Source organism: Podarcis bocagei (assembly GCF_964188305.1).
Source record: "Podarcis bocagei genome assembly, chromosome: 13".
In the NCBI taxonomy this organism is placed as follows: domain Eukaryota; kingdom Metazoa; phylum Chordata; class Lepidosauria; order Squamata; family Lacertidae; genus Podarcis; species Podarcis bocagei.
Window position 1 is genome coordinate 34,684,309 of NC_138138.1, and position 143,370 is coordinate 34,827,678.

General features: G+C 43.2%; 6 protein-coding genes across 11 annotated transcripts; 1 reads left to right on the forward strand and 5 right to left on the reverse strand.

The window, feature by feature from the left end:
* Window positions 1–1,070: 1,070 nt before the first annotated feature.
* On the reverse strand, window positions 1,071–56,407 carry LOC308571803 (vomeronasal type-2 receptor 26-like; the record flags this gene model as incomplete). Its single annotated transcript, XM_081167426.1, has 9 exons — window positions 55,552–56,407; window positions 54,073–54,300; window positions 53,152–53,278; window positions 51,673–51,743; window positions 46,147–46,995; window positions 44,242–44,469; window positions 42,835–42,961; window positions 1,245–1,737; window positions 1,071–1,137 (listed from the first exon to the last, which is right to left on the reverse strand). Exons 1-9 carry the CDS (start codon window positions 56,389–56,391, stop codon window positions 1,071–1,073), a joined length of 3,030 nt encoding a protein of 1,009 aa, XP_081023552.1. The 5' UTR covers window positions 56,392–56,407.
* On the reverse strand, window positions 16,530–30,558 carry LOC308570693 (extracellular calcium-sensing receptor-like; the record flags this gene model as incomplete). Its single annotated transcript, XM_081165607.1, has 5 exons — window positions 16,530–16,673; window positions 26,569–26,796; window positions 27,819–28,155; window positions 29,174–29,182; window positions 30,413–30,558. The coding sequence occupies 5 exons, from the start codon at window positions 30,556–30,558 to the stop codon at window positions 16,536–16,538; spliced, it is 858 nt and encodes a 285-aa protein (XP_081021733.1). The 3' UTR covers window positions 16,530–16,535.
* A 96-nt stretch (window positions 56,408–56,503) lies between the features above and the next one.
* LOC308571897 (serine protease 27-like) lies at window positions 56,504–75,869 on the reverse strand. Of its 4 annotated transcripts, none has more exons than XM_081167534.1 (6): window positions 75,739–75,869; window positions 64,139–64,165; window positions 63,886–64,048; window positions 63,099–63,370; window positions 62,242–62,414; window positions 56,504–59,699 (listed from the first exon to the last, which is right to left on the reverse strand). In XM_081167534.1, the coding sequence occupies exons 3-6, from the start codon at window positions 63,960–63,962 to the stop codon at window positions 59,460–59,462; spliced, it is 762 nt and encodes a 253-aa protein (XP_081023660.1). In that variant the 5' UTR covers window positions 63,963–64,048; window positions 64,139–64,165; window positions 75,739–75,869; the 3' UTR covers window positions 56,504–59,459. The 4 variants fall into 4 exon arrangements, with proteins under 4 accessions (XP_081023660.1, XP_081023659.1, XP_081023661.1 ...); XM_081167533.1 differs by lacking the exon at window positions 75,739–75,869 and adding an exon at window positions 75,613–75,695; XM_081167535.1 differs by lacking the exon at window positions 75,739–75,869 and adding an exon at window positions 71,410–71,578.
* RNF112 (ring finger protein 112) lies at window positions 75,698–100,230 on the forward strand. 3 transcript variants are annotated; one of them, XM_081167497.1, is made up of 15 exons: window positions 75,768–75,894; window positions 82,428–82,515; window positions 83,359–83,433; window positions 85,584–85,887; window positions 86,377–86,586; window positions 87,361–87,498; window positions 88,326–88,430; window positions 88,538–88,588; window positions 89,380–89,436; window positions 92,143–92,229; window positions 93,343–93,463; window positions 94,581–94,711; window positions 97,059–97,112; window positions 97,811–97,885; window positions 98,588–100,230. In XM_081167497.1, the coding sequence occupies exons 3-15, from the start codon at window positions 83,411–83,413 to the stop codon at window positions 99,128–99,130; spliced, it is 1,899 nt and encodes a 632-aa protein (XP_081023623.1). In that variant the 5' UTR covers window positions 75,768–75,894; window positions 82,428–82,515; window positions 83,359–83,410; the 3' UTR covers window positions 99,131–100,230. The 3 variants fall into 3 exon arrangements, with proteins under 3 accessions (XP_081023624.1, XP_081023622.1, XP_081023623.1); XM_081167496.1 differs by lacking the exon at window positions 82,428–82,515 and having other exon boundaries at window positions 75,755–75,894; XM_081167498.1 differs by lacking the exons at window positions 82,428–82,515; window positions 83,359–83,433 and having other exon boundaries at window positions 75,698–75,894.
* Window positions 100,231–101,302: 1,072 nt separating this feature from the next.
* On the reverse strand, window positions 101,303–108,621 carry MFAP4 (microfibril associated protein 4). Its single transcript, XM_081167539.1, has 6 exons — window positions 108,469–108,621; window positions 106,275–106,359; window positions 105,248–105,408; window positions 104,501–104,597; window positions 103,227–103,409; window positions 101,303–102,396 (listed from the first exon to the last, which is right to left on the reverse strand). The coding sequence occupies exons 1-6, from the start codon at window positions 108,472–108,474 to the stop codon at window positions 102,149–102,151; spliced, it is 780 nt and encodes a 259-aa protein (XP_081023665.1). The 5' UTR covers window positions 108,475–108,621; the 3' UTR covers window positions 101,303–102,148.
* A 6,233-nt stretch (window positions 108,622–114,854) lies between these two features.
* Window positions 114,855–128,194, reverse strand: LOC308571889 (serine protease 27-like). The gene is made up of 6 exons (XM_081167508.1): window positions 128,032–128,194; window positions 120,036–120,062; window positions 119,101–119,266; window positions 118,263–118,534; window positions 117,166–117,335; window positions 114,855–115,631 (listed from the first exon to the last, which is right to left on the reverse strand). Exons 1-6 carry the CDS (start codon window positions 128,114–128,116, stop codon window positions 115,302–115,304), a joined length of 1,050 nt encoding a protein of 349 aa, XP_081023634.1. The 5' UTR covers window positions 128,117–128,194; the 3' UTR covers window positions 114,855–115,301.
* Between the last annotated feature and the right edge of the window lie 15,176 nt (window positions 128,195–143,370).

Sequence of the window (143,370 nt, forward strand, 5' to 3'; positions counted from 1 at the left end):
GACAGGCCTGGCTCACGCTGGGATGCCTGACTGCCTCCACTGGACTAAGTTGAAGCCCATATCTCCTTCAAACTATAGATTTAGTTTGGGTTTTGACTGAACCTGATGCAAATCCCCATTTGTTATGATGCATGCAAATATACGATGAATTTGAAACTTCTGAGAGAAGCTGATCACATGATGTTCTTTGTCCTGGCTCCCAACTTTAAAAAAGCAGCAAGTGATTATTACTTGTAAATGAGAAATAGATTTTTATTCATGCAGATAATGATATAGAATGGATCAGCAGCAGACAGAGAGCTCAGGAGTCATGCTGGGACAAAGGTTGGTCTGCCTCAGAGTTTCCCAAACCTGGATCTCCAACTGTTTTTGGGTTATGACTCCCTTCATTCCTAGCTAGCAGGCGCAGTGGTCAGGGATGATGGGAATCATAGTCTAAAACCAGTTGGAAGATTGGGAAACCCATGTCTAGCTTGATATTCTATGCAAAAACCTGGGAGTACATTTAAGAGCTGAAGAAGCAATGTCCAATATATGCACTGAAAGATAGATGATTAAGCAATGCATTCCTCCTGAACATCAATGTGACCCTCACTGCCAAAATATGCTATTGCTTAAATCTATGAAGAGGATACAGGGTTTTTTGGGGGGAGGGGTTGTGTTTTAAACCCCATTATTGTACCCATCCTGCACACCAGGGATGTATGAAACATAAAGGCATATGTTAACTCAGATGAAGCTTTCTTTAGCAATACATTACAGATCTGAATGATAATTCATACACAAAATTTCCTGAGTGGCACAAAATAGCAAAACACAAAGACACTGAGATTATTCAGACTTTCCTTCTTATTAGTTGTTCCCTGTTGTTCAGCTCAGGCCTCAGCACAATGATATAACATTTGGGGAGAAAGATGCAACCTAGGAGCCCAGCACTGGAGGCTAAGATAGAAAAGATTTCCACAGCTACCATATATTTCCCCTTTGAACTCAGGTAGGATGGAATAAAGGAGAGCCAAACACTGCAAAATACCAACATGCTGAAAGTAATGAATTTGGCTTCATTGAAACTATTGGGCAATTTCCTGGCAAAGAACGCCACAACAAAGCTGATTATGGCCAGGAAACTGATATAACCTAAAACACAGTAAAACATAGACATAGACCCCTCATTGCATTCTAATATAATTTCTTCAGCAACTGAGTGCATGTCAACATCTGGGAATGGGGGAGAGGTGACTAACCATATGGTACAAATGCCTGCTTGAATAAGGGAGCAGAAAAGAACAATAGCACTGGCAAGTCTTCTCCCCACCCACTTCCTCATCCTGGAACCTGGTTTGGTGGCCATAAAAGCAAGAACCACAGTAATGGTTTTTGCCAACACACAAGAAACAGCCACAGAGAAGATCATGCCAAAAGTGGTTTGTCGGAGGAGACACAACATCTGCTTAGGATGTCCAATGAATAGCAATGCAGAAAGGAAGCAGAGCAGGATTGAGATAAGGAGAGTGTAGGCAAGGTTCCGGTTGTTGGCCTTGACAATGGGAGTGTTGTGGTGCTTCAGAAATATTCCTAGCACCAAGACTGTGATCAGACAAAAGGAAAGAGCAAAGAAGGCTAAACTGATGCCCAGTGGTTCTTTATATGATAAAAAGGAAATGAACTTGGGAATACAGAAATCCCTGGTTTTGCTTGGATAGGCTTTTGCTGTGCATGTAGAACAGGCATTCATGTCTGAAAAAGAAAAGGCATGGGCTTCATTTCAAATTGATTCCAGACATCTCACAAGCATACTGCAATGTTTTCTCTTTTACATCTAAAACAATCCATTCATACTAGAATATTCCTTTGGTTTCAGTCTTCTCAAAATATGGAAGGTGAGGAGATGGTTATGTGAATTCCCATTCACCTTCCTGGGAATGTCATTATCTCATGTATTTTAGAGCTCTGTGAATCTGCAAAGTAGTGAGCTAAGATAACAGCCAATTCATGTTTATAAGCCTCGTTCTGTGCCCAATAAGCATGGGACACCTTTCTCTGACTGGGCTCTGGCCCATAGATTGCAGCAAAATACTGGACAAGGTTTTACCCAGTACCTCCCTTTGTGGTGGGCTCATGGGAAAAAGCTGTCCCATTGGCACCTGGTTGGTATTTTTTCTTCACCTTTCCCTCAGTGAAATCATGGCTTTCTTTGTTAGGCAGAAGAAAGACTCTTCTCCTTCCAGAGGGGAGGAGTTGTGAGCAGGAGCCGTTTCCTGCATTTTGTGTATACCGGCCCCTGCTTGGCTGTCCCTGCTGCCACGCTGTGTCCCCAGGCAGCCAACCAATCAAGGGGAGGCTTGGGGGCGGGGTTTAGCTGGTAAAATGCAGCCACGGCAGCACTTTCCCCTCAGTTTGCTGCCGGGTGTCAACGGATCACCCACCCTTCCCTTTAGTTCTTTGCTTCGTGCTTGACCTTGCTATGGCCCTGTAGTTGCTTACCTTGGTTGTTCAAGGGGTCTGGTAGGAATTTTTATTCAACTGCCAAATTGGCACCAGCCACTTGGTTTTTCACCTACCTCATAGCAAATCAGCACAACCTTTACTTATTGGTGGTTAGGCATTGGAATATGTTGTTGGTGTGTTGGAGGGCAGGGTGTGGCCATCGCCTACCCCTCCACTTTATGGGTATGCTGTTAAAGGAATCTGGTGGTTGTGGATCCTGTCCGATGCCCTTGCTGGTGACTAGGGCCCTGGCATGACCCCCAGTGACATCAGGGCGACCTTACAGTTGTATTTTCATCAGCAGGCTCCTCCTACTGGTGGCTAACCCCTGTTAGACTCACCCCATCCTGACGGGATGGAGTCAAGCTCTGCTGTTTTATGCAATGCCTGAGCCAATACCTCTCACATACTGTAATCAATAAAGTCGTGGCCTTTTTTAGCCCATTAACCTAGTAATATACTGTGTCCATATGTGTTTCTTATCCTCAAGCGGGTGGCGGGTCCTCAAATCACAACATTGTTTTTATGAGGGTGGAAATGGCATTGGGCAGGATCAACATAGTACCGGGGGGGGCATAAGGGGCCTGAGGAGAGGATTGAGCATGGCAAACCCAAGCATGGTTTCAGTATCTGCCTGGTTGGAGTCTGCACCCTGGTCCCCCAGTGAGACCCCTGCTTGCTTGCCTTGCAACATGGCATCGTTCAAAATTAGCCGACTCCCATCATACAGATTTGGAGTGATCTAAACCCAGCAGATCCATTCCATCAACATGGGCCTTGTGAAATGATGAACTGATCCTGGGACCCAATGTCATGCCAACCTTTGCCCCATTTGCAGCTGTCAATAAAGATTTGGCCTGATTTTATCCCATCACCATTGTTTAGTCTGGTTATTTTGCTGCTCTCATGAGTCACATAAAGTGCCTGCCTGGACAATTTCTTTGCTCATTTGTGAAGTTTAGATACAGTTTTCCCACTTTCAATTCCCAAGTGCTATACAAAAGAAAGAAGGAAACCATTTTATCAAACAACAGAGCAGTATACAAGGAAAGGACTTGTATACCATCTCATAACGTAACATCATCTTTACTTGTTTTTTGACACCACAAGAATTGAATGTATGTGTGCAGATGAACACCAACTGGATACAACACATTTCTACACCTTTTAATATAATCCCCTGATGAACAAGCTGTGTCTGAAACACATTGAGGTTAGCATGTATGCCATTTGGTCCAACTTGGTCTTCTACATCTATCACATTCACTTTTGCTTCTACTTTGACATGCTGTAATTTTGTTGTGTTTCCTTGATCGTGCACAAACTTTCCCCAGCTTTCTACACACTATTTCTTACCCTTCTGGTCTGAAAACTTTCCTTCTGGACATGGGATGCAATCATAGCAACAAAACGGTTTTCCCTCCTTCATTTTTTTGCTGGAACCGGGATAGCAACTCTCAGAACACACAGAAAGAGGCTGGGCCTTATTCAAAAGTGAAAGAGTAGAATGATTATCTGGAGAAGGAGTCTCATGTTCTTAAGATGATCTTCATGTATAACTGAAACTCAATTAGGACCACTCTTCCATAACTTCATCTGACATCCTCCTGAGATGTGAAATATCCTGGGCTGTGCAAGGTATTCCAAGTGTGGTTACAACCATTAAAATAAAATATTAAAAACATTTTAAAAACAAATTGAAAGGAAAGGAAGCCTATGGGGAAATATTACAACATTTGGGCATTTTTATCTTAGAAATAAGGCAAGTAAGGGAGGTGTGCTGGTCCAGGGGGGAGATTACCGTGGGGCAAGGTCTCAGGACCTGAGTCGAGGGTCAGCAGACAGTCCTCCACGGGCGAAGCAGGGTCCACAGCGAGGAGCCGGGCAAGGACAGGAACTCTGGGGGAACCGGACTGGGTGCCGGCCGAAACAGCTCTTCAACGACGTTGCTCCCGCAACCTGGGACCAGGCTGACTGGCCTTTATCTTCTCTGAGGCCAGGGGCGGTCCCGGCCCCTAGGAGACCCACCTCTCCTGGCCTTAAGGCGAGCACTCCTCCTGGGAGAAACCAGTTCCCTCCGCCTCTCTGCCCTGAGCCTCTGCAGTTCAGGAGAGGCTGAAGGGTTACTGGACCCAGGGGGAGACTCACCTGTAGGAACTGAGTCCTCAACCACCTCTGGCGCCAGAATGGATTCACCTGGTGCCTGCTCCTGAGGATCCGGCAAAGGTGCAGGCGCTTCAGAAAGAAGGCCCTGCCCCAGTTCAGCCGGCCCTGGAGGCGGGGACCCCTATGCAGGCTGGGATTCCTCCAGTTCAGCCTCTGAATTGGATTCCCAGACCATCACAGGAGGACACAGTAAGGATACATTAAATGATATATTTATAAAGTCAAAATATCATACACTAAAGCTGAATGTTAGAATATTCATAACAAAACGATGTATTTCTTCATACAACACATAGTTAAACTCTAAAATTCACCAAAGTTAGCACTGGCTATACACCTGGAGGCCTTTAAAAAGGATTAGACAAATTCATAGAGGATAAGGCTATCAAGGGCTACTAGCTAATTTATACTTCAACCATTGGAAGCAACAAGGCTCTGAATACCAATCTCTAGAAATCGCAAGTGGGAAGAACTCTGCTGCACTCAGGTTCTGCTTTCAGTCTCTTCATAGACATCTAGTTGCCTGTTGTGGCATTGAGTTTGTAATCAGACTAGCACAAACATATGTTTATTCTTTTCTTTTTTTATAAAATATTTATTAGAGGTTTTAAACAATACAACAAACTTCACCTTCACAACCAATAAGAAAGAAGAACACCATTACAATCAATAAGAAAAAAAGAAACCAAAAAGACAAGAAAAACATACAAAGCGTACAAAAAAGCAAAAAACCCCAAAAGCATAAAATAGACATAAAAAAGGTTCAGTTTCTCAGATGTTATTTCCATAACCCTCTTTCTTGACTCCCTCACATCTCCCTTTTCTGTGTTCCCATTTACAAAATCTTATTCAGCAATACTTCACCTTCTTTCAAATCTTGTTTTATATTATATATTTCAGCTATTATGTCTCCAATTTTCCCCCTTTTTATCAGTTATTTGAGCTTGACATAATATTGTTCAAATTTTACCTTTGTTCTTATAAACCAATTTTGCATGTTCCTTTCAAATATGTCACTAATGCCACGTTATCTTTATATCCTGCATCATTCTAACATTCATACAGTTTACAATACTTTTGCAAATAGTCCTTAAATTTCTTCCAGTCCTCTTCCACTATCCATATGTTTATTCTTTTCAACACATTTAATATATTCAACAGCAAAGGAAACAGTGCAGATGTTTTTTGAGTCTTACTTTCTCCATAGGTTGTATCATTTCTAATCAAAACTCAGTATTTGTTATGGGCTGAACATTGTCCATTCAATGAAACTGAATGGTTTCCGAAGCAGTTCCCAACTGAATCCTACCTGATTAAACCAATTGTGCCATGTGATGGCATCCTTGTTGATGGTGAACACTTGGTCCGGAGAACCCTGGGGGTCCATTCTCCCAACTTTCACTCTATGAAAGGATTGGTTTGAGGAAATAATCCAGTTTATAATATCAAATCCAGTCACTAACTCCCCATTCTGGTCAAATGAGATCTTGTCTCCAGCACTGTTGTTAAAGGAGACAATTTTCAGAAAATGATGGAGCTGAGTTGAAAAGGAAAAGAAGCTTAGGAGAGGCTGCATTTCTGTGGAATCTTTCACAGTAAGTCATACAAACATCTTCCCTGGGTGGAAGCAACACAGTTCTTTGTTTCCATGCTCAGACATGTGAAAGTTGATGTGACATTTTTCAAATAACTGTTCATTGCTGTATTCTTGTTTTTAAGAAGTATCTCATGTGGGGTGAGTCTTGACCTGCCAGTTTGAATCTCATGAGGGGTGAATCTTTAACTCCAAGTCTGAATTACAGGACTCCACAACGGTACCAAGGAAGAATGGGTGAGAGAAGATATACAATAGGAGCAAAGGGGAAAGAAATACCAACATCAGGATCTGCTGCCCCGGTGGATTCTGGCACCTAAGGCAGTTGCCTGACTTTCCCTTTTTGGCTAGGCCCACTTGATTTTAAAGCCATTTAGTGTTTTAAAGGTTAAATAATGAGCTTTAAATTACATATCAAATGTATTTTCTAAATTGATGGCCTTTTTCACTGTATACAATTAATGAAACACTTCCTAAACTTAATGGTCATTAATGGTCCAAAACATTAATGGTCCAAAAACATAGTAGAGCTCAAAGCTGCCCTTAGTAAACTGGATTCTGGCTGTAGTTGTAGAGTTTCAAAGGTTTTATCTTGCTTCTACTGGACACCTTCTAAATGACACCGGTCTCTTCTACACACAACATTACTGAATCAGAAAGCCTCTTACCAGCAGCATCCCAACAGCCACCTAGGAGACAAATCTTAGGAGCTAAACACCCCTCCTACAAATATTAAGACCACACTAGTCAAAGAATCATTGCATATTCTCTGCCATACTGCCTGCTTCCTCACCCATGGAAAAATATTTATTTATTTACTTTAAAAATGCAATATACAACCTATTTCTCCCAACGGAATCAAAAGAGAAACACAGAGCAAGAAGACTTCCAACCAATTTCCAAATACAGACTTTTCTTAAGGGCCTCAAAATGTAGTTGTGGCAGTTTCTGTGAGCCAAAAGGCAGCATGAACCAGAGTTAGCATGAATTGGCAAATGTATACCAGCAAAAGAATAATGTGAATACTTTAAGTTCACCATTACAAAAAGAGGGAAACAGCTCAGTTGGATGAGGATGAGACTCTTAATCTCAAGGCTGTGGGTTCCAGCCCCACGTTGGGCAAAAGATTTCTGCATTGCAGTGGTTGGACTACATTCATCTAGTGGCCCCTTCCAACTCTACAATTCTATAATCTCAGAACATGCCAACATTAATATAGAGAAAGAAGATGGAAAGGAGCTGATGGACATAGTTTGGGATAGAGATGCCATATGTCTGGAATTTCTCAGATATAGATAGGATTCGCCCTTCAAAAATTGTGTCCAGCAGGGGTTTTTTGTAAACTAGATTTTAACTTTTTCTAATATGACAACTCTGGTTTGGGGAAACCTTTTATTTGACAGAATAAAAAGAGACCTGCTAGATCAGTCCAAAAGCCTATCTAGTCCAGTGTATGGTTCTTACAATGCCCAACCATATGTCAATGGGAAGCCCACAAGAAGGATCTGATTGGAGCATATTGTTATATGTTATATGTTAACATATTGTTATATGTTATTGTATTTTGCCTTCCAACAGGAGGAACATCATCCCATTACCTGCAACACCTGCTGATTCTGAAAGTTCATCCATCTTCCATCAACCAATGAGTGGTGATTCAGTCGAGATGAAGACATAGAGTGTAAAGCATGTGCCACAGCATAAACAGCATTGTAGATGCTATAGCTGTGGCCAGTCAAGCTCATTTCAAAAAATGTCCCAGGAAGACTTTCCAACTTCTCTTTTCCTGTGCAAATATTTCCATCCACCTTGTCCACATCTACAGTTGGGAATACACAACCAAAGGCCTGCTGCCAGAAATCCCTGATAAAGCCATCTCCTGTTGTGAATGAAGGGCTTTTGCTTTCAATAAATGTCTTGAATCCTGGTAGATCACTGGAGTGCATAGAGAAGGACAGAACACCATGGACTATATCTGTATCCCAAGTTCTTTGATACACCATTGAAGTGAGCTCTATCTGAGCTGTTACTATCCACACTTTTCCTTTATTCATTGTGCATTCTCTATCTGAGATAAATTGTAGCCACCTCAAAAACACAATGAGATAGGATTCTCCATTAGCAACCACTACATTGGCTTTGCTGTCAATGATTCTATCATATATTTTGGCTCTCTCATGTAGCTTGTCATTAATTTCTGTGACAATGGTAAATTTACCGCTTCTTTCTATAAAGGCAAAACAAATACCCTTGCTGGAGAATACTGGAAACACTGTCTGCACAAATCTTTCTCCACATTCATCATTGGATGTAAGGATCCCAATCCATGTCCATTTGAAATGGAGAAGCAAAGTCAGAATGCCTGCATGCTGAAGAGTATCTTTAGGAGACATTTGGTAGAAGGAAAGGCCTGTGGTTTTATCATTCATCACTGGAGCAGAGCCATATATGAGCTAAATAAAAGGAAATATGAATGAACAAACAAACAAACAAACAAATAGGAGCCAAACGTTGTCCCACAGAATCCCTTTCTTCAAAAAGTTGATGTGTAAGTTTTAAATTACAAACACAAGATTTTCAATGGAAGCTGTTTCCCCTGCCTGCCATCTTACTTACAACAGGTCAGAGGATTGGTTTCCTTTCATTGCCTCTGGCTGCCATTCTTGCTGAAATTCTTCCTTTCCATTGACCTGCCATCACTAGACAGTTTACTTTCTTCTATAGGTGCTGTTACATTTCCAATACTCACATTTTTGATTATCTGTACTTGACCTTCCATTTGACATTCCTACACATTTCACTCACTTCAATTTCCACACCCACAATCTTGTCTGTGTGGTGAAAATAAGCATTTAAATGGATGAAATCCCATATTCAACATACAGATAGAGACATCTGCACAACCTACCTGTGGAATCTTGTAGATATCCAAGACAGTTGCAATATAACGAGAAATTAGAGGCTCCAGTCCCCCAACAACCGCTATTAATTTATTCTGGACGTCACATATGTAGTTGGGAACTATTTTTTCTTTTGAGGACATAAGCTGCATTGTGGCATGATAGGTATTCTTTGCATTGAAGTAACTGTCATAAATGTGGAAGCCCAAGGAAGTATTGGGTAAAATCTGAGAGTTTTTATTTATCTCCTTTACAGCAAATGCCAAAGCCAGGATGTGCTGGTAATACTTAGGCACTACACTAAAAAAGAGTACAGATTATTAGGATATCCCATACATTGTAAAATGTGGACTATGTTGTCCTGCATCTCCTTCCTTATTATTCCTTACAGTATTTGTGTACAAACGTTCTTTAGGCAATGCTTAGCCTTATGTGGGCTGCACAAATATTCTCCTTTACAACAATGCACTCAATATACTTTATTTATAAATTACCAATATAAAGTTCCGTGTGTTATCACGAACCATACGATTTGACATTTTCAGAAGGATGTATTTGATGCATGTGAACACCTACTCCCATTCTTGATATTTATCTAATTCTATGACAATACTGGATCGTTTCTTAAGAATGCCTCAGAATACAGAACACTTTATAAGTTTAAGGTGAAACATGTTCAGAGTGTGGTGATAACTGCACTAGAATTAGAGTTATATTCTGTATTTGGAGAAACTTCCATGTCTTGTAGAACTGTTGCTTCTCCTTTGACATCTCCTTCCTTATTATTTACAAATATATAAATACTTAGCTTTGAATTCAACAAACACTCCCCCCAGCTCTCTTACAAAGACATTTTGAAATTGTATAAGAAAAATGATACAAATTAAGATAGTTTATCAATTATCATTAATATTTCTGCCCTATTGATAGTACTTTCTAAAATGTTTAAGTGGAGGAAGCCATCACTAGTATTTTCAAAACCGGATGAACTTAATCTGTCTCCATTATGAATATAATTAAATTAGTATTTCAAGTTCACCACTTGAAAATTCTTTGACACTTGGGGAAAGACAGAAATTCACATCCTTAATGCAAACAGAAATAGTAACAGCAAACAATAACAATAACAAAGTCTTACACAAGCTCTTCAAACAACACGGGTGGAGGTGCTTCAATGAAGGTTAGTGTGTTGGAGATTATGAAGGTCTGAGAAGTGATGCCACCAATTATGTTGCCTCCCAACTGATGATACTCTTGAAGTGGATTGTGTGGAGCTCTTACCATGCAGTTATTGTGAGGCTTGCATGCCACGTGAGGAAGTAGTACCAGTATCAAGACAACTAATACCACCATCCTGAGTACTAATTTTGTCTCTAAACACAGATTGTTCTATTCCTTCTCAGGAGAATCAAAGAGGTAGTTTCTTTGTTTTTTCTGAGTCCCTGCTTCTACAACTAATTATTAAAGTGAATATTTATATTATCCTTCATACATTGTGGTATTATTTTTGCTTCTGTCCACTGAAAATCCTCGGGGAGGAGCATTGCCAAGTACTTGAATTAATTACAGCCCTTTTCCCAATTGCAGGAGTAAGTAATCATCAACTTAATATTGATGTTCACAAATGGAGTTGAAAAAAAAGAAGTAGTTTGGGGCATCTGAACAGAGGTTTTTTTCTTCTTCCATGTAGTTGGATAGAAAGGGGCCTCCATAACAGTTCAAACTTCAAGGCCCCAAAATTGTACTTCCTTTTGACTGGCATGGATTTTCCAACATTCTGTTTTATTGGATGACAGTGCCAGCAACACTGTAACCTAGCTTCTCCCTGTAACCTAGCTTCTCGCAGTGAGGGAACTGCCAGAAGGCTTTCGGAGCTGGACCTCAGTGTCCAAGCAGAATGATGGAGGTGGAGACTATCCTTCAGGAATACTGGGCCAAGGAGCATGATGGTGCATTCCATGACCTATGTGCATCCATCCAATTGCCACTAGACTGGGAAATGAGGCCTATAATTACATCTGATAGATCCTCCACCTATTTGCAATATTTTGTATGCTACCATGGACATTCAAATGCTATCATGGTGCTATGGGATGAAGACATGGAAATTATGTTCCATGTATTTAATTTATGCCACTATGCTAATGCTGGAAATTGTAGGAGTGTCTTAGTATTGTCTAGGGGATTTCCACCCACTTATCCACTATAATGAGGTGTGTGTGGTAGTCACCCTCTACCTAGTTTCGGTCTTTCAAATATTACCACAGTGGCGCATTGTGAAAACATGGAAATATATTTTCAAAAAGGTTGCCCACCCCAGCTGTACATGCTCAACAGTATTATCCCACATTTTAAGACTTCAACCTAGTATGAAAAACAGAATGCTTGTCTGAAGCCTAGTAAATTTGGGGCACAAATGAATAGGTATCAGGCACGCTGACTTGGGAAGGAGATTGGGGGGTGGGGTTTGACGTTGCACAAACATCACAATGGTCAGGGATGATGGGAATTTTAGTCCAAAAATAGCTGGATGTTTGGGAAAGCCTGGACTAGCTTGATATTCTTTGTAAAATACCTGGGAGTACATTTTAGAGCTGAAGGATTACTGGCCAACATATGCACTGAAAGATATAGGATTAAGCAATGCATTCCTCCTGATCATCAATATGACCCCTACTGCCAAAATGCACTTTTGTTTGATTATTATTATTATTATTATTATTATTATTATTATTATTACCCCTCCCATCTTGCTGTTTCCCCAGCCACTCTGGGCGGCTTCCAACAAAATATTAAAATACAGTAATCCATCAAACATTAAAAGCTTCCCTAAACAGGGCTGCCTTCAGATGTCTTCTAAAAGTCTGGTAGTAGTTGTTTTCTTTGACATCTGATAGGAGGGCATTCCACAGGGAGGGTGCCACTACCAAGAAGGCCCTCTGCCTGCTTCCCTGTAACTTGGCTTCTCGCAGTGAGGGAACAGCCAGAAGGCCCTCGGCGCTGGACCTCAGTTTCTGGGTAGAACAATGGGGGTGGAGACACTCCTTCAAATATACTGGACCAAGGCTGTTTAGGGCTTTAAAGGTCAGCACCAACATTTTGAATTGTGCTTGGATGAAGAGGATAAATTATGGGGTTTGGGGTGGCTGGGTGGGTGGATGTGGATGTGTTTTAAATCCCATTATTGAAACCATTCTGCCCACCAGAGATGTAAGAAACATAAAGGGATATGTAAAATCAGATGAAGTCTTTGGTAGAAGACAACGTGTTTACAGTTGAACCATTGGCAGAAGGGAAAGGGGCAGTGGCCTGTAGATCGGTGTACAGATTAAAAACTTTACCGATGGAAGTATTAAATACAAAGCTTAGATAGTAGCACATGGTTTTACTCAAAGAAAAGGAGTAAGTTTTGATGAAACCTTTTCTCCAACTACAAGGAGTGAGAATGTATGTTTGTTGCTGGCTGTGGCAGAACAATGCAGGTTCAAGGTGAATCATTTTGATATTGAAACTGCTTATCCCAATGCAGGTTTTCAAGAGGAAATATTCATGAGTCAAGCACCTGGGTTCAAGGCAGGTGAAGAGGGTTCTGTATGCAGATTGTGTAAAGTGATCTATGAGCTCAGACAATGTGCTAGGAATTGGAATGAATGTCTTGACAGTGTTTCAAAAGAAGTATAGCTGACAACTGTATGTAGGCCCTTTGGTGACAAACAGGATAAGTGTGATCTGTGTCTTTCATATGTCTTTGATTTACTTTATACTGCTAAAAGCGATAAGTAGGTAAAACACACTTTCTGTTCTTTACATAATACACTTGATTATTTTCTTAAATTGTCATCCTCAGGATCAGAAGAATTAAAGTGTTTTGTTGATAGTGATAGGGCAAATTTACCAGACAGGAAATCAGTGGCTGGGATGGTATTTCAATTTGGCAATTCTTTGGTGGGGTAGAAGTCCAGGAAGCAAGGGATTGTAGTCACTTCCTCCACAGATGCTGAATACAGTGCTCAATCTGATCTATGTAATGAATTGAAGTACCATATACAAATTCTCACTGACATAGGAGTAAAGTGTACTGTACATATCCAGTGCAGGTATGGGAGGATAATCAAGCAGCCATTGCAGGGATGGACTCTGAACAGTTTAAAAGTAGAATGAAACACGTGGATATTAAATACCAAAATGTGAAAGAGAATGTGAAGCAAAATCAGATACAACCGCAGTATTGTAAAAGCAGACAAAATGGTGCTGATGTGTTTACAAAATCTCTTACTTTTGAGATACATGCACAATTAGTTGAAAAGTGGGGACTTGTGATGCATAATGTGCCATTAAAATGCCATTAAAAAGAGGAACTATCAGTTTTGCTTTTGCTGACGGAAGACATCTGACCAATGAGTGCTGCCTGAAAATCTGCTGAGTCAGGACTGCTAATGGACTGTATATCTGATTACAGACTGGAGAGGGAGAAACTGTAACTGAAAGCATGCCGCTATAGCTGTTTGCTTTAATGTTTGTAAATATTTGCTACTGTAATGCTTTTGTAACCAATCAAGTAATAAAACTCTTGACTGAGATTTCAAGGCACTGGTGAGTGTTTCATCTCTAAAAGAATAACTTCAGTTACTGTTCAATGTTTCCAGAAAAAACTCTCCAAAATGAGTTGTAAGTGTTTACAGAGCTACCTTCACACAAGTATCCAAGTGCAGATAAAGTGTAATGGGCAGTGACATTTAAAAGAAGTAAAGGTCTGAATGATAATTCAAACACAAAATTTCCTGAGTGGCACAAAATAGCAAAACACAAAGACACTGAGATTATTCAGACCTTCCTTCTTATTAGTTGTTCCCTGTTGTTCAGCTCAGGTCTCAGCACAATGATATAACATTTGGGGAGAAAGATGCAACCTAGGAGCCCAGCACTGGAGGCTAAGATAGAAAAGATTTCCACAGCTACCATATATTTCCCCTTTGAACTCAGGTAGGATGGAATAAAGGAGAGCCAAACACTGCAAAATACCAACATGCTGAAAGTAATGAATTTGGCTTCATTGAAACTATTGGGCAATTTCCTGGCAAAGAAGGCCACAACAAAGCTGATTATGGCCAGGAAACTGATATAACCTAAAACACAGTAAAACATAGACATAGACCCCTCATTGCATTCTAATATAATTTCTTCAGTAACCGAGTGCATGTCAACATCTGGGAATGGGGGAGAGGTGACCAACCATATGGTACAAATGCCTGCTTGAATAAGGGAGCAGGAAAGAACAATAGCACTGGCAAGTCTTCTCCCCACCCACTTCCTCATCCTGGAACCTGGTTTGGTGGCCATAAAAGCAAGAACCACAGTAGTGGTTTTTGCCAACACACAAGAAACAGCCACAGAGAAGATCATGCCAAAAGTGGTTTGTTGGAGGAGACACAACATCTGCTTAGGATGCCCAATGAATAGCAATGCAGAAAGGAAGCAGAGCAGGATTGAGATAAGGAGAGTATAGGCAAGGTTCCGGTTGTTGGCCTTGACAATGGGAGTGTTGTGGTGCTTCAGAAATATTCCTAGCACCAAGACTGTGATCAGACAAAAGAAAAGAGCAAAGAAGGCTAAACTGATGCCCAGTGGTTCTTTATATGATAAAAAGGAAATGAACTTGGGAATACAGAAATCCCTGGTTTTGCTTGGATAGGTTTTTGCAGTGCATGTAGAACAGGCATTCATGTCTGAAAAAGAACAGGCATGGGTTTCATTTCAAATTGATTCCAGACATTTAACAAGCATGTTTTCTCTTCTACATCTAAAACAATCCATTCATATTAGGCTATTCCTTTTGTGTCAGTCTTCTCAATATATGGAAGGTGAGGAGTTGATTATGTGGACTGCCATCTACCTTTCTGGAAATGTTATGGTCTCATGTATTTTAGAGCTCTGTGGATGAACAGCTGTCTCATTAGTTGAATCTGCAAGGTAGTGAGCTAAGATTAGAGACATTTTTTGTTTATAAGCCTCGTTCTGTGTCCAATAAGCAGAGGACACCTTTGCCCAGTGGCACTGTGGCCCACAGATTGCAGCAAAATACTAGGCAAGGTTTTGTCAAGTACAGTGGTACCTCGGGTTAAGTACTTAATTCATTCTGGAAGTCCGTTCTTAACCTGAAACTGTTCTTAACCTGAAGCACCACTTTAGCTAATGGGGCCTCCTGCTGCCGCTGCACCAGCACTGCACAATTTCTGTTCTCATCCCAAAGCAAAGTTATTAACCCGAGGTAATATTTCTGGATTAGCAGAGATAGTAACCTGAAGTGTATGTAACCCGAGGTACCACTGTATCTTCTCTGTGTGATGGGCTAATGGGAAAAAGCTGTCCCATGAGCCCTTGCTGCAGAGAGGAAGGGTAAGCCTATATAAGACTGCTTCCCTTGGATGTCACAGCCATTTTGTTTTGAGAGGGTTGGAAAGGATTTCTTTTCTTTCAACCCGATTGGCACCTGGTTGGGGTTTTTATTCACTTTTCCCTCAGTAAAATTATGGCATTCCTTTGTTAGGCACAATAATATTGTTTGTATGAGGGCGGAAATGGCATTGGGCAGCATCAGCATAGTATAGGGGCCTGAGGGGCCTGAGGAGAGGATTGACCTTTGCAAACCCAAGCGTGGGTTCGGTATCTGCCTGGTTAGAATCTGCATCCTGCATCCCCAGTGAGACCTTGCTTCCTTGCATTGCAACACGGCAAGATTCCACACTGGCCAACTCCCATCATACAGATTTGGAGTGATCCAAACCCAGCAGATCCATTCCATCAACATGGGGCTTGTGAAATGATGAACTGATCCTGGGACCCATGCCAACCTTTGTCCTGCCTTCTGCTGTCAATAAAGATTTGGCCCGATTTTATCCCATCAGCATTGTTCAGTCTGGTTATTTTGCTGCTCTCATGAGTCACATAAAGTGCCTGCTTGGAAAATTTCTTTCCTCATTTGTGAAGTTTAGATACAGTTTTCCCACTTTCAATTCCAAAAGAATTCAATTCCAAAAGATTTTTTTTAAAAAAAACCAATTTTATCAAATAACAGAGCAGTATACAAGGAAAGGATTTGTGTACCACCTCAAAGTGTAACATCATCTTTACTTGTTTTTGGACACCACAAGAATTGAATGCATGTGTGCAGATGAATACCAACTGGATCCAGCTCATATGAATTTCTACACCTTTCAATATAATCCCCTGATGAATAACCTGTGTTTGAAACACATTGAGATTAGCACATATACAATTTGGTCCAAGTCTTCTGCATCTATCACATTCACTTTTGCTTCTGCTTTGTGGTGCTGCAATTTTGATGTGTTTCCTTGACCATGACCAAACTTTTCCCAGCTTTCTACACTCTATTTCTTACCCTTCTGGTCTGAAAACTTTCCTTCTGGACATGGGATGCAATCATAGCAACAAAATGGTTTTCCCTCCTTCACTTTCTTGCTGGAACCAGGATAGCAACTCTCAGAACACACAGAAAGAGGCTGGACCTAATTTGAAAGTGAAAGAATAGAATGATTACACTGGTCAACAACAAACTTGTTGTTTGCGTTTTTTTTCAGTTGATTTAGGATGAATCTGATGCGCTGAATCCAAAAATCACATTGGTTTTGCTCAATCAGGTCAAGTTTTTGAGCTATGGCCACATGTCTTTTTTTGACGTTTTTGTTCACATGTACGCTTGTGCGTAGCATTTTAGAAGAAGTTGGTGGGGGTAAAATGCCATGTCGAATAATTGTTTTGATTGGAAATGATTATTTTAATGACAAGAAGTATTCAGGTCCAATAGTTCTGGGTGATTATGTCGAAAAGGGATCAGTTTGAAGTCATAAAACCTCGAAATCTGCCATAAAATTGGTGCGGCTGGGATCAACAGAAAGATCCGGAGCAGCCTCAAGTATCCTGATCTTCAATCAGCATGTCATCCTGTAGCTCATTGTGATGAAATTCCAGTGCCTATCTTCAGAGAACTTCCTGACATTAGTGACGAAGATGCCTCCAGTGTTGAAGGACATGAAGAAGAAGAAGTGGTTCTTGAAGATGATGCTCCACATCCATTTTCCTAAAAGGAGTTGAATGATCTAGTTCGCGACCTCAGCTTGTCAAAGGACTCTGCCGAACTGTTGGCATCCAGATCGAAGGAAAAAAACCTCCTCTCTGACAGTGCTCGCATCAGCTTCTTCCACAACAGGCATCAAGAGTACCTCCGTTTTTTCTTGGAAGAGAAGGACTTGGTGTACTGTGCAGATATTGCACGGCTTCTGCTCAAGCTTGGAGTGCCACAGTAAGAACCCAAAGATTGGAGACTGTTCATTGACAGCAGCAAGTGATCACTGAAATGTGTTCTGCTACACAACGGCAACCAGTTTGCCTCTATATCCCTGGCTCACTCGAGTACACTGAAGGAGAACTATGAAGTGGTGAAGTATGTGCTGGAGAAAATTGGTGGTTTATTTGTGTTGACCTGAAGATGGTGAACTTTTTGTTGGGACAACAGTCTGGCTTCACCAAGTACCCATGTTTTCTGTGCATATGGGATAGTACGGACCGTGCTCAGCATTACACGAAGGACTGGCCTGTGCGGGAGGAATTGGTGCCTTGCAAAGAAAGGAACGTCATCAATGACCCTCTGGTGGACAGAGACAGAATACTCTTCCCACCGCTGCACATCAAGCTCGGCTTAATCAAGCAGTTCACCAAGTCTCTGGACAAGGATGGTGACTGCTTCACTTACTTGTGCCAGGCTTTTCCAGGATTGACCATGGAGAAGTTGAAAGCTGGCATCTTTGATGGTCCTCAGATCCGTCAGCTCATCAGAGATCCAGAGTTCAGAAACTCAATGAACGAAGTGGAACTGGAAGCGTGGAAGGCATTTGTTCTGGTAATGAAGAACTTTCTTGGCAACAATAAGGCCAGAAACTACGCAGAACTTGTCAACAACATGCTGACTGCTTTCAGAAACCTGGGCTGCAACATGAACATCAAGATGCACTACTTTTTTCACATATGGACCAGTTTCCTGAGAACCTGGGTTCAATGAGTGACGAGCAGGGGGAGAGATTCCATCAGGGCATGAAAGAGATGGAGACCAGGTATCAGGGTCACTGGGACGCAGTCATGATGGCTGACTACTGTTGGACTCTGAAGAGAGACCTCCCTGCCGCTGAGCATTCCAGGAGTTCCAAGAAACGGAAGTTCAAGCCCTGAAGTTTGAAAAATGGTGAAGCAACATGCAATTTATGTGTACTTACCTTTATCAATGCCCACCATTCAGTTTACAGTAAACCTGACCTGATGGAGAGAAATGGATGCCATTTCCTGATTCAGCAGTGCAAAAATACCCTAAATCAGTTGTAGAAATCTAGACAACATTCAAAAAGTAAAAAATTGTTGCCCAGTGTTATCTTGAAAAGGAGTCTCAAGTTCTTAAGATGATCTTCATGTATAACTGAAACCAAATTGGAACCACTCTTCCGTAACTTCATCTGACATCCATCGGAGATGTGAAATATCCTGGGCTGTGCAAGGTATTTCAAGTGTGGTTACAACCATTAAAATAAAATATTAAAAACATTTTAAAACAAATTGAAAGGGAAGGAAGCCTATGGGGAAAGATTAACACATTTGGAGCTTTTAACCTTAGAAATAAGGAAGATGACAGGAAAGAGAAAGGATACATGAAATCATGCATTTATAATGCCTAAATATGTATGGAAGTGAGAGCTGGACCATAAAGAAGGCTGATCGCCGAAGAACTGATGCTTTTGAATCATGGTGCTGGAGGAGACACTTCAGAGTCCCATGGACTGCAAGTAGATCAAACCACTCCATTCTTAAGGAAACCAGCCCTGAGTGCTCACTGGAAGGACAGATCCTGAAGCTGAGGTTCCAATACTTTGGCCACCTCATGAGAAGAGAAGACTCTCTGGAAAAGACCCTGATGTTGGGAAAGATTGAGGGCACAAGGAGAAAAGGACGAGAGAGGATGAGATGGTTAGACAGTGTTCTTGAAGCTACCAGCATGAGTTTGACCAAACTGCGGAAGGCAGTGGAAGACAGGAGTGCCTGGCGTGCTCTGGTCCATGGGGTCATGAAGAGTCAGACACGACTAAATGACTAAACAACAGCAACAACAAAATATCTTACACTGAAGCTGAATGTTGTAATATTCATAACAAAAGGATGTACTTCTTCATAAAACACAGTTAAACTCTAAAATTCACCAAAATGAGTACAGGCTACAAACCTGGATGCCTTTAAAAAGGATTGGACAAATTCATAGAGGATAATTCTATCAAGGGCTACTAGCTAATTTCTACCTCAACCATTGTAAGCAACAGGCCTCTGAATACCAGTCTCTAGAAATTGCAAGTGGGGAACTTCCGGTTTGGCTTGCCATGGCTGAGGCTGTTGATTACATCTGTGCCATTTTACATGGGATATTTTGAGGATGAGATGGGAGTAATCATCCTCCCAACCCCCCAACTGTGGGGCTAGTGGGGGCAGCTTCACACGCAGATCACCCAACACTTGCCCCAGTGTAGTAGGAATGAGGTGGCAGGGGGCTCTGGGTGGAAAACACTCTCCAAAGTCGCCGCCATGAGTGAACAAACTCCAGTTTTTTAATATGAAAATTTGGACTCAATTAATGGGCATACTCTGAGTGAGGGGAGATAAACTACTCTGCTAACTGATTCAGCAACTGAGGAGCCAAAGGATTCGAGTGGAAGAGAGATTATCTTTACTATGGAACTTTTATGTCAGAACGAAAAAAAGGGGGGGGGAATATTGCGTATTTGCTATTTTACTTGACAACCCCCCCCCCGGAAACTCTGAATACAAATTGATTAGGTACGCAATTGTTGTTGTTTAGTCATTGAGTCGTGTCCAACTCTTCGTGACCCCATGGACCAGAGCACACCAGGCACTCCTGTCTTCCACTGCCTCCCACAGTTTGGTCAAACTCATGCTGGTAGCTTCGAGAACGCTATCCAACCATCTCGTCCTCTGTCGTCCCCTTCTCCTTGTGCCCTCCATCTTTCCCAACATCAGGGTCTTTTCCAGGGAGTCTTCTCTTCTCATGACGTGGCCAAAGTATTGGAGCCTCAGATACGCAATTATTAACTGTGTGGAAAAGATTTACAAACTTGCAATTAATTCTGATGGGTTGTTAAAAGCGGAAGAGTTTCTAGCCAAAGTACAGGCTGATCTGTTCTGGTATAATAATAATAATAATAATAATAATAATAATAATAATTTATTATTTATACCCCGCCCATCTGGCTGGGCCTCCCCAGCCACTCTGGGCGGCTTCCATAAAAACGAAAAATACAATAAAATATCACACGTTAAAAACTTCCCTGAACAGGGCTGCCTTAAGATGTCTCCTGAATGTCAGATAGTTGTTTATCACTTTGACATCTGCTGGAAGGGCGTTCCACAGGGCGGGCGCCACTACCGAGAAGGCCCTCTGCCTGGTTCCCTGTAGCTTTGCTTCTCGCAATGAGGGAACCGCCAGAAGGCCCTCGGCGCTGGACCTCAGCGTCCGGGCAGAATGATGGGGGTGGAGACGCTCCTTCAGGTATACTGGACCGAGGCCGTTTAGGGCTTTAAAGGTCAGCACCAACACTTTGAATTGTGCTCGGAAACGTACTGGGAGCCAATGCAGGTCTTTCAAGACCGGTGTTATATGGTCTCGGCGGCCGCTCCCAGTCACCAGTCTAGCTGCCGCATTCTGGATTAGTTGTAGTTTCCGAGTCACCTTCAAAGGTAGCCCCACGTAGAGTGCATTGCAGTAGTCCAAGCGGGAGATAACCAGAGCATGCACCACTCTGGCGAGACAGTCCGCAGGCAGATAGGGTCTCAGCCTACGTACCAGATGGAGCTGGTAAACAGCTGCCCTGGACACAGATTTGACCTGCGCCTCCATGGACAGCTGTGAGTCCAAAATGACTCCCAGGCTGCGCACCTGGTCCTTCAGGGGCACAGTTACCCCATTCAGGACCAGGGAATCCTCCACACCTGCCCGCCTCCTGTCCCCCAAAAACAGTACTTCTGTCTTGTCAGGATTCAACCTCAATCTGTTAGCCGCCATCCATCCTCCAACCGCCTCCAGACACTCACACAGGACCTTCACCGCCTTCACTGGTTCTGATTTAAAAGAGAGGTAGAGCTGGGTATCATCCGCATACTGATGAACACCCAGCCCAAACCTCCTGATGATCTCTCCCAGCGGCCGCATGTAGATGTTAAAAAGCATGGGGGAGAGGACAGAACCCTGAGGCACCCCACAAGTGAGAGCCCAGGGGTCTGAACACTCATCCCCCACCACCACTTTCTGAACACGGCCCAGGAGGAAGGAGCGGAACCACTGTATGACAGTGCCCCCAGCTCCCAGCCCCTCAAGACGGTCCAGAAGGATGCTATGGTCGATGGTATCGAACGCCGCTGAGAGATCCAGCAGAACTAGGAAACAGCTCTCACCTTTGTCCCTAGCCCGCCGGAGATCATCAACCAGTGCGACCAAGGCAGTTTCAGTCCCATGATGAGGCCTGAATCCCGACTGGAAGGGATCCAAATGGTCCGCTTCTTCCAGGCGTGCCTGGAGTTGTTCGGCAACCGCTCGCTCAATCACCTTGCCCAGGAATGGAAGATTTGAGACTGGGCGATAGTTGGCCATCGTGGCCGCATCTAAAGATGGTTTTTTAAGAAGCGGTTTAATAACCGCCTCTTTCAGCGGGTCTGGGAAGGCTCCCTCACGGAGGGAAGCATTCACCACCCCACGAAGCCCATCGCCCAGTCCTTCCCGGCTAGCTTTTATAAGCCAGGATGGGCAAGGATCCAGGAGACAGGTGGTTGGTTTCACTCGTCCAAGCAGCCTGTCCACATCCTCAGAGGTAACAGATTGGAATTGATCCCACTCAACTTGACTAGACAGAACTCTAGCACTCTCCCGCCCCGGCCCTGCTCCCACGGTGGAGTCTACTTCTTCCCGAATCTGAGCGATTTTATCTGCAAAAAACTTTGCAAAATCATTGCAGGAGAACATGTGGCCCGTACTGGGCCCCGATGTTGCAGGTGGTTCCACTAAATTGTGAACCACCTGAAAAAGTCTCCTGCTGCTGTTTTCTGCAGATGCAATAGAGGCGGTGAAGAAATTCTTCTTCGCCGTCGCTATCGCCACTTGGTAGGCTCGACGTTGAGCTCTAACCTGTGTCCGGTCAGATTCAGAATGAGTTATCCGCCACCGGCGCTCTAGCCGTCTCAACGATTGTTTCATTGCCCTCAGATCCGTGGAAAACCACGGGGCTGTCCGGGCTCCATGCAATCGGAGAGGGCGCTTCGGAGCCAAACAGTCAATAGCCCTGGTTAACTCCACATTCCAGCGGGCCACCAGGGAATCGGCTGAAAGGCCATCAACATGGGATAAAGTATCCCCTACCACTCTCTGGAAACCATTTGGATCCATTAAGTGGCGGGGGCGGACCATCCGAATTGGTCCCACCTCCCTGCAGAGGGGAAGGGTCGCGGAGAAGTCCAGTTGCACCAGGAAGTGATCTGACCATGGCACTTCTTTCGTTTCGCTTTTACTTAGTGTCAGATCACCAACATCCATAGAGGTAAACACCAGGTCCAAGGCATGTCCACGGCTGTGGGTTGGGCCAGACTTATTCAGGGACAGCCCCATGGAGGCCATGCTTTCCACGAAGTCCCGAGCGGCCCCTTGTAAGGTCGTGTCGGCATGGATGTTAAAATCCCCTAGGACAACCAAGCTAGGTGTCTCCAGGAGAACATCCGCCACGACCTGAAGCAGCTCGGGCAGGGAATCCTTGGTGCAGCGGGGAGGTCGGTACACCAAAAGGAATCCTGTACTGCCCCTATTGCCCAACTTCCAGAACATGCACTCAGAAAACTGGGTCTTCCCAATAGGACGCCTGGTGCAAACTAATGACTTCCTAAAAATCACTGCAACCCCCCCTCCCCGCCCATGTGACCTGGGTTGCTGTGCGTAAGAGAAACCTGGTGGACAAGCAGCGGCAAGGACAGGCCCATCTGCTTCATCCAACCAAGTCTCTGTTACACATGCCAGGTCAAGTCCTCCATCCACGATCAAGTCATGGATGGCAGTGGTCTTATGAATCATTGACCTGGCATTGCACAGCAGCACCTTCAGGTCATGTGGGTATCCCTTGCTGATTCTAGTATCCATCCGGTCAGGACCAGACCCGGAGGCAGGGATAGTCCTCAGACAACGACTAAACCTGCCTCCTCTGTAATGACATGGTCTGGTCTTAGCGTAACTCCTCCTCCTACCCGTGATCACTGAGATCGGTTGTCCCAGTGCATCCCCCCCTGTGGAACATGCCCCAGCCATTTTGTGGGCTGGGGCCCACTCCCCGGCAGCCCTGACCCCTCCCCCTAAAAACAAAATAACACCTTAAACAAACAAACAAAACCAATAAACCAATACAAACAAAAAAAATGTAAAAATTACAAAAACATCAAATTAATAATAATAATAAAAATTCCCCAAGCCCAACCAAACATCAATCCCACCCCCACCCCCCACATACAAAAAATCCAGAGAAAATTTTTAAAAACATTTTAAAAACACTCTGTGCCTCTCCGGCAGTAACAACTGTCCTAGTGAGGCCTGTCAGGCCCCGCCCTGGGCCAGGTGGTAAGTGGCAGGGAGGAGCAGGGCCCTCAGCACTCACTCAGGGGAGTCCTCCTGGGCAGCAGGCCACAAGCAGCAGGCAGTCCTTATGAGGCCCCAGGCCCCGCCCCAATCCAGATGGTAAGTGGCAAAAGCAGGGCCCACAAGCACTCACTCAGGGAGTCTTCCTGGGCAGCAGGCCGCAAGCAGCACGCAGTCCTTGTGAGGCCCCAGGCCCCGCCCCAAGCCAGATGGTAAGTGGCAAGAGCAGGGCCCTCAAGCACTCACTCAGGGAGTCTTCCTGGGCAGCAGGCAGCAAGCAGCACGCAGTCCTTATGAGGCCCCAGGCCCCGCCCCAAGCCAGATGGTAAGTGGCAAGAGCAGGGCCCTCAGGCACTCACTCAGGGGACTCCTCCTGGGCAGCAGGCCGCAAGCAGCACGCAGTCCTTGTGAGGCCCCAGGCCCCGCCCCAAGCCAGATGGTAAGTGGCAAGAGCAGGGCCCTCAGGCACTCACTCAGGGAGTCTTCCTGGGCAGCAGGCCGCAAGCAGCAGGCAGTCCTTATGAGGCCCCAGGCCCCGCCCCAAGCCAGATGGTAAGTGGCAAGAGCAGGGCCCTCAGGCACTCACTCAGGGAGTCTTCCTGGGCGGCAGGCAGCAAGCAGCACGCAGTCCTTGTGAGGCCCCAGGCCCCGCCCCAAGCCAGATGGTAAGTGGCAAAAGCAGGGCCCACAAGCACTCACTCAGGGAGTCTTCCTGGGCAGCAGGCCGCAAGCAGCACACAGTCCTTGTGAGGCCCCAGGCCCCGCCCCAAGCCAGATGGTAAGTGGCAAAAGCAGGGCCCTCAAGCACTCACTCAGGGAGTCTTCCTGGGCAGCAGGCCGCAAGCAGCAGGCAGTCCTTATGAGGCCCCAGGCCCCGCCCCAAGCCAGATGGTAAGTGGCAAGAGCAGGGCCCTCAGGCACTCACTCAGGGAGTCTTCCTGGGCAGCAGGCAGCAAGCAGCACGCAGTCCTTGTGAGGCCCCAGGCCCCGCCCCAAGCCAGATGGTAAGTGGCAAAAGCAGGGCCCTCAAGCACTCACTCAGGGAGTCTTCCTGGGCAGCAGGCCGCAAGCAGCACGCAGTCCTTGTGAGGCCCCAGGCCCCGCCCCAAGCCAGATGGTAAGTGGCAAGAGCAGGGCCCACAAGCACTCACTCAGGGAGTCTTCCTGGGCAGCAGGCAGCAAGCAGCACGCAGTCCTTATGAGGCCCCAGGCCCCGCCCCAAGCCAGATGGTAAGTGGCAAGAGCAGGGCCCACAAGCACTCACTCAGGGGAGTCCTCCTGGGCAGCAGGCCGCAAGCAGCACGCAGTCCTTATGAGGCCCCAGGCCCCGCCCCAAGCCAGATGGTAAGTGGCAAAAGCAGGGCCCACAAGCACTCACTCAGGGAGTCTTCCTGGGCAGCAGGCCGCAAGCAGCACACAGTCCTTGTGAGGCCCCAGGCCCCGCCCCAAGCCAGATGGTAAGTGGCAAAAGCAGGGCCCACAAGCACTCACTCAGGGAGTCTTCCTGGGCAGCAGGCCGCAAGCAGCACGCAGTCCTTGTGAGGCCCCAGGCCCCGCCCCAAGCCAGATGGTAAGTGGCAAGAGCAGGGCCCACAAGCACTCACTCAGGGAGTCTTCCTGGGCAGCAGGCAGCAAGCAGCACGCAGTCCTTATGAGGCCCCAGGTCCCGCCCCAAGCCAGATGGTAAGTGGCAAGAGCAGGGCCCACAAGCACTCACTCAGGGGAGTCCTCCTGGGCAGCAGGCCGCAAGCAGCACGCAGTCCTTATGAGGCCCCAGGCCCCGCCCCAAGCCAGATGGTAAGTGGCAAAAGCAGGGCCCACAAGCACTCACTCAGGGAGTCTTCCTGGGCAGCAGGCCGCAAGCAGCACGCAGTCCTTGTGAGGCCCCAGGCCCCGCCCCAAGCCAGATGGTAAGTGGCAAGAGCAGGGCCCTCAGGCACTCACTCAGGGAGTCTTCCTGGGCAGTATAAGATGAAATGGAAAGGTTTGGACATATGCCTGGAACAATTGGCAGAAAGCCAGATTTCCTTCATTTTGGGACGTGTCATATTGAAGAAGCAAAAGTGAAAGACATGGAAGAAAATAAACACCCACACAGAAACATACTGTTTTGATGTAACTTGCTTGCTGGACGAATTCAGAGGCTGTGGAAATGAACAGATTAACATCGGATTGATTTTTGGGAAGCACCTGGACTAATTAAGAAAGCAGCGCAAATGTAAGATGATGGCAATCGTCCAACCTCAGAACATGGGAAGACAAAAAAAGATTTATGATTTGCCTAATATTTGGACTATTTGATTATTTTATAATTCGGAATGTCTTTAATGTGGCCTTTATTGGATTGTCAAATTGGAAAACTTAATAAATATTATTATTAGTCTAAAAAAAGAAATTGCAAGTGGGGAGAACACTTCTGCAATTACATCCTGCATTCAGTCTTCTCAAAGACATCTAGTTGCCTATTGTGGCATTGAATATGTAATCAAACTAGCAGAAACATATGTTTATACTTTTCAACACATTTAATATATTCAACAGCAAAGGAAACAGTGCATGTTTTTTGAGTCTTACTTTCTACATAGGTTGTATCATTTCTAATCAAAACTCGGTATTTGTTATGGGCTGAACATTGTCCATTCAATGAAACTGAATGGTTTGCCAAGCACATCACAACTTTATCCTACCTGATTAAACCAATTGTGCCATGTGATGGCATCCTTGTTGATGGTGAACACTTGGTCCGGAGAACCCTGCGGATCCATTCTCCCAACTTTCACTCTATGAAAGGATTGGTTTGAGGAAATAATCCAGTTTATAATATCAAATCCAGTCACTAACTCCCCATTCTGGTCAAAGGAGATCTTGTCTCCAGCACTGTTGTTAAAGGAGACAATTTTCAGAAAGTGATGGAGCTGAGTTGAAAAGGAAAAGAAGCTTAGGAGAGGCTGCATTTCTGTGGAATCTTTCACAGTATGTCATACAAACATCTTCCCTGGATGGAAGCAACACAGTTCTTTGTTTTCATACTCAGACATGTGAAAGTCGATGTCACATTTGCCAAACAACACTTCATTACAATATTGTTGTTTTTTAGAAGTATCTCATGTGGGATGAGTCTTGGGCCTTTTTTTTTGTAACCAACTACACATTGAACTCCCATTGTGAATCACAGGATGCAAAGACGGCACCAGGAAAGAACAGGTGAGAGAAGATATACAATAGGAGCAAAGGGGAAATAAATACCAACATCAGGATTTGCTGCCCCGGTGGATCCTTAATTTAAATCCTAGTGACACTTCATTTAAAGCCTAGTGACCCCTTCCAACTCCACAACTGTATAACCTCAGAACATGCTCAAATTAATAGAAAGAAGATAGAGAGGATGGGCAGAGTTTGGGTTAGGGCTGCCATAGGTCCAGTATTGTGTCTGGGCAGAATTTTCTGAAACGGCTAAAATCTCAACAACTTTGCCAAAAAACCTCAAAAACTTTGTGTTTGGCTTTTCACTTTTTGACATATGGCAACCATAGTTTGGAGGGAACTTTATTAGACAAAATAAAAATAGACCTGCTAGATCAGTCCAAAGCCTTCCTGGTCCAGCATATAGTTCTTGCAGTAGATTATACAGTTGGACTAGATTGCCCCAGTGGTCCTTCCAACTCTACAATTCTATAGTCTCAGAACCTGCTGGCAGTAACATGGAGGAAAAACATGCACCTTAGAGGAAGAGAAGAGTTTGTCGAGACCTTTTGCCAGACAGAATCATAAGAGACCTGCTAGATCAGCCCAAAAGCCTATATAGTCCAGTGTATGGTTCTTACAATGCCCAACCATATGTCAATGGGAAGCCCACAAGAAGGATCTGATTGGAGCATATTGTTATATATTCTGAGAAGTATTTTGCCTTCCAACAGGGGGAACATCATCCCATTACCTGCAACACCTGCTGATTCTGAAAGTTCATCCACCTTCCATCAACCAATGAGTGGTGATTCAGTCGAGATGAAGACATGGAGTGTAAAGCATGTGCCACAGCATAAACAGCATTGTAGATGCTGTAGCTGTGGCCAGTCAAGCTCATTTCAAAAAATGTCCCAGGAAGGCTTTCCAACTTCTCTTTTCCTGTGCAAATGTCTCCATCCACCTTGTCCCCATCTATACTTTGGAATACACAACCAAAGGCCTGCTGCCAGAAATCCCTGATAAAGCCATCTCCTGTTGTGAATGAAGGGCTTTTGCTTTCAATAAATGTCTTGAATCCTGGCAGATCACTGGAGTGAATAGAGAAGGACAGAACACCATGGACTATATCTGTATCCCAGGTTCTTTGATACACCATTGAAGTGAGCTCTATCTGAGCTGTTACTATCCACACTTTTCCTTTATTTATTGTGCATTCTCTTTCTGAGATATATGGTAGCCACCTCAAGAAAACAATGAGATAAGATTCTGCATTAGCAACCACTACATTGGCTTTGCTGTCAATGATTTTATCATATATTTTGGCTCGCTCATGTAGCATGTCATTGATTTCTGTGACAATGGTAAATTTGCTGCTTCTTTCTATGAAGGCAAAACAAATACCCTTTCTGGAGAATACTGGAAACACTGTCTGCACAAATCTTTCTCCATATTCATCATTGGATGTAAGGATCCCAATCCATGTCCATTTGAAATGGAGAAGCAAAGTCAGAATGCCTGCATGCTGAAGAGTATCTTTAGGAGACATTTGGTAGAAGGAAAGGCCTGTGGTTTTATCATTCATCACTGGAGCAGGGCCATATATGAGCTAAGTAAAGGAAATATTAATGAATGAATGAATGAATGAATGAATGAATAGGAGCCCAACTTTGGCCCACATAATCCCTTTCTTCAAAAAGTTGATGCATGAATTTTTAATTACATGCACAAGAACATTTTCAATGGAGGCTGGTTCAGTAGGTAAAATGGGGTGCTGCCTTTTCTCAGAAAGTCTACACCTGCTTGCCTCTTACTTACAAGTCAGGTGATTTCTCTGCCTGTCATTGGCTCTGGCTGTAATTATTGCTGATATGCCTGCCTTCCACCTACCTTCTATCACTAGAGAATGTACTTTCTTCTGTAGGTTCCTCTCATTTATGAATACCTGTATCTCAGCTTCCATTTTACATTCCTACACAAAGAAATATTTCCCACATGCTTTCAACCACTTGTTTCCAAACCCACAATCTTTTCTGTGTGGTGAAAATAAGCATTTAAATGGATGAAACCCATATTCCACAAAGAAATAGAGACATCTACACAACCTACCTGTGGAATCTTGTAGATATCCAAGACAGTTGCAATATAACGAGAAATTAGAGGCTCCAGTCCCCCAACAACCGCTATTAATTTATTCTGGACGTCACATATGTAGTTGGGAACTATTTTTTCTTTTGAAGACATAAGCTGCATTGTGGCATGATAGGTACTCTTTGCATTGAAGTAACTGTCGTAAATGTGGAAGCCCAAGGAAGTATTGGGTAAAATCTGAGAGTTTTCATTTATCTCCTTTACAGCAAATGCCAAAGCCAGGATGTGCTGGTAATACTTAGGCACAACCCTAAAAAAGAGTACAGATTATTAGGATATCCCAAACATTGTAAAATGTAGTCTATGTTGTCCTGCATCTCCTTCCTTATTATTCTTTGCAGTATTTATGTACAAACTGTCTTTAGGCAATGCTTAGCCTTTGGTGGGTTGCTCATATCTTAGACAACTGTATTCTCCTTTACAACAATGCACTTAATATACTTTATTTATAAATTACCAATACAAGGTTCCATGTGTTATCAAGAACCATACGATTTGATATTTTCAGAAGACTGTGTTTTTTTTTATTAAAGTTTTCTTGGTTTACAAAGGTATGCGCAATGTCTCTTTTTTCAAGTTACATTTTCCATAGGTCATGTGAACACCTACTCTCTTTCTTTCTTTCTTTCTTTCTTTCTTTCGAAAGCCTCAGAATACAGAACACTTTATAAGTTCTTGGTACCAGCACCAATTTAAGGTGAAATCTACAATTTAAGAACATGTTCAGAGTTTGGTGATAACTGCACTAGAATCAGAGTTGTATTCTGTATTTGGAGAAACTACCGCGTCTTGTAAAACTGTTGTTCTCCCTTGGCATCTCCTTCCTTATTATTTACAAATATATAAAGACTTAGCTTTGAATTCAACAAACATACACACAATCCTAGCTCTCTTACAAAGACATTTTGAAATTGCAAATGACATCAATCAGAGCAAGTGGTAAGAAATAGAAATTAAGAATGTTTATCACGGATTCATTAATATTGATAGTAGTTTCTAAAATGTTTAAGTGGAGGAAGCCATCACTAGTATTTTCAAAACCAGATGAACTTGATCAGTCTCCATTCTGAATATAATTAAATTAATATTTCAAGTTCACCACTTGAAAATTGTTTGACAAACTTGGACAAAGACTGTAATTCACATCCTTAGTGGAAACAGAAATAGAAACAACAAACAATAACAACAAGGTCTTACGCGAGCTCTTCAAACAACACGGGTGGAGGTGCTCCAGTGAAGGTTAGCGAGTTGGAGATTATGAAGGTCTGAGAAGTGATGCCACCAATTATGTTGCCTCTCAACTGATGATACTCGTGAAGTGGATTGTGTGGATCTCTTACCATGCAGCTATTGTGAAACTTGCATGCCATGTGAGAAAGTAGTACCAGTATCAAGACTACTAATATCACCATCCTCAGTACCAATTATCTCTCTAAACACAGATTGTTCTATTCCATCTTAGGAGACTCAAACAGGTAATTCCTTGATTTTTCTGAGTTCTTGCTTCTACAACTAACTTATAAAGTGATTATTTATATTATGCTTCATCCACTGTGCTATTACTTTTGCTTTTCTCCACTAAAAATCCTCGGGGAGGAACTTCGCCAAGTAGTTGAATTAATTACAGCCCTTTTCCTAATTACAGGAGTAGGTAATCATCAACTTAATATTGGTGTTCACAAATGGAGTTGCCAAAAAAAAAAAAGTGTATGGCATCTGAACAGAGGTTTTTTCTTTTTCCATGGAGGTGGTTAGGATGCCCCCCCCATTCAAACTTCATTTTTTAAAAAAATATTTTTTATTGCATTTTTTTTCCAGATATAGACACAAAGTCAGATATACAAAGAAACAAGAATAGAAAGAAAAGAAAAAAAGAAAGATTCATCATTTCAGAACTTTTTTCAGTCTTCTATCGGACTTCCCCACATCTCCCTACCGTGCATTCCCAACAATAAAAACATCAGCAAATTATGACCTTGTTTCATGCGTTCTTTTGTACTTTCAGATAGTTACATTTTAAGTTTAAATTACTTATTATCAATTTACTCTAAAAACAAATATAATGTTATTTTAAGCATTAGTCCTTTCATTGATATAACTTAGTTTCATATACCAACTAATCTCGTTGCTGGAGCTAACTTTTCCAATCATGCGAATTCTTATGATTCATATAACTTATAAAATTTTTGTAAATAGTCCTTGAATTTTTTCCAGTCCTCCTCCGTTGCTTCTTCTCCCAAATCTCGGATCCTGGCAGTCATCTCCGCCAATTCCATATAGTCCATCAATTGCGTCTGCCACTCTTCCAGTGTGGGTAAATCTTGAGTCTTCCAATGTTTTGCGATAAGAATTCTTGCTGCTGTGGTTGCATACATAAAAAACGTTCTATCCTTCTTTAACACCTTTTGGCCGACAATGCCCAAGAGAAAGGCCTCCGGTTTCTTAGGAAAGGTGTACTTAAACACCTTTTTTAACTCATTATAAATCATTTCCCAGAAGGCCTTCACTTTTGGACAGGTCCACCATAGGTGAAAGAATGTCCCTTCAGCCTCCTTACATTTCCAACATTTATTATCAGACAAATGGTATATCTTAGCAAGCTTGACTGGGGTCATGTACCACCTGTATATCATTTTCATGATGTTTTCTTTCAAGGCATTACATGCCGTAAATTTCATACCGGTGGTCCATAACCTTTCCCAGTCTTCAAACATAATGTTGTACCCAATGTCTTGAGCCCATTTTATCATGGCTGATTTAACTGTCTCATCCTGAGTGTTCCATTTAAGCAGCAAGTTATACATTCTCGAAAGTACCTTAGTCTTTGGTTCTCCATATTGGGTTTTTTTCGGGCCTTAGCCTCCACTGGTGATAACCACCTCGGGGTCTTACTTTCTAATAAGTCTTTATATTTTGTCCAGACCATAAATATTGCTTTTCTAACAATATGGTTTTTGAACATTTTGTGAGTCCTTACCTTGTCGTACCACAAATATGCATGCCATCCTAACGAATTATTAAACCCTTCCAGATCTAGGACATCCGTGTTCTCTAAAAGCATCCAATCTTTCATCCAGCAGAAGGCTGCAGCTTCATAATATAACCTTAAGTCTGGCAGGGCAAACCCCCCTCTTTCTTTTGCATCCGTTAGTATTTTAAACTTTATTTGGGGCTTTTTGCCCTGCCAAGCAAACTTTGAGATATCCTTCTGCCACTTTCCAAAACATTCCACTCTGTCCGCGATCTGTAGGGTTTGAAACAAGAACAACATCTTTGGCAAAACATTCATTTTTATAGCTGCTATTCGACCCAACAAGGAAAGTTTCAGTCTTGACCAAGTTTCCAAATCCTTTTTAACTTCTGACCAACATTTTTCATAGTTATCTTTAAATAAGTTCAAATTTTTGGAAGACAAGTTGACCCCCAGGTATTTCACTTTTTAAACCACATTTAACTCTGTTTCCTTCTGAAACCCATCTGTTTCTAAAGGTGTCAAGTTTTTCCCCAAAACTTTAGTTTTTTGTTTGTTCAACTTAAATCCCACCACCCGACCAAACTCATGAATCAGTTCTAAAACTCTTTTTGTGTTGGGTTCTGGCTCCTGTAGTGTTAAAACCAGGTCATCTGCAAAAGCTTTCAGTTTATATTGTTTCACTCCGACCCGTACTCCTTGCACCAGCCGGTCCTCCCTAATCATATTCAAAAGCACCTCCAGGACTGAGATAAATAATAGGGGGGATAGAGGGCACCCCTGTCGTGTTCCTTTTTCAATTTTGAACTCTTCTGTCACCACATTGTTCACTATCAACTTAGCTTTTTGTTCTGAATAAATTGCTTCTATACCATTTTCAAACCCCCGTCCCACTCCCATCCCTTCCAAATTTTTCTTCATAAACTTCCAAGAAATGTTGTCAAAGGCCTTCTCCGCACCAATGAAAATTAACACTGCTTTAGTGTTAATGTTGGTTTGCAAAAGTTCCAGAATATCGATAATATTCCTAGTATTGTCAAACAAGTGTCTGCCTGGGAGAAAGCCTGCCTGGTCCTTATGAATTACTTCATTTAATACCTTTTTAAGTCTACTTGCTAAGATGTCCACAAAAATTTTGTAATCCACATTTAGGAGTGAGATGGGACGGTAGTTCTTAAGCTGGGTCTTTTCAGTTTCCAATTTGGGTATCAATGTGATGAAAGCTTCTTTCCACGTTTCCGGTACCCTCTCTCCCTCCATAATCTGATTGCAAACCTCCATTAGTGGTTGTGTCAAATAGTCTTTTACTATCTTATAGTACTTGGAGGTAAGTCCATCTGGGCCTGGAGATTTGCCTAGTTGCATATTCTGAATGGCACCCTCGATTTCCTGTTGTGTTATTTTGTAGTTCAAGATTGATCTCTTCTCCTGAGATAGTTTTGGTAAGCCATTAACTTTTAAGAATTGATCTATCTCGAACACTTCCTCAGGCCCTTGCGTATATAGTTTTTTGAAATATTTCTGGAAACACTTTCTAATTTCATCTGGTTTCTGAATGTTTCTCCCTTCAACCTCTAGATTAGTAACAAAGTTCAATTTTTGTCTCTTTTTCAACTGCCATGCTAGCAGTTTTCCACATTTGTTCGCCGATTCAAATGATCTTTGTTTCATTTGTTTAATTTTCCATTCCACTTCTTGATTTATCAGTTTCGCATATTGTGTTTGGTGGAATTTGATTTCTCTTAGAATCTCTTTTGATTTTGGTTTTAGTCTCAATTTTTTCTCTCCATCTCTTATCTTCTCTAATATCTTGTCCTTTTTTCCATTCCAGAATTTTTTCTTGATCGTATTCTGTTGTATCAGAAACCCTCTCATTACAGCTTTACTTGCGTCCCAGATTGTTCTCTTTTCCACCGAGGTGTTCAAATTAATTTCAAAATAGTCCTTTAAAGTTTTTTGGGCCTTCTTTACAATCTCTTGATCTCTTAGTAGGTTGTCATTCATTTTCCATCTGAAGGAACCAGCCGGAGTAAGTCTCAATTCCATTTTCAAAGCGTTATGGTCGGAGCAAGTCTTTGGGCAGATTTCCACTCTTCTAGTCTTAGGTGCCAGCCCTCTAGTTGTCCATATTTGGTCGATTCTTGTCCATGACAGGTGGGCCTCAGAAAAGAATGTTCCTTCTTTACCTAAGGGGTTCCTTGTCCTCCAGATATCAATCAAGTCCATATTGTCGGTTAGTTCAAAAAAAGTTTTTGGTAGTCTGCCGTCTTTGGTTAGATTTTGATTTTGTGACTTATCCATGTTAGTAGAGACCACCCCATTCATATCGCCCATCATAATGATGTTGGAATAATCCAGATAATCCATCAATGTCTCATGTAGCTTCTTATAAAATTCCGATTTCCCCTCATTTGGTGCATAAATTCCTAATATCAAAAATTTTTCTCCTTGAGTTTGTATTTCAATTCCCAAGATTCTTCCTTGCTCGTCTTTAAACAAAAATTTCGGTGACAAGTTCTCCTTTGCATAAATCACCACGCCTCTCTTTTTAACTCTGTCTGATGAAATAAATTCTTGGCCTAGTCTTTTATTGATTAACACTTTCCTGTGGAGTCTAGTCACATGCGTTTCCTGCAAGCAGATAATGTCCAATTGTTCTTTTTTCAAAATATGAAAGATCCTTCTTCTTTTTTCCGGAGAATTTGCTCCATGAATATTCCAACTGTACAGCTGCAGAGACATCCTGAATCAATCTGTTGTTCCTCTTTATGGGGTGTCCTTCTTTTCGTCCGGACCCGAAGGTGTAGGAGTTGGTACTATTCCAGACTGTGGCGGTGGCCAAGGAACTGCTGCTCCCTTCTGCAGGTCCTCTCCGTAGTCGTGCAGGAACTTCTGGTTGTCTTCTATTGTTTTAATTTTAACTTTCTTTCCTTTGTAGTTGAAGGATAGACCTTGGGGGAACTCCCACCTGTAAGGGATCGCGTTGCCTCTCAGTAGTCTTGCTAAGTCAGTATATGCGGTTCTAAGGTCCAAAAGTTGTTTTGGTATATCTCTGTAAATTTCCACTCTTTTGCCTTGAATATCAAGTGATTTCTTGAAATGGAGGTCTAATATTTTGTCTCTCTCCTGTTTGGATCTCAGAATAATCAAACAGTCTCTGGGCCTGTCCCTCCTTGCAACTCTTCCCAATCTAAACGCAGTTGTTATTTTAAAGTCTTTGTCTACTTCTATACCCCAGAACTTAGAAAATTCTACTGTCAAATAGCCAATCAAGTCTTCTTTCTCAAGCTCTGGGATAGCTCTTAATCTCAAATTATTTTCTCAATTCCACCATAGACAGGTAGGCCTGCTGGTCACTGATGTGCTTGTGAAGTGGCCTTACCTCCCCTTTTATGGCCTCAACCTTCTGATTTGCTTGCTCTGCCTTTAAATTGGCTGCCTCAGCCAGTTTCCGATTCTCCACAGTTGCTTCCTTGAGATTCCCAATTACTTGTGGATGTTGTGCAACTTGGTCAGACAGTTTTGTAATAGAGGATGTGGCTTGATCAATTTTTGCCGATTGGTCATCCACCTTCTTGTTCAAAATTGCAAATTGTTCTAGCATTTGTTTTAAGAAGGTATCAGACCCTCCTTCAGCCATATCCTCTGATGCTGGCTGCTCAGCTTCCTTTTCTTGAACTCCCAAAACAGCTGGGACCGATGATCTACGTGACTGAGTAGTCAAAGTTGTTTGCACAAGTTGGGCTTGCCTTGCTTTCGTTTTTGCAGATCTTGTTTTTGGTTGGCCACTCATTCCACACCTGTCTATGAGTCAAGGTCAAATTGTGTATTATCCCATGGGAAAGACAGTTCCCAAATGTAAATAACAAAACAGCAGAGAGTCAAAATAAAGTTTGTTCCCAGGCACTTGTAAATCCAAAACTCCACTAGGGGGAGTATTATTGTAGTTCAAAAAAGAAGGAAAGAAATTTGTCCACCATTAAAGTCCCTGCAGTCCCAAGCAATTTACTAATAGTCCTTTAAACTTTTTTAACTTACAGAGCACTTCCCAAGTTGCCACAAAGTCTCACCTAAAAGGTGCAAGTTACAGTTTCCTTAATTGTATCTTCCAGTAACACTCAACTGTAACAGTTTCTATTTTAAATACAGTTTCCGCAATGACAGTTCTTTTTTTCTCCTGTCAGTCCGATGTTTGGTATCTTAATTTTTTTATAATCCATGAAGGGGAGGAAAGTCCCAATTAAAATCCAATACACTAAAAAAAAAAGAGAGAAAGGCTTGTCTTTCCCCTTTTGTAAGCCAATTCCGCCAGCGCACGATAGTCCCAAGTTTATAATCCTTTTAAACTGCTTCCCGCTTGTCAAGTTCTTTGCCTTTGATCTTTAAGCACTGCCGGGAGATGGACTTCCTGTTTTTCGCCTCCCGCTTTCAGCCAAATTTAGAGTTTTTAGTCCCAAAAAGATTAATCCTTACTCACGAGTAAGTAGTTTAGAGCCTGATGTTTCAGGAAGAAAGGTCGGCACTCATCAGCAGCAGCCGCGTGGCTTCACTCCCGCAGAAAGAGCGATGAACTCCCAGCACCGCTTCCCCTCCACATTTCCGGAGCCCCTTACGGGGTTCCTTCTTCGTTTTGGGGGTCGCTCCAGGTGCCCGCCGAGTCCCACGGCCACGGGCTCACTCTGCCCGTGGTTTTTCTTGGTGGGTCGTCGCTGTGCCGCAGCGGACGACCCTTTTCTGCGGAGCCCCTCTTCAGAGACCGAAGAGGACCGCCATTGCTGTTTCGCGCCGCCTCCGGAAGTCTCCCCCCCCATTCAAACTTCAGGGCCCCAGAAATGTACTTTATTTTGACTGGCATGGATCTGCCAACTTCTTGAGCAGTTCATGTTGATGCTACCGCAGCAAAGGCAACATGAGGTAATGGAGGGCACCCATAACTTCATGGCCCCCCCAAATGTACTTCCTTTTGACTGGCATGGTTTTTCCAACATTCAGTTTTATTGGATGACAGTGCCAGCAACACTTCTTGAGCAATTCAAGTTGATGCTAAAGCAGCAAAGGCAGCATGAGGAAATGGAGCAATGACAAAGCCTGCAGCTTGACCTAATGGGGCAGTGGCAGAACCAGTGCTTCAGTGAATTGAAGCAGCTGCAAGCAGAGTGCACGAGAAGTCTCCTTGTAGAGAAAAGTATGGCTCTCTGTGAGGTGGGAACCTTGTCTGGTGAGATGCTATGGGAGTCTGCAAGTGACCCTGGAGCCCAGCTGCCAGGTACCCAAAAGGAAGGGGTGGCCAGAGAGATCTACAATGTGGATGGGAAGTTAAAGGGCTTGGACTATACAAAGATGCAATCTGTAGCTGAAGGCAAGGAGAATGTCTCAGAGAAGGACAAATTGGCTGTAGTTTGGAAGCAATTAGGGACTCAGCTACATTGAGAAAGAAAAAGCGCTTTATAAGCATTGTATATTCATTATGTCCCTGTGACACCAGATGGGGTGTGGAGTCCAATTTTGCCAATACAGTTTCTCATATGACGTTTACAACACTTTTAACTGAAACACTTGTAGTATTTAAACCTCATGCCTACCTTTATTGGTTGTCAGAGGGAACTACTAGTGAAAGCCATTATGAATGGCTAGATCTCTAAAGTTTGCCCATTTCATTTGACCAGCTTTATTTATCTAATGCCAAAATTTCAGTCTCAAGAAACCATTTTTTCCTGTGCATTTATTTGTATTCAGTTTCCTATGTATTCTATGTATTATTCAGTGGGGACTGGATGCAGAACCAGTGACGTGCAGAACGGATGACCCAATTCACTCATATCTGTACAAGATTCCGCCTCTCCTGAACACATAGGCGATCCTTTTTTACCTACTGATTGTTGACTAGCAGGTGAATGAATATTCCATTTAGATACTACTATTGACAGTTATTTTATATGCAATTTATTTTGGCTTAAAGAATCATAGAATCATAGAGTTGGAAGAGACCACAAGGGCCATCGAGTCCAACCCCCTGCCAAGCAGGAAACACCATCAGAGCACTCCTGACATATGGTTGTCAAGCCTCTGCTTAAAGACCTCCAAAGTAGGAGACTCCACCACACTCCTTGGCAGCAAATTCCACTCTCGAACAGCTCTTACTGTCAGGAAGTTCTTCCTAATGTTTAGGTGGAATCTTCTTTCTTGTAATTTGGATCCATTGCTCCGTGTCTGCTTCTCTGGAGCAGCAGAAAACAACCTTTCTCCCTCCTCTATGTGACATCCTTTTATATATTTGAACATGGCTATCATATCACCCCTTAACCTCCTCTTCTCCAGGCTAAACATGCCCAGCTCCCTTAGCCATTCCTCATAAGGCATCATTTCCAGGCCTTTGACCATTTTGGTTGCCCTCCTCTGGACACGTTCCAGTTTGTCAGTGTCCTTCTTGAATTGTGCTGCCCAGAACTGGACACAGTACTCCAGGTGAGGTCTGACCAGAGCAGAATACAGTGGCAGTATTATATACTGGACCAAGGCTGTTTAGGGCTTTAAAGGTCAGCACCAACATTTTGAATTGTGCTTGGATGAAGAGGATAAATTATGGGGTTTGGGGTGGCTGGGTGGGTGGATGTGGATGTGTTTTAAATCCCATTATTGAAACCATTCTGCCCACCAGAGATGTAAGAAACATAAAGGGATATGTAAAATCAGATGAAGTCTTTGGTAGAAGACAACGTGTTTACAGTTGAACCATTGGCAGAAGGGAAAGGGGCAGTGGCCTGTAGATGGGTGTACAGATTAAAAACTTTACCGATGGAAGTATTAAATACAAAGCTTGGATAGTAGCACATGGTTTTACTCAAAGAAAAGGAGTAAGTTTTGATGAAACCTTTTCTCCAACTACAAGGAGTGAGAATGTGTGTTTGTTGCTGGCTGTGGCAGAACAATGCAGGTTCAAGGTGAATCATTTTGATATTGAAACTGCTTACCCCAATGCAGGTTTTCAAGAGGAAATATTCATGAGTCAAGCACCTGGGTTCAAGGCAGGTGAACAGGGTTCTGTATACAGATTGTGTAAAGTGATCTATGAGCTCGGACAATGTGCTAGGAATTGGAATGAATGTCTTGACAGTGTTTTGAAGAAACTTGGTTTCAAAAGAAGTATAGCTGACAACTGTATGTAGGCCCTTTGGTGACAAACATGATAAGCGTGATCTGTGTCTTTCATATGTCTTTGATTTACTTTATACTGCTAAAAGCGATAAGTAGGTAAAACACATTTTCTGTTCTTTACATAATACACTTGATTATTTTCTTAAATTGTCATCCTCAGGATCAGAAGAATTAAAGTGTTTTGTTGATAATGATAGGGCAAATTTACCAGACAGGAAATCAGTGGCTGGGATGGTACTTCAATTTGGCAATTCTTTGGTGGGGTTAGAAGTCCAGGAAACAAGGGATTGTAGTCACTTCCTCCACAGATGCTGAATACAGTGCTCAATCTGATCTATGTAATGAATTGAAGTACCATATACAAATTCTCACTGACATAGGATTAAAGTGTACTGTACATATCCAGTGCAGGTATGGGAGGATAATCAAGCAGTCATTGCAGGGATGGACTCTGAACAGTTTAAAAGTAGAATGAAACACGTGGATATTAAATACCAAAATGTGAAAGAGAATGTGAAGCAAAATCAGATACAACCGCAGTATTGTAAAAGCAGACAAAATGGTGCTGATGTGTTTACAAAATCTCTTACTTTTGAGATACATGCACAATTAGTTGAAAAGTTGGGACTTGTGATGCATAATGTGCCATTAAAATGCCATTAAAAAGAGGAACTATCAGTTTTGCTTTTGCTGATGGAAGACATCTGACCAATGAGTGCTGCCTGAAAATCTGCTGTGTCAGGACTGCTAATGGACTGTATATCTGATTACAGACTGGAGAGGGAGAAACTGTAACTGAAAGCATGCCGCTATAGCTGTTTGCTTTAATGTTTGTATATAGTTGTTACCGTAATGCTTTTGTAACCGATCAAGTAATAAAACTCTTGACTGAGATTTCAAGGCACTGGTGAGTGTTTCATCTCTAAAAGAATAACTTCAATTACTGTTCAATGTTTCCAGAAAAAAACTCTCCAAAATGAGTTGTAAGTGTTTACAGAGCTACCTTCACACAAGTATCCAAGTGCAGATAAAGTGTAATGGACGGTGACATTTAAAAGAAGTAAAGGTCTGAATGATAATTCAAACACAAAATTTCCTGAGTGGCACAAAATAGCAAAACACAAAGACACTGAGATTATTCAGACCTTCCTTCTTATTAGTTGTTCCCTGTTGTTCAGCTCAGGTCTCAGCACAATGATATAACATTTGGGGAGAAAGATGCAACCTAGGAGCCCAGCACTGGAGGCTAAGATAGAAAAGATTTCCACAGCTACCATATATTTCCCCTTTGAACTCAGGTAGGATGGAATAAAGGAGAGCCAAACACTGCAAAATACCAACATGCTGAAAGTAATGAATTTGGCTTCATTGAAACAATTGGGCAATTTCCTGGCAAAGAACGCCACAACAAAGCTGATTATGGCCAGGAAACTGATATAACCCAAAACACAGTAAAACATAGTCATGGACCCCTCATTGCATTCTAATATAATTTCTTCAGTAACTGAGTGCATGTCAACATCTGGGAATGGGGGAGAGGTGACCAACCATATGGTACAAATGCCTGCTTGAATAAGGGAGCAGGAAAGAACAATGGCACTGGCAAGTCTTCTCCCCACCCACTTCCTCATCCTGGAACCTGGTTTGGTGGCCATAAAAGCAAGAACCACAGTAGTGGTTTTTGCCAACACACAAGAAACAGCCACAGAGAAGATCATGCCAAAAGTGGTTTGTCGGAGGAGACACAACATCTGCTTAGGATGTCCAATGAATAGCAATGCAGAAAGGAAGCAGAGCAGGATTGAGATAAGGAGAGTATAGGCAAGGTTCCGGTTGTTGGCCTTGACAATGGGAGTGTTGTGGTGCTTCAGAAATATTCCTAGCACCAAGACTGTGATCAGACAAAAGAAAATAGCAAAGAAGGCCAAACTGATGCCCAGTGGTTCTTTATATGATAAAAAGGAAATGAACTTGGGAATACAGAAATCCCTGGTTTTGCTTGGATAGGTTTTTGCAGTGCATGTAGAACAGGCATTCATGTCTGAAAAAGAAAAGACATGGGCTTCATTTCAAATTGATTCCAGACATTTCAGAAGCATGTTTTCTCTTCTACATCTAAAATAATCCATTCATTTTAGGGTATTCCTTTGGTGTCAGTCTTCTCAAACTATGGAAAGTGAGGAGATGGTTATGTGAATTCCCATTCACCTTCCTGGAAATGTTATGATCTCATGTATTTTAGAGCTCTGTGAATGCACATCTGCACCATTAGTTGAATCTGCAAGGTAGTGAGCTAAGAGTAGAGATATTTTATGTTTATAAGCCCCATTCCATGCCTATTAAGCATGGGACACCTTTGCCCAGCAGCGCTGTGGCCCACAGATTGCATCAAAATACTGAGCAAGGTTTTGTTCAGTATCGTCTCTGGATGGTGGACTGCTGGGAAAAATCTGGCCCATGAGCCCTTGCTGCAGATAGGAGGGGAAAGCCTATATAAGGCTTCTTCCCTTGGAGGTCACAGCCATTTTGCTTTGAGAGGGCTGGAAAGGATTTCTTTTCTCTCAACCCGATTGGCACATGCTTGGGTTTTTTCTTCACCTTTGCCTCAGTGAAATCATGGATTTCCCTGGTTAGGCAGAATAATATTGTTTGTATGAGGGAGGAAATGGCATTGGGCAGGATCAACATAGTATAGGATGCCCCCATAAGGTGTCTGAGGAGAGGATTGACCATGGCAAACCCAAGCGTGGGTTCGGTAACTGCCTGGTTGGAATCTGCATCCTGGTTCCCCAGTGAGACCTTGCTTCCTTGCATTGCAACACGGCTTGGTTCAACACTAGCCGACTCCTGTTGTAAAGATTTGGAGCCATCTAAACCCAGTGGATATATTCCATCAACATGGGACTTGTGGAATGATGAACTGATCCTGGTACAAAATGCCATGCCAACCCTTGACATACGTGCTTCTTTCAATAAAGATTTGGCCTGATTTTATCCCATCACCATTGTTCAGTCTGGTTATTTTGCTGCTCTCATGAGTCACATAATGTGCTTGCCTGGGCAATTTCTTTGCTAATTTGTGAAGTTTAGATACTATTTTTCCATTTCTATTTCTTTCCATAGTGGTATACAAAAGATTTTTTGTGTATCTCAAATAACAGAGTAGTATGCAAGAAAAGGGTTTTTACCCCATCTCATAATCTAATATCATCTTTACTTGTTTTTGGACACCACATGAATTGAATGTATGTGTGCAGATGAACACCAATTGGATGTAACTCATATGAATTTTTACACCTTTTAAAATAATCCCCTGATGAACAAGCAGTGTTTGAAACACATTGAAGTTAGCATGTATATCATTTGGACCAAGTCTTCTGCATCTATGACATTCACTTTTGCTTCTGCTTTGTGCTACAATTTTGCTACAATTTTGATGTGTTTCCTTGATCATGACCAAAGTTTCCCCAGCTTTCTACACTCTATTTCTTACCCTTTTGGTCTGAAAACTTTCCTTCTGGACATGGGATGCAATCATAGCAGCAAAACGGTTTTCCCTCCTTCACTTTCTTGCTGGAACCGGGATAGCAACTTTCAGAACATACAGAAAGAGGCTGGACCTAATTTGTAAGGGAAAAAGTAGAATGATTATCTTGAAAAGAAGTCTCAAGTTCTTAAGATGATATTCATGTATAACTTAAACCAAACTGGGACCACTCATCCATAACTTTATCTGGCATCCTTCTGAGATGTGAAATATCCAGGGCTGTGTGGAGTAATCCAAGTGTGGTCACACCATAGGTTTTAATTCTGTCAACAAGATATTGCCAGGTTTTTTTCCACCCCCCTTCCTAATGTTCCCTAATTTAGAATTTGGCTTTTTCACAGCTGTTGCACACTTGATCAATATCTTCAGTGAGGTACACACGTTGATGCGAATGTCTCAGTCACAAATTTAATGTGAGACCACAGCTGGAATGTTCAGAAGAGTTTTAGATACTGCACCTCAAAAAGAATATTCATGAACTGAAAAGGGTTCAGAGAAGAATAAGCAAAGTCATCAAAGTGCTGGAGCAACTACGTCATTGTCATCATCATTCTTAACAAGCCCCTTATCTTAATACACTGTTAAAATAAAAAAATTAAAACAGTTAGAAACAAATTGAAAGCAAAGAAAACCTACGAGGTTTACAATATTACAAAGATTCCAATATTTGGGGATTTTTAGCTTAGAAAAGAGGATTAGACAAATTCACGGAGAAGAAGTCTACCAAGGGCCGCTAGCTAATTTTTACCACAACTGTTGGAGGCAACAATTGTCTGACCCAGGCAGAGGGCCTTCTCAGTAGTGGTGCCCACCTTGTGGAATGCCCTATCATCAGATGACAAGGAAACAAAAAACTACATGACTTTTAGAAGAAATCTGAAAGCAGCTCTGTTTAGGGAAGATTTTGATGCTTGATCTTGTATCATGTTTTCAATATTCTGTTGGGAGCCACCCAAAATGGCTGGGGAAACCCAGCCAGATGGGTGGGGTATAAATTATTATTATTATTATTATTATTATTATTATTATTATTATTATTATTACACCAATCGCTACAAATTACAAATGAACAGAACACTGCTGCTCTCAAGTCCTGCTTTCAGTCTTCTCATAGACATCTTGTTGCCTGTTGTGGCATTGTGTGTGTAATCCAACTAGCAGAAACATATGTTTATTCTTTTCAACACATTTAATATATTCAACAGCAAAGCAAACAGTGCAGAAATTTTTTGAGTCTTACTTTCTACATAGGTTGTATCATTTCTAATCAAAACTCGGTATTTGTCATGGGCTGAACATTGTTCATTCGATGAAGCTGAATACTTTCCCAAGCAGTTCCCAACTGAATCCTACCTGATTAAACCAATTGTGCCATGTGATGGCATCCTTGTTGATGGTGAACACTTGGTCTGGAGAACCCTGGGGATCCATTCTCCCAACTTTCACTCTATGAAAGGATTGGTTTGCGGAAATAATCCAGTTTATAATATCAAATCCAGTCACTAACTCCCCATTCTGGTCAAAGGAGATCTTGTCTCCAGCACTGTTGTTAAAGGAGACAATTCTCAGAAAGTGATGGAGCTGAGTTGAAAAAGAAAAGAAGCTTAGGAGAAGCTGTATTTCTGTGGAATCTTTTACAGCAAATCATACAAACATCTTCCCCGGGTGGAAGCAACCCATTTACATCCCATTCTGAATCACAGGACCCCGAAATGGCTCCAGGAAAGAATGGGTGAGAGAAGATATGCATTAGGAGCAAAGGGAAAAGAAATACCAACATCAGGCTCTGCTGCCTCAATGGATCCTGCCACCTAAGGCAGTTGCCTCACTTTGGGCCAGTCACTCTTGATTAAAAGTCACTTAGTGTTTTAAAGGTTAAAGAGTGCACTTTAAATTAGGTATCAAATGCATTTTCTAAATCCATCGCCTTTTTCACCATATACAATTAATTTAGCACTTCCTAAACTTATTCAACATTACTGGTCAAAAAACATAGTAGAGCTGCCCTTAGTAAATAGGATTCTGGCTAAAATTAAAAAATTCCTTCCAGTAGCACCTTAAAGACCAACTAAGTTAGTTCTTGGTATGAGCTTTCATGTGCATGCACACTTCTTCAGATACGTTATAGATAAGTGTGCATGCACATGAAAGCTCATACCAAGAACTAACTTAGTTGGTCTTTAAGGTGCTACTGGAAGGATTTTTTTTATTTTGACTATGGCAGACCAACACGGCTACCTATCTGTAACAGGATTCTGGCTGTAGTTGTAGAGTTTCAAAGGTTCTATCTTACTTCTACTGGACAACATCTTCTAAATGAAACCTGTCTCTTCTAAACACAACATTACTGAATCTGAAAGCCTCTTACCAGCAAATACACACACTTCTTAACGGACTCACAGTGTAGTTGTGGCAGTTTCTGAGAGCCAAGAGGCAGCATGAATCAGAGGTAGCATGAATGAGTAAATGCATAGCAGCAAAACTATAATGTGTATATTTTAAGTTCACCAGTGGAAAAAGAGGAAAGCAGCTCAGTCGGCTGAGCATGAGACTCCTAGTCTCAGGGCTGGGAGTTCTAGCCCCACGTTGGGCAAATAGATTACCCTAGTGGCCCCTTCCAACTCTACAATTCTATAATCTCAGAACATATTAACACTAATATAGAGAAAGAAGATGGAAAGAAGAGAATGAGCAGTTTGGGGTAGGTCTGCCTTAGGTTCAGAATTGTGTCCAGGTGGAATATTCTGAAAGTGGCTAAAATGTTCAACAACTTTGCCAATGCTCAATAACTTTGCCAAAAAAAGCAGAACAATTTTTGTGTCCAGATTTTCAGCTTTTGAAATATGGCAACCCTAATTAGGGGAGACCTTTTATTAGACAGAATAAAAAAAAGACCTGCTAGATAAGTAAAAAATCCTCCCTGGTCCAGCATACAGTGCTTATAGTAGATTACAGGATTGGACTAGATTACCCTAGTAGTCCCTTCCAACTCTACAATTCTATAGTCTCAGAGCCTGCTCACAGTAACATGAGAAAGAACATGCCAATGAGAGGATGGGAAGAGTTTGTGGAGACCTTTTACCAAACAGAATAGATACTTACTAGATCAGTCCATAGCCTATCAAGTGCAGCGTATGGTTCTTACAATGCCCAACCATATGTCAATGGGAAGCCCACAAGAAGGATCTGATTGGAGCATATTGTTATATATTCTGAGAGATATGTTGCCTTCCAACAGGAGGAATTTCATTCCATTACCTGCAACAGCTGCTGATTCTGAAGGTTCATCCACCTTCCTTCAACCACTGATGGATGATTCAGTTGAGATGAATACATGGAGTGTAAAGCATGTGCCACAGCATAAACAGCATTGTAGATGCTGTAGCTGTGGCCAGTCAAGCTCATTTCAAAAAATGTCCCAGGAAGGCTTTCCAACTTCTCTTTTCCTGTGCAAATGTCTCCATCCACCTTCTCCCCATCTATACTTTGGAATACACAACCAAAGGCCTGCTGCCAGAAATCCCTGATAAAGCCATCTCCTGTTGTGAATGAAGGGCTTTTGCTTTCAATAAATGTCTTGAATCCTGGCAGATCACTGGAGTGAACAGAGAAGGACAGAACACCATGGACTATGTCTGTATCCCAGGTTCTTTGAAACACCATTGAAGTGAGCTCTATCTGAGCTGTTAATATCCACACTTTATTTATTGTACATTCTCTTTCTGAGGCATATGGTAGCCACCTCAAATACACAATGAGATAGGATTCTCCATTAGCAACCACTACATTGGCTTTGCTGTCAGTGATTCTATCATTTATTTCGGCTCCCTCATGTAGCTTATCATACATTTCTGTGACAATGGTAAATTTGCTGCTTCTTTCTATGAAGGCAAAACAAATACCCTTTCTGGAGAATACTGGAAACACTGTCTGCACAAATCTTTCTCCATATTCATCATTGGATGTAAGGATCCCAATCCATGTCCATTTGAAATGGAGAAGCAAAGTCAGAATGCCTGCATGCTGAAGAGCATCTTTAGGAGACATTTGGTAGAAGGAAAGGCCTGTGGTTTTATCATTCATCACTGGAGCAGGGCCATATATGAGCTAAAAAAAGGAAATAAGAATGAATAACTAACTAACTAACTAACTAGAAGCCCAACTTTGGCCCACAGAACCCCTTTCTTCAAACTGTTGGTATATAAGTTTTTATTACAAGCACAGGAATTGTTTTAATGGAGGCTGGTTCAGTATGGCAAATGGGGCAATGCTTTATCAACCTCTGTCTTTCCTCAGAAAGTCTACATCTGGCTGCCATCTTACTTACAACAAGTCAGGGGATTTGTCTGCCTGTCATATGCTTTGGCTGTAATTATTGCTGATATTCCTTTCTTCCACCTACCCACCATCACTAGACAATTTACTTTCTTCTGTAGGTGCTGTTATATTTCCAACACTCTCATTTATAATGATCTGTATCTCAGCTTCCATTTGACATTCCTAAACAAGGAAATATTTCCTACATGCCTTCACCCACTTCAGTTTCCAAACCCACAATCTTGCCTGTGCGGTGAAAAAAAGCATTTAAATGGATGAACTCCCACATTCCACATAAATATAGAGACATCTACACAATCTACCTGTGGAATCTTGTAGATATCCAATACAGTTGCAATATAATGAGAAATTAGAGGGTCCAGCCCCCCAACAATTGCTATTAATTTATTCTGAATGTCACATATGTAGTTGGGAACTATTTTTTCTTTTGATGACATAAGCTGCATTGTGGCATGATAGGTATTCTTTGCATTGAAGTAACTGTCGTAAATGTGGAAGCCCAAGGAAGTATTGGGTAAAATCTGAGAGTTTTCATTTATCTCCTTTACAGCAAATGCCAAAGCCAGGATGTGCTGGTAATTCTTAGGCACAACCCTAAAAAAAAAAGTACGGCATATTAGGGTATCCCACACATTGTAAAATGTGGAGTATGTTGTACTGCCTATACTTCCTTACAGTATTTATGTACAAACTTTCTTTAGGCAATTCTTAGCCCTAAGAAGGCCTCACAAATATTAGACAACTGTGTTCTCCTTTACAACAATGCACTCAATATAGTTTATTGATAAGTTACCAGTATAAAGTTCCATGTGTTATCATGAACCATATGATTTGACATTTTCAGAAGGCTGTGTTCGATGCATGTGAACATCTGCTCCCATTCTTGATATATATCTTATTCTATGACATTACTGGATCTTTTCTTAAGAATGCCTCAGAATACAGAACACTTTATAAGTTCTTGGTGAAGTACCCCCAACAGTTGAAGGTGAAATCCATATTTTAAGAACATGTTCAGAGTGTTGTGATAACTGCACTAGAATTAGAATTGTATTCTGTATTTAGAGAAACTTCCATGTTTTGTAAAAATGTTGCATCTCCCTTGACATCTCATTCCTTATTATATACAAATATATAAATATATAAACACCCCCAGCTCTCTTACAAAGACATTTTGAAATTCTATAAGAAAATGACATCAATCAGAGCAAGTGGCCATTAATATTTCTGGCCTCATTGATGGTAGTTTCTAAAATGTTTAAGTGAAGGCAGCCATCACTAGTACTGTCAAAACCAGAGGAACTTGATCTGTCTCCATTAAATTAGTATTTAAGTTCACATGAAAATTGTTTGACAGACTTGGGGAAAGACTGTAATTCACATCCTTAATGGAAACAGAAACTGTAACAACCAACAATAGCAACATCAAGGTCTTACGCGAGCTCTTCAAACAACACAGGTGGAGGTGCTTCAATGAAGGTTAGCGAGTTGGAGATTATGAAGGTCTGAGAAGTGATGCCACCAATTATGTTGCCTCCCAACTGATGATACTCGTGAATTGGATTGTGTGGAGCTCTTACCATGCAGTTAATGTGAGGCTTGCATGCCATGTGAGGAAGTAGTACCAATATCGAGACTACTAATGTCACCATCCTCAGTACAAATTTCCTCTCTAAGCAGAGATTGTGTTTAGACTCAAACAGGTGGTTCCTTGCTTTCCCCCCCAAAGTTCCTGCTCCCACAACTAACTATTAAATTGAATATTTATATTATCCTTCATACACTGTGCTATTACTTTTGCTTCCGTCCACTGAAACTCCTCGGGAAGAAGCATTGCCAAGTAGTTGAATTAATTACAGTCCTTTTCAAAATTACAGGAGTAGGTAATCATCAACTTAATATTGTTTTTCACAAATGGAGTTGGAAAAAGAAGAAGTTTGAGGCATCTGAACAAAGGAGCCTCCATAACAGTTCAAACTTCACGGCCCCAAAAATGTACTTCCTTTTGATTGGCATGGATTTTCCAACATTCAGTTTTATTGGATGAGAGTGCCAGCAACACTTTTTGAGCAGTTCAAATTGATGCTGCAGTTTTCCCTCAGTGGGGGGAAACACATAGGCAAACCTCCAAGAGATGTGCCTGCATGCACCAGGAGAGCAGGAGTCTCTTGCTGATTTTGGTGAAGTAAAAAGCGCCCATGATGTTGCCCTTTGGGTACTTCCAGGTGGCTTTGTGGGGTGGGGGTGCTTCCCAATGCTACGGAAAGCAGCCCAGATCACCCATGGATTTGGATGTCAAAAGTCCCTGGGAGCTCTTCAGAGATGATTGGAGTAAGCATCAAGCGATTTCTAGCCACCAATCTGAGTGAGCTCTGCCATGGGTTTCTAAATTAGGTGCCTCCAGACAAAGCCTGGTAGCAGGATTTTGATTTGTGGTGTGGGGCAGGAGATGAAATAGATTTGCCCTGGGGTAGCAAAGGGGAGAAAATTGGAGAGGTACCCTACAGTCTTAGTAAGAAAGAAGAAATGATCACAATTTTTCCAACATTGTTTCTTCATGATGCTCTGCAGGCAGCTAGGGAGATTTCTTTGGGGCAAGAATGTGAGGGAAAGCCAAAGAGAATTTGAACAGCTCCAGGAAGAAGGAACCTGCAATTTTGGCCAGTTAATCTACTGGAACTGTGAACTTTGAGAAACCCTAGGACAAAGAACTATACAGTCGTATCTTGGAAGTCAAATGGAATCCATTTTGGAAGTCCGTTTGACTTCCAAAATGTTCAGAAAACAAAGTGCGGCTTCTGATTGACTACAGGAAGCTGCGGAAGCCCTGCTGGGCATTCGGGTTCCAAAGAACGTTTGCAAACCGGAACACTCACTTCTGGGTTTGCGGTGTTCAGGAGCCAAAACGTCCGAGTACCATGGCGTTCAGGATCCAAAGTATGACTGTACAGACAACCACATGGCACAGGGGCCTGTTTAGTGGCGTACTCTTTACATGGTTATGGTGAGGAGAACTATTAATGATTTTTAGGAATTATTCTGAATGTTTTATGTATGTACAACTGCAAACATCTTGTACTCAGGTTTCAATAATTGAAACTGATACTGTACAGATGGAACAGACAGTGTGCTGGACCTCTCCATTTGGACTCCCTGTGCAGTTAAATTACAGCTCTATAGGGAAATCTGGAGGCAGTGAAACTGACAAGCGACAACATATCATCATAAACATACAGTGGTACCTCGGGTTACAGACGCTTCAGGTTACGGATGCTTCAGGTTATAGACTCTGCTAACCCGGAAATAGTACATCGGGTTAAGAACTTTGCTTCAGGATGAGAACAGAAATCGTGCGTCAGCGGCACGGCAGCAGCGAGAGGCCCCATTAGCTAAAGTGGTACCTCAGGTTAAGAACAGTTTCAGGTTAAGAAAGGACCTCCAGAATGAATTAAGTTCTTAACCCAAGGTACCACTGTATTAGGAACCTCAATGGATATAGGAGGCTCTCTAATTCATACACTTACCCTGCATGAAACGAGGGCAATGAAAATAGGTGTGTGTGGGGGGGGGAGCTACGGCACTTGTTCTAATGCCTGAATAGGGTTAAATATATCTTCATGCTTTCTTTCTTATTAGCTGTTCCCTGTTGTTCAGCTCAGGCCTCAACACAATAATGAAAAATTTTGGGGCAAAGATGCAACTTAACAGTCCAGCACTGGAGGCCAAGATAGAAAAGATCTCCACAGCAACTAGGTATTTACCCTTGGAGCTCAGGTAGGCTGGAACAAAGGATAGCCAAACACTGCAAAAGACCAACATGCTGAAAGTGATGAATTTGGCTTCATTGAAACTGTCAGGTAACTTCCTGGCAAGGAAAGCCACAATGAAACTGATAATTGCCAGGAAGCCCATATAGCCCAAAACACAATAAAACATAGTTACTGAACCCTCGTTACATTCCAGGACAATTTCCTCCGTTACTGACCACATGTCAACATCTGGAAATGGGGGAGAGGTTACTATCCACACAGCACAAATGCCTGCTTGAAGAAGGGTGCAGAAAAGAACAAAGAAGGAAGCAAGTCTTTTCCCCACCCACTTCCTCATCCTAGATCCAGGTTTAGTGGCCATAAAAGCTAGAAGCACAGTGATGGTTTTAGCCAGCACACAAGAAACAGCCCCTGAAAAGATGATGCCAAAAGCAGTTTGTCGGAGGAGACATGTCATCTCCCCAGGCTGGCCAATGAATAGTAATGCACAGAGGAAGCAGAGCAGGAGAGAGCAAAGGAGAGTGTAGGTGAGATTGCGATTGTTGGCCTTGACAATGGGAGTGTCACTGTGCTTCATAAACATTCCTAGCACCACAGCTGTGATCAAAGAAAAAGAAAGGACCAAAAAGGTAAAACTGATTCCCAAAGGTTCTGTGTAAGACAAAAATGTAATGACCTTAGGAATACAGAAATCTTGTCTGTTGCTTGGATAGGTTTTGTCCGTACATGTAGAACAGTCGTTCATGTCTGAAAAACAAATTAGGTAACCACAATTTTACATACAAGCCAAACATATTGTAACTCTTTATCTTATAAGGTTTTTAAAAAAACCAATTCTTATTAGGGAATCCTTTTAAGGTCAATCCTTTGAAATGTGTCCAGTTAGGAGATGGTGGAGTAGGTTACCATTCATTAACTAGCATCCTCATGAAGGTATTATGTTCTTTCGAACAACATATTTATTTATGTATTTATCATTTCCTTTGTTCATTCCTGAGGCTTTTCTCATTTTGTTTTGAAGTGGAATAAGTGGTATGCAATTGATATGGCACTTCCGCTCACGTTATGTAACATTGATGGAGGAAAGGAGTCACATAAGGAATAATGTTCCACAAGCGAATATCCCAGCACAGAAGTTTGTAGCTATCCAACAACATGCTAAGAATAATTTTCACGAGCTGTTAAGTAACAGGATAGGCAGCACAACAAAACTATGCTCAAATGTTTGCATGAATGCTTCTAAGGGGATTCAACAGAATGTACTTAGAAACCCCCTTCAGCCATTCATGCCAAATACTTAAAGATCTGAAGAGGAGTCCACGCATCTAGAGGTTGAGGGTGTGAATGCCCATGCACTCCCATACCTCCATCCATAGTTTCAGCCCAGTTTCAGGTTAATGCCCAAACACGGCTCAACACAATCCCTTATTTTGTAGTATTGAACACCTCCTGCCTACCTTTACTGGTTGTCAGAGGGAACTATTGGTGAAAGCCATTGTGAATGGCTAGATCTCTAAAGTTTGCCCATTTCATTTGACCAGCTCTATTTATCTAATGCCAAAATCTCCAGTCTCAAGCAACCAGCTTGTTTCTATGCATTTATTTGTGTTTGCTTTCCTATGTATTCTATGTATTATTTAGTGGGGACTGGATGCAGAATCGGTGACTTGCAGACAGGATGACCCAATTCACTCATATCTGCACAAGATTCCGCCTCCCCTGAACACATGTGATCCTTTTTTACCTAATGATTGTAGACTGGCTGGTGAATGAATATTCCATTTAGATACTACAATTGACAGTTATTTTATATGAAATTTATTTTGACTTAAAGTAACACGTGAGCATATAACAGGTGTGAGAGAATAACTGATAGCACCGCAAAGCAAGTCCAATACATGTCAAACAAGGTTTGCTAGAAAACAATTTTCACAACATTCATTGCAATATTTAAATATACATTTTTTTACGCTACCCTAATGAAGGTCTGGTGTTTGAAATATGTTGGGATTTATGTTTATGCAATTTGGATAAATAAATTAGTCTGCTGCATCCTCCTCATTCTCCTTTGTTTTTGCTTTGTGATGCTGCACTTTGATGTGTCCTCTTCATTATGGCCAAATTACACGATAACTTTACACAGCATATTTCTTACCCTCCAGCTCTGAAAACTTCCCTTCTGGACATGGGATGCAATCATAGCAGCAAAATGGCTCCCCCTCTTTCATTTTCTTGCTAGAACCAGGATGGCAACTCTCACTACATACAGAAAGAGGCTTAACCTAATCAAGAAATGAAAGAGCAGAATGTTAATCTTGAGAAAAATCAATTTAGATCCACACAGATATAGATGTAAATCTATATATCTATCTATATGTATATATATATATCCACCTATATACATCTATATGTACATATATATTGTAACTGAAAATGAATCTTGAACCATTGTTGAATACCTTAATCAAACACCACCATGTTAAGGTTGAATATCATAGGAGCATGATGGTGCATTCAATGACCTATGTGCATCCATCCAATTGCCAATAGACTGGGAAAGGAGGCCTATAACTAGGTCTGACAGATCATCCACCCATTTGCAATATTTTGTATGCTACCATGGATTTTCAAATGCTACCATGGTGCTATGGGATTAAGACATGGAAGAAATTATGTTGCATGTATTTAATTTATGCCACTGTGCTAATGCTGGAAATTGTAGACGTGTGTTAGTATTGTCTAGGGGATTTCCACCCAATTATCCATTATAATGAGGCATGTGTGGTAGTCACCCTCTACCTAGTTTCGGTCTTTCAAATATTACCTCAGTGCTGTGATGTTAAAACATGCAAACATATCTTCAAAAAGGTTGCCCATCCCAGCTGTAGATGCTAAACAGTATTTTCCCACATTTTAAGACTTCAACCTAGTATGAAAAACAGAATGCTTGTCTGAAGCCTAGTAAATCTGGGCACAAATGAATAGGTATCAGACATGATGACTTGGGAAGGAGATTGGGGGGAGGGGTCTGATGTTGCCCAGAACAGTACAATGTCACGTAATCTGAAGACCTTACCTGTTTAAACCAATGGGGCCATTCTATGACAGTTTCATTGATGGTGAATGCTTGGTCTGGTGAAACTTGTGGATCAATCTTCCCAACTTTCACCCTATGAAAGGATCGGTTTGAAGAAAAAATCCAGTTTATAATATCATATCCAGCGATTAACTCCCCATTCTGGTCTAAAGAAACCTTATCACCAGAGCTGTTGTTAAAGGAAACACCTCTGAGATAGTGATGGAGCTAGATTGAAAAAGCAAACACAAAAGTTTAGGTAAGGCTGTGATTAGACAACAGTGTTCTGGATCTTTCAGAGTATAAGACCATTGTCTCTTTGTCAAAACTGTTTTCATTTTTTTTCCCCAGACCAACAATTTCATAGACCATAGTTGGGGAACTTCCAGCCCAATACCTATTGGATCCTGCATGGATCTGAGTTAGACCCATAAGGTCGTTTCCAGAAATCACATCCACCCGCCCCACACCTGAGGTCATATGTGATGTCAGGTGTGGGGCCCTAATGTGGCACTCCTGACTGGTCATTGGCAAGGGAGGTTTGCTGACATCACTAAGCAGTTGATGGTTGGTGATTGCAACTTTGGAAGGATCTGCTGTGCTACTGAGCTCCTCACACTGACTTCACTAGCAGAGCTAACCCCAGCCGTAAGCAGGTCTTAAAGTAACCACCTATCACTTGACAGATGGTGAGGTCAAGTCTGCTGTATTGGCTTAACTACCAAGTTGCCAATAGCCAGATCCAGTTCCTTCCCCCTGCCGTGGATAATAAAACAATACTTTTTCATATTTGAAAGTTTATAAGTTTCAGCTAAATGGTACCTTATAGAGAATGGAGCCTTTCAGTATTGCATTGCCTATTCAGTGTAGGAATCCAGAAAAAAATGAAAGAGAAATGGGAATAAAAGGAATGGTATGTTTTTCTTTTTCAGTGCTTGGAATGAACCAGTTCATAAAATTCAAATAAAATTTGAATTAAGTTCATTCTGGGTAGAATTCTAAAGTATTTCTATTTCATCTTCAAGCTCATTTTCTTGCATATGTTTTTGACTCTTCATACAATTTGAGTCTTTAAGTTTAAAGATAATAATCACACGGGGAAATAAATTAAACTGCTCACATTCCACTGTGCATGTTTTGAAGTTTTCTTAGTGTGTTAAAAAATATTATATACTTAATCACAGCAGCTTGTATCATTCTGAATTCAAGGATCATTTGAATGAATCTGAATTGAATAGTAAACTGAATGTAAACAGAACTAGTTCATTTTGTAAAGGGTCTAAGGTGAACTGGAATTAAGTTTATGGACATGTGGAACTGGAACTCTTAAAATAATTATTATTTATCAATTTATTATTAAAAGTAAATGTTCTGAGCTTTGGTCTTTTTAAAAGAGTCATGGGTATTTCTAGCACACGTGGAAAGGAATAAATATTAAAAATGGAGCAAGCAATGTAACCTTTTGCCCCCCCCCATTACCTGCCACAACTTTAGATTTGGAAACTTCAGTCCTCCATCAACAGCCATTGTTCGATATTTGTGTCTAGATGAGGACATTGCATTTAACGCATGGGCCACGGCATACACACTATTGTAGATGCTGTAGCTATGGCCAGTCATGCTCATTTCAAAAAATGGCCCAGGAAGATCGCTCAGCTTCTCTTCCCCTGTACAAATATCCCCATCCACATTGCTCATCGCTGAATTTGGAAATACACAGCTGAATGCATGTTGCCAGAAGTGTCTGATAAAACCATCACCTTTGGTTTCAAGAGGTTTTCTACTGTCAATAAATTTGTGAAATCCTGGTGGGTTATTGGAATGAATTGTGAAAGACAGAACACCATGAAGGATGTCTGTATCCCAGGTCCTTTGATAAGCAATGGAAGTCAGCTCCATCTGGGCTGTTACTATCCACACTATGCCTTTCTGTTTATTTGTCATGTGCTCTTGCCCTGATAGATATGGAAACCATCTCAAAAACATAATAGTATGAGATTCTCCATAAACCACTACTACATTGGATTTGCTGTCAATAATGTTATCATGTAGCTTTGCTCCCTGATTGAACATGTCATTAATTTCAGTGAAAATCATATGTGTGTGACTTTTTTCTATGAAGGCAAAGCAGATACCACTTTGAGTAAACTCTGGAACCACAGTTTGTAGAAATCTATCTCCATATTCATCATTAGAGGTAAGGATCCCAATCCACGTCCACCTGAAATGCAGGAGCAAAGAGAGAATCCCTGCATACTGCCAGTCTTCCTTGGGGGCCATCTGGTAGAAGGAAAGCCCTGGTGTTTTATCATTCATCATTGGAGGAGGGCCATAAATAAGCTAAAGATAGATGTGGAGGGGAAGAGAAGATAATAGCAATCATTTCATGCTTCCAAGTGTTGAAAGTAATTCACAAATAACATATCAGTAATCATTAGAACATCGTTTATTCTTGTCACATTTTCATATGCATTGTCACCAGGTATTAGTTTGTTCAAACTATGTGTTGGTATTTTTATTATTATTACAAGAACAGTGAGAGAAGAAGTACTTATGAGGAAGGGTTTACATTGTCTTGTTTCTGATTTATGAATAACCCACGTGGCTGTATTTCTTAGGGAAGATTTGATGCTCACTCAAAAAGAATGCCCATCTCAGCATGCATCTCTGCCTCTTTCTTCTTCCTACCCCATCTCTTTCAAAACAGTTAAAATCCTATATTCAGCACACACAGAGACCAACACACATACATCCTACCTGTGGGATCTTATAAGTATCCACAACAGTTGCCACATGAAGGGAGGTTAGGCGGTCCAATCCCCCTATGATCGCAATCAGGTTATATGCAATATTACATTTATAATTGGGAACAAACTTCTCCAATGTTTGTATAAGTAGCAAAGTTGCATGGTAGGTCCATTTTATAGTGAAATAACTGTCATATATGTAGAAGCCCAAGGTGACATTGAGTAACATCTGAGGGTTTTCATTGATCTCCTTGACTGCAAATGCCAAAGCCAGGATATGCTGATAATTCTTAGGCAACACACTAGAATGAGAACCACTTTCTGTATTACTGGAAATATCAGGAGTTATTTCACATGTTCACTTATAATACAATAACAAATACACCTTCCCTGCACTTTCAAAACGACATTGAGAAGAAGAAGAAGAAGAAGAAGAAGAAGAAGAAGAAGAGGAGGAGGAAGACATCAAGGATAGCAGAATATGAGACATAGACAAAGACATGAGATGGGACAATGTAATCATGAAGAAAACTGGGGAGAAGCAGAAGGAGATGTGGGAGGAGCTTAAATTCCAGTTATGAAGTCATTTAATTTTGACACTCTTTTAGCTGCTTTGCTTTTTGAAAAAAGAAGACCCAATCAGATGCACCAATGACAGTTTCCAAGACGCAATACAAGAGAGAGAAACAAATCGCCTTACATAAGCTCTTCATAGGATGCCTGTGGGGGTACTTTTTTGAAGGGGATGAAATTGGAGACAATGAAGCTGTGAGAAGCAATTCCACCAATAAAGAGGTCACCTGACTGATGATATTCATGAAGCGGAGGGTGTGGATCTTGAACCATGCATCTGACAATATGTTCCTTGCATGCCATATGAGGAAGCAGTAACAGAATCAAGAAAACAATATTCACCATTTTCAGTACCATTTTGATACAACTATTGCCATCTTTGAAGGTTTGAATTTAAAATAAAAGGCAAAGCATCAGAGATCAAACTGGAAGTGTCCTGTCTATTCTTTTCCTAGCCCCAGCACCAAATGCTAAGTGATATATTTATATCACTCCTTTCCCTGCTACTTTTGGCAACTGCAATTTCACATGGTGTTTTTTAAAGCAGCAGCATTAATTGCAGTCCTCATGATAATTAAAGGGGAAGGTAATAACCAGTTGAAAGTCAGGGGTTACCTGTGGAAATGCTGAATAAAATCCCTTGTTACATCTGAGCAGACATTTCCCCTTCCACTTAAATGAGATGAAAATTTGCCTTAGAGACAATAATCACAGGTGCTAAACATGCCTGATCATCTGTCCCAAATGACCATTGAGTCTCATTTAATTTAATCTCATTCACACCCTGCTAAATGGGGCTAGAATTGCAGCTGAAATCACTAATCATCTATTTGTGCATAGAAGTGCTCTCTCATCTGAAGGTGTCCTGGGTAAAGATTCCATGAAAATACCGGTATGTGTCTTGAATCTATGTCTTGTACCATGTTGGTTCTGGCAACATATGTGCAGTCAGACAACACAAAGTAAACTTTCAGTTGAGCCACTTTTTATTTTTTAGACCTTTATTTCTTTCCAGGTTTGAGAACAATCTTAATATTTGGCATTTTGTCTGCCATTATTTCATTTCTTTTTGGTATGTGTGTGTGTTTACAATATATTTCCAAAATCCTACTGTTGCGCATAGTCCCAGACTGCTTAGACCAGGGGTCAGCAAACTTTTTCAGCAGGGGGCCATTTCACTGTCCCTCGGACCTTGAGGGGGTGGAACTATATTTTGAAAAATAAATAAATGAACGAATTCCTATGCCCCACAAATAACCCAGAGATGCATTTTAAATAAAAGGGCACATTCTACTCATGTAAAAACACACTGATTCCCCGACTGTCCGTGGGCCGGATTTAGAAGGCGATTGGGCCAGATCTGGCCCCCAGGCCTTAGTTTGCCTACCCATGGCTTAGACTCACAGCGAGTAACTTTACCTAATGGACGAGAAGATTGGAAGTCACTCTGAGAATAAGAAGGGGCCATTTCTTGGATCAAACATGAGAAGCCTACAGATGTTGCAGCATCAATAAGCATATGGGGACATCTAAATGATATAGCAGTGTCTTTTATTAGTCTTTCACACTCCTAACTGGCTCAGACCAACAATTGTGACACAGCCACTCAGATGAGTTTACAGAGAGCCTTTGCATTTACAAGTAAGACTTCTCATCAAGCTTGGATGTGGGAACTATTCAAATTGAACTTTACTACAGGAAGAACTGTAACAGTCACATGACACAGTTCCTAACTGTTGTTGAGAAGTTGAAACTAGCAAATTTTAAATTGAATGGATTGAAGGTTTGCTACTTTGTGGGGTAACTTGGACCAAAGTTAGAGACACCTGCCACTCGCTTGGTGGCAAATCATTCAAATAAATTAAGGTTAGATTTAATACAATGTAAAGCTGACAGAAAGTCTATAGGATAACTCTCTTCTGTAACATAGATGAGGTACCATTGTTTTATGATGTTTCCCAGAACTCCAGGTATTTCATATATCCAAAAATGCTTTCCCGGTCACCTTTGCCAGGTATTGGTCACAGCAAAGAAGCTATAGCAATCCTGACCCTGCACTGTTGGTAGTTAATGAAGGCAGTGTAGCACTATTAGTACCAGAAACTGGGCACAACCCCTGCTTGAGGCACCATTGATGAAATTGGCAGTCACTTCTGGGGCATGTCTCAATATCCAACTGCTGTGGGCGCTGACCCGGGTATAGACACCAGGACGCTTAGGGGCACCACAAATATCCCCCCAGCTCACCACACCAGCCACAAGCCAAGCCCCACCCCACGGGCAAATCAATGGTCCTCCTGAGTCCCCCTGTAAAGAAAAATAAAGGAATAAATGGTTATCCACCAGGAACACATATCCCCAATCCCACCACTGCCACCACCTGCATCTTATGCAGGAAGTGCTAAATGTCCTCTCTGCAGAAGCCCTGGAGATGAAAAAAACACCACAAGCACCCCCTCCCACAAGCGGAAGTGCTCCCATGACTCCGGAGAGATCAGATTAGTGACTCATGTCCTCCTGTATGGCTCCTTTTATTGTGAATGGTTCACAATGTCTATTGAACCTTTCTTATCAAATCTGCCAGGATGATCAGATGCATTTTACATCCTTTAGCTCCTTCTGGATCAACATGCATCTCTCACTCTCTGTGTGGCCAAGCACTGTGCTGCAGCAAGCAAAACCTACCAGGAACTGATTCTAGACATTTTGTAATTTTCCTCTTTGGAGTTTGTGACAGGATTCTAAGTTTTTAAGTTGCTTATTTTACTCTCTCTTGCCAACCTAGCAGATAAATAGGTACAGCTCTGGCAGGAAGGTAAACGGCGTTTCCGTGCGCTGCTCTGGTTCGCCAGAAGTGGCTTAGTCATGCTGGCCACATGACCCGGAAACTGTACGCCGGCTCCCTCGGCCAATAAAGCGAGATGAGCGTCACAACCCCAGAGTCGGTCACAACTGGACCTAATGATCAGGGGTCTCTTTACCTTTACCTATTTTACTCTATGCTATTTTTTTTCTACCCTGTTCTCCCACCCCACCCCCATTCTACTCTATCATATGCATTTGGATTTTTTATGTGTTTCCTATTTTGTTTCTATGTTGCTGGTCATTAAAAAAAAAAGATTTTGAGAAGGTGCTGTTAGACATGGCCAGCTGTGCCCAGCTACAAAGCTTATATTGCAATACATGGGTGATAAACACTGTGATGCCCTCCAGATGTTGTTGGACAATGGTGGTGGTACAATAATATATAGAGGCAGCATGCTGGCTTCTTCTGATGTAATTTATTTCCCTTTTACTTTAAGAGCACTACTAGTCCTGCTCTTCTTTCAGTAGCTTGATTACTGTACAAAATAGGACTGAAAGATGCAAACTGTAGATGTGTCAACTCATCAGTGGTGAGGTCAACCATTGGTGAGGTCAACCATTATGGGCATACTTTTTACTCTTCCGTGCTAAACTGTTCTGGTGCATTAGGATAACCAAGAAGGGACAAGAGACTATGAAGATCCTTGCTCCAATAGTGTCTTAGATATTTGCCTCCAGGAACCAAAAGCTGGGTGGATATTTCTAGCAGAAGTCTGGCAAGGAAGGCCAGCCCAGGAAGGACTAATACAGTAATTAGGAACTTGTGGCCTTCCACATGATGATGGATGCCAGCTCCCATTAGCCCCAGCCATCATTGCCATGGGTCAAGGATGACATAAATTGTAGTCCATCAACAACTGGAGGGCCAGAAGGGTGTTGTTGTTTTTTGTTTTGTTTTTTAAAACAATGCACACATTATGGAGTTCTCTGCAAGATATAGGGTGCTTCAATGAGGGTGCTGTATTGGTGTGCCTCATGTATGCAAGTTTTTCTCAGCAGCCACACAATGTCGTTATGAAAATTCCAGCCTCTATTTTCATTCCCATTTAATCTGAATTGACGATTACCATTTAAATTAAAACCTGTTGCCAATCACCCATTTGCAATTATCTATTGAAATATATAGCACCATTCTGATGGGCACAGACATTGATTTTAGACAAGTTTTCAGAGAATAACTATCAATAGTTGCTAGACATGATGACTATATCCTACCTCCAGAGGAGGTGATATGCCCCTAAATATCACTTGCTGCTCATGAAAAGTGGTGAGAGTCCTGCCTGTGGGTTTCTCACAGGCATTTGGTTAGCCATGGTGAGAACAAGATTGCTAGACTAGGTGCATCTTTGGTGTGATCTGACAGGATCTTCCTAAGAACATGGCTGGATCAGGCCGAATACCAATGTAGTCCAGCACTCTGTTCTCACAGAGGCCAACTGTATGCCCCATCTATGTTTCCCAGTAACTGGTATTCAGAGAAAGTAATATCAGAGGAAGTAAAGCAATATCATTGCCATCTAAGGAAGAGAGACACAAGACAATTAAGTCCAGTTTCAAAATTACCTAACTGTGCCACTGATAGTCATTACACCAGTGTCACACTAGCTTCAGGAAGTGCTTAGACAGGGCAGCACTCCCGGCTTTTATGTCTCACTGGTTGTGAGGGCATGTGTGCAGCCAATGCTCTCTCAGCCTGCGAGGTACACCCCCAAAAGAGGCCGTTGATTGGCCAATTTGAGATGCAACAGCCAGTGGGAACTCAGTGGGAAATGCCCCCAACGGTGACTGAGTGTGAGAGGCTGCAACAGGCCCCCACCCAGGAAGAAGTAAGCATCCAATTAAATTTCTCTTTAGCCATGAAAGGTGGGCAAGTGTCTCTCTCAGTCTAAGCTGTTGTAAGGATGAAATGTGTTTCAGGAGGGCAGAAGGTTGAGCTAATTAGAGGAAAGGTAGGATAAAAATGTCATAAATGAATACATTGTACCTGGCAGGCATCCCTTTTCCCTTCCATGTATCCTGCACACATCATGTCATCCTTGATTACACTAGTACTTGGAGTTTTTTCATCTTTATAGTCACTGTAAAGTGCCTCACAGGTAGCTGTATCCATCAGCGGAAGCAGCACTTCCTGTAGGAGCTCTGGCTCAGGTAGTGGGACTGGGAGAGAGAGAGAAAGAGAGAGAGGTGGGAGATAATGCAAATTTGTCCAAGGCGTACTTTGAGCAAAGCCTCATTCCTGAAACCTGCTTTGCACTTTTTGAAACGGGCCTTTCTGGCTTCTAAACTCTAATGAGTTGACAAAGTGACCTTGAGTGTTTCCATTTTAACCACCATTTTACTAACACAGAGGATGGAATACACGTTCTCCCTAAGATTTCATTCTTTATTAAAAGCACACACACCCCATACAAATGGCCCGCCCCCAGAGGCAAACATCAAACATAGTGATTTGCCAGGGACTATCCTAGGTAAGCAGGAACTATCCTAGGTAAATAGGAACTCTGATTTACTGCTAACAAATCTGATGCTGGCAGGTGGCAGCCTTGAGTAGCTTGGATTCTGGCACCCTCGAAAAGCCCATTACTGATTTGTGTCCTGGGTTTCCTTTGGAAAGGTTTTTCCCGGTCCAGTGCCTTGAGCAGCGTCAGGTGACTGGGTCTAGCTGCCTTTTTAATATCCCAAAATTTCAGAGCATTATGGAAAATAAAAGTGGTGGTAGTACTTTTGCTGCTCACCAGTCATTTCCAGGCAAAGATTTTCCAGCAACACGGGAGAGAGAGGCACAGCAGAGGGGCCCTCCCAGGGCCCCGTCAAATGTGTAGCCAGCCCTGACTTCCTCACCTCCCGATTGGATGTTTCCCCAGCCTGCGACCCAACACCCCAACCTGGGAAGGAAGGAGATGGAAGGTCCTGGGATGCAGGCAGGCTGGATGCGGTGGGTGAAGTTGACAGGGCCTTCCAGTTCCATAAGCGCAATATCATTGCCATCCCTGTATCCCAAGAAGTCAGAGTGGATGATGATTTGCTTCACAAGAACTGACACAGCTTCAGGTCCAGGGTATGAGAGATTGTGGGCTCCCAATATGACGACAAACAAGGAAGGATCTGTAATACTATAGACAAAGATGCTGGCTAATAAAACACAAGAGGAGAGAGTGCAGTAGAGTATTCAGACCTCTGGTTTCAAGGAAACTGTCAATTTGGGGGGGCAATAGGGTACAAAAGTGTGAAAGAAATGAGAGCAGATGAGTAAAAATACTTTCAGAGTCCTGTGAGAAAGGAAAAAGGGGAAGACACCTTCAATGGCACATTCTAACCAGAATGAGGATGAGTAGGATTAGCAAGTGGGGCATAATGAAGGGGAGAGGGCATGGCCTGGGAGACTCCTGAGGGGTCTGATAAAGAGGAAAGGAGGGTTGCATTTGGCCCCTCAGACCTGAGGTTTTGCAACCCTAATATACAGCAAATGACAACCACCTTGGTGAGGAAATGAGAGAAGATGGCTACCAGAATGCCTGGATTGTCTGAAAGGGGAGCATCATTTTACAGGTAAAAAATTAAAAAAGATGGGAACAAGGTCTCCAGGTTTCCCTAAGAAGATAGAGAAGTTTGGGGGCTCTCTTCTCACCTGCTAAAGCAATGTGCAGCTGTGAGTACCCAGCGTGAGGCGATGAGGGTTCCCCCGCATTGGTGTGAGTCGAACATCTGCAAGCTGGCCTGCCATGGCCATGCACCCACCTCAGCCTCCTCACCACCTATAATGCGGGCAGAGGGGACCAGTTGGCCACAGGCTGTGGAGAGAGCAAGTTGGGCTGGTGAGCATATTGGAAAGGAGATCCCCCCCCCCAAAGACAAATCCCATCAAAGAAGTTGTTACTCACCTGGTGATGGCTCAGCTTCTCTAATACCTGCAAAGACAAGGGAGGAAAAAATTATTAGAAGCCACAACTTTTCATCATTTTTAGCCACAAATGGTTATAATGAGAGAGTGGCTGTATGCAAAGGAGCTGTTTTATATTGAATAGGATCACTGGAATATTTAGCTCAGTATTGTCTAGTCTGAGTTACCGCTTCCCTCTATGGTCTCAGGTCCTCCTTTACATAGAGAAGTCTATGTGTCCCACTTTACAAAGAACGGATCTGTGTTTGAATTATAGAGTTGTAGAGTTGGGAGGGACCACAAGGATAATTTGGTCCAACTCCTCAATCTATGAATATTTTGCCCAACATGGGGCTCAAACCCATGACCCTGATCTGAGATTAAGAGTCTCACACTCTACCGACTGAGCTATCCTCTTGGCTGTCAGAAAGTATCCTCTATATAAAGGACATTATCTGATCATAGGCCAGTTTAAAGATAAAGAATAATGAGAAGGGAGAGCAGGGGCCTTGGAATAGGCCAGGAAGGCTCAGCACCTGGACAGCAGACACAGGCCGCCTAGTCGCAGCCACCCCCACTATGATTTGATGTATTGTATTTCTGCTTGAGGTAATTATTTATATATTTGCATTAATTCACATAAATTAGCATATGCAAAATTTGGGCAAATATATATCCTCACTTATACTCTTTTTGACAACACATTTCCTCTTTCTGATGATGTGTAAGTGTTGGGGCTGTCAGGCATGCGGGTCCATCTCCAGGTCAGAATGAAGACTAGAACTCTTGCTGTGGGAAATGGCTGTCTCCCACATGAACGGACCTTAGCCGTGCTAGTAATTCAGGGTTGATATGGGTGTAATTAGCCCTGGCAGACTCCCCAGGGTGGGGGAGGACTGTCTCATAGACCTACAAATCGTCTGTGATCTGTCTGCTTGCATCAAGGTGTGAGCTGCAGGGACGCTGGGTCTAAGAGAACGGCACGGCTGGCACTCTCCAGAGCCACTCAAACACGCAACAGACACCCATTTTTCATAATTATAAGATGGGGGGGGTGGAAACAGTCATGTTCTAGATCCAGGAGAAAAAAGAAAAAAACTGCTAAATTATACAGTTGTTAGATGTTGAATTTCGGACTTTAAACAGACTCTCATCTTGAAACATGGATTAAGGAGGTGAGCAACCACTATCTTTTCGTATATGCTATATTACATCATGATTTAGCGAAGCTCAGCCGGAAAGAATTTAATTACTTAAACCAAACATAAGAGACGAAAATTATAATTGAATGCATGATACACAGCCCTCAATGGAAAACTCTGAGAAGTTGGCAAAACAAGATCAGATATGGCAACTCGGGCTGAAGATGGAAACAAAATTGTGATTATTATTGCGCAGCTACAAAAGAAAGGAATTCTTATGGAAAAGAGCTCCTTTGGACTTGGGGTTCTAAAATATACAGTGGTACCTTGGGTTAAGAACTTAATTCGTTCTGGAGGTCTGCTCTTAACCTGAAACTGTTCTTAACCTGAAGCACTACTTTAGCTAATGGGGCCTCTTGCTGCCACTGTGCTGCCACTGCACGATTTCTGTTCTCACCCTGAAGCAAAGTTCTTAACCTGAGGTAATATTTCTGGGTTAACGGAGTCTGTAACAAAAGCATATGTAACCTGAAGCATATGAAACCAGAGGCACCACTGTATCTGCTTGTATGGATTATTTTTATACATGATTGTGGACAGAAGGACGGAGAGCGCTAGATCCCTGCCAGTTCTTCTAGGGCCCGGAGGAGCTGGGGGGTGGTCCTTTTGTACTTGGAGGATACAGCTGGGAAGCACGCCCCACAATACAGCAATATATGCAGACATATACGTATATCAGGTCATTAAGAGACATCAGAGAGAATTTGTTGACTTGCTATTTATAAACTTTCCTTTGTAATGAAGCCCGGTGCCTTGAATGAGAACTCGACGAACAAAGGAGAGATAAGAAGACTGAATACCAAATTATTGGACAGAGAATAAGATGATTAAAAAAATGCCTCTTGTGGGTTAACTACACGAAAACTTTGCTACAAGATGTGAGCCACAGAAACAACGGCTGATAAGACTGAGAAGAAGGATGGATAATATTAGTTTTGAATTTGAAAAATACCGAAAATGCAGAGACATGAATGAGGATGATTATCTTCAGACATCTGGAACATGGGAAGTCCCAAGAAAAAATTTATAATTGGAATATATAATTGGTGTATTGTTATTATTGTAATTTGGACTGATTTGATTTGTCATTAATTGGAAGATTGTTATTGAAAATGAATAAATGATCTAACAAAAAAAAAGAAAAAAGAATGAAGACTCGAGACACAATGCCCCGCCTTTGCTCTCTAGCCCTCTTCCTCCAGACTCCTCACAAGCAGATGTAAACTAAGGTGAGAAGAAGGGACCCCTCCCCCCCCCCGGCTTTTCTGGCCCATTGTTCAGCAATGTGCAAGGCTCTTTGTGGCCTCGCTGTCAGGGAAGGAGGAATGCTTGCTATAGAAGGACCGGGCAGTTGCTGTGAAACTGCTGCAGAGTCTGTGCCCCTCAATATTTTTTTCAAGTTGGCACCCCTGGTTGGTGCCATCTTTCAGCCTAACCTATCTCACAGGATGGGGAAAATCATACATGTCATTCTGACCTCTTTGGAGGAATAGCATTTTTTGTTTTAAACAAGGAAATTAACAGTACATCAAGTGAAATGGGAAAGTCCCTAGCACAGCAGCAAATGAAATAGGCAAACCTTCAGATCACATTACACACACCTTCCATGTCTCTGCCAATCCAAGAAACTTCTCATTTACTTTCTTTATTAAGATAACAGAATTGGACGTATGAAATACAATTTATATATGATTTAACAAAATGTTCAGTCAAAGCACGTGGATGAAAATATGAAGGTAATTCTACATTATCTAACCTGTTTGATAACACAATTATGATAACTTATCTCTCTGTGTAACAAAAATTAGGGCAGTTAGCCCAGCTTTTTTCCTTATTACTATTAAAATATCGTACACACATAGCATGTGTTTGATAGTAACCCATTTTTATTGCTGAATTTGGTAAAGTTATCCCATTTTATCCTAAAGTTATGCTAAAGAAAATGTGTTGAATATGGCCACTAAGGCAAATCAAGCCATTCTTTAATTGATGATATATAACTGACAGCCTCCCTGTCCTTGCAAAGAGTATTTGCTGCTGCCAGCATATAAGATGCTAGTTCTTTATGATTTGGCCTCAGCCCAGTATACCTGAATGAGCATCTCCACCCCCATCGTTCAGCCTGGACACTGAGGTCCAACTCTGAGGGCCTTCTGACTGTTCCCTCACTGTGAAAAGTGAGGTTACAGGGAACCAGGCAGAGGGCCTTCTCGGTAGTGGCGCCCGCCCTGTGGAACACCCTCCTGTCAGATGTCAAGGTAATAAACAACTATCCAACTTTTAGAAGACATCTGAAGGCAGCCCTGTTTAGGGAAGTTTTTAATGTTTGAAGTTTTATTCTGTTTTTAATGTTCTGTTGAAAGCTGCCCAGAATTTATTATTATTAACCCCACTGGTCTTTCCACATAATTCAGTAGGATCACCAAATGTAGTGGAATTTCTCAACCTAAACCTTCAACATACTCTCCCCCCCCCAAATAATAATAATTCAGATCTGCCTTGGGAGAGCCTGGAAAGTGAAAGCAAAGAAGAAGAGATGGCTCTGTGGATCCCTGCACATCCCCCAGCTTCACATTCTGAAAACAGGTGTGCTGAGACAGAAATATTCTCTTACCAATCAGAATGGAGAAGATGATGAGCTCCTGTATCCTAAGACAACACATCTTCCGCTTAAGGACCTCCTGACTTGACTGACTCTCAACAGAGGCAATGCTCAGCACGTAGAGGAAATATAGAAGAATATAGCTAGAACTGTAACCTAGCCTCCTCAGTGGACTTTGTGATGTAATGCTGACTCATCACAACAGCCCTAGGAAGTTGTCTGTTGCTATTGACTGGGGATTATTTCTTTGACATAAACCTCGCCAACAGGTAGGACTCCTGAATCCCGCAGCACAGGGCAGCACAGGACCCTCAGCACAGGGCAGGAGAGAGAGCAGGAATTAGCTGTCTGATTTAGGGCAGGGGAAGAAAGTATGGATGTTTGGGCATAAGTATGTAAGTGACCCAAGCCATTTTGCTGCCTGAGGGTCTATTGAATAGCCACAACACCCAATTGGTAGGTCCCTCATTGCTGGGTTTAATCTGGCCAATGAGTGCTGTCTAAATGGATCGAGGGACCTAGATAGACCTATGCACATGTCCCATAGCTTCCTCTTTCGGCTCACGCATTGGAACACCCACCCACCTCTCCCTAATTTTAGGGCATTTTGCGATTGACCTTGTTATGCCGTCATGTGTCGTCTGTCGTTGGGACAGGGCCACGGCAGGAATTTTCCCCACTTGGCTGATTGGCTGTTGCCATTTGGGTTTCGCCTGCCGCGTAGCAATTCGTCACAACTTGTAAGGTTGCCCATAGGCACTGGTTCATGTGATAGGGATGGGAGAATGGTCTCACCATCCCTATATGAAGGGTATTCTATTAAAGGAATCCAGGGACTTAACTTGGTTTGGTCAACCCCCGAGAAGGGGTTGTGCCCGTGCCTGAGTCCAGGGGAACATCTGGGGAGTGAACAGAGTCTGTTCCCAGGCTTTTCACTTGCCTCAGGTGTTTACCCTTGGCTGACCTATGATAGAGCTCTGGGTCAGCGCTACCTGTAAGGGTGTAGAGCCTATGCAACCATTAACTTTTCTGTAAGCAATAAAGTTGTGGCCTAAATTCTGCCAAAAACCAAAACTAAAATTTGAGTCAAATGTCTCCTTATTTAGGAGGGAGGTCTCTGGGTCTGAACACGCAAAACAGCCACCAGCTTGCTGATCAAGCTTATAGAAGAGAAGCCACTGTAAAGCATGGAGGACCATGGACAGAAATGTGCCTTCAGCGAAGTTCAGTGTAGGCTTGGCAAAGTAGGTGCTATGAAGGAGTGGACAATAGCCTCTCCTTTCTTCACCCATAGACAGTCAGTAGGATCACATGCTTCTGTTTTGAACCTAGAAGCAGAAGATACACACATAAAATTCTGCAACATGGCCCAATGTTGTTGTTGTTGTTTTTCCACAGCAGCAAAATGGAGAAGAGTGTGATGGGGATATGAAAGTGTAGTTTTGCCTCAGATGGTTTCCCAGCATCAGACAATTTCACAATGTTCTCTGTGGTAAACAACATGAAACAGCAGATTTATCCAAATTCAGCAGTTATTTATTACTGCCTACAGACAGAGGACAATGCCCAAAAGGAAGGCCTCTGGTTTCTTAAGGAAGGTATACTTAAATACCTTTTTTAACTCATTATAAATCATTTCCCAGAAAGCCTTAACCCTTGGGCACGTCCACCAGAGGTGAAAGAATGTTCCTTCAGTTCCTTTACATTTTCAACATTTATTATCAGGCAAATGATATATTTTTGCCAGCTTGACTGGGGTCATGTACCACCTGTATATCATTTTCATAATGTTTTCTTTCAAGGCATTGCATGCCGTGAACCTCACTCTGGCCCTCATTGCTGGGTTTAATCTGGCCAATGGGTGCTGTCTAAATGGATCGAGGGACCTAGATAGACCTATGCACATGTCCCATAGCTTCCTCTTTCAGCTCATGCATCGGAACACCCACCCACCTCTCCCTAATTTTAGGGCATTTTGCGATTGACCTTGCTATGCCGTCATGTGTCGTCTGTCGTTGGGACAGGGCCACGGCAGGAATTTTCCCCACTTGGTTGATTGGCTGTTGCCATTTGGGTTTCACCTGCCGTGTAGCAATTTGTCACAACTTGTAAGGTTGTGGATAGGCACTGGTTCATGTGATAGGGATGGGAGAATGGTCTCACCATCCCTATATGAAGGGTATTCTATTAAAGGAATCCAGGGACTCAACTTGGTTTGGTCAACCCTCGAGAAGGGGTTGTGCCCGTGCCTGAGTCCAGGGGAACATCTGGGGAGTGAACAGAGTCCGTTCCCAGGCTTTCACTTGCCTCAGGTGTTCACCCTTGGCTGACCTATGATAGAGCTCTGGGTCAGCGCTACCTGTAAGGGTGTAGAGCCTATGCAACCATTAACTTTTCTGTAAGCAATAAAGTTGTGGCCTAAATTCTGCCAAAAACCAAAACTAAAATTTGAGTCAAATGTCTCCTTATTTAGGAGGGAGGTCTCTGGGTCTGAACACGCAAAACAGCCATCAGCTTGCTGATCAAGCTTATAGAAGAGAAGCCACTGTAAAGCATGGAGGACCATGGACAGAAATGTGCCTTCAGCGAAGTTCAGTGTAGGCTTGGCAAAGTAGGTGCTATGAAGGAGTGGACAATAGCCTCTCCTTTCTTCACCCATAGACAGTCAATAGGATCACATGCTTCTGTTTTGAACCTAGAAGCAGAAGATACACACATAAAATTCTGCAACATGGCCCAATGTTGTTGTTGTTGTTTTTCCACAGCAGCAAAATGGAGAAGAGTGTGATGGGGATATGAAAGTGTAGTTTTGCCTCAGATGGTTTCCCAGCATCAGACAATTTCACAATGTTCTCTGTGGTAAACAACATGAAACAGCAGATTTATCCAAATTCAGCAGTTATTTATTACTGCCTACAGACAGAGGACAACAATCTTTTACTGTTAAGAGGAGCAATAAACAAATTAACCGAATCATATGCTGATTCTTATTATCTCAGCCTGAATTGGCCAAGCTTTCTTTCCCTCTGGAAGTTTAGCAGACCTAACCTCTCTCTCAGACTTTGAAACTAACTGTGAATGTGATATACTATTATTTCTTCCGCATGGCCTGCTAGCCTGCAGCAGGTCCGTGCAGAGTGGGGACAGGGGAACAAAGCTGGGTACACTTGCCTCAGTCCTTGGAGGACTAAGCTAGAGGGCAAACCCTCCAAGCATTCCTAATTTCCATGGACAGTCCTGGATTTGCAGAAGCCACCCCAGTTTCTGATTTGATTCTGGAATGTCCCGCTTTTCCTTAGGACGTCCCTATTTTCACCAGAGAAATGTTGGAGGGTATAGAGTTATGCAACCACCCCAAGCCAAGGATATAAGTAACTATACAACCTTTAGAACACATCTGAAGGGAGCCCTGTATAGGGAAGTTTTTAAATGTTTAATGTTTTATTGTGTTTTTATATGCAGTCATACCTCTTGTTACGTTCGGTTCAGGTTACGTCTTTTCAGGTTTCACCGCTTGCGCATGTGCAGATGCTCAAAATGATGCCACATGCATGCGCAGAAGCGGCAAATCGCGACCCGCACAGACGCAGACGCGGGTTGCTTTCTGCTCATGCTGTGAACAGGGCTCTGGAACAAATTCCATTCGCAACCAGAAGTACCACTGTATGTTGGAAGCCACCCAGAGTAGCTGGGGCTAAAATAGCAGCAGTTATTATTATTATTATTATTATTATTATTATTATTATTATTATTATTATTATTACAGGACTTCCCTATTTTCATTGGAGAAATGTTCGAGGGTAAGCATGTGGAGGTTCCTATTTTGTTAATCTTACTTTCCCCCAAGCTCAAGCAAACCTTTATGGCAGGGGTGGAGCACATTTCTCAGCCTGAGGATGGCATTTCCTTCTGGGCACCCTGCCAGGGGCCACATACGAGTGAAAGGCCGGGCAAGAGTGGAAGTAATTTTTACCTTGGCTCAGTAGACTAGTTTCTACACACACACACCCTTCTCTGTCCTCCACTGAGGCAGGCAAGAGGCATTGTGAAAGTTCAAGGACTCATTTCAACCAGGCAAAAACACTCAAAGAAGGTGCAAAGCAGGGCTGGTGTGAGGCATTGCCTGGGGGAGAAGTGATGTTGTAAGGAGGGCTGCATTTGGCACTTAGGCCTGAGGTCCCCCACCTCTGTTTTATGACTCTCTGTTTTCAGATTATGCTATTATCTAATAGCTAACATCATTAGATGTCTGGCTCATCATAGATGAATTTGTGGAACCAGTGAGATAAGAGAGATTCCACGCTGCACACTTTTGTACTTGGGACCCTGTTCTAGATACAACTTTACTGGGATGGCACACAAAGTGCTCTATCCCAGAAAATATGTTTATTCTTATATAACAAAATTTATATACTGCTTAATTAAAATATATCTAAAAACAATGTACATATAGTGGTATAAAATGTGCATTGAAACAGACTTTAAAAAGTAAACATAATAAAATTATAAAAATATAAAACGATCGTGCTTCCCCCGAAATGTGAAAAGTGTGGCACTGTAACAACTTCATTGTGAGTACAGTACCAGCAGCATTTTCCCCAAAGAAAAAGCACTGGAAACTAATATATTTTAAAACAAATGTACATAATAATATTGCATGTTAAATTATATGTCTGGTTAGCAGGCATCAAAAACTGTACAATGAAAGAAAAAAATATGTGTTATCAATTGTCAGACACTAGATTTCTTTTTATATCTTTTACTTATAGGTTGGCTCTCTGCATTAGCTGAACAAAAGGCTCTGAGCAAAAGTGCTTTTGGAAATAGCTGTAAATTGCCAAAATGATGCCTGATTTGGTAATAATTTCATTGCTTCTTTCATTGTACTTTTTATCTGTTTTGAAGCTTATTTTTCTTCTTTGTTTTATTTTTGTTTATTTTTAAAGCCTTTTTTCATGTTGCAACATATGCAATCATTACATCAGCCACTAGATGTCGGGGTTAACTCACTTGCACAACTAGTTTCATTTCCCCTGGTTAAGTTAAATCAATATGTGAATTTTTTTGATAATCTAACTGTAGATTTACTCTTTCTGCCCATGCCATATTCCCTAAGCCTCCACAATTCCTTTGTGGATCACTACACTTTAAAGTAAAATTACAGGAGTTTCACACTGTTCCTTGAATGGTAGGAAAACGTGAGCAGGGAGCATATACTGGTGACAGAGTATATTTTTGGAGGCAAGGGGAGGTTGAACTAGATGCTCGTGGTCCCTTCCAACACAATACAATTCTATTATATTCTGGTTTTTTTAATTAATATTTTATTAAGTTTTATCAGTAGAAAAGTTCAGAAAAATACAAAAACAAAAAAATACAAAATTACAAAATACAAAAATGCAGACATTAAACACGAAAAAGAAGAAGAGAAAAGAAACACATAGAAAAGAAAACAAAACTCCCTCTTTTTAAATTTCTCATCTTTAGTTAACTTATTTTCCTGACTTCCTCACGCCTCCCTTTTTTGTATCCCTTTTAAAAATTGGTTCAGCAAATTCATATCCTATTAGTTTATCTATTATCAATCCCATCTTGCATTTTACCTTGTTGCTAGAACCCCTTCAATTCATTTCAATGTCATCAGCATTCAAAAATTTTACAATGTTTCTGTAAATAAGTTTTAAATTTCCTCCAATCTTCTTCCACCAACTCTTCTCCCTGGTCTCGGATTCTGCCAGTCATTTCCGCCATTTCCATATAGTCTATTAATTGCATTTGCCATTCTTCCAGAGTGGGTAGATCTTGTGTCTTCCAATGCTTTGCATTGAGAATTCTTGCTGCTGCTGTAGCGTACATAAAGAAAGTTCTATCCTTCTTTAGCACCAATTGGCCAACCAAGCCCAGGAGAAAGGCCTCTGGTTTCTTCAGGAAAGTATGTTTAAATACCTTTTTCATTTCATTATAGATCATCTCCCAGAAAACCTTAATCCTTGGGCACGTCCACCAAAGGTGGAAGAATGTACCTTCAATTTCTTTACATTTCCAACATTTGTTGTCGGGCAAATGATATATTTTTACAAGCTTGACTGGAGTCATGTACCACCTGTACATCATTTTCATAGTATTCTCTCTTAGGGCATTACATGCCGTAAATTTATTCCCGGTGGTCCACAACTTCTCCCAGTCAGCAAACATAATATTATATCCTATATCTTGTGCCCATTTTATCATTGCAGATTTTACCATTTCTTCCTCAGTATTCCATTTCAACAGCAGATTGTACATTCTTGATAGTATCTTAGCATTGGGTTCTAACAGTTCTGTTTCTAACTTTGATTTTTCCACCTGGAAACCAATTTTTTTATCCAAGTTATAAACCTCTCTTATTTGAAAATAGTGTAACCAGTCTCACACCTTCTCTTTAAGCTTCTCATAGCTCTGCAATTTCAATTTGTCACCTTCCTGTTCTAGAATTTCCCAGTATTTTGGCCATTTGGCCTCCATGTTAAGTTTTTTCAAAGCTTTCGCTTCCATAGGTGATAGCCACCTTGGGGTTTTACTCTCCAGAAAGTCTTTATATCTTATCCAGACATTAACAATTCTATTCTATTCTGAACCTACTTTTTCACTACCTGGTAAAAATGTGAGAAGCTAGTAAATATCAAATTATCGGCAATAAAGGAATTGCAGTAACTCTCTCAAACACCCCAACCACAACCACTATTTCCCAAACTGAAGCTCAGGCCAAACTGTGGAGCAAAATTACATACTCCTTGCCCCTGGAGCTTCCTGATCTCACCAGGAAGCATCCACAACCATCCCCCACCCAATTATATATCTGTATCTATCTATGTATGTACCCAGACTGCAGATGTTGTGTGTGGCTGCTATAGGTTCAGAAGCACTCAGGAAACGAAACTGTAACTATTTCAACAAACTCCAGGTTAATAATAAGAGTGTTAAGTAAACATTTGCTTGGATACAGCCCAGTATTCTTACTGAGACACAGAGGTGATTATTCTTTAAAAAACCAAATCCCACTATTCAAAGAAAGCTAAGTTCCAGAGATATTCATCTGTCATGCATGTACAAGAAAGGAAAAAATGGTTCACTAAATTTCTGGTGGCGGGTAAGCAGGGATTCCAACTTGAGGAAAATATTGGGGGGGGGCGCAGGTAAACTCCATCCCACAAGACGTGGCACAAGCACACCATTTTAATGGTAATGCCCATCAACTGGGGTGGGTGAAGAAGGCTCCAAAATTTTATGGGAGGGGGGCGAAGGGACCTTGGGCCCTAGGAATTGGCTCCTATGAGGATAAGAACTTGTATCAGAATTCCAAAATCCATTTCATGGGAGGGAAAGGGGCAGTCAGAGAGGGACGATGGCGCCCCAGGCCATCCACCTGCCACACTCGATTTTTATCATAGGGTGGCTCAGTTTAACAACGATCTCCATCTTTGCGGAGAGGGCAGAGATTACATACAAAGCAGTTTTAAAACAAACCAGGAAGGACGGTGGATTGAGAGCGAAACTGGGAAAGTTGACTGTGTCAGGAGGAGTTGTGTGCGCGTGCATGAGAGGAGAGGGGGCTAGAATCAGACATGATTGATTCATCCGTCCCCACCCCGCCAAAGCCCTGCCTTAGAATGTTAAAACAACTTGACTCACTTTTTCTTGTCTAATTCCTTTATCTTCCCTTTATCCTTTCTTCTCGCTGCCCCGCCCCTCTGTCTCTCTCCTCCAAGTCTCTCTCTCTCTCCCCCCCCCCCCGCAAAAGGCACAGTCCGGAGTCACCTTCTATTGGCCAATCGCTCCTGCCTTCTCAGAAGCATCGCCAGAATGGGGAAGTAGCTGTGCGTTCTTTGCGCAACAACGATGTTTTTACTTTCACTTCTTACGCCTTCGCCCGCAGGCATTGTTGAGGGGTCTGCGGAGCGTGATCGGGAGCAGGTAGGAGCGTGCACGCGCAGAAGAATCTCCTGTGTGAGGGGCTTTTCTTTCCGCCCCCGCCCCCTTTTCCTGCCTCCTCTGTCATGCAGGAGGCTGATCCTTGTGCCATGCATTGTCATGCTCAGCTGACGGAGAGAGAGCTTCCCGTCCCTTCTCCCTCGTTCCTCGTGGGCTTCTTTCTTCTTTTGCTTGTGTTTTAAAGATAGATTTAGCCTCCTCGTCTTTCTGCCTTCATTGCTTGGGAAACTTCGCGTCCTGAAGATCGAGTGGGATTTCAGCTCCACCTTTGACAGCTGCAGGTTTTGTTTTGTTTTCTTCCCCCCTAGATGCTTTTCGAGTGCATTTTGATACGAAGCAGGAGAGAGGACGGCTTGGGGACAGGATTGGGCATAAAAACATCGAAGTGAATGTTTAGGGATCATTTCGGTGTTACTGCAATGTTAAGAAAGCTTCGTGTTGCCCTGTTCTCTTTGCCTTACCGCCTAGTCCAGGGTTAGACAACTTGGTGCCTACAATTCCAATAATTCCTGACCAGTAATTTATACTGGCTGGGGCAGATGGGGGTTATAGTTTAAAATATCTGGAGGGCATATCAGACATTGGCTATCCATGCCCTGTTAAGTGTGCTTATAGCATTGGTGCCTGAGTCTCCAATTCCTTGGTTCAATTTGCCTGAAATGTGTCACTTCTAAAAGTTGCTAAGTTAAGGGGTAAAAAGAGGAAGAGAGCCAATTTCTCATCAAACATACCTTTATAGCATTCTAATCAGAAATACCTTTACACCAGGGGTGCCAACTTGAATAAAATATGGTGGGGGCCCAGGTAAGCCCCGTTCCACATAACTGATCACATGGCACAGTGCACACACACACACACGCACACACTATTTGAATGGGAATGCCCACCAACTTTGTGAGGGTCCGGCCCCTCAAATATTTTATTGTGGGGGCTGTATTTTTACTGTAAACTGCCTCGGTAATATTTGTATCAACGTTGGTATGGAAATCCAGTGAATAATGAAGGGTATTATCTCAAGGAAAGGCAGGGCCCACCTTCAAGCACACATTTCTAGCTCTACCCCTGTACAAAATGTATTCTATCAGCCTTTTTGCATAGGAAGGCCAGTATATGGTGTCCTATGCATGTCTTCTGTGTGTCAGTGGTCATAGTAGTATCTGTAGAGTTGGAAGGTACCTCAAGGATTAATTAGTCCAACCCCCCGCAAAATCAGGAATCCTGTTCACATCTATCCCTGGGTGGGCTTGAACCACCAACCTTCTGGTTAAGAGCCAGACACACTGACTCATTGAGGCACTTTGTAAATGCTCACAGACACTGTGGGTTGGATACAAAGAAAGTTCAAGCTACTCTGTAGTCCTGTTGAAATCTATGGCCATGGCTTGACTTTATATTCCATTGGGACAAAAGTGTAGCCAACTTAACCTCTGGATCCAGCCTGATGTTCTTGCTTTGGATGCTGTGAGGTTAGGTGCTGGCAGTGAAGGTAACAGTTCTGGGCTTAACACTTTAAGTGTCCCTGGTTCAAATTAAACTGAAGACTGGGAGGAAGTAGGTGTAGATCCTCACTCCAAAATCAGAGCTCCTCAGACACACATAGTGTGTTGTTCCATATGCAAAAGATACTTGGCTAGTTTAGTCTCCAGCAGGGCTGGAAAAAATTCCCTGCCAGAGACCTTGGAGAGCTGATGCTAGTTGATATCAATATGAGCTAGATGTATCCATTGCCTAACTTGGTATAACGAAGCTTCCTTGTGTGTTTATATCCTTAAGTAGTGAAAATCCTGTTCTTGCTCAGTTATTCCCTTTTCATCACTGAAGAGAATATCTCCATCCCCAAGTAGAGGTTGGTTCCTCCCTCCCTTCCTCCATGAAGACAACATCCTCCTCCCTGAGTAGAGGTCCATCCCTCCCTTCCTCCTTTCCCAGATAAAGTCTGCTATTTATACCTCCCATACTAACAGAGAGATTAACTCAGCAACAATGCCCAATAACTTAAAGGCTGCCAACACCCTTTATTGTTGCTACTGAGGTTTAATGACCAGAGCCACTGTAGTGTAATTGTGTCTGACTAAGACTGTAATTTCAAACCCAGTCACCTGGGGATAAATTGATGGTACAATTCACGGGTTGGATCAGATTGTAAGATATGGAGCTGTATTGCAGGGAGCCAAAATCCCTCAGTCACAAACTTGCTAGTTGGCTTTAGGCATGTCACTCTCTTTCATCCTCGCCCCCTGGTTCTCCTACAATATAACAGTGCAATTATTTGGAGCATATTTTTGGGAGTATGGAGAGTGCTGAGGACCTTCTGTGTAGATTTTGCACCTCTAAGCAGAAAGAGGGAGAGAAACTCTGCATATGTGCAGTGAATGGGTAAAATCATACGATGACTGGCCTGAAAGGACAAATTATTATTATAATAATGTATTTATTTTTACGCTACCATTTCACCTTACAGGACTCAAGGCGGCTAACCAGGAGTGCCAACTTGGCCCTGTGGCCATGGGTGCCATGCAGTGTGCATGGCCCTGGCACTGAAATTTGTGGGTGCCTGGCCCCTTCATGGGGGATTTTGTGGGTGCTCGGGCACCCAGGGCCCCAGGGAGCTGGCACTTATGTGGCTTACAGATAAAAACTATAATCACTTTAAACTCAGGAAATAATATCATTACAATAATAATAACAAAACAACAACAACAACAGGATTAATTCTATATACAGATATTAAATCTATCTAAAACATTCAAATAATTACAATAAAGAACAGCACAGCACCAGCCCTTTCCATAAAAGCTGTCAATTCCCAAAAGCCTGTGGGAACAAAATGGTATTCACATGTCAGCAGCAGGTCAACAAGGAGGGAGCCAGCCTAGCTTGTCCAGGGAGGGAGATCCAAAATCTGGGAGAAGTCACCAAGAAGGTCTCTTCCCATGTCCCCACCAAGCGTGCCAGAGAGGGTGGCAGGACTAAGAAAAATACTTCCCTTGAAAATCTCTGAACCCAGGCAGGTTCATATAAGAGAATATGGTCTTTCAGATAGCTTGGATCTAAGCCTTGTACAGCTTTATAGGTCATAACCAGCACTTTGAATTGTGCTTAGAAGCAGACCGCCTTAGCAGGGGAGTCATATGCTCCCTATAATGAGCCCCAGTCAACAAACTGGCTGCAGCTCTTTGAGCCAGTTGAAGTTTCTGAGCATTTTTGAAAGGCAGCCCCACACAGAGTGGGTTACAGTAATACAAACAGGATGTAACTAAGGCGTATGCTGCTGTGGCCAAATCAGACATCTGAAGAAACGGGCACCTCAAGGAACCCTCAAGGAGAAGGTTGCACAAGTCTTGAAGGCCTGCATGATGTACTGTTAGTAAATATCCACAAGAGAGAGAGAGCAATTAGGAAATATGCCAACGTTCTTCCACCTAATGAAGGAAACCACAGTAATTTTAAAGAAATTAAAGAGCAAGATCACTGAGTTAATGTGTGTGCAGTGAATTCTCTAACGTTCAATAAATGTGCCTTTGGTCATTTTTTGCACAGGGTTGGAATTTAATTATAAAGTGCCACTTTTGATGGTGCAAACTGATTGCAGGGGCTCCCAGGGGCTTTCATATTTGAAATGGCTTCCTGGCTCAGTTGGTTAGAGCGTGGTGCTGATAATGCCAAGGTTGCTGGTTTGACAGCTGCATATTCTTGCATTGCAGGGGGTTGGACTAGATGATCCTCAGGGTCCCTTCCAACTCTACAATTCTAGGACAGTCCTCCATGTGCAGGTTTTTGTACAGGGAAGCTGCTCTCTTCACTGGAAGAAAAGGTCACATAACCTGATGCATAAGTGCCTCTGAGCACATGCAGATCTTTACATCCAGGGGCAAAGAGTTTTCTGCATCCTTTGGAGAAGATGCCCGGTATCTTATTTCAGAAGCTGGCAAACTGAGCAGAAGAAATGTTGTGAATTTAAACCACTACCAAGGAGGATTTCCTCTGCCCTCATCTCTTGCCCACTCATACCTGGTTCTCTCAGACATTCATGCAAGCCCAGTTTTGCACCAGGCAGCATTTAAACCAAGAGAACAAAACAAAGAAGTGCCTAGCTTATCTTTGCCATCTGTTTCCTCGCCTCTGACACAGTTTCTCCTCATCTCTTTTTAATGCAGAGGCTTGCATGACTGTTCCATTAGTTCAAGGGCATTTTCAGGTCTTTCCCTATATCTAGGTGGGTCTCTGCAACCTGGTGCCCTCTAGGCAATCTACCCCAATGCTGGTGTTCATGGGAGTTGTGCTGCAAAACAAAATATTTGCTATTGTTCAATGCTTATCTCCGTTCCACCATTTGGCCAAACAGGCAGGGTTGGTCAAATAAAAGGCACGGGGGCCACATGCAGCCCTTAAGACCCTCAACATTCGAGTGCCCCTTCCCAGCCCTTGCACTGCCTTCCCAAAGCTGGGTAAGTGTGCCTCCTTCAAAAGTGGGCCGGAGGGTTTCAACTTGAGAATGTGCCTTCTCTGTGGTGGCTCCCTGCTTGTGGAATGCTCTCCCCAGGGCGGCTTACCTGGCGCCTTTGTTATATATCTTTAGGTTCCAGGCAAAAGCTTTCCTCTTCTCCCAGGCCTTTGGATAATTAAACAATCTATGGCCTTTAAAACTGTGTTGTTGTTGTTGTTGTTGTTGTTGTTGTTGTTGTTGTTACAGATAGGTAGCCGTGTTGGTCTGCCATAGTCAAAATAAAAAAATTCCTTCCAGTAGCACCTTAAAGACCAACTAAGTTAGTTCTTGGTATGAGCTTTCGTGTGCATGCACACTTCTTCAGATACACTGAAACAGACGTTGCCAGACCCTTCTATATAGTGAGAAGGTGGGGAGGGGTATTACTCAGAAGGGTGGTGGGAATGGGAGATTGGCAGTTAGCTGAGATGAGCCTGTTGACGACTCTTAACGACTGTAATAGGTCTTACAGGAAAAGGCAAGGGGTGAGAAGGTGAGAAATGGCTTAGTCATGTATAATGGGATAAGGATCCAATGTCTTTGTTCAAACCAGGTCTCTCCATGGTTTTAAGTTTGGTAATGAGTTGCAATTCAGCAGCTTCTCTTTCCAGTCTATTTCTGAAATTCCTTTGTAGTAAAACAGTTACTTTGAGATCTTGTATAGAATGTCCTGGGAGATTGAAGTGTTCTCCTACTGGTTTCTCTGTTTTGTGATTCTTGATGTCAGATTTATGTCCGTTTATTCTTTGGCGTAAGGTTTGGCCTGTTTGTCCAATATAGAGAGCTGAAGAGAGTTGTTGTTGTTGTTGTTACAGTAGTACAGTCATACCTTGTTCTCGAACACCTGGGTACTCATACATTTTGGCTCCCGAACGCCTCAAACCCAGAAGTGTTCCAGTCAGGGATGGAGGTCTGCCCCGGGTGTCACCACTGAGGGGGGTGACAAAATGCCGGGCGGCACTCAGCCCGGGGCCTGCAGTACGCCCGAGCCTGCGTCTCTCCTGGGAGTGACGTGGTGGCTTGGGCGCCTGCAGGCTCCGCTCTGCCCCAAACAGTCCAGCTGTAGGGCAGCTGAGTGGGAGGAGGCAGGCAGACTCCTTGGAGGCCCCATGGAACTTCCTGCCCCGGCTCGCCTCGCCCTGTGGGTGGCTGCCCCCACCCCTGGGCTCAGGGCACACGCGCCGCCCCAGGTGCCCGATTGGCTTTCTCTGCTGCTTGTTCCGGTTTGCGAATGTTTTTCAGAAGCTTCCAAGTCCAACACGGCTTCCACTTGAGTGCAGGAAGCTCCTGCAGCCCACTGGAAGCTGCGGCTTGGTTTGCGAATGGTTTTGGGACTCCCAGAATGGATTAAGTTCAAGAACCAAGGTACCACTGTATGTATTTTTTCTGTAGATCCCAGGTTGGTTTACAACATAAAATGACAATATAAAAAACAATCATAGAATAGCTTTGGGGTAGATTTTTCTCACTTCTGCTTCTAGATTAGCCGTATAACTACAGGAAAGGTGCCTCAGTTGGAGCTTCATTACAATCTGACAAGTTTTGGCAATAAGTTAATAATGAATATGTGAAAAATGGAGTGGATGGGAAGTTATAGGTAAAGTAAGAAGATATTCTTTATTTTATTATATTAGTTTTTTCCCCTTTTAGTTGATTTGCTTTATAATTTTGTATTAATGGATGATGAAGAATCTTTCTTTTGTTTATTTGAATTAAGCAAATAAAATTTAAAAAATGGAAAAAGAAAAAAAACTACTACAGGAAAGGTGCCTCAGTTGGAGCTTCATTACGACTGAAAAGATTAAAGTTAGTAGTTTATGGAGTTGATATCTCTAACCGCCAGCTTGTTGTGAGCAACACCCTTACATTTTTTCTGTACAGCAGAGGAACTTCCTGAAACGGTTTTGGCCCACTGGTAGATTATTCAGTCTGGGAGAGCATCACACACACAAACATTATCATCAGCTTCAGCCTCTGCCATCCTCCATTTCATTTTATTCAGTTTCTTTTTTTCATGACATTTAAAAAGAAAAAAGAAAATTCTTCCTTTGAGGAGTTCAAGGTAACAGACATAGTTCTCCCACCTGCCCATTTTACTCTCACAGCATATTTGTAAGGTAGGTTGGATGTGATTGGCACTTCATAGATGAGTGGCGATTTGAACTTCGCTCTCCCTGGCCCCATCCTTTAAGTTGCACCCGTATAAATGCCTCCTGTATCCCCAAACACAGAAGTGACTCCACTGGATCCTAAGTAAGTCCATCATTTTTAGCTGATGGTTCACACTTTCATACTCACCACCATGATGACTTACAGGTGTTAGATGATTATAATGATGGCAGGTCAGACATGGCAAGTAAATGGAAAAAAATATAAGTGGGACCTGCAGCAAAATATTGCAACATGGAGTGCTTTTGTTCGTAATTCTAGTGACTCCGGTCCATTTTCTCTTCCTCGAAATAGTTAGTCTGCATGCCATGACTACTTAGCATTGGGCTGTTTGTGGGGGTTCATCCTCCCCTTTAAGCTTCCCCCTATTTCTTCTACATTGGCAAACCTTTGGGTTTCCTCAAGTCTCTTACTCCCTTTCTTTTACATGTGGGTGGCATCCCCCCCCCCCCATGCTAAAAGTGTGACATTTACTGTAACAGCTTCGTGGTGAGTATCTGCACCTTTTTTTCTTAAAAAACAAAAGCACTGGGAGGAGAAGTATGTACACCACTTTGAGTTCTTTGGAGGAAAAGTGGGATAGAAATGTAAGAAATGAATAATGAAATAAATATTTATTCCATCCCAAATAAGGTGAAAGAGGGGGATCTCCATGTGTTTTAGTGATCTCCTATGCACCCTTACCACCTCCTGCTGCTGCTGCTCCTTTGTTTCTCTATTCCTTACATTACACCAGAGGATACTGAGGAAAGAAGGCACTGGCTAACAGTAACATTATCTTTTTGTTCTAGGAGCAGGGAAGGTTATACTGTGGGAGGCTGCCAGCATCATCCTATCCCCAGGATGGGAAACACAAATACTAAACCGTGAGTTGGCTCTTGTTCAGCTATTCTCCTCACTCCCCCACCCACCCACCCTACTAGAAAAGAAGAAGAGTTTGGACTTGATATCCCACCTTTTACTCTCCTTAAGGAGTCTCAAAACGGCTAACATTCTCCTTTCCCTTCCTCCCCCACAGCAAACACTCTGTGAGGTGAGTGAGGCTGAGAGACTTCAGAGAAGTGTGACTAGCCCAAGGTCCCCTAGAAGCTGCATATGGAGGAGCGGGGAAGCGAACCCGGTTCATCATATTACAAGTTCACTGCTCTTAACCACTACACCACACTGGCTCTACCAGGAAAGAAAAAGAAATGCATGTCTTAGGAAATGATGTCTGAAAGAATCAGCACAATATCTAGATTTGATTCAACCTTTTTTTTCATGATTATTATTGCCACTGTAGCATAGGAATGAGAGTGTCAGACTGTGACTGGGGAAACCCAGAGTCAAATCCCTAATCATTCTTGTCCTTTGATGGGTGGACAGCAGACCAATCACTATCTGGTTGCGAACCTATGGCACAGGTGCCAGAGTGGGCATGCAGAGCCCTCTCTGTTGGCACGTGCCATCATGCCAGCAGTGCCGTTGTTTGGGGTTTTCAAATTGGGCAGCCACTTCCCCCTACGCCTCCTCGTGAGTAAACCACTCTCCCCCCCCCCCGCAGCAGCTTAGAGGCAGTTTACCTCCACAAAGCAGCTGTATTCCTTCCCCACCCCCAGCAATTGGTGGGATTTTTGGCAGCCAGCAGGCTGTAGTTCCTGCGATTGGTGACTTTGTCAAGGGTTTTTGTTGATTGGTTGCTGCCTGCGATCCTTGAGACTATGTGTTGTTTCTGCTCCGCGTGCCATAGGAAGCGTTTATAATGTGAGAGAATGTTTTTCTCCCCCCCCAAAAATCAACTGTGTTCCAAGCCGCCGCCCCCCCCCCCAAGCTCAACAACTCAGGGCCGCCCCCCAGCTCATTTTATTATGGTATGTTAATTATTATCCCATATTGCTGTGTTGGCACTTTGCGATAAATTAGTAGGTTTTGAGTTGCAGTTTGGGCACTCAAATCTCCAACAGGTTTGCCACCACTGACCTAGGGTATGCTACAGAGTTGTTGAGAGGATAAAAGTGGGTTGAGTTGAGACACCTTGACTTCATTGGAATCATTGGTGAGTTCTAAGTGTAATAATATTATGATGGGCACATCGCTGCTAAGATGTCTTTAGTTCAAGGGACAATACTTCCCTAAGGAGGTAAACACTCTGGAGTCGTCGTCGTCGTCTTCTTCTTCTTCTTCTTCTTCTTCTTCTTCTTCTTCTTCTTCTTCTTCTTCTTTTGCAGAGGGGAGCATTCCCATGTGTCACTGTAGGACTCAAGTCTCCTGAAGTTCATTTTTGTACCCTTGGTGTGTCCACCTTGGTGTGTGCATAAGGAGTTAACTCCAGGAAGCTTTTTCTATGAGTCATCCTCCTCAGACTGCCTGCCCTGCCCAGAGGCAATCTAAGAACAGGTCTGGGGTTTATAGCTCCTCCTCTAAGCAATAAGCCTTAACGTGTTTCTCTTTCACTCTCTGTCACAACAAAACTCATAGTCTTCAAAATCTGTAGGGCTACCAGGTAGAGAAATGTTGACAGGTTTACTCACCTACCCCATCACTCTTCCCCATATCAGCCTGCATAAACAGAATTCAGGATCCTCCAATGTCTTGAGAGAAGGCATCTCTAAGCTGAAAATCAGGTAGTAAGCCACAGCTGGTGTTTCTTCCCCCTTCCCAATCCTGAGGAAACTTATGGGCCTAAAGATCAGCAAGGTTGCCAGGTGGAAATGAGCAGGTGGATTTGCTTATGTACCCCATCTCTCTTTTCCACAGCAGCTGGCAAAAACAGAATTCAGGGTCCTTCAGAGTCTAAGCAGAAGCCTGATATTCATTGGGAGCACACTGCAAACGGCTTCTTCAACTTTGCTCTTTCAAGAAAGAGCATTCAGCAAGTGGAGGTCACATCCCAGACAATTAACTGAGTGAAATGCGTAAACATGATTACAGTTGGGTTTTAACGAAGGCCTTATTTGTGGACACAGCAGAATGAGGTACTGTCAGAAACCAGAGTTTCACTGTTCATCTTTGTATTTTATCTGTTTGCTTTTTGCAGGCTGAGCTCACTGGCAAGCCCCACAAAGACGTCTGCAGGAGGCATGATCCAGGACCTGAAAGAGGACATAACTTGCCCCATCTGCCTCGAACCCTTTGAAGACCCTGTATCCATTGACTGTGGGCACAATTTCTGCAGGGTCTGCCTCTCTGCCCACTGGAGTGGAACCTCGCGCTATGGGTACCGCTGCCCCGAATGCCGCCATCCCTGCAGCCGGGAGCGGATGATCCCGGACACTCGGCTGCGGAGCCTGGTGGAAAAAATTGGACAGTTGCCTGTAAAGGAGGTGGTCGAGGAGGAACTGGTAAGACCCAATCTGGGGAGGCTTAAAGTGGCTTATATAAGTAACCATCTTATGCCGTTTCCACTAGGACACTTGATGCAACATGAAGGAATCACAGCATCAATGCAAGTGCTGGCTGGGGAATCATATTTTGCATTTTCCTAGCTCCTCCTCTGACAATGAGTTTTCCTAATAGAAAATGAATGCTATGAATGCTCACCTCCAAATAGCAATATGCTCTAAAACACCTTAAAATTCTAGCCTGCTGTGGTGAGATTTATTGGTCAAGAAAGGAAGAGCTGTATATACAGTGGGTGGCCAACAGTCGTCATCTGCTAGCAAGATTTTGGTTCACAGACGCTCAGTTGCCAGCCTGATGTAAAACTGATCACGATTATAAATTGATCTGCTGTGCTTTCTTCTGTGTTGATGTCTCTAAGATCCATGGGGTTGCCAGACTGTGGAGCATCTTCAGATCTGGGTGACCTATCCATCTCCCTTCTCTTTCAGGAGATACTGGTATTGGAGCCAGGAAAGCCAGTGCAGCTGGTGGGCTTGGATGATGATGGAGATCTCTGCCTGGATGAGGAAGCCTTGAGCCGCTGCTTGGAGCAGGGGCAGGTGAAGGACGCCCCTGTCTGCCTGGTCTCCATTCTTGGGGAGCAACGGCGAGGAAAATCCTTCCTGCTGAACTTTCTCCTACGGCGGCTTCAAAACCTGGTGAGAACAAATGCATGGGAACTTCTCTCTGTGTGTGTGTGTTGTTAGGGTGGGTCAATAGGTGATGCTTGCAGAATTTCCATTTGAAAAGGGTCTGGCTTGGATGAATGTCTTTCACGGATCATGTTGCCCCATCTCATCTAGGTAATCAGCTGTACAAAATGGGCTTTTGTGCAATGGATTTTGTGCAAGTGCAAGTCAGAGCTGAAATATTATTTATTTTATTTCGTTTATATCCTGACATTTTAAATGAGGGCAGTGTGCATGTGATCAGCCATCCAGACCCAGACCTGCTTAGCTTTAACATAGTGGTGACCACATGCACCTTCAAATTATACCCTGGCACACATTTGTGATCCGAGCAGAAGTTAAGCAGCTGTGTGGACATCTAAGGGTAGCAGAGGTATATGAAGATGAGCCCTGCTGGATCAGGCCAAAGTTTCATGTAGTCCATCCTGTTTTCACAGTGGCCACCTAGATACTTATGGGAAGCCTTCAAATAGAACCTAAGTACAACAGTCCTCTCCCCGCTTGCAGTTCTCTACAATTGGTATTCAGAGACATACACTGTATGCAGGGCAGATGCTCCAGGTGGATGGGAAGGGCAACCAGAGACACTCTTACTCTCTTCCACCCTTATGGGTTCTGAATCAGAGAGTGGTATTGTCCTATCTAGCTCAATACCACATAGCTTGCCTTTCTATGCCCTGTCTTCATGAACATTCTGTGGGTTTAACAAGATCACCATCCTCTGCCTTTCTTCCTTGTTGATAGGAGGCTGAGGACGGATCATGGATGGGTCAGGAAGATGAAGCACTGACGGGTTTTGAATGGCAACCAGGACCTAACACCACCACCAAGGGTGTGTGGATATGGAGTCGGCCATTTTGGGTCCAGAGTGAACATGAAAAGGTAAGAACAGCACAGCACAGGCTGTGAAGGTAACTAGGGAAAGAACAAGCGGAAGAAAACTTCTCTCCCTCAGTGGAAATGGGACCTTCTGGTCATCCCAGCCCCCTGGAGATGTCCTCATGAAATACTTCCATTCCACATAATCTCTGCCCCACACTCCTCGCATCCTAACTCAGCCTTCCCCATCCTGCTGTTCTTTAGATGTTGTGGACTACAGTTCCCATAAGCCTCAGCCAGTACTGGAGTTGTGGTCCAAAGTACTAAAATGCCCAGGCAAATGGGAAGGTCTTCTTCTTGCATTGTAAAGCTTACAATGTTAGTACTGGAACTGCAGCCTTGGGGATTGAAGTTGGAGTGTCACCACAGAATAGGCTCTCTCCTTGCAGAATTACAACCACCCTGTGAAGTCTGTTAGGCTAAGAGACAGTGACTTTTTGAGACTGGTGAGCTTTATGGCTGAGTGATCTCTGGCCTTCCAGATCCTAGTTTGATATTCTAACCATTATACTACACTGCACATCCTCTAAGTTCTATGGTGGGCATTTAGATAAGGGCCTCTCTGGAAGATCTCATGACATTGGCTGGCCAGTACGAGAAGAACAACTTCATGGGGAATTTGGATCCCAAGACATTTAGGATGTTCAAGGCACATACCACCCACTTAGGCTCAGCAATGGACAGGAAGCCAATATGGCTTACCATCACAACAGACACATGCCACCTATAAGCTATAAGTAGGTACTTTGGAGCCCGCCGGCCAAATTAATTCCTTTTCTCTCAGGAAACTTCTCCTATGAGAGTCCGTTAATCTCTTACTGTCCCTTTAGATTGCCATGTTCTTGGTGGACACAGAGGGGTCAATGGATGTGGAAAGAAACGTTGAAGATGGTGTCAAGCTCTCAGCTTTCTCCATGCTGCTCAGCTCCTATCAGGTGGGTTCCTGCCAGATCCCTCCTTTCCAGGTGTGCTTTCTCTTCTTCCTTCCTGCTGCAAAAGTAAGTTCAGCGCATCTTCTGACACCCCTGTTGTTTCTTCCTAGATACTCAATTTGGCCACCATGATGAAGGACCCAGATTTGGAATACCTGGAGGTGAGTAGGATTGTAAAAGGGGAAAGGGGGATTGGGCATTATCCAGGGGAAGGATGAGGAAAATAGTTGGCTGGAATAAAAATAGCTGGTTCTCTCCATGTGGGCTAGAAAGGTGGGTGGGCAAGATCCAGAATTCCTGAGTTCCCCCAAGTTTCAGGGAAGCAGAAGGCTGGATATATAGAACTGGAAGGGACAAAGTTTCTTTTTGTCTAACAGTCCCTGATAGACAAAAGGCAGGTTTCTGCCCAGCAGAACAATCCATGCAGCCAAAACTGCCTCACACTGCAAGCAGAGAATCCATGCACTGCCAGAAAATGCTGGAAAAGCAGATGCCAAGAGATGGCTTGAGTAAGCCATGCTGCACATTGCAGTGAAAGGCAACTAATCCCTAGGGCACCTTTCCCTGACCTGTAGGCCTCCAGATGTTGTAGATTGAGTTTTTGGACCAAGATTGCTGTGGACTGAGTTTGAATGTTGTTCAACCATGCAACTAGTCATGGACCAGTCAAGACTTCCTCAGCTTTGCCTACCTCCAAGGGATATTATGACCATAAAATGAGATGACTCCAACTATTGTTGTGGGGGTGGGGATACACATGGTGATGTACATAACAAATACAACAATATAATAAATACCATAGTCATAAATTTATCCTGTGTGGTTTTGGCTCCTTGCTTCTGAAGCCCATGGCCTCTTGAGAGGGGAATAGATCTTGTGGGCTGGGCTAAAGGGCTAAGTAAACCAGATTTCTTCATTTCCTGGGTGGGTCTCCCATTTCCTCTGCCCACAGATGTTCATGTATGTAGCTGAGATGGTAGGAGGCTCCTGCAGATTAAAGCCCTTTCAGGTAATGCGCACCGGCTGTTCCACTTCCTTCTCTTTGTTCCATTCTCTTTTCCTTCTCCTACGATTGCCATGATGTTCGTGTTCTCCGCCTCGCCGATCTGTCAAAGAGCTCCTTTGTTCCTTGGTTCCCATCGCCTCAGCCACCTCTCCCAGCCTCGTGTTCCTCTGCCTGGCACCCACATCTCTTTTTCTCTCATTTGCAAGCGCCCAATAATTTGCTCTTCCCACTGTTTTTGTTGTTGCTTTTTAAAACACCCCTTTGCATTTCTTTTCAATCATAAGGAGAGTGTCACAAACCCAAAATAACACCTCTATATGGAATGAAAAAGGCAAAACTGATATATAATTGGGCAGACATTGATTTGTCCACCCAATTCATATGTAAATCAGCTCTGGGCAATTCTGCCTATCCCAAGGTTGGGAATTTCATTCATCCAAAGGGCCATGCTTCTTTCTGGGTCACTTTCCAGGTGTCACATGCCAATGGTGAGTAGGGCCAGAAGCACACATGAGAAAACCAAGGGACGTGCCTTTTACCTTTGTACTGTAGGCATGTTTCTGCAGACACTTGCATTCGCCTCTCCGTCCTTCATCTAGGCAAGCAAGAGACGTTATCAGAATGCAAGGAGGGCTCAAAGGAGGGAGTATGGCTTGGGGAGAATCCCTTCATTTAAGTATGTGCTGTGTGAAGGCGTGCCTCCTTTTCTTTGCCCTGAATCTTCCAAAGTTCGGCTTTATTCAGCTTGCAAACAGAACCTGAGCACAATGGCATTCTCCCACTTGTTTTTCTCCAGCAATTGGTATTGCCTCTGATACCTGAGCAGTAGCAATGGTAGCGATTGGTAACTTTATCCTGACCAGGTTGATGGTCATCACTGCATCTTCCATAGTTAAAACAATGCTCCATGTGAGGAAAGATTCTCCATTGTTTGTTCTGAATTTCACACCGTTCATGGATGACCCTGTGTATTATGAGACAGGAAAAAGAGCATGTCCCTCTCTGTATTACTCAACACCAGGCATTGTTTTCTATGCCTCTGTCATGTTCCCGGTTATTCACATTTTTCCTAAGGTAAAAACACACAAATGCAACTGTTAATAATTATACTGATATTATTATTAGCCGCTCACCTGACTGAGTTAACCTGCACTTCCATGGACAGCGGTGAGTCCAAAAGAACCAGTGGCTATGCATTGTCATACGTGTGGAGGAAAAACTTACCATATTTTTCGCCCCATAGGACGCACTTTTTCCCCTCCAAAAATGAAGGGGAAGTGTGTGCGCGTCCTATGGGGCGAATGCAGGCTTTAACTGAAGCCTGGAGAGCGAGAGGCATCGGTACGCACCGACCCCTCTCGCTCTCCAGGCTTCAGGAAGCTATCCGCAAGCCTTGCAAGCCCGGTGGGAGTTCCCGCGGGCTCACAAGGCTTGTGGGCAGCAGCCGGCAGCCCGAAGCACAGGGAGCCCTCTGGAGGGCTCCCCGTGCTTCGGGCGGATGTCCGCAAGCCTTGCTTGCGGGTGTCTGCAAGGCTTGGGGCAGCAGCCGCGGCTGGGGGGGGATATTTTTTTTTATGCATTCCTCCCCCCAAAAAACGAGGTGTGTCCTATGGGCCGGTGCTCCCTATAGGATGAAAAATATGGTAAACACAATGCAGTTTCCAAAAATAGACCAGAGGCAATTGTACTTCATCCAGCAGAGCTTTACTAGTGCTGAAGGCAAATGAGCATAAATGGTTACAAATCCAGTACAGTGGTACCTTGGGTTATATACGCTTCAGGTTACCAGCTCTGCCAACCCAGAAATATTACCTTGGGTTAAGAACTTTGCTTCAGGATGAGAACAGAAATCGTGCTCCGGCGGCACGGCAGCAGCAGGAGGCCCCATTAGCTAAAGTGGTGCTTCAGGTTAAGAACATTTTCAGGTTAAGAACGGACCTCCTGAACGAATTAAGTACTTAACCCCAGGTACCACTGTACATTAAGGATTGGCACAGTCCATATCCAGTTGCAGCACTTAAAAAAACTTATAAACTTAAAACAAGACTAAACTTTAAGACTAACCATACTATGTACACACCAGAGGGATAGAAAGAGAAAGTAGAACCCAGGCTCTTTCTGGCCTATATTTATAGTCAGCATGACCTTAATTGGAAGAGATAAGAGAACCAGTTCAAACCAGCTGTACTCAGCTTCCAGAAGGTATAACCAAAACAATCATGACCCTTCTGCTTGCTTCTCTCACACAGAGAAACTTCTAGTAGCTTCTAGAATCCTCTTGTATTAACCAGAATAGGAAAGATCAATACATCAGATCAATACTTTCTTCACTAAGAAATGCAAACTGGTCCTTTAGTGGCAGTTACTCAATGCAGGTCCAGGGAGATCCCACACCTGCCCTTTCCCGCCAGAAACGTCTGTCTTGTTGGGATTCAACCTCAGTTTGTTAACCACCATCTACCGTCCAACTGCTTCTAGACACTCACACAGGGTATTCACTGCTTTCACCGGTTCCGATTTAAATGATATATTGTTTGCATCATTTGGGTTGCACTTTTCTGCAGTTTTCAGCCTTACATTATCGTTTTTCAGACTCAGTGCCCGAGCTGGACACAGTAGTCAAAGTGTGGTCATTGAAAGGATTTGTGTAAGAGGAATAGGAGCATATTGTAGGAAAAGCAGTTCACATGCTTCGTCTCTCTGTTGCAGCATCTTGATGTCCTGGTGCGTGACTGGTTCTTCCCACCACAATTTGGATTCCAGGAGGGACAGAATTACCTCCAAAGTACCATACAGGTAAATGTGACAGTGGAAGCATTGGATGGAGAGTCTTTCTCCAGTTTCTCCATTCCAACTATGTGAGTAACGTGGTTACCAGGGAGAGGGCCTTTTTGTTGGCGGCACCCCATTTTATAGAATGCCTTCCGAAGAAAGACTTTCCTGGTACCCAATCTATGGCCTTTTAAGGTTGAATAGAAGGCCATTTTGTTTATCCAGACCCATTGATTCAGGGATGGGGAATGAGATCCAACTGGTGGGGTGGGTCCTTATCTCATCTACCTTCATGGGCAGCTTGAACTGGTGGGTAGGGTCATCTGTATCACAGTGATGCAGATAACTCATTTTTGTCCACATACTTTGAAGGGTAGAGCTTTGTACTTTTCAGGTGCTGTTGATAGGAGATGCCCTTTGGGCCCAGTCACATCTTTACCTACCCCACACCTGGCATCAAATATGATGACAGGTGTAGGGTAAGTGGGCATGACTTGGCTGAAATGGCCTGGTGGGTGTAACTGGGCCACTGCTTTCATTGCAATAGGCATATTTAAATTCTTGTGCCAAGTACTTTCCCCCTTCCTGATTTTCTGTTCTAATTGCTTTTAGCTTCTGGACTTATGTAGGATTCTGGATTTTTATTCCAACTGCTGTTTGTATTAGTTATCATTTGCTTTGTCGGCTCTATTATTTTTACTGTTGAAGTTATGGCTTGTTGAATGGGTTAGAAAACCATGCAGAGATAAAAGTGAGGTTACAGGGAACCAAGCAGAGGGCCTTCTCGGTGGTGGCGCCCACCCTGTGGAATGCCCTCCCATCAGATGTCAAGGAAATAAACAACTATCTGACTTTTAGAAGACATCTGAAGGCAGCCTTGCTTAGGGAAGTTTTTAATGTTTGATGTTTCATTCTGTTTTTAATCTTTTGGGAGCTGCCCAGAGTAGCTGGGGAAACCCAGCCAGATGTGTGGGGTATAAATAATAATATGAATATGAATACGAATATGAATATATCAATCCAACCCAACTAACTGCTTTGGAAGAGTGCTTGAGAAGTCCCATTCACAGCAAGCCTGGCTCCGGGTGGTTGTTTTTGGATGGCTACATCTAATTCTCTCTCATTCTTTCTCCTCAGAAACTGGATCCCAAAAGGCACCCACGGGCCCTGGGGGCCCTCAGGAGCACCAGCACCCGCTGCTACCTGATGCCCTTCCCTGGCAAGAGGCTGGTGGTGGGAACTGAGGGCACACTTGCAGGCAAGAACCTCTTCTCTTTCCATCATTCCCACAAGTAGCTCCAAATCCAACTCTTGCTCCTCTAATCTGCCTTAGCTCTGTGCAGCATGTGAGCTGTTCACTCATTCATCCACTAAGTGGAGCTTTGGTTCCATACCAAACTCCTTTGTTAATCCATAGTGGCGTTTTCTCCTTGCTAGCCAAAGACTTTAAAGAGGAGAAAACTGCTTAATTCTGCTATCTGGCGGCTGGAATTACTGGTTCCCTTTGATGTCCTCATTGTTTTCTTTAGTCTGCCCATAGAAAGCAGTACAGCATGTACTACTTAACCCCAAAGCAATAGAAAAGCATTTCCTCACTTCTATCATGTAAAAAAAAGAAAAAAGAAGTGATGTTTCTTTCATTATTTACCAACCCTTCACTTCAAGGCCCCAGGGTGGGTCGCAAGAACTAACACAAAATGTTAAAAACAGTTTAAAACAACTTGCAATAACTTGGGTCCTTTAGTCCTTCCAGTTTCTCAGGCTTTGGCATCACTTATGTCAAACCTAAATGTGATGCAAACAAATGTTATCTGTCACTTTGATCTACCATTTCTTCTCACTTTCTCCCACCCATATCTAACTGGGCAGCAGCAGCCTGGATCAGGCTGCAGGAGGGTGGAAGCTACAGCTTCTCATTGCCTAGCCCCAGACCAAGGCGGCTGAACATGTGACATGTCATCAATGCTGGCCACTGACCATCCTGACTGGGGTTGATGGGAGCTGGAGTTCAAAAACATCTGGCAGACCCCATCTTCCCCATTCCTGGTATTGAATGCAAACCTTTAACCGGAAGGTTGGTGGTTCGAGCCCACCCATGGATGGCAGTGCAGGACCTTGGACTAGATGACCCTCAGGGTCCCTTCCAACTCTACAATTCTGTGGTTCTAAGTTACTGCTCCAAATGCTCTGTTCACGTGCTTTTAGGTTTCTCTCTCCTTATATTCAGTGGCATGGTCAAATGTAAAATTGGGGAGGGCTACTGAACCTTCAGCATCATTCTTTGTGGCCACCAGGGGGAGCAGCTGTTCTGAGGGCGTCATTTGTTACAGTTCCTTTGCCTGAATTGCCTGCTTTGTTTTTGTTTCCCCTTCCAGACATGGATAAGGATTTTAGGGATTGCCTGGAGGCTTATGGGAACGACATAGCCAGAACAGCTGTAACGCATGTAAAGAGTGACCAGGAGGGAAGAGCCCTTACAGGGGCACAACTTGCAGCCAAGGTGAAGGTAAGAGATGCAGAATCAAGTCTCTAATCTGGACAGAACATGGAGAATCCCACCTGTTGGTTTTCTGCCCGTCACACTGCTCTCATAGGCAAAGAACATGTGCTATGTGCAAAGAGATGGCTTAGGGTAGGCTTATATAAAAGAGTAGAGGCTTTTGGTTCCGCTCTGCCTTAATGGAGGAAGACCCCATGCAGTGGCGTAGCGTGGGTTGTCAGCACCCGGGGCAAGGCAAGTAATTTGCGCCCCCTAACCCGTGGATTTGCGCCCCCTAACCCTAACCCCCAGATGTTGCGCCCGGCCCCCCTGCACCCCCCACGCTACGCCACTGACCCCATGACAGCAGGAGATTGTTGGCAAAGGGAAAACAAGGACGATTGAGGGTAATTATCCTTGCAAATCCCCCCCCCCCCGGGATTGGGGGGGTGGGGGTAGTTTGTCTTGGTACCTGGCTCTTACTCCGGCATGGAATGTGTGGGGCAAGGAGACGCTGAGTGCAAAAGCACTTTGCCTGCCGAAAACCTTCCTACACTGCCATTAAGAAGTAGAGGCTCTCCTGTTAATTAGAGTTTAATTGCATTAAAGTATAGGCATGTGCTAACAGAGATTGACCAATAAAAACATTGCCCTAACATGTACATGTACATATGACAGAAGTTTGATCCGTTGGCCCTCTTGTTGTCGGACTCCAAAATCCATCAGCCCCAGCCAATGTGGCCAGTGGTCAGAGATGGTGGGAGCTGTAGTCCATAAGCATTGGTGGCAGGGCAGGTGTTCTTCATCCCTGTGTTGCTTTTCAGCAGGTGAAGTTTTTCACAGCCCAGAGCTAAACATTATTGCATGCTAATAGCTGGACACCGTGTGACTGCACAGCCGTAGTGGCTGACTTAAAAGCTGGCCAGTCAAAGTCTAGTTTTTCTCTGAAATGTAACTGTTGCAACACAGGGTTGAAGTAAGATTCGGTGTCTGTGTGATGCTGTTTTGGCTATGTGAAGAAAGGCTGCTAGTATGTATGTGTATAGATGGGTGTACTCTTGGACTGGTTCTAATCTAAAAATAATTTAGACCTGGCTGATATCCAATGGGTGGATGTAACTCAGTGGCAGAACATCTGCCTTGAATGCAGGAGGTCCCAGATTCAGTTCTTAGCATCTCCAGGTAAGTCTGGGAGAGACTCCTGCCTGAAGCCTTGGAGAGGTGCTGCCAGTCAGTGTAGACAGTACTGAGCCCGATGGACTCTGACTTTGCTCTGACTTTGCTACATCCTGTATTAATTAGGAGCATCCATAGCTCAGTGTTAGAGCAACACCTTTGCATACAGAAGGTTTGATCTCTAGGTTGATCTCTGCCTAAAATCCTGCCGGCCAGCATACAGTACACACAGTACAGTGGTACTTCGGGTTACAGACGTTTCAGGTTACAGACGCTTCAGGTTACAGATTCCGCTAACCCGGAAATAGTGCCTTGGGTTAAGAACTTTGCTTCAGGATGTGAACAGAAATCACACAGCGGCGGTGTGGCGGCAGCTGGAGGCCCCATTAGCTAAAGTGGTACCTCAGGTTAAGAACAGTTTCAGGTTAAGAACGGACCTCCAGAACGAATTAAGTACTTAACCCGAGGTACCACTGTACTGAGCTAGATGGACCCAATGGCCTGACTCAGTATAAAGCAGCTTCCTATGTATTTTGGGACAGGGACCAACTCATTTCCATCCCTACCACTCACCTCACTTGCTAAGCTGTACTTCAGGTCTAGTGTAGCCAGTGCTGCTATTGCTAAGTTCAAGATATGAGACCTCTCCGTCAGGCACACTGTTGCAATTCAGTGGTGCCGTTGACTCCCTTCAGCATGTCCAAATGTTAGTGTGGGTGTGGCTTGTCCTAGCACACAGGCTGAGCTGCAACTCCACAGCAGTGGAACTTAGGCCATGATGCCAAAGTCAAGATTTGTTTTTTGTTTTTCTCTCCCTTTTTGGGATTTGTCAGTTGCCCTAGCTTGAACTCCATTTCTCTTGTGTTTGTCATTGGTTCTGCTTCTTACGTTTGTTTGTTCTAAATCTCATTGCAATCTTGATATTTTTATTATCCTAGTTGTATTAATTAAATGTTAAGGTCTCTTTAACTGTGAGGTTGCCTTATTAGGGCTGAAAGTCAAAACATCGTTTGTAAAAAAAGCAAATGAATGTACAAACTCCGAGTGTGGGAAAACAAATGTGATGTACGTGTGGACTGTGAATGTATTTAACTGCAGCACTGTGGCTTCTGACAGTATGTGACTGTCTTTTGGTATGAGGAGACAGTTGTAAACCCCATCCTCAGATGCCACTCCTTTTCTTCTCTCTCCTTTTCAGAATTTCTCCTCTCTGATGAAGAAGTATAAGTTTGGCTTCTCTTCAGTCACTCAGGTATCAAACTTCACTCTCATCATCTGATGTTCATGATCAGCCCTGCTTCTGTTTCCTTGACCAGGCCCCCATATTGCTTGTCATTTGGCTTACCTGTTTGATCTATTTAAGCAGAAGCTGCATTTTTGGACACTGCATCCATCAGCCAGGGTACATCTCAATGGCAAATAATACAATAACCTTGCTGAAGCTAAGCAGCTCTGGGTTTGCTTAGTGCTTGGATAGCAGACCACTGGTGTCCATCACTTGATAAATGAAATAAAAACCTTCTCGAGATGGGACTGAGAGCTCAGTGAGTGTGTGGGGGTGCGACAGCTTCTGTTGCTGTGTTATCAATAGGGAAGGGCTATAACTCAGTGGTAGACTATTCATTATGCATGCAGAAAGTTCAGGGTTCAATCCCTGGCAGCTCCAGGTAAGGCTGGGAGAGACTACGGCCTGAAACCCTGGAGAGCCACTCCCAGTCAGTGAGTATGACACTGAGCCACATGGACCAATGGCTTGGCTGGGTGTAAGGCAGTTTCCTCTATTCCTGTCCATCACCACAAGTAAGATGTCATATGCAAACTGAAGAAGATGGCCGGCACAAGCAGGATTGGTACATGAATGAGCACTTACCTTCCTTTTCTGGCAATGGGGTTTGCGGGGACTCAACTGAAAAATGAGAATCTTCCGTTCTTTCCTTCCACCCTCCCCAGATGGCGATCACCTTACACAATCTGGACACCCAGGAAAAACTGCGGCGGGAGTTTGCAGATTTCATCAGAGACCAGGTATGTGCAGAACCAAATCAACACGTGTGGCTGTGGGTTAAGAAAAATGTTTGCAAAGAAGATTTTGAGGAATTTCTGAGGGTTGGATTTGGGAGAAGGAAATAAATGTGCCGTGCAGGTTGCTTGTGGCAGGACATATTTATAATATTGGACCACTGTTGGTTGCACTTTAGGGATAACGGGTGGTGTCGTTTGCAGGATGCATTTGAGAGAACTGTCTGGGAACATTTAAATTTTTAGATGATTTGGTTAGGGTGTGAAACTGCAGGAGTGACTTTACTTTTGTACAGTAGGCTAGTTTCTGCACACACTCACACATCTCTATCCATCTGATATCCAGGCAAGCACCAGGCATTGCCGGAATTCATGGACACATTACGGCAAGGCAAAACAACAACAAACTCGCAAGAAGGGCTTGAAGTAGGAGTGCTGAAGCCTGTGACTAGCAAAGAGGGGATCTAGCTATGCTTGGGGAAAGTCCCCAAGAGCCAGATAGAAAGGCCTGAAGAGTTACATTTAGCTCCCAGGCCTAAGGTTCCCCATGGGTGCCATATGATCCTCTAGGAGAAAGGGCAGGAGAAATACAATTGTATTACTATGAAGTGGGATTGTCTTGGGTCATGAACTGGCATCTCCTTTCTGTTTCCCTTTCCTCCTACCCAGTTCTGTAACCCTGACACATCTTTTCCTTCTTCCACTCAGGATGAGCTCTGTCGTCCCATGATTGCTGGCCTGCAAGTGACTCCCAAGTCCATGACGCGGCGCCTTCTGAGCAAGCAGTGCGAATTAATGCAGCGGTGTGAGGAGTCTCTGCAGGGTGATGAGCCGGGCCGGAAAGAGTCCATCTTGTCGCTGGAGGACCACCTGAAGCATGAAGCTCAAATTTTTAAGGAGCGCTACCACCGGCGCTACAAGTCCCATGCCCTCAAAGCTGGGATGGCAATTGGCGTGGGTGCTGTGGGGTTAGCTGGTGGAGCCATCGGGGCTGGCGTGGCAGCTGCCGTGTTGGCCGCAGAAGCCATTGTGCTGGGCACTGGCACTGCCGCTACGTTTGCCATTGGGACCATGGCTGGCGCAAGCACCTTTGCGGTCATTGGGGGTGGGGTTGGGGCTGGCGTGGGGAGCAGCATCGGGGAGAGGAAGACCCAGGAGGCCAAGAATGTGAGTGAAGATGACCCTGAGGGTGAAGAGGAGACCAGCCTCTCAGACAAAAGGTGCCTCATTGGGCCACGAAACTCACCTTAGGCAGTCCTGTGACCTACAGCTTCCGCTGCAAACAAGTGGCAGATCACTGTAGCCTGCACACCTCTCCTTTTCTCATTCAGGCATATCTCCAAGGGTGTGGATGGCAGCAGGGGAATGGATCTTACATACTGTCCTGTAAAACACATTAAGAATTGTTCTCCCTCTCCCTCTCGTGGCTGGTTAAGGAATAGCAAAATAGCATGCCCTTAGTGTTCATCAACATGGAGAGGTGACACACTAGTGATGACTTGAGGCCTAGTAATGCGGCCTTCTGATGCTAGGGTGATTGCATTCTCTCTAGTGGTAGGTAAGGGAGCAGTGCTTCCTTCTGTGTCCTTCAGTGTCCAGGACAGGTAATGCAGAACAGGGGGCCTCTGGAGTATCATGGACCCTTTTGCAGGTTACTTTTGCCCCCAACACCTATGCTGAGATAATAAGCAGAGTGGAGGGGACGGGGAAATCGGACCCTTCCTATTTTTTCCTTGGCCTATCTGTAGCACCAGCAACACAAGCTAGGGAGCAGCCTGGTGGCATCCTAGAAGGGCATCCTGGGAGAAACATTACTGCCACCTCTTTAAAGAGGTACATATTGAAAAGTGAGCCCTCACTTTAGCCTCTAGTGTGAAGTCAGGGAATGGAAAGAAGTTATTTTCTTCTTGATGTAGTTAAGCTGCACCCTCTCCCTGCAATTTATTTCAGGAGGTCAAAACCTTTCAGCTGTTACCATGTTCATGGGGGGTTAATCAGTTTCAGCACCCTGCTGATTCAGTCTCTCAGGTATGCAATGTCAGGTGAGTGAGGGATGCAGTTCCCGATTCTATTGAACAGCAAAGGCTGCTGGGAAATTTGCACTTGTTCATGGGAATAAAGCCTCTCTCATTATCCTCAGGGAAACCTTCCCACTGATTCTCCATAGTGTATTCTGAAGTGCCTAGAAACTTGATGTTCTGACGCAACACGTTTTAGGGAAGCAAATTCATTGTCAGAAATACTCTATATTCCCGGCATTATATTCCCGGCTTTGGGGGCTGCTTATTACTTGTCCCTGCCCACCCAGCCTCCCTTGGCTCTTGTTTCAGGAAATACATTTATTTATTTTACCTGGCTTGGCTGTGTGTGTGGTTTTTCTGCCCCCTTCTTGCTCAGACTGCAGCTCAGGATCCAAACCTTTGTGGTAGGTCTTTCCACCACCGTTTTCTCCCCCTCCCACCCCGCTACACACACCCAAAACACAACCAGTTTTATGAGAACACAAAAAGAACACCATATATCCCGGTTCTCAGCCATCACAATGCTGTAGCCTCAGGTGACTTTTGCCTTAATTGCAGGGGACAAAATCCAGATGTGAACAGCCTGGAGTCAAAACAAGCTTATTGGCAGGAGACGAGAAGGCTGGGGAAAGCAGTGTTTAGTCTTCATTTCCATCTTCTAAGTTTGCTTTGCAGTTTGGATGGTTGCTCAGGCCAGCCAGATGTCAAAAGAAGCACACATTTTGAAGAACTAATACTCTTTTTCTCGGTGCAGGGAAGTTGACCAGTAAAGAAATAACAAATTACCTAAACTTGGGGAGGGGAACCTGTCACTCTCCAGATGTTGCTGTACTAACTCCCATCAGTATGGCCAACAATCAGGGGTGACCTGGAAGGCTACAGATTTTTCACTCCTGGCCTCAAAAAAGCTCCCCCCCCCCATAACAGTTGTATCACTGTCTCAGTTTCAGAGAATGTGGCTTTATTTCAAAGTATAAACCAAAGGGGTACAAAGGATTATAATTATTCTTAAACTTGGAAAACTGGTTGGGCTGCTTTTGCCTGTGTTCTTCCCCTCTTCCCATCATTTTATCACTCTCGGTTTGAATGCTAATCCAGTCATCTGTGCTGCAGACTCTCAATCCTGGCCTCAAACAACATTAATATCATCTCTTCCCCTTAGCAGATTTAGATATGTCTCTCTTGTGCACTTGTGAGTTTCAGAGTAGCTTCACTGTTTCCCAAAGAGCTCTGAGAATCATTTTCTGAGAGTATTAGAAAACCTTCCTTAAGGAATTATCCAGAGCATTGCTTTGTAGTCATGGCAGTTAAACATGTTTGAAACAATGATGTGCAAAAAAGAGAGAGCTCTTTTTAAAATGATTGTCTGTTTTTTGTAAAAAGAAATTGCATTTGAAAATGATCAGACTTTGGGTGAAATCTTTATTAGTGTGGTGTGGGAGTTTTGTTTCACTCACGTGACTTTTGACATGGCCTATTTCTTTCTTTTCTACAAAACATCCCTTTGGTGGTCTGCAATCTATAGTCTGTACTTCCTGAGCATCTCATGACTTCCTTGGGTGAGGTTTCCTGAAAGCACTAGAAATTGCGGAGGTTGCCTACCGTGCCCACGATAGCTGCCTGACGGTTGATGTTTTTAAAGTAACATCATCTTTTATTTTTAAAGTGATCCTTGTGTGGATGTTGTGGCGTTGCGTTTTGATTTTAAGATAAAAGGACAGACCAGTTTCATGCAGTTGGTAGGCAACCTCCTCAGCTTCCTCCAGTTCGACTGAAGCCCAAGGAAAGAAATCATGAGATAACTCCTCCCATGTGGTTTTTCAGATCAGGAAGCACAGACAGGCAAGAGGGCCACAGACTGCTGGAGAAATTGATTGACACCAAAAAGCTCCCACCACTACTGGCCACCTTTGCAATGAATGATAAAGCAAGTAAGCTCAACCCCAACTCACCGTAACTGCAAATACTTTCTGAAGTACACTGAGAAAGAGGCAGAAAAATCAAGCATCTTTCTTTGGGAAAGAAAATTTTCTAGGAATTAGAAGACAGATTTCAGCACAGCACAAGTTTAAGACAAGGTAAAATTTGTTTGTGTTGGCAATGGCTTTAGTTCCATCACAGCCCTAGTCCCCACCTGCTCAATCCCAGTTCCACAACCTTATCCACAATATAGGTTTTGTTTGTTTCAATGGAAATTCATCTTCGGAAGGCCACTGGAAAGGAGGAATGGGAGAGGCCACCCCGTCTCTCAGACACGGCGTATTTTCATCTCACTTCTCTTGAGGGAATAGTAGAAGCCCTTCCACTGGGCCCAGTTAATGCCACTTGCATAGGAGAGGTGGGCCCCGCCAAGGTAGAAGCCATTCAGGTTTGAAACATGACAGCTCTTGAACCACCAGGCACCCGAAGACAGCGCCGCACAGTTCTGCACAAAAAGGTCTTGGTCCCGGTCGAACGTGGAGAACTTCTGGCCGTTGTGGTAGGTCAATGAGTCACCTGGTGGGAGCACAAAGACAATGATGTGACAAAAATGTGGATTCCATAAAGAAAGGGTGGGTAATCTGTGGCACCTCAGATATTATTAGACTCCCACAAGCTCATTGTGAAGGCCAGCGGTCAAGGATGATGGGAGCTGTAGCTCTGCAACATCTGAGGTTAGGTACCTGCCATGAAGCCTGCTGCAATAAAAAGCTGGAGTAGTGTGCTTACTTTAGAGTAGATTCACTTGCAGCTAGGGGCCTAGCTTGATACAACTGGCTGTTGGCATGCTTTCCAAAGAGTGGACTTTCTTGTGATCTGAGTTTCGGGGCAATTATACTTAACCACACTGATGTACAGAAAATTTTCCCAAAGTTAAGAACCAAACCCTGGGAGGGGAGTTTGATGCAATGCATTGTCCTTATGTGACTCAGAACCAGGACTTCTGGATTATGTGGTGTTGGATGGGACTGGAGGTCACTTCAGGACTCTCTATAACAGTAGCAGGGAGTCTGTTCCTGGACCCCCATCAGCTATACTGGCTGGGGCAGATGGAAGTTAGGAGTCCAACATATAGAGGTTCCTCCACACGTTCCTCAGTGCTGCACTCCAACTCCACATATCCCTGACTATTGTCCATGCTGGCTAAGACTGATGGAATTTGAAATCCAACAACATTTTGAGGGCCTGAAGCTCTCCACCCTTGCTATTGTAGTTGAAGGATCTATTTCAGGGGATAGAGCCAATGTGTTAGGAGCTAGCACCCTACCCGATCCTGGGTATGGGGTGGGGGGCTGAAGTAACAGTAGAAAGGGATGACTAGTAACTTGGCACCCACAGCCCCTCACCTGCTCCCCCATCAATAAAGCCAGACACATGCAGTGTGTAGCCATCCTCTTCTGCACTGATAGCGTGTGGCGACAGTGAGAAGTCCGTATATCTGGCAAAGACCGTACTGTTCTCAAAGTCCTCCAGCTCCACACGTAGTTCATACTTCTGCTTCAGGGTCAGGAGGTGGATATTTTGCAGCCCTGGTCCATAGAGCAGATAAGACGTATTATTTAGGAACCCAAACTGTATACACACAGAACAAAAGACAGCCACGCAACCACCCACTCTTTTCGTTGGGAGCTGTGTATTGTCTGAGCCAGTGTCTTTGGACAGAAAAGTGATGGGCAGGCAGAAAAATGAAGGGGAACTTGGCTGCATCTCCTGGCTCAGAGACACTGTAAACATGCTCACATTTTACATTGGAATTGTCTGGGCCCAGGAACATGTTTCAGCTGCATAGGGAAGAAACCCAAACATTTGGTGTTCCAAAATGTCCTGGCAAAGGAAAATGTCTGTGTCAAGAGCCAGGGGGAGGGGGGGGAGAAGAGAAAAAGAGGGCTGGAAAAAGGTCTCACGTTATACCCTAGATAACTGGTTCAAGAAAGTTATGTTCATCACTATCTCAAAGAAATTGTAATCTTCATGCAACTAAAGGTGATGCTGATCTTTCTGACTCTACCTGTTCTTAGTGGTTATTTATTAACTACGTGACAACACAGTCACTCAGGTGGCAAATCCTTGTCTGTAAATGGGCTGGAACCCCTTTCCTCTTATTTGCTTTGTTGTGCAATGTAAGCTGAGTTTTTCCACCCCGCTGACAACTTCGTAATTATGGGCTCATTCAGACTCTCTTTTGTGCCATGTTTCTAGGCACAGGTCCACACTTCAAAGGGTCCAAGAGTGTTTTGTTGGGTTTTTTTGTTTGCCCCAGTACTTTCCCCATGAAAACCTTCTGTTTACCACTAAATCAGAACAAACTGCAACCCACAGAAAACTTGAATTGTATTAAAAGAGCAGGTATTCATGGGGAAAGAAAAGTACCCAGCCTTAAAGCATGGATCAGTGCCTAAAAAGTGCAGGACAAATGGTAAGTGTGGATGAGCCCAATATCCATTCCATTTACTCGTGATTTTTGACCAATTGGCTTTTGTATTTTATCATCAAAACCTCCTTGTACTGAATTCATGTTACTTTTTGGTTGTCAATGATTCATATTGTCTGTTTTGTTGTTGTTGTTGTTTAAAAGGAGGGGGGAGAAAGAAGGTATTTCCCGTTACTCATTTCTATTTACCCAGCCAGTATTCACTGTCTGCTCTGCCAAAGCCAAACCGATAGTCATTCCATCCCCGAAAGAAACTGATTGAACCATTGAATCGTTTCTGGAAAACCTGGAAAATGTGGTGGAAGGAAAATGATAGCATTAATCTCTAATGAACTGGTACCCACTCATTCCCCCCGCCGCTGCCACCAACGGCGTTCCTCCCATCACCATGGAAAACAGGAATCCCAAAGTGAAGGAGATGCTGTGCCTTCAAGGTACAAAAACAAAGATTCCTTCTTCCCATAAACATTCACTCCCCCCTGTCTTTTAAAAAGAAAACTTTACTTAAAGCCTGCCTTTCCTGCTGCCAAACACTCATGAAGGTGGAAAAATGTAAACAGTGAAACACAAAAAAATATAAAAAATGAAACATAAGAAAATTTCAACTAGGGTATTTAAAAAATCCAAAGGCTAAAAACAGGGAACGTTGTACCTATGCACTTCAGTGTGTGAGTGCAATTATGCATCCATATATGCTCACAAATGAGAAAGACAGACAAAGAATGAGAGAGAGAGAGGACAATGGCCAAAAAGAGGAAAGATATGAAATAATTTACCAAAAACTCACACACAAACTTTGTTTCATTGCGGTGCCTTTAGTGAAACACCTGGGTAAGCACAGAAACAGCTGAGCTACCTACATCAATCTACCCCAACCCTGTGATCCCTACTGCCAGGTTGAGGTGGACCTCCCATCCCACACTTTGCTCTTGTTACCGTCCATTTTCCATCGTCGGTGGTCATATCGCAGTACACAGGCACAGGGATATTGGGGCCCGCGGGATAAATAAGGTACACGCCATCTGTCTCAGAGCCTTGGTCATATATGTCTTCACAGTCTAGTGGGAGGCCATCTTCGCAGTGTTGTGGCTGCCGGGCTGCCGCAGTGGAGGCAATATATATATATATTTAACAGAAGTTAAATGTATGTGCTCAATGTAGGGATGTTGTGGGAGAGTCATCGCTCCTCCTCTGCATTCATCTAACTCCTCACATGTGGAGTGGAATTGCTGAATAGGGTTTGTAAGTTTAAAGCGCACTCTTGGAAGGAAATCAAAACTTTCTGTGCTCCCCGGAACCTCAGACCAATCCTGGAAGTGGGGATTGTGCGACAGTGTTGTTTCAGTCCCTCAGCTTTTCCAAGCAGGGGGATGTTTCAGGGAGTACCTTTTACAGGATCAATTCCCTTGTAAAGAAAAGAATCCTGGAGACTTGCAAGCTACTCAGAGTAAGACACACCTAAGTCTATTGATTACACTGGATTGTAAGGCCATGATTGCAAAGTCTGTTTATTTACAAATGTATTACATTAGCTCCAGGAAGTAGGCAAACATCCAACATTTTTTTTTTGGGGGGGGGGGAGACTCTAGCTCAGTGGAACAGCATCAGCTTTGCATGCAGAAGGTCCCAATTTCAATAACCCACATCTTCAGGAAGTCCTGCCTGAAACCCTGAAGACCAACTTCCAGTCACATGCCCTGGAAAAACTGGGGCATCCTGGGTTTTTTCCTATGAGAGCATGGTATCCATAATTGGCTCCTTGCTCTCTCGTGATTTCAGGCCAAGATCTCACCTCGAAAAAAGCATTTTCTCCAGGTCTACAAGAAGATGCCAGGGATTGAAGATGGGATCTTTTTCATGTAGGGGCCCTGAGCTATATGGCCCCAATGGGAAGGGATAGGAATGGCAGACTTAACATGAGGGGCTTGGGCAGGCTCCATATAGCAGAGTCAGCAGGTCTTACCTTCAGGGTTGATGGCCTGTCCTTGTGAGGTGGGCAACTGAACAAGGAGGAGGAGGAACAGCAAGCCTGGCTGGAACAGAGAGACCTGGGAGAGCCAGAAAGAAAGAGCATGGTATTTTAGAACATGGTGCATACTGGGGACACAACAGAAAACGTGGAGAGGTGCTCTCCAGGGTAGCTGGAGCAATAATCTGACTTGGCATAAGGCAACATCCTATGTTGTAAGAATACAGTGGTTGTGGGGTGTGTGTGTGTGTGTGTGTGTGTGTGTGTGTGTGTGTGTGTGTAGACTGTCTTGTATTCATTGAAGGAAAGGCAAGATAAAAATGTGATCAATCATTCTCTATTTCCAAGCTGTGAGTGTTATTGCTTATGTATCCAAAAGGCTACCACCTGTTCACAAAAGGGAAGCATCAGCAGGCTTGGAGGAACACTGAAAATTGCAGAACACAGCACAACACAATTTCACAACAAATTAGTGGGGAGAACTAAGCAGGGGAGGAAGATCCAGAAACAAACCAGCAAGGACAGAGCTTGCTCAGTGGCTACAAGAGGCTGGCTGTCTTCTGGTGAGGGGTGGGGACAGAAAAGTTCTTTAAGGTGAATGGGACAGTCACTGGAATCCTGACATTTTGTTGAAGATTTTGCTTGTAACTACTACTAACAAAATTTCAGGGAAAGATTGTCGGCTAGTTTGGTCCTATGCTGAGGATCCTGTGCTGAGATTTCCCTCGAAAAAATCTGAGTGAGAGAGCCACCACTTTGTTTTACTTGGAATTGTACTGAAGTTTTTGGACAACAGCCTGACATCCAGCAAGAACGCACCGCAAAGAAATCTGAGTTAGCATTCATGCCAGTCTTGCTTGAAACAGCTCCCTCTTCCCTCAGACTGAAACCTAAAATGGACATACATTTTTAATCTTCAAATGCTTGGCTTAATCTTTGTTTTATAGCTTGTTCCGAAGCTTTCACGACCCCCCTTGAGCTCCCCCTTTTTTGGAAGGTAGGGCAAATATTATAGGTAATGGAATACCCACAGAGGCGTTAAACTACCCTCCTTTTTCAGACGTTCATTGAATTTGTGGCGGGAGGAATAGGGATTATTGCCTTCTATTCTTGCTCCCAATTGCTACCTATATAGCAACTTCTGCACACGCACTGGGACTGGGGAGGCTTTCTCTGTGCAATCTGCAAAAGTTGCAAAGTTTGTACAAACAACCAGATGTACTTTGGGTGATATCCAGTGTTATTCATACTCAGAGCAGACCCAAGGGACTTAAGCAACTTGTGTCTATTTATTTCAGTGGGTCTGCTCTTGGTATGACTTAACTGGATATGACCTCATTAAATATGTATTTTAAAATTAGCTAATGGTGCCACTGCTTTTACAACTTGTGCATCTCTCATTCCTTTTCTCCCCCTTATTTAATTTAACCTTACCTGTTCCTGCTCTCCTTGTCTCCCCACCTTTCCAGTCAAAATTAAAGAGTTGTGCTTCTGCTAATTTGCCAATCTCTACTATGGTTACAGTATGTGAATAGCGTCACATATCACCAGCACCATCACTGATTGATGAGTCCTCCATAACTCCATACATCCTGGATACAGATCGCTTGCTTGTTTTGGATCAAAGCTCTAGTATTCCGGTGGAATTTCTCCATTTAGAAAGCAGGCACTAGATATTGTTAGACATATGGGTAGCAGAATAAGCATGCCTGTGGCTTGTGTGGGGGGGAATGTCAATTGTAGAACAAATGACTAGATTTAAGAATGCAAGAAAAGCCCTCCTGGATCAAACACAAAGTCTCTCTAGCCCTGCATTCTGCTTGTCACTGCAGCTAGCCTGGATAATCCATGGTGCACGCAGGAAAGACATGAGTTCAGTAGCCCTCATCAGTGTCTGGTTTTCAGAGATATACTATCACTGAAGCTGGAAGCTCCACTAGGTACTACGATGGGTAACAACCATTGTTAGACCTCTCCTCTTTTAAAAACAATTACTCTCAGGCCATTGCAAGTCTTTGATCAGTGAATCCCATGAATTAAACAAATCTTACACTTATGTAGATCACGGCTAAAAGCCACTGATAATAGGGGGAATATAGAAAAGCCCTGTGAAGAAAATTAGACCCAGCTTTCCACACCAGCCACCACAACACACAAGCAAATACCCTCCCCTCAGATACTACATTACCTTCATGTTGTCCTACAGTTCCTCTTCCTTTACTGTTCTTGTTCCTGTATTTATAAGTCTGGTGTGCAGATCTTTTCCCTGCTCCTTTAGAAGCTGTTTCTCCCACCCACCTTCCTCTTCTCCTCTTGCAGGGTCTGGCATGCAGCTGCAAACAGGTTGTCTATTTACCCTTTCCCACCCCCAATGCCTGCCCACTAGCACCCCCCAAGGCCAGGGATCGGAGACAATATGTAAATCCTGGATTTATAGTGCTGCAAAAATAAGAAGCCAGGAGGGTTGGGACTGTGTGTGTGTGGAGGGGGGGTTATAAAACAACTGCAAGACAGGAAATGAAAGTTGGGGGAGAGCGGGAGAGAGAGACTAAACAAGCCAAGAGCTTAGACGCTGTCCAGGGCTCTTGGCACAGACAAGTTTTCATTATTCACCCTTCACACGCACGTGCAAGAAGTTGTGTGTGTGCGCACACAATAAGGGAGGGCTAACTTCAAACTTTGGATGGAGAGAGTAGAATTATTGGCGATCAAGACTCTTCTCCAACAGCCTGTGGGATCCAGTGGTCTGTGGAATCCAGTGGAGTGTTGGAATTACAGGAGCCAACTTTCCTGGGTTTGGTGAGGGAGCTTTAGTGGTTAGAAAGTAAAGAGCCTGGGAACAAAGACCTCTGAAGGAACTTGATGTTCAATGGTAAAAGAGAGAAGCCTGGGAGCCAAGCAGAACTGATGCCCGACTAAGGGAAGGAGCCTTCTGCACACTATTGCTGATGCCCTCCTCAACATCATCGGCTTGGCCACAGCCATGTTGTATTTCTTCTTCTTCTGATGTTGCTATAGATTTTATAGTCCTATAGATTTCAGATGTATATAGGCTTCTTGATGCATGAATGGGGGTTCGACACAATGGCTCCCTGAGCACTCAGTTCAGTGTTGTGGAAGTCTGAATGGCTTCTTGGTATTTGGGGGGGGGGTCTTCAGGCTGTGAAGCAAGCAAGATGAAGTCCAGAAGGCAAGTGTAAGAGGTCTCACTCCAAAGCCAACCAAACACCAAGCAGGACACTACTTTATCCCCAATGCTATTTAATATCTGCATAAAGCTGCTGTGAGTGGTCATTAGGAGTTTGGGGCAAATTGCCATCAGGACACCGATGACACTGAGATCTACTTCTCCAGAACATGACAATCAGGAGATGCTGTGTGGGCACTAATCTGGTGACTGGACACATCAGTGGGATGAATGAAGGGAAATAAGCTGAGCTTGAAAAGGACACTATCCTATCTATACCAGCTCCCAGGCAGGGATGGGGTGGGAAGCTGGGAGTTGGAGCCAGAGGTTTTTTTGGCACTGTCCAAAGAGAATGCAACTTTCTCCTCTGCTTTTAATTATACGACTTTTGCTTCAGCAGCAGCTGGCTGGGTCTTTCCGGTTCACCCAGAGCTGGATCCCAACCAGCCAGCATGTCCCCCAGCATCCTTATTCATATGCATGTCAAAGCCAGATGGGCCTGAGTTGCCCTCCACATCCTTTCTGTTCCCACCAACAATTCACCTGAGGCCACATTGGGGTGTTGGCTGAGGGCCATAGGAAGCTGAAACCCCTTCTCTGTTTCCAATTAGCTCTCAGACAGAACTGGAGAGTTGGAAAAACAAAGTATGTGAGAGAGAAGCAAGAAGAAAGAACACTCAGCTTCTGCATGTTCCAGGAAAATCAGATGCCTTCTCTTGGTAGGAGATTCGCTGTAATCTTTTTGTTGTTGCCCAAAAGCATTGTTTTCAGTTAGGATTCATAAGGCACCCCTTTCAAAGTGAGGCCAAAGATTGGAAGGTGGCCCAATGAATGGGTCTCCACCTTTGGATATCCACGTTTTCCATTCATTTATGGAATTCATTTCTTTAAAACATCGTGATCCCACCTTAGAGTAAATATATAAAACCATGGGACTATCACAAATTGGCTGCTCTCACTGCAATGACCGCTCCCCACATCAAATGAGAGGCACCTTTTGCATGCTTGAGCGCAGCCCCCCTGGACCTATGTGGCTCCCGGCAGTACAGCCTGGCTCCCCCCCCCAACTGGACACCTGGATGTCGCTGTGTACCTCTGCCAGTTATCCAATCCCAACTGAGGAGGCGTTGCCAGGTGATTTGGCCAGGTAAGGGGAGGGACTGGCCTGTCCACACAATAGAGGGAGGTACTTACCTGGGAATCCTCAGTCGGCTCCAGAGCTTCTCCCACCCTGCCCTCTCTCAGTTAAGTTTTCTTTTGCAGTTTAACCTCTTCTCCAGTTATGCGGGCGCTGCTATGTCATGGTCGCTGTTGAAGGGCCGGAAATCAATTTTCCTGCATTGGCAGGTTTTGCCTTCCCTGTAGCAAAACATCACAACTTTGGCGGTTTCAGGCCTTGGGCAGAATCCTTTACCCTGTCTTCCTAAATGGGGGGGGGGTGTGAAGCAGTGACCCACGCCCCCCTTGCAGCGCTGATCCCAGGGTTTCCCATTAAAGGGGTCTTGAGGGGAGGCATTGGCCATACGCCGAGAGGTTGTCATTGCTCTCCCCTCCAATGGTGGTGAAACGGGGGGCAGGCTTTCTGCTTGAACATATGTTCTCCAGAGCCAGCCCAATCCCCACACATTCTGGATAACTCTGATGTTCCCCAGATCCCAGGCCAGGGACTGGGAGGGATAAACACCCAATGCCTAAGCCAAGGTCTCCCTACATCTGAAGTTTTAATAAAGTTGTGGCCAATTTTAATCCCATAACACAGTGTCTTGAGTCATTATTCCACCCGGGTCGCCTGGGGTTGGGGGGACTCTGCCTGTCCATGCAAATGCAATTGTTACACCAGTAAATAATATTCTTTTTACAGTTGAGGCTGCATTCCTATAGGTTTAAATAGGGGGACAAGCTGAAATTCTCAGGGCTGCCTTAGTAAAGTAACAACCTAGTAAACATTCTGATTTGGAGCAACAGTAGCCAAGTTCAATTACATAATAACCATTCAAGCCAGCGAGACCATCTGTTCTTATTAATTCTTATTCAATAGTAAAATGCAACTTACCCCCCCCCCCACACACACTTTAAAATAGTGGCTGTGCTGTTTTGTACCACTGCTTCTAATGGGTGAACTGAGGTTTTTTGTTGACTGGAAATATAAATACATGATGGCAAGGGATGGGGAAGATTGAACAAATAAGTAAATCATGTAAGAATGGAAGGGGTGCAGTAATAGGGGTGTGTGTAAATATATACACACACTGGCCTGTCATCATGCTGTGATGACAGTCTGAGCCACTAGAAGGCACAAGAATCATGTGGATTGAGCTAGGACTTGACAGCTGGCACTTACAGGAATCCGCCACAGAGTTCAAATGGGTCACCTTTGATGGAGGAGGAGCATAGGAAGGGAAGCACTGCCAGATGGGCTCTCCTCCCTCTTTGACACTGTGGGAGGCTTTTAGTCATGTGTGTGTGTGTGTGTGTGTGTGTGTGAGAGAGAGAGAGAGAGAGAGAGAGAGAGAGAGAGAGAGAGAGAGACAAGTTGTGGATGGGAGAAAGCTTGGCTGGTGGAATGTTGTGATCCTTGGGTGGGTTCAGAAGCTGAGAGAGCAAAAGAACACAATGTGATCTTTGGGATAGGAAATGAGGCAGGGTATTGTCATGTTGTAGAACATGGGTAGGCAAATTAAGGCCCGGGGGCCAAATCCAGCCCAACCACCTTCTAAATCCGGCCCACTGATGGTCCAGAAATCAGCGTGTTTTTTACATGAGTAGAATGTGTCATTTTATTTAAAATGCACCTCTAGGTTATTTGTGGGGCATAGGAATTCATTCATTTCCCCCCCCCCCAAAAAAATAGTCTGGCCTCCCACAAGGTCTGAGGGACAGTGGACCGGACCCCTGCTGACAAAGTTTGCTGACCCCTGTGTAGAAGAAATGCTGGGAAAGGCAGTGAAAAGGGGATTAGTGAGCAGGGGAGCAATGTTTGTGTGCATCACGCACATCACATTTGGTAGTATCTGATGGTGGTATCACATTTGGTGGAAGTAATAAGTGTCAATCCTTTGCAACTGGTGGGAGTGTAATAGTGCTAGTTTAAACCCTTGGCACTGCTGAACACAGTAATTCTGACATGAGGTTTTATAGGCAAGAAACAACTTTGCCTGGTAGATAAAGTGAATAGGTTGGGTGCAAGATGTACACATGGATTGGGGTGGTGGTGGGAAGAAACTCTTCTGCAAGGGGGAGATTGAAAAGATAAAGTGAAATGACATATGTTGAAACATAGAGATATCATGCATGGATCAATCCACTGAAGTTAACAAGATTCAATCAGCAGATATTAACAAGCCCATAGATGTTGTGATGTTGACAGTCTCAGGCACACCCAGTGTTTTATGACTACATATGTAACAAAGTCCTCATCATTGTTACTGAGGAAAAGTACCTGATTTCTGGTATCTGGTATCCTAGCAAACCAGTGGGTCCTCTTTACCCAGATTTGCCTTATAGGGGAGGGGATATTGCAAATGCCTTAAAAATAGTTAGGATGAGCTAGCTTTCCTTCCACTGTACAAGTAACCATTAAAAAGGAAACTCTTAGCAGTTTACTTACACAACCCCTAAGTCAGGCATAGGCAAACTCAGCCCTCCAGATGTTTTGGGACTACAACCCCCATGATCCCTAGCTAACAGGACCAGTGGTCAGGGATGGTGGGAGTTGTGGTCCCAAAACATCTGGAGGGCTGAGTTTGCCTATGCCTGCCCTAAGTATACCTTACCTCTGCAGCAGTTGAGACTGAAGCATTCAATCATTACTCACACAGCAGGGTAGGGAGCTTGTGGTCTTCTAGGGACTCAGCTATACAGCTGCAAATGAAACATTTTAAGTGTGTTGTAAAGTGCAATATAGAAACGTGACACTAGATGGTGATGGTAAGCTGTGGGAAATTTAATATATTTTTCAAAACATGTTTTTTAAAAAAGCATGTTGTTTTTTAAAAAGCATTTTCATTTTCATTTATATGTATGTAGATTCCTCCTTGATCTTTGTGGACTCAAACCCCAATTCCCATTAGCCCTAGTCAGCCTGACCAATTTCTACACAAATCCTTGGCTTTGTGTCCTTTTTCTGGATGGATCCATTTAAATCAAGGCAACTTATGTCATGCATCTGAATTATAATTTAATTCACCAAGAAACAGGGTTGATTTAAATCCAGTTCCCAACTTTATAATTCATCTATTTCTTGAACATGTATGCACACTAACCGCTTCCTGTAACAATTCAAAGGCATAATATTTTTTTACAGCTAAATAGAGCTGTTGTGTTACCCAAGGACATAACCCAAAATCTCTGGCAATGGAATCCATGTCCTTTTTCCACTATGGAATTTGTGCTTAGGGGAACAACTGTGAAATGGAGGATTTCTGCTTGGCACTACCTGTACACATAATAGAGACGCGAAGTAAAATCTGCTGCCTTGAAGGTTAAGGGCTTGGACTGTTGCACTGGTAGTTGTCAGAAGTTTTGGACACACTGATCTAATACTTTCTGAAGTGAAATACATTGCTGGAGTTGGTCATTTGTTTATTGTCTTAAAAATAACACAATATCTAACAGTCTAAGAGAATGTCATTTTTCACACATGACTTTTCCATTTTGGCTTTATCCCTCTTAAATAAATCATGACACAATGTAGTTTGTCATGTGTTGTTCTTCATCTGAGGTTGTATTTACCTAATTTTAAGACCTGCTAAGGAACAGATGATTGTTATTATGTCTTCATATGTAAAACCACAGAATTCAAAGAGGGTGCACTTTCTTTCTCCCACGTCTATGTATCATAGAGAGTCACACAGCCCAATCAAAAGGTTCTTTGTCACACATTCAGTGACTCCAGCATGCACAGTGAGATTCCCTTCAGTGCAATTAAGGAACCAAATGCAACATAGCATAACATACTTGTGGAGGGGAGTGATTGGGGAGAAAATGAGACATTTATAAAGATTAATTCTGGGGCCTGACAGCGCCTGATTGTTTTAGGTCCCCACCCCCTGAAATCTCTGTGCACACTGAACTAGACAAACTACACACACCCATACAAATACATATCTCAATACTACTGGAGAAATAATTTAAATCACAACATGGCGTGAAAAAGAAGATTGCAAAAAAAAAAATGCAAGTTCCACTAATTAAATATGATTCTGTCAACCTCTGGCTTAAGACTTGTCAAATATGGCCAGTTGAAATATAGGTTCAAAATGGAGAAAAAACCTTTAGTATTTCCAGAATTTAAATCCAGTGTTCAGAGTCACATTTGAAAACTTTAAACCAGGATGAAATGCAGTGTGTGTGTGTGTGTGTGTGTGTGTGTGTGTGTGTAATACATACAGGAAGTTGACAAGTTAAGGAAATATTCACCACATTTTGTACTGGTAAGTAAGAAACTGCCAGCAAAAATCCTCATTGACCATGCACTAATATAAAAATAAAGCCCTAATTTCTACCCAAATTAATAATCATCCTTTGCATTTGAAGAACAATGTTTGTTTTAACTGGTTTGCTTGTCTTGCCTAGAAGTTCTTGAAATGTCTCTCACATCAGAGAAAGCAGTAATTCTAATAAAAAAAATATTCAACAATAAATAAAAATAATGATCTTCCCCCCACCCCCCTTTGAAAAAGAAGATAATGAAAGCCAGCTTGTTTGGTACAGCTAATGGCGATGCTTCACTGGGAATTAAGGCCAGACCTCAGAAAGGTCAGTGAAAAGCTTGATGGCATCCTTCTGTTTCATAATCTTGCTTGTTAGGAAATGCATTCCCCGCTGTCTTTTGGCTATATGAGAATCAGTAGACACAGCAAGAACATCAGAAGGTTGGCACTGAGAGAAGAGGCGTGGGAAGGTAAGTGGACTCCGGGATGCTTTTGCCCACTGGTGTCTGACCTCCAGTAATGTATGTCACGCCATTCGCGTAGTCCATGGCTATTTGGGTCTTTGACAAATTGGATGCCTGGGATATGGCTGTGGATCCACTTTTGGTAGTATGTGAGCCGACTATACACACCAGGGCGGTTCTCAATGGCACATCCTTCACCCCAGCTCACAATGCCAGCCAAGACCCATGACTGGCCAACTGGACATACCATGGGGCCCCCAGAATCACCCTGTGAAACAAAGAAACAGAAATGAATAATGGGGGCAATAAATGGCAGAGCTGCTATCACCAACAAGGTCCTCTATTAATATTAACAGCAGGTGTATTTTAGGAGATATAAAGTGGTGAGTTCAGTTTTGAACACTGAGGGCCCCCTAGATGTTCTTTTTAATGCACATTCATGATGATTTGCATCCATGATGCCATTGGAGCTGTCACACACAATCCTACTCTCAGTACTGTTTCTGTGTGCAGAAGATTTGGAACAGTCACCTACCATTTCCAGTGAGTGCACATCCCTTGACTTTCAGCTGAAATCCCCTAACTTTTTATACCACAAATGTTCTGGTTTATTTCCATTCTATTTTTTGCTGCCCCAGAGCACCACAGAATGAACTAAGACTGCATTTAGACAGCAATTTATTTTGTGTCCCCAGTGTTTTCTTACCTAATGATTGCTGCATTTTATGTGCTGTTTCACATGACATAAAAGGCACATGAAAAGCTAGCAGGAGTTCCGTACTTATTCCTATATTAATTGGTTCCAGAACAAAAATGCTTGCAACTGTGTAAACCCTGAAAAGTGCAGGAGTTTTGTGGTGTTTGTGTGGTTCACAGCATGTGATGAAACTTGAGGCAGTGTTCCAGCATACAGTTATTTACCCCACCCGACCTCACCCCCTGTTTTCATGAGGCAATCTTAGGGGAACAGAAGCACACATGCAAATAAAAAGTTGCAACATTTCCATTGACATCTGCTGTTGTGTCACACCATGCCCACTGTTGTGAATGAAATTTAGCATGCCATGACAGTTGTTATATTTTTTTGAGGGGGAGGGGGAGTGGTCAATCTGAATTATATCCGTGGGGTCTCTTCTAGGCCTCTGATCCTATGTCTGTGAGGTTAGAATCTGAAATAAAAAACCTGGTGAACTGCTCGAACCAGTTGCTTTGCCTTGGCTGGCTTCATCGGCATCTCAAAGAGTAAGATAAGAAGAGATGTCATAATGAGAAATAAAAATGTTTCTGGGGGTGGGGGGGTAAGCATTTCTACACCCCACCCCTGACCTGGTTTGATACCACTTTATCCTAGGAAGGAGAATAATAGGCCAGGGTCCATTTTGTCTGATGCTGGAAGCTGAAGGAGTAGAGAATTGAGTTGGGGAAATGAAAAATTAACAGAACCAAAACTGAAGCACCACCTCTATTCTTGCAGCTATTCTTGTAGCTAATAGCAGCTATGGAGGCCATTGAATTTTAATTGAAACCACAGTGGGAAGGGAGAGCTAATCACTCCTGCATTCTGTGATCCCTTCCCTCTGTAGTTTTTATTTGATTTTTTAAAAAACAACAACCAAGAAACATTAAATGCAATCATGCCTTCCTGTCATATCTAGTTTGGCCTTCAAACTACTTTCAACTCTCTTAAGACATAAACACAAATATCCATCTGTGCTAGCAGCAGAAGTTGCCAAGCAATAATAGAGGATCAGGAGGAGTATTCACACATTTTTAGAAGTGAACGAACAGATAAGCACTCTCACCTTGCATGCATCTTTCCTGCCCTCTGCAAAGCCAGCACAGATCATATCATCCTTGATCACCCGTGGGATCGGGCCATCAGCTATGTTGGTGCGGTAGAGGGCACTGCATGTCTTGGAGTCAATAATGGGCACCTGCAACTTCTGCAGGGTTTGTGGGGATGGAAGGTCGACTGCAATGACAATAACATACACCACTGAAGCAATCCTCCCCTTAAATGCACTTTTGGGGAGGGAGTGTGTCTCCTCACATACATACAGTGACATGCATTGAGCCTCTCCATCCCATCATTTCTCATATTTACCAATCTATTCACTTTATTTATTTATCACATTGATATCCTCTCTCCCTCCAAATAGCCTAGTGTTGTGTACATGTTTCTCCCCTTATTCATTTTATCCTCACTAACAACCTTATATAGTTGGTTAGACCACTGGCGGAGGAACGGGAGTGCGGAGGGAGCGGACCGCCCCCAGGACCACTATTCCGGTAGGATGCCATCACGGCGGCCCCCTGGACATGCGCCGTGCACCCCCGTGTGCCGGGCGCCATGCCCCCAGAACGCATGCCACGCCCCTGGGCGTGCCAGCCACGCCCCCGCCTACTGTCCGCGCCCAGTAGCGGAGCATGCAGCTTCGCTACTGGGTTAGACTGAGAGAGAGTGATTGTCCCACTGTCACCCAGTTGGTTTTGTGGCTGAGTGGGGATTTGAACTCGAATATCTCAGGCCCTAGTACAACACTTAAATCACTACACCAAACAGGGTCTCTTAGCCACTCCTCCTTTTCTTTCTCTCTCCTACTGTCACTGGCGGAGGAAGGGGGTGCGGGGGGTGCAGTCTGCTCTGGATGTCATCCCTGAGGGTGGTGACATCGCCGTGCCACCGCTCCCACTCTTGCTTTCCTTGGTATAGGGTATTCATATTCAAATTTAGATTTTAATTTAATATAAAGCAATTTTACTGGGTACCCTGCTTTCTATTGTGAAGTTATTACTCTATCTTTTTCCTCCACACAAGTTCCTGCCCCTTATCCTGCCCCTGTCTCCTCCTCCTCCTCCCCCCCCTCTCTCTCACACACACACACACAAACACACAAACCTGAATGACGCAGGTTGCCCCAGCCGGTGACCCAGCAAACTTTGCCCGGAGGAAACTTCACAGAAGCATCAGGCAGGCAAATGGGTAGGATAAATTCCGAATAGTGGACCTTCCTGGTCAACTGCACAAGAGCGATGTCCCCGCTGCTGGTCTGTCCTGCATAAGTTGGGTTTACGATGACCTTCTTCACTCCCAAGCAGCATGACTGGGGGCCAGGATTGGATAGCTGGTTGGCCCCTAGGAGGACCTGGTACTGGGAGAGATCCCTGAACCTGGAAACATGTCAGAAAGAGTGGGGCTAGGTGAATGAATGGTATTCGGGGCTGGATTTTGGAGCAAATTTTGTTGGAGAACTGCACTGCGAAATTTGGATCAGTGTACATTTTGAATGATTGCTCTGTGTCAGTTTGTATCTTGTTTCAGAAAGTGTGAGTTTGATAGTTGACCCTGTGGGTGGAGTGGGGGATGGGTGGGAGAAAAGCAAGCCAGAACAAGCTGTGGTAACTTCTTTGCCTGTCCTTTCCTTCTCAAAAGGCCAGAGTTAGTATTGCCATACATCCGGAATTTCCCAGATGTACCCGGAATACTGTAATCAGAAGCAGTGTCCTGTCAGAAATTGGCTAAATGTCCAGAAAAATCCGGACATATTGCAACCCAGATATATTGCAACCCGTGTCAGCAATGTTGGTTTCTGGTTTGCACCCCCCCCCCCAATGCTCAACAACCTTTGTGTGCAGATTTTCACTTTTTGAAATATGGCAACTCTACCAGATCTAGTATTCTGGGTTGGGGGATCCAAAGGCATCAGTAATTTTGCCATCCCACCCTGTATACTCACTGATAGAAACAGTGTGCTGCGGTTATCACCCACTCCTCGGAGATGAGGGACCCTCCACACACATGCCTTTTGTTCAGCTGTAAGCTGATCTGCCAGGGGAACTCCCCTGGCACTGTGTCCTGTCCCTTCACAATCCGGTTGAGGCTGACATGAGGCCGCCCACAGGCTGCAAGAAAGGACAAAGATTCATTCAAACTGCCATGAGGTTAGAGGAGACACTGAGATCATATGGATTCTAATTGATAATATAGTGGAGACAGGTTTGACTCAACCTTAACAGCACATTCACGTAATCGTATGGCCATCTTCATCATTATTCCTGGTGAGAAAAAAGCAAGCCAACAGCAGTGACTCTTATATAGGTGCAATGGGCAGAATCTCATAAAGGCGGGGGAATTCCGTCTCTCATAGGAGCCACTCCTAGGGGCCAAGTTCCCTTCAGTACCCCAATAAAGTATTTGAGGGGCTGGGGCCCCCAAAGTTGATTTCAACTGCCATTCAAATGATGTGCATGCACCACACCATGTGATTAATTGTGTAGGGCAGGGCTTATCTGCCTCCCATATTTATTCTAGTTGGCACCCCTGCAGTGTCTCTGCATCAAAAGGTATTCAGTGCTTCACTTGCCCCAAGGAAGAAACGAGAAAAAAATTACTCAGTGCTAGCAAAACAGCTCCTTAGAAGACTTCTCTGTGGATGAACAATCTATTGATGAACAATCTGGGCTCATGACATGCAAAAATATTTAAATTACTTATTCCAGTAATTTGGCTGAGCCAAATATTTTCAAATGAAAAAGCTGAATTTGGAGGGAAAACACAAACCCTGCATAAAAGCCTTCAACCCCTGGAATCTCAAACCGTTCAGAGATTGGGGTGACATGCATCAATACATTTGAAACAGAAGGAAGAGAAATGCAGAAAATGTACACTCACCACTGGTAGCCTGAACTTCTTGCAGACCTGCAACATGACAAGACAGCAGTGAGAGGGTGCCAAGAAATCCGATGAGATTCACTGGATCTAAGACTCATTGGCGTAGCTGCACTGTATCTCCAAACAGCAGCTCTACTTTATTCCAAGCCAATGCTCTTGAGACAGGAAGCATCCTTGAAAAAGGCAACATACATTCCCTCCAGGACGTCCCAACGCCAACACAATAATGTGTACAACTTTATGGACCATCAGTAGTCATCATCATTCCCTTTCCCAGTGAATGTGCCAAATAAAAGCTCTCTAGGTATGTTTTTGATCTCTCGATGTCCTGACATCAGTCCTGACAAATGAGCAGGTTGCATTAATGTATCAAATTTGCAGATGAATCAGAACTGGGAGGGAGTGCAAGCATTTTAGAGGATGGGATTAATTCTTTTTTAATGATCTTAGTAAAATGGTAGACATCAACAAAAACTGGTTCTACCAGAATCAAACCAAAACAAGGAGCTCATTCAGCTGAAATCCCGAATGAAAAGTTTCTCCTGTTGTATACATATTCCTGTCTCCTGGGTGGGACTGGAAAATCCCTTCTCTTTTCTTTCTCAGAAATTACAGCACACAGACACGTATTCTGTTTGGCCTTTAACTGGGAGGTGGGCAGCAATTATACAGGATTATGGGGCAGGTCAACAGGGTGGTTGTATGTGGATTGTTGGCTCTAGCTGGGCTTGAGGTGGGGCAGCTAAGCCGACTGCAAGTCTAGCCCATATCTTCATCCCAACAGCCCACATACATCCATGTCTCCAGTTGCAATCGGGAAACAATAGACTGGTATGCTTCATAATTCCTCACTGTCTGGGACATCTATGCTACCTTGTCCGTCTTGATCATACCAGCCTCTCCTTCTGTACTGTGGCATCACAATTTCCGTTCCAGTCAAGAACCTGTGCTCCCAAAGTAACCTCTCTCTCGAACACTAATTTAGCAAAGCCGTAATTTACTTTCCCCCACCTACCTGGCAACACCCTGAAACCCAATTATAACATCATCAAAATCAACTAAAGAAACTATTATGATGTCTCTTTCATCTCAATTAATGGCTCTTCCTTGCAGACACATGTCTGGTGCAGGATCGTTAAGATGGTATCTCTCTGCTTGTTAGTATTATTTTTTAAAAAAAACATAGTTTTATTAAAGGTTTCTTAGTTTACAAAAATACATGTGTTGTCTCTTTTTTCAAGTTGTGTTTTCTGCACATCAGTTTCATTTGTTGTGAGACATTAGTGTGACATACAGTGTTAGGTTAGGAAAGGGGGGGAACGGTAAGTGGGGTGGGGTCAGGTGGTTATTCTTCTATTCTTCTACTTAGTGTATGTGTGGGGTTTTGTGTCAGCATTACTTGTATGGGTTCTCTTACTATTCACTTGTTGTATTTCCTTGGTGGTGAGAGGGGTTGGGGTGGCTTAGGGTGTGGTTGGTTGTCTTTGGTTGGCTGTAGTGAGGTTTGGTTTTTGTGTGTGAGCAGGGTGTGTGTGTATTTTTGAATCAAGTTAGCCAGATTGATTTGTATGCTGTTGGCAGATTGTTGTTGTTTTGTTGGAGTGTGTATGTGATAAAGAAGAACTATACCGGGGTGAAGGCATCTTCTTCTGTTTGTCTCCATGTCAGTTTCAGTTTATTAGTTAGTTTTTCTGATAAAGCTGTTTTCCATACTATTTTATACCATTGATCCATGCTTACTCCTAACAGGTCTCTTCAGTGTCTGGCTTTAAAAAGGAGGAGAAGCAACAAAAACTGAGCCACAAATTTTCCCTCAGGTCTTGAGTTCCTCTGAAGTCAGAGGCAGAGAGAGTCTCACAACTGTATTCAGGTAGCTAAGCCAGCCCTAGGAGCTGCCTTATGCACTGGGTCTAGAACTTCTCTCAGAAAAATTGGGTGAGCATAACCATGCATTATTAAGCCAAGGAACAAACATGCCTTGGTTTTCATTCAGCAGATTTCAAGCAGCTGCAGAATAAATGAATGCAGCATACAACAGGTAGAAGAGAGACTTAAGCAACAGTGTAATAATGGATGAGGAAGCATTGGCATTGATCCTTGGCACCATAAGTCACTGGTAGATTAGAGTGCATGCTTTGCATGCAAAAGAGCCTTGTTCACATGGTGGATCTCCAAGCTGGGCCAGGAAAGACTTCATCTGAAAACTTAAGAGAGCTACTGCCAGGCAGTGTAGACCTAAAGCGGGGAACATTTAATGATTCAAACGTAGCCAACCCTTTCAGGTCAGCATTCCAGCAGCAGACTGGGTCAAAGGTGGAAGTGGGTGAGGAAATGGCCAAAAATGGACTTTTTTGAAATGAAATCAATTGAAATTATGGTGGGATAAGTTAAAATCTACTTTATATTTTGGAAAGTCGATTGCTCATTATAAGTCATAAGATATAGTAGGCAAAATTTGTATAGTGGTTCCTGAGATCAAGGAGCAGATTTTCATACATGTTTGGCTACAACTGGACACCATTTTGAATGAAAGAGTGGTCAGGACCTTTCAAAATGGCATTGATTTTAACCATTGATCTGAAAACTGCAGTGATTTTTGGGGGGTTTCTTAGAACTTCCAAGAATGGATGGTTTATAATGGTTTCATTTCTCCACCACCCTCACCAGACTTTAGATTGTGGGCCTGCACCAAGCAATGCTGGGTATGAGGCTGCCAGTAAAAAAAGAAGGGCAATGCTGCTACCATAGACAATACTGAGATGGAGCAATGGTTTCATCTGATATAATGGTATTTCCCATGCCCCTAACTTGCTATGAGAAAATTGGAAGAGGAGGAGGAGGAATGATAATGATAATAATAATAGTAATAGTAGTAGTAGTAGTAGTAGTAGTAGTAGTAGTAATAATAATAATAATAATAATAATAATAATAATAATATACCCTGCACATCTGTCTGGGTTTTCTCTGCCACTATTAACAAGTGTTAACAAGGGACGCAGGTGGCGCTGTGGTGTTAACAAGGGACGCAGGTGGCGCTATTAACAAGTGTTAACAAGGGACGCAGGTGGCGCTGTGGGTAAAAGCCTCAGCGCCTAGGGCTTGCCGATCGAAAGGTCGGCGGTTCGAATCCCTGCGGCGGGGTGCGCTCCCGTCGTTCGGTCCCAGCGCCTGCCAACCTAGCAGTTCAAAAGCACCCCCGGGTGCAAGTAGATAAATAGGGACCACTTACAAGCGGGAAGGTAAACGGCGTTTCCGTGTGCGGCTCTGGTTCGCCAGAGCAGTGATGTCACGCTGGCCACGTGACCCGGAAGTGTCTTCGGACAGCGCTGGCCCCCAGCCTCTTGAGTGAGATGGGCGCACAACCCTAGAGTCTGGCAAGACTGGCCCGTACGGGCAGGGGTACCTTTACCTTATTAACAAGTGTATCCTTATTTTGATCTGGAGGGTATGCTGCAGTTATTCAGAGGCACATCAGACATGTTCAGAGATGTTTTCCAATTGCCTCACATGCTACAAGATTCAGCCATTGACTTGAAAACCTCCAGGGGAAATGGCAACGGATTTGCAGTGATGTAAAGGAAAAGGGTTAACCCCAGCAATACCAAGCAGCAGAATGAGCCACAGAATGAGATGGCTGGGCCTGCTCAAGCAGCAGATGAGATGGGAATCAAGTGGTCAAGTGCTGAGGTGGTAGAATGGACTGTAGCACTTCAGACTACAGGTGGGTGGGAATCACATTTTTGACTATTTCCCTGTGTTAAAAATGAAGCCAAGCTCAGCAGGAAGAGGGATAGAGTAGAATCTTTGCCCTCAGTGCACGAATTTTCAACTTGCAGGGGATTGTGACATGGAGCAGTGTTTTATAAAATGGAGCCCTCACCTGCAATGTGAAGAAGTGTCATCTATTCTACCACCTCATTCTGCTGCATGTGTAGGCCAGACCAAAGATCTAGACCCAACTAGGCCCAGTTTCACAACATTGGTTCACCTGTCCCAGAAGCTGGGAACAGGTTTCAGAACCTGTGTTATGTAGTGGTTAGAATGTAAGGTAGATCCAAGTTCATATCTTTGCTTAGGCATGAAGCTCACAGTGTAACCTTGGGCTCTGCAAATCTGTGAACTTAATCTACTTTGCAAGGTTGATGGGAGAACAAAAAAAAGAAAAAAGTTGAGCTGAAGAAGAACTATGGAAAAAGAGTGGGAACTGGATAAAAATTAAGTTTCTCTACAGTTGAAAGGATAGGAGAATGTCTAAGTGCTTTACTTATAATAACAACCAGCTGCAGTTAAGCTATAAGGCAGCACAAAGCAGGTAAGGCAACTATAAGATCGCTGATTAGAATCTCTACAAAACCACAACCACACAGGAATAATCAACAGAGATCAAAGGGTGAGGAAGGAGAAAAAAAGAGAACTTGGAGGCAGTCAGCAAAAAAGCCAAGCAAAGCCATAATAAGACATAAAGGGAGGCAGAATGATTTAATGTCTGCAAGGGGAAGAAGGAATGTTTCTGAAAATATGTCCTGGAGGAGTGTTAAGAAACCGATTAGAGGGAACACTGGCTGACCTGATGCCAATGAAGGACACAAGAACTTGTAAAATTAATAGACCATCAAGCAAATGTTAGAACAATCCAGGGAGGTAGGGAGGTTTACTGGGAGATATATATATTCTCCTGATGGAGACACAAGGGAAAGTTATTTGCAGCTGAAAATAGATGTTGGTAGGATTTGTGAGTCCACTCATGAGAGGTTTGTGGAGAACTGGAGTAAAAGCAAACTAATAAATGCTTGGCATAACTCTTCCCTCAGGCAGAAAGACAAATTCTCTTTGCTGTGATTTCAAAATTGGAGCCATCTGGTTGAGATTTCTAAGGGTGAGGTAATGTGGATTTCAAGACACAGCTGGTTGAAATTTGTATACAATGTTCACGGGGAACATTCAGAACTGGTCTGGTGTTTAGAAGCAACCCCCACACTGGATCATATACTACAGTTGGGGTAAAGGCTATTACAGACAATCAAGACATACCTTCAAAGGAAATCTTGTGGGAGTATAGGAGATTAGAAGAGGAACTATGTGTCTGCCTGAGCTATGGTGAACCTGGTGAATGTGATGAGGCTTTGTCTGCAGCTAATGATTGCTATCATGAGCAGTACTTTGCTTCAGTACCATTGTCTCTGTCTGCTATGTCCGTCCTCTGAACTAAGCTCTCAGATTGACAGTTCACACCAGAGAGAGGGAAGTGGCATCTCCAAAACCATGCCCATCAACCCCTACCCTCCACAAAGAAACCAGAATGATACCTTTAGACATGCCCAACTAATGAAAATATTCAGGATCCATTCTGGATAGTTCACAAAAGTCAGATTTTTGGGGGGTGGTTGAAGCGTTTCCTTGAGTACATTATTTTGGAAAACTAGTTGAATAATGATGGGTACAATAGGTCAGTGCCCAACCGGCTGTGCGCAGGATTCCTCCTACATTGCAGGAGGTTGGACTAGATGGCCATCAGGTCCCTCCCAACTCTACAATTCTATTATCCTATGTCGTTTGGCAGCATGCCAAAAAATTGAAGAAGAAGAAGAAGAAGAAGAAGAAGAAGAAGAAACAGCAGCTATACCACTATAAAGAGTAAATGCAGAAAGAACCAGAGTATAGGCAGGGATTGAATTTAGTACTTTTTGCTTGAAAAACCTGTGCTTTACCACTGAGCTATAGTCCCCATGTGCTGGCGACACTATTTGGATAGCATTGACTTCAAAGGGATGTTTTAATATAGTAAACCTAGTGCATGCAAGACCTGCTGGAAGAATTCCACTTCTGTTTCCCAGTCCTGAGCAGAGGAACTTCATGGAAATTCTGCGGTAAATCTGGGCTGGCAGCTAAACCTCTGGCACATGCACTCAACATCATCAGAGATTAGCTTTACATAAGTGTCCCAGATGCTTTGGTGAAGGCTGCTAACTCATTACAGAAACCTTGGGTGATTAATTGTGCGGTCTATAGTCAATGAATTAATTCATTGATTAAGCCTACATAAATTTTCACAATTGCTCTATTAAAAAAAAAGTTTTATGCTTAAGGCATCTTTGTATTTGCATATGTTTGTGTGTGTTTGATTAAAAAAATAGGTGCAGCAATACAGCTGGCTGGAGCATGGGAATAAATAATTTCAGACAGGTTTGTAGGAGTTAGATGGTAGATCCTATAACAGGGGCATTGCTGTAAACACAGATTTGCACATGCTCATTTATAGGAGAAAGATCTAGGGGTTGAAGTAGACCACAAGCTTAACATGAGTTAACAGTATGACGCAGAAGCTAAAATAGCTAATGCTAGTCTAGGCTGCATCAAGCGAAGTATAGGATCCCAATCAAGGGAAGTAATAGTACTGCTCTGTTCTGCCTTGGTCAGACTACACCTGGAGTACTGTGTCTAGGAATTAACAAGTTGCCAGCATTCTATGTTTCTAAGGTCCCTAAAAGCATTCAGCCGGAGGAGCAGTTTACATACATCTCTGCAATGCCATTGAGTTCTTTTTGTTTCCATAGTGTTCATCCTAGATGGACTCTAGAGGAAGTTGTTGCGGCACCAGACCAATAGCTTCCTTCCAAAACCATGGTCCATGTGAACTTAACTGTTGCACACTTTCCAAATGAGCACGAAAGCACTCCAAACTATAATGGGATTCTTGGTGGCTTTGCTCTGCCTCAACTGACAGAGGCAGTAATGCTTTTGAATGCCAGTTGCTAGAAAACCACAGGAGATGCTGTTGTACTCAAGTCCTGCTTGCAAGCTTGCAGTTAGCCACTGTGAGAACAGCAAGCTGGATTAGATGGGCCTGAAATGTGGTCCAGTAGATAAGAAACAGGAGCTTCAACATGCTCCTTACAGATGCTACACATTGCAAATGAGCAAAGACATGTGAGAACTCTACACATCCCAAGACAATATTTAGACCCGCCCTTATATTGAATCAGAAAGTGGGTCCATCTACCCCCAAAAACTTACTCTAGAATTACTTTCCATCATCTTAAGTGAAAGTCTGTCTCATCCTCTGCTACCTGAACCTTTTAACTGGAGATGCTAGGGAATGAACTGGGGGGCGGGGGGTGCTTCTGCAGACAAAGCTTGGGCTCTGCCTCTCAACTGCTTTCTCTACTCCTTTGAAGAAAGCCTCGGACTTCCCCACACCACTTCTTCAGTGCAGGTATCACTGAGGTAAGGTGGAACAATTTTCCTCAGGTGGCAGATCTGCCCCATCTCCTCCATGCCTCTGCCATTGCGTCACTGACAGCCCCACTAGGACTCTGCCCTCATTGCACTTGCTGCTGCTGGAGCAGCTTCACAATTGTGCTGGCTGCAATAAGGAATGAATGCCTAAAGGGGGAAGTAGTCCAGATATAGGCTAATATATATGAAAAAGGAAAGCTTCAGTTGAGTCACTCCATTGATCCATGTAGCCCAGCATTGTCTTTTCTGATTGGCAGCAGCTCTTGGAGGTCTTTGCAGTCACAGTTTAGTGGCAGACCATGACTCAATGACAGAGTTTAACAAGATGTGCCATGGATTGAAACTGGGTACCTTTAATATGGCAAACATACCACTAAGCTATGGGCACCTCTTCCTTCCTCTGTATGCATATCTAAAAGGCTGCTAATACAAGGCAGTAAATGAATTTGTTATAAGGTTATTAGATAATAACAGGACAAAACAATGCTAACAACCTAGAATTCAAAGTTTGGAAAGTGGACTATTGCTGAGACTCAGACATCCTTCTTGGACTTCATTCTTCTAGATCTGTGTCCATAGCCACTAGCCCTTTCCCATTGCACTACCAAAGCAATACCACTTCTGTCCTAGAGCTAGGAGCAAAACCAAAGAGTCTTCTCATCCTTCTAAGATTCTAAAACTCACTGTTGTATTTCGTTGTTGTTTAGTCCAATTGGTTTAGCTGTTGGAGACAGGTAAAAATATGGTGGTTTTTCTTACCCATCAGTGCTAACAGAAGCATGAGTAGACGAGCTTCCCTGGTCGCCACAAGGCCTTGTCTTTTGATCACTTGCCACTCCAACATGGTGGGTTTTGCTAGTGCCAAAAACCAAAGAGCCAATTAGGAAGAATCTGTAGCTTTCCAGAAAGTGGACACATAAGTGATAGGAAGCCACTGAAAGATATCCAGTCATCAGCAACGAGAGTCACCTCACTTATATAGCTGTCAGTGGCAAGTAGGTTGTGTCCTGGTCGAGAATGTTGACCAACAAGTTCAGCAGATCTTGGCACACATCTTTGCCTTCATTTCTAGCATCCATCCTGCTGGGGCCAATTGCTGAGGTTGCCAGGAAGAAGTAAATGCAACTGAGAGACCACACCTGAACCTACCATGCCCAGCCGTCTTTTCTCCATGCTCATCCACCCTCAGCTCCATACCAGCCTCCATTATTTGTCTAGCACTTGGGGAGTGGTGACACCTCAGGTAACCTATACTGAAATCTGAGCTCCAGGAAACAACAACTTGTGAACAGTAGCACTGAAGTGCAATATTTCAATAAACGTGGCAGCACTGTGATGCTCCTGATAAGGTTGCAGAAGGATAATATTGATGATAGCATTGGTGTGGATGGTGCTTTACAAAATATAAGAGAACATGTCCCTGCCTCTGAAGAGCTTATAAGGGAGGAATAGAGGAAGAGGATGGAAATGGAGATAGGGGTAAATAATTTGGAAAAGTATGCAGTTATTTCAATTGCACATACTTAGACATATTTAGATTATATTCTTCCCACCATTTATGGAAAGTTTGAGGTCATGGGAACTGAGAAGTTATGCTAAAAGTTTTACATACATGGTGGGAGATCTTTGAGGAGAGATACGAAGGAAGTGGAGGAGTTTGCATCATATAGGTTTTCTGGAAAATAGCTCAAAGCCTAAGGAGCAGCAAGTGAGAAAGGGTGGGGTTGTAGAATGAAGTGGGATGTCTGATGATAATGGAGCTAAAGGCCATGGGCAAGTGTATATCAGATGTCTCAATCAAGTCTGCAGTTCAGTACCCATTACCTTGGAAGTGGGCATGTCCAGGATTGCACTATTAAGTTACTTAAAGAGTTCTACTTCAGGAAGATCTCTAAGGTGATATTACTCTTAAAAGAGGTCCAGTAAGCAACCCTGGCACTGGACATTGTTTTCATGATAGAGATCCTTTGGATAGTGGAGAAATAAAGCATGCTCTACCATATCCTCCATTCATTTTACTGTTTACTACTGACTTCCAGGATGGAGTGTGTAGGAACACTAGTAAAGATACACTGAAAGAGTCAGGCAACAAATCCACACACCAGTATAACATGAGGTCATTGGAATATTTCATGCACTGTGTCCACCACAAGGGAATGTTTTTAGTGAATAGCACAAAATGCTTGTGCATTAGGTAGAACCATGAGGTCCAGACCTTCCATTTGATGTTTCATTTGAGGTTTCCTTTTCTACCACCAATAATTATCTTTGCATCATCTTAGATTATCTTTGCTCTTTTTTTAAAAAAAAAAGTGATAACATCACTTTTTGAGAGTGACACTGCTTTAAGGACATAGTAGGGATAAAAAGAGAGAGGGATGTTTGTTTCTCAAAATGCAAATAACCTAGACACTGAACTCACTAAGAGATAAACATAAGATCAGGCCTACTGGATCAGATCCAACATCCTGCTCTCATAGTGGCCAAGACTCTCCCCTCCTGCAGTTTTCAGGTATTCAGAAAGATAACTGAGATATCCTCAAATGTTCCTTCCAACAAGGACAACAACAATTTAATTGCTGTAAATGACATCAAGGAGTGGCTGTACACTTCAAAAGCTTATTAAATACCTTTTGAAATATGATAGCTTCTTCTACCAGAACAAAAGACATATTGCTAAAATGGGGTGTGGGGAATCTGATTTGAGTAACTAATTTGGCATTTTATTAATGTGCCTTGGTAAATTGCATGTTCCAGGCTGCCTAATAGGTCTAAGACTCCAAGGCACTGAATAGGCATGAAAAGTGCATTGTCACTCCAGAGGTTATACATTAGTATATTACTTAAAACTGATGTTTCTGGTCTTTCGTGTAGAGATTATTTTTCCCCATCCAAGGGGATATTCTGAATTGTGTCTGCTTCGTCCCATTAAATTCTTCCCATTTACCTCCTGGAGTTTGGTAAAGCTCCAGAATTCAATATCCAACTCAAAAAAAAAAAGTTTTCCTGTTCCTGGTTTGGCCCCACTTAGCATCACTGCTCCTGCTTTCCAATAATGAGGCACTCACTCCCTATTTAATTAGAGACTCCTCAGGTGGAAGCTTGTTGGACTTTCCAGGAACCCCTTTCTTAAGCATTGGCATAGATGTTATTGGTCACCTGACCAAATGCACAACATGTTCTGTGCTTTACTCCCTCAGCCCTAATACATCTGAGATATTTCCTAGCTTAAATAGTGGTTGAGTAATGGAAGAAATGAAATATGCATGAAATATCCTACTACAAGTGGGTTTTGGCTCTCTAGCAGATTACCTAAAATGCATATTTATGGGGAGGGAGGTGGAGCTATTATTGAGCCATAGTCACAAAGTTTTGGCTCCCTCCAGAATATTCCACCTCTTTTTATTCCCTTAATGTTCAGATTTCATTTTTAAATATTCTTGGGTCCTGGGTGTTCTGCACTGATCCCTTGATGTAACTTTAGATATCCTGCACACATGCATACACAGACACATGCCATAGAATTTCTGACTTATAGATGTGGACCACACTCTGCTCTACAGCAAATATTGAATTTGGGGTTGGGGCTGGAATCCCAAATGCAAATTCTCAAAAATCCAATTTTTAATGGCTTTGTCCTACCTACATTGTATCCTGTCTTTGAGTGGGAGAGGTGAAGAAAATGTGTCTTGCTTTCCTTTAAAAAAGAAAAAAAGCAACTAGTTAAAAAAGTCTTTGTATTTTGTATGAGAAGGTGTTGGCCGTGACCAAACAAAAACATTTTATAATCCATTACTGTTTCGGACCACCCATGAAGAGGTGTTGAACTATGCAGCAAGATATATTCCTCATTCCATTACCTTCCTGTGTGCTCCACCTTTTCCTGTTTGCAATCTGTTTCCTGGTATTTTCTATTTTGTCCCTATTTTGTTTACAAGGAAAGACAGTAGCTCAGTAGCAGAACATTGCATGCAGAAGGTCTCAGTTAGTGTAGACCAGGGTTTCCCCAACTTGGGTCTCCAGCTGTTTTTGGACTACAATTTCTGGGTCATCTCTGACCACTGGTCCTATTTGCTATGGATGATGGGAGCTGTAGTCCCAAAACAGCTGGATACCCAAGTTGGGGAAACCCTGGTGTCAGTGCTATTTTCTGGGGGGATGCAGGGGGATGCATACCCCTAAACATTTTGTGAATCTAAGTTTGGCCTCATTGAGGGGCAGTATTTCAATATGAGTAGGAAAATGAGAGTACCCCTAAACATTTTTTTTTTGGGGGGGGGGGCGAAAGCACTGCCTGCTGTAGACAATACTGAGCTAGATGGACCAATGGGGCTGATTCAGTATAAGGTAGCTTCATAAGTGCTTTATTTAAAAAATGTCTTTGAATACTTTTTATTATTTTGCTGGGTTGAGTTGCAAGAGTCCCCTGCTCAGGGTCTTAAGAACATAGGAATCTGCTGCAATTCCCAGCCCTACTTTAAGATGTCAGGAACTGAACCTGGAATCTTTTTCACACAAAACCACGTGCTGTACCATCAGGTATGCCGACTTGGGAAAGCCATTGGGGGAGCCTGATGTCGCACACAACTTTCAGGAGTTGTGTAGCAGCTCATCTTCCATGACCTGCAGCTCCCCTGCCTCCTTCCGCCACCACAAGCTGTGGGCTGCTTTCCCTCTGTAGCAGGAGGAGGAGCCACTGTGTTCCTGGCTTGCTCAACAGCGTTGCGTCTGGGTGTCGTGCATGATGTTGTGACGTCACACATGATGTCCAGACAAACATCAAGGGGACCCAGCCCCCTGCTAACCCCCACACTTCATGACTACTGGCCATTCTGCTTGGACTGATGGGAGTTGGTATCTGACAACACCAACTCCCCAACTTTGAGGGCCAAAGTTTTCCTGCCCCTGCTGCATACAGATGAAACTACAAAGAAAATTGCCCTAATGAAAACCAAGGTCTGGTCTTGAACATCATTTCTTCTACACAGTCTTTCTGCTACTGAACAGATCATCATTGTCAGTAAACAAAAATACAGATATTATTAGGTATTATGAAACCCTGGCCTAAGATTGATCTCTTTATTTGTGCTAGTATATGCTGACTGTTTTTTTGCTGTGAAATGACTCACTGAAGGTGTTACTTCACAACTGGTAAGTGCTTGAGGCATAATATTAACACATGCTAATGTATGTATCACTACTTGTTTTTCATGTACTGAAATTGCTGCAGTAGCAAAGAGATTGAAGAAAATGCAGGGGTTATCTAACTCAGCTGTATGTCCCCTTTGCTACCATATAATAAGGATAGCCAACATGGTGCCTTACAGATGGTCTACAACACCCATCATCCCTGGCCAGCAAGACCAATGGCCAGGGATGATGGGAGTTGCAATCCAAAACATCTGTAGGGTACTCCATAGTCTACAGCTACCTTATTTCATAACATGTTAACTATGGTATACGCAATAGGATTTTGTGGTACTTCTGGACAGAAGAATGGAACACAGAACTAGTTATGGTATAATTTATTGGGTGCATTCTGATCTGCTTTTGCACTGCTCCCCTGCTGCCTACTCAGGAGAATAGAGGGAAAGCCACATCAAGGCAAGAATAGGAGTGGTGGGCAGCAAATGTTCAGTAATATGCACTAGAAGGTCACTAGCCCATAGTTTGGACTTGATTTGTACCAAAGAAGCTGCCACCACTAAGCTATATCCACACTATATACTGTACTCAAACTGGTTTAAAGCCATTCCCTCTTCACTGGGAACACTGTGAATTGTGGTTCTGTAAGGGAGGGCTAGAGATGTCTAAAAGAGAATTATCAGCCTAAATAAATCCAGATTATATAACATGAAAAACACAATTCTAGTTGTGTAGCTGTATTGAAGAGAAACTATTCATTATCTCTGCAAAAGCAGATTGCCAAATTTGCACTTGCCATGGTGCAAATACAGGGATTGAAGGCAATTGAAACCCTGGGAAAACCACTGCCAGACCATGTAGACAATACTGAGCTGGATGGGCGAATGGTATGACTTGGTCCAAGACAGCTTCCTATGTTCCAGTAGCCCTCCAGATGTTGTTGGACTCCAGCACTTACCATCCCCTGTTAGGGATGAGGAAAGCTGGAATCCACAACATCTAGAGGGCTATAGGTTTTCCCATCTGTGTCATATATACATTTGCAACCACTTCCTGTTTATGTGAGAACAAACAATGCTTGGTGTCCTTGCTTTGCTTGGGACGATGAGACATTCAGGGTTAAATAAACCTGCTTGAGCAACACCAGTGACTTCATTTCAATTACACCAAGACACGATTTGGCCCTGCTTGCCACCTCCATGATTCACCAAGGGTTTGGTCTCCTCTTGAGTTCCCAATGTGCAAGGTAAAGGCCACAGGAATCCACACGCAGAATTCTTTCTCCTCCATCCTTCCTTGCCACTGCCAGCCCCCACGATACCTGATTCCATTCCTTACCTCCTTTTTTGTTATTCTTGTAAGCTCAGTGGCTTGTTTGTGCACAGTTCTGAACAATGGAGCCCTTTATTTTAAATCCATAGGTGCAACTCTTTAATCACCACAAAACAACAGGTAAACCTGTGACAACACCCACCTCCAATTGCCATGTAAGGGCACAAAATGAATTATTCAAGGACCCAATTCACCCCCACATCATTAGCATGTGAATGATGGTTAATAATAATAATAATAATAATAATAATAATAATAATAATAATAATAATTTATTATTTATACCCCACCCATCCCCAGCCACTCTAGGCAGCTCCCAACAGAATAAAAAAGTGATAAAATACCAATAATTAAAAGCTTCCCTGAGCAGGGCTGCCTTCAGATGTCTTCTAAAAGTCAGGTAGTTGTTTATTTCCTTGACATCTGATGGGAGGGCATGCCACAGGGCAGGTGCCACTACCGAGAAGTCCCTCTGCCTGGTATAAAATAAAAGAATAGAAAATCCAAGAAGAATTGGATTAGGAAGTGGGGCTTTATCTAGGGATGGGGGAGAAATTCAATTCAGTTCACATTTAAAGGTGATTCTAATTTTTCTCATTTCCTGACTAGAACTAGAACTCAGCCATCCTTCAAAATTTGCAGGTCTCTGAATTTTGCAATGCAGTTCACCAGGCAAGTAATATGTACAAAAATGCATATTGCAAAAATGCATGGAAACTTCTCCTCCTCATCTTCTTCTTCCTCTTCTTCTTCCTTCTTCTTCCTTGATCACCCGTAAAGTAAAATTGTCTTCCATGAATATGGTCTTAATGGTATGTCCATAATGGTCCATATGGTCTTAATGATATGTCCTTCCACAGTGGGGACATAGGTTTCCGGGCAGGAGTTGATCATGGTGAGGATTTGCCAAATGTGCCTTCCTCTTGGCACACTTTTTTCCTTTTGTCCTGAGTTCGTACTTCATATACTAAAGTGAAGTGGGCATAAAAATGCACACATTGGGAGAAATAATGTACCGTACAAAACTTTATTACTATACAGTGGTACCTCAGGTTACAGACGCTTCAGGTTACAGACTCTGCTAACCCAGAAATAGTGCTTCAGGTTAAGAACTTTGCTTCAGGATGAGAACAGAAATCGTGCTCCGGCATCGCAGCAGCAGCAGGAGGCCCCATTAGCTAAAGTGGTGCTTCAGGTTAAGAACAGTTTCGGGTTAAGTATGGATCTCCGGAACGAATTAAGTACTTAACACGAGGTACCACTGTACTAGAGAACGTCAATGCAAAATTCAGGGAAGTGTGAACTGGGTAAGCAATCATGGAATCATAAAATTCTAGAGTTGGTAGAGACCCTGAGGATCATCTAGTCCAAACCCCTGCAGTGCAGGAATATGCAGCTGTCCCATACAGGGATTGGACCCCCAACCTTGGTGTCATCAGCATCATCCTCTAACCAGCTGAGCATTGTTTCTGCCTTTAAATGGAAACTGAATCAATTTTCTCTCCCACCCCTCATTCAAATACCCTATGTGTTCTCACTTAACCTTGAATACAGCCAGTTGAAAGTTGAGCCTTCTGAATGTTGTGCCCCCTTGCTTACAAAGCTCCCCTTCAGTGAAACACCTGCTGGTGAGTTTGTTGCACCTCATCAGTTGGATTGGCTAACGCTGCACCATTTGTTTCCATTTGCTGTGGCATGGAAACAAGCTGTGCAGTGCCTGCCAATTCACGTAGCACACTTGTAGGCCAAGAAAACCACTGCAGTCATTAAAATGCTAAAATATTTGGACTCATTTGGATGGCATTTCTAAATCTAATCTATGCCAGAAGCAAAACAAAATACTAATAATTAAAATCAAATAAGATAAAAACACTACATTGTGAAGCAATTTAAGGCTGAGCAGCAGGCTGAAGTCATACGTAGCACTTTGTAAATTCTAATCTAGGCATCTCCCTACTTTGTCTGCTGACAAAGCAGTTGTTGAAGGCACTAATTAGGAATTAATTCAAAACTTGAGCTGCAAGGCATCTTGGATCTGAGGTCTTGCAAGGCTCACACCTGAGCTCAACATCGTGATCCATTGATTCTCAGCTGTGTCTTAGGACCCACTAGTAAGGTGGACTCTTTGAAAAATAAGTTACCGTACTATGTTGAATTAAGCTATTGCAGAGCCTCCAAGTGTTCGTATTTTTCAAGGAGAGACCCGGATTTACAGAAGCCATCCTGGTTTCTGATTTGATCCTGGAAAATCCTGCTTTTCATTAGGATGTCCCCATTTTCATCAGTGAAATGTTGTAGGGTATGGACTTATTTGACCCCCTGAACCAAGGAGTTAAGTAGCTATATAACCTTTAGAAGAAATCTGAAGGCTGCCCTGTATAGGGAGACTTTTTAACATTTAATGCTTTATTATATCTTTTATATATGTTGGAATCTGTCCAGAGTGACTGGGGAAACCCAGTCAGATGGGGGGGGGTTAATAATAATAATAATAATAATAATAATAATAATAATAATAATACAGTGGTACCTTGGGTTACACACGCTTCAGGTTACATACGCTTCAGGTTACAGACTCTGCTAACCCAGAAATAGTACCTCTGGTTAAGAACTTTGCTTCAAGATGAGAACAGAAATTGTGCTTCAGCGGCGTGGCAGCAGCAGGAGGCCCCATTAGCTAAAGTGGTGCATCAGGTTAAGAACAGGTTCAGGTTAAGAACGGACCTCCGGAACGGATTAATTACTTAACCCGAGGTGCCACTGTAGTAGTAATAATAATAATAATAATAATAATAATAATAATAATAATAATAATAATAGCACACCCCTATATTCATTGGAGAAATGTGGGAGGGTATGCCATTGTTGTATTCTGAGAAAGGAGGCCTCACGAAACATTATCCTCCATTCTGTCTGCCAATATATCAATATATTAATGAGTGCCAGTGTCAATGAGATCATCCTGGGGAGGGAATAAGGACATACACATGGTGAAATGATATTCTCTTGTGCAGGCATGCAAGAATCCTAGAAGCACAATCATTTCCCAGAAAGCACTCAGAAAAACTTGGAGGTGAACCTTGGGAGGTAAAAATAACTGGGCTGGGTTCCAGTCTCAATGAGGTTGTCTGCCCATATGATCAAGAAAATGTGTGTTTGTGTTTATTAATTTATGGTTATATTAATGTATGAATCAGCTTCCACATGAGTCTCAAGGATATTTGCATAAAAGTTGCTTTGGGTTGTGCCGGGCAAAATATAGCAACTAACACATTTAAACAACAACAACAGCTTTAAAAACATTACAATGACAACAATTTAAAATAGGTGTTTATTTTGTATTGTTTTTGAACCTAAGTCGGAGACATTTTCACCCTGTTGAAGAAACTTGTCTAAACAAAAATGTCTTCAATTGTTTTAGGAAAGTACAAATATTGGGCACCTGTTGTATCTCAGCTGGGCTACTCTTCCATGTAACAGGTACAGTCACACTGAAAAGCTTGATTGGAGTTATTGTGAGATGGGGCTTCTGATATTTGGGGTCTCTCCTCTAGAGAGCCAGTGCTCTTCATGCAATGACACGAGATCAAACCCACTTCCAGAAATACAGTGGGATACAATGCAAAGTTGCTGCTCATTTCTGTGCTATTTGCTTCCAGGAAGAACAAAGTCAAATATAATGTAGAAATTAGTTTGAGAATGTCGGCAAATGGAATAAAGTACCATGTGAATGCAGCCTAAGTGTCCAATTTTAATCCTGCAAAAAACTGTGGTACCGATATCATAAAGAAGGGAAATAGTGTATCTCATTAGCAGAGACATGGTTTTCATGCAAAAAGTCCCAGGCATCTACAGAATCACTGGATCACAGTGTTGGAATTGATCCCTGTCATCTATAGTTGTGGCTGAGAAAGACCCTGGAATCTTAGGCTGCTGCTGCCAATCAGTGAAGACAATACTAAGTGAGATGGACCAATAGTCCGACTTGCTATAAGACAGCTTCTTTGTAACCATGACTGCACTCTGGTTCACTTCTACCCCTTATGAGGCAATGCTTCTGAAGGGCAGGAGAGACGTTCATTAAATAAATAAATACATTATGAACTTTGAAGCTGTGGCCAAATACTCCCCGCCCCTGTGAAAGAAGAAGGAGGTGGATATTTGTGACTTTCACTGGTGGATAGACAAATTCAAAGCACCTGTGAATTGTGGGCTTATTTGAAAATCAGATGACTAATAATTGGGTATACCGTGTGTGTGTGAAAGAGAGAGAGAGAGAGAGAGAGAGAGAGAGAGAGAGAGAGAGATTTGGCACTGCTTCAAGAAGTGACTTTGCTACACTTAGCAGGTCTGACAACGGTCTCTTTGAAATCTGAGATGGGAAACCCCATGGGAATGATGCTCTGCCATGTTGTTCCCATGGGACATTCTTAGGAAGATCTCTCCGCCCCAATTGGCCAATCTTTGGTTTGATCCTTGGTTTGAGATAAGGGTGTTACAATTAAACAAAGGTGTCTGTCTTTTTCATCTGTGAAATCTAGGAGGGTGCATATATGCAAAGAAGAAGAAGCTCAATAATAATTCAGGATGCAGATAAATAATTAAAGTGATGACATACAGTATCTAAGCTTCATATCTACATATCTTAACCCATCAATGGCCTTCTTTCATTTATACCCATCTTGGGAGGTGGAGGAACACCAGCCTTAGTTTCAATCCCAATATCTGCAGTTTAAATGATCAAGGAGTAGGGAATGTTGAAAACTTCTATGTAGCACACCAGAGAGTGGCTGCTAGTCAGAATTGTCGAAACCAGGCTAGATTGCTCAATGGTCTGATTTAGTATGACACTACTTCATGTGTTTAGATAAGAAAAGAAGTTTCATGTAGACTTAGTAAATTAATGAGAAGAGGCAGGACTCCAAGTGGAATGGGAAGTTGTCACATACCTTGTCACACCATAGGTCCATTTAGATCAGAACTATCTACAATGGCTGGCTGACTATCTGGGTTGTTCCCAACACTTCCTGGAGATGCTTGAGGGACCTGGGAGCTTTTGCATGGAAAAGATGTGCTCTGCTCCAGAGCTACATCTTTTTGCCAGTTTTCTACAAGGAGAATTTAAAGCAGGAATCAGTAACTGAACTGGAGGTCATGGGACAAACTGAGCCACCGTCTGGCTCCCAAGCTGAATGCTTAGAGGCAAAGAGAATTGTGACTGATTGCCATCAATGGCCATAGGATTTGACATCAGAGTATTTGGAGGAGCCATCATTGAGCCTCTATCCTCCTCCATTTTCTTCTCAAATTAGCCTTTCTGATGAAACTTTTTACCATCCTGCAATCTCTGGGTTACAACAGAAAAGAGTATGAGGAAGAATTCCCCTGTCTTTGTGCAGCAGCAGTGACCCTTTCCCGAATGTCACTGTGTTGAAATGTACCGACACAGCTAAGCTTACTGTCGCCAGAGCACCTCCTGATCCTTAAATGGCACCCACTGTCATGTCATGTTTAATTATCATTAATTAAAACTGATTCTAGAGGGCTGTGCGGGAAAGATGGAGAGATACATCACAAAAGGGAGAGAAAGAGGAGGCAGCAAATGCCACAGGGAAGGGATTTTGCAATGGGACATTGCAATCAAAGCTTAGCTAAAGTTCCAGAAGTTAGAACCCCAAGGAACTAATGTATGGTTACCATATTTTTTTCAATGAATCCGGGGACACTTCCCCCCCCCAGCTGCATAGCAACAGGGAGTCAGTAGTGGGGATGGTGAAGCAAAAGACCCTGGGCCCAAGCACACATGCATATTGTATAAAGGTGCAAAGCCCTTCTTTCGCACCCTGTGAAACATAAATGCGCAGAGTTTTTTTAAAAAACTGGGCAACAGCTGGCCAGCCGTGACTCCCAAGCCTCCCCCGATCAGTCAAAACAAAGGGGGAAGCGGGCAGGAGATCCTTGAATTAATTCAAGGAAATAGCCATTGCCTTTCCCACTCTGAATTTTACTGGGCAGGGCAGGCATCACCTGTAATAATGTGCTCCAGCTCCCACCACCCATAACCATTAGGTTTGCTGACTGACTTCACACTCCACCACCATCACCTTTCACTGGCATGAGCCTTACCCTCCATCTTGGAGCTCTCCCCCAGCCACAACCCGTCTGCAGCTACACCCCTCCCTTCAAGCCACGCTCATCAGCTCTACCTCATCACACACAGAGAGAGATGATTCATCAATAATAATAACAATACCCTTGATAAATGTAGTAGGGGCAAAAACTGAGAGTATGGTTGGTACAGCTAATACCCCATGGACGACCTGAGGAGGACTGACTTCTCTCACCTCTTACACATATCCTTTCTGTGTGTGTCCTTGCAGCACCTTAATTTTTACCTGTCAGCAGGTCCAGCCATACCATTAGGCATAGTGATGCAACCACCTAAGGCAGTAGATTCTGGGAGGCAGCAGTGAAAACCCCTTGCCTTTTCCTTCTAAGCCCCCTGGCCATTCCTCCAGTTGGATGACAGATCTACGGATGTCACATAGCTTGTCCTATCCTGGCCTCTACCTAAACTGGCCTGCTGTCTCAGGTGCAGTGGTGGAATATGGTGTCCTGTCCTGAGCAAGTTGTATGTGCCAGCTTCTGTGTGTGGAAGAGGGAGTCATCTTGCCCTTTGCCTAAGGTCAGAAAACGCCTTGAAGACATGGAGGAGAAAAACATTTGGGTCTTGTAGCTCTTAGTTTCCATTCCTTTCCAAGTTTTATCCAGGAGAAGCTCAACAGCACCTCCAGTTATAATTATACATTCCCCTGTTTTCACTTGATACACTGGGGGGTCATTTGCACCCCACTTTTTACAGTTAGCCCTCACCCAATAAAACTGCCCTCAAAGATGTAATCACAAAGTGTCTAAGCACATCCCACCCCCGGCATTAACCCTGATACAGCTGTGAAAGATGGACCGAGTGACCTTGCAGGAACCTTCCCTGCCCTCAGTAATGTGTTTGTGCGATTGGCCTCTTGTTAGCGTGTCTCAGAGATAATAACCCTCCCTGACACTCTAGCGTTACACGGATGTCATAAAGATAATTTTCATCAGCACCTGCCAAGTTACGAGTGACACAGGAGTGAAGGGCGTGCATGAGACGCCTGCAAGGAAATTAATTTCTGCTTAATATGGGGCCCGGCAGGTATGTGGGTGATGAGGCCTCTCTCTATCCAGCCACAGGGCAAGGAGGAGAAAGAGGTAAAACTGGAAGGCTAATGAGCCATTTCAAATTTAAAGCAAATTGAAGTTGGGAGGGTGTTGCAATTGACACAGGAAGGGCACCGGAAACCTCAGTGGAGAACGCTGCAAGTTGTACTGTTTGAGGCAATCTTTTTCATGCTCTGGTGCTATTTAGTTTCTCACACCCAAAATTTCATTGTTTATTGACCAGATGCAAATGTGCAAAAAGGAGACAATTTTATTGTTCACCTTAGATTATCATTAGAGCATGTTTGCAGCAATAGTAAACAGTTTTAAAATATATGATAGGCTGCACCTCCTAGCAAATTAAGAACCACCTTCTACTGCTGCATGAACTGCCCAGAGATAAAGGACAGGACCTTCTGGGAGTGAGTCATAGGGAGTAGAATGTCCCCTTTCCTGAGACTCCTATGTCCTACACCGGAGTGGGAAAACTTTGGCCCTCCATACATTATTAGACTACAAGTCCCATTAGCCTTGACCATTGGCCAAGCTGATTGGGGCTGATGGGAGTTATAGTCCAACAACATCTGGAGGGACATATATTCCATACACCTGTTTTAAAAAGAAATGCACCTCAGGCATTCCAATGCTCTGTAAAGGTCACTTTATTTCACCAGACCTTTGTGTTGATTTGTTGGTTTATTATTTTTGTATTTATTTATTTTTAATTTGAGGCTATTTTTCTGCTGCTCTGTGCTAACACACACACACCATTTTATTTTGGAATTTTACCTCCAGTCCTACTGGGAGTTATAGATGATTGAACCTGAGACTGTTTGCATGCAGATTAAACTGTGAGATATAGATTTGAAAAGGGTAAGCTTGTTGGTGCGATGGAGGGAAGTCATAAGCTCGGCAGAGCGGTACGGAATGAGAGTTGTAGACGAATGTTTGAAATTACTGTTTATTGTTTAAAGTGAAAATTTAATTAAAATTATATTCAAAAAAATAGAGAGAGACTCTTTGCATGCAAAACATGTGTTCTCCATTGACCTAAAACCTTTCATTGTGCAAGCTGTAATGAGATTTTGGTTGAATCAAATGGGGTTTGGGTCTCCTCTGCCTTCTTTCCAAGGAAACCAAATTTAAGGTATGTGTGTAACTTATTGCAGCAGAAATAGTGGCAAGGAATAGGGAAGGCAGTTAAGAATTGCACACACCTGAGACCCATAGCTGTCAACGTTTTCCATTTTTTAAGGGAAATTTCCTTATTCTGAATAGGATTCCCTGCAAGAAAAGGGAAAAGTTGACAGCTATGCTGAGACCTGTCACCAATGCACATGTTCCTTGCTGTAGCTGCCTGCTTATATTCTCTGAGTTAGCAAACAGCCAGGGAAGCAAGGAGAAGGACTTCTGGTCATTTTGCGCTCAGTCCCTGCACTGTGGTGTGGGTTTTAGGGTGCCTTCAGACCATCACTGTTTTGTGGGAGGGAGTAAAGTGCGCATAGCAGGGATTTAGGTTTGCACAATGTGGATTAAACCACTCTGTTGCAAAAGCACAAGAAACACATTTTCTGCGGTTAGCAAAATGTAATGCGGAAATACATTGAAAAGTGTAGGAAGAATGAATGATTAACAGGAAGATGTGCAACCATGCCACAAGCAAATTAGAAAGAATGAAGGAGGACAATGATCATTGTCATAGAACAATTCCACAAACAAATCAGTCTAACCTGTATCTAAGATTTGTGCAAACAAATCAGGATGAATGCTCAATAAATAATGCTCTAGTCATCTAGTCATCCAGAGCTGTCCTTTCTTAGCAGGAGTGATCAAATGGACAGCAGCAATAGTAGCAAGGAATAGGGAAGGCAGTTAAGAATTGCCAAAGGGGGAAAGAGGAGCACACTAAAGTCACCTTTCCAGGGACCCCTAACAATCCTGGAGACAGCAGTGTTGGTGGGCATAAACTCTGTAAACTTCTTCAATCTACTATTTACTGTCTCATGGTGATTAATAAGCCTGAGTTCTGATGACGCAACTATCCCTTCCTCACTGTAGATTAATAATGCAGGAACGTTACAAGGGAACATGATGCTCATGATTGACACTAGTTTCATCTCATAAAGGGAAGATTTAAGTAAACACAGAAAGAATCTGAGTTACACAGTCAGCCTAAAGCAAGGTGGGGGAACCTCCAAACTGTGAAGTGGATCTGGTCCATGGGGCTTCCCCATCTAATCCACAGATTCCTGTTCCCACATCTCCCTGCTCCCCATGCAATAATTAGTTTTGGAACCAGTGCTAAATCTTTATATTTCTGAACCATGAAACTGGAAACTTACATATTCCATTCCTCTTGATGTTTTTGTGTGAAAGAGAACAATGGACACAGACTACTTTGCTAGCCAGATTAAGTTAAACTGT

Bases quoted from the DNA above. Each gene is read 5' to 3' on its own strand.
- LOC308571897 (XM_081167532.1), bottom strand. From the start codon at position 68,002: ATGTGTTGTCTTAGGATACAGGAGCTCATCATCTTCTCCATTCTGATT. The intron at 64,166-67,953 runs GTAAGAGAATAT...TTGTCTTTGCAG, and splicing joins CATCTTCTCCATTCTGATTG to GTATTAGAGAAGCTGAGCCA. The intron at 64,049-64,138 runs GTGAGTAACAAC...CTCTCTCCACAG, and splicing joins AGAAGCTGAGCCATCACCAG to CCTGTGGCCAACTGGTCCCC.
- RNF112 (XM_081167496.1), top strand. From the start codon at position 83,411: ATGGGAAACACAAATACTAAACC. The intron at 89,437-92,142 runs GTAATGCGCACC...TCTCTGTTGCAG, and splicing joins GCAGATTAAAGCCCTTTCAG to CATCTTGATGTCCTGGTGCG. The intron at 92,230-93,342 runs GTAAATGTGACA...CTTTCTCCTCAG, and splicing joins ACCTCCAAAGTACCATACAG to AAACTGGATCCCAAAAGGCA.
- MFAP4 (XM_081167539.1), bottom strand. The intron at 104,598-105,247 runs GTAACAAGAGCA...CACATTTTCCAG, and splicing joins CCGACGATGGAAAATGGACG to GTTTTCCAGAAACGATTCAA. The intron at 102,397-103,226 runs GTGAGGGGCTGT...TGCTCCCACCAG, and splicing joins CTTTATTGATGGGGGAGCAG to GTGACTCATTGACCTACCAC.
- LOC308571889 (XM_081167508.1), bottom strand. From the start codon at position 128,116: ATGTTGGAGTGGCAAGTGATCAAAAGACAAGGCCTTGTGGCGACCAGG. The intron at 120,063-128,031 runs GTAAGAAAAACC...GTCATGTTGCAG, and splicing joins GCTTCTGTTAGCACTGATGG to GTCTGCAAGAAGTTCAGGCT. The intron at 115,632-117,165 runs GTGAGAGTGCTT...TTTGTTTCACAG, and splicing joins GCAGGAAAGATGCATGCAAG to GGTGATTCTGGGGGCCCCAT.